Here is a 144,179-nt window from a genome sequence, read left to right on the forward strand (position 1 = left end):
TTAATTTTTGGGGAATCCCCACAACCTTTTCCTTGGAGCTCCAAAGATCTTTACATTTCAATAGCTTTCTTGGATACTGTGTGTTGGAAATAGCCTTTTCTGCAGGGTCATCCCCAGACTTTTTGCTTTTCCCCTCCTTCTTTTCTGACCTTGTTCTTATTGGGTTTAGGACTCTGGGCACTTTACCAATGCAAAAGTGCTTGTGCTCTCTCCTTCAAAAATATGGTAACATTGGCTTATCCGTAATTGGCATATTTGATTTACTTGTAAGTCCATAATAAAGTGCACTATATGTGCCCAGGGCCTGTACATTAAATGCTACTAGTGGGCCTGCAGCACTAATTTTGCCACCACTATAGTAGCTTTTCAAACATGCCTCAGGCCTGCCACTTCAGAGGCTTTGTGTGCAGTTTTAAACTGCCATTTTGACCTGGCAAATGTACCCACTTGCCGGCTCAAACGTTCCTTTTTATTGCACATATGTCACCCTTAAGGTAGGCCCTAGGAGCCTCAAAGTCAGGGTGCAGTTTATTGAAAAAAGTTGGATATCTACTTTTAAGTTTTCTGTGTCCAGGTAGCGAAAAACTTTTCATTAATGCAAGGCCTATCTTTCCAATTGGATAACAATGGTAGTACCTTAAAACATCTTTTAAGTGTCATTTCTAATTGGGAAAAGATAGAAATGTGGAGTTTGGTGTCTCTAGGCTCACACTGTAAAATCACAACTTGTGGTGAAGTCAGATTTTAAATTGTACGGCTGAAAATGCCACTTTTACAAAGTTGATATTTTCTTACTTTAAGCATTCTCTGCCTCTCTCTGAATACACGCCTGGTGTTGGTGACAGCTGGGCTTTGTGCATTCCCTCTAGACAGTCACACACAATGGGAGCTTAGATGTGACTTAACTGGCTTGATGAGAAGTGAAGCTTGGGACTGCCTCACTTATACCTGCATAGGACTGTGCCTCTCCCCACACAAAGGGCTGCATAACCCCCTGTAGAGTATCTGGCGCTAGAGAAGGAAGGGCAAGTACCTTGTGATCTTTAAAGGCCTCTTTGAATTCCCCCCCCCCCACTACAAAGACACACTTGGGTATAAGTACCAGACCCCAAACCCCAGAAAATAAGAACTCTTCTGGAACAAGGGCATTCTGCCAGGAGGAAGGACTGCTGTGCTGCCAGGAGGGACTGCCACTCTGCTAACTGCATTGCTGTATTGGCCTACTGTTTGCTGTGTGCTGTGCTGTGCTGTAGGAACAGCTGACACTTTGCTACTTGCATTGCTGTGTTGGCCTGTTACCTGCTACTTCTTGCTTGGGAGTGAGAAAGACTCAACCTTTTTTCTAGGTCCTTGAGCCCAGGTCTCTCCAAGGACTTGTTGGCTTGCCCTCTCTTCTCCTGCAGTCTCAGGGACATCAAAGACTGCTTGAAACTCAACTGCTACCGTGCCTGGATTCTACCATCTGTGAGTGTAGGCTTCCCAGTGATACCACCCCATTCCTGGACCCTCAGAAGTGGTCCTAAGGTACTCTGCCTTCTGTGGTTTGTATCGGAACTGCCTTGAAGCCCCACAAGGCCTCGCAGTGCAGCGTCACTGGAATCGACACACAGCAACTTTGTGCAGACCGTGCACCTGGATTTAAGGTACTGTATTCAGTGGGCCCAAGTGTGTCCACGTAGCCGGCCTGCCATCCATCGCCGTCACCCAGAATTTATGACTTTGTCCCAATCCAGCAAAACCAGATCACCATTGGCCAAATCTTTAAAATTACATATCTCAGGATCTACTAATCAGATTTTAATTGTTTGGTCTTGTTTTACTCAGATATATATTCTCTATTTTTCTAAACTAGTGTGGAGTCTTTCACTGTGTTACTTTAATTTAAGGGTTTCACAAATATTTACACATTGCCTTTTAATTTAAGCCTGTTTAAGCCTGACTGCTCTGTGCCAAGCTACGAGAGGGTGAGCACAGGTTAATTTAGGGTGTGTATCTGACTAACTGTGACTAGGATTGCGGTCCGTATTTGGACAGGGTGCAGACTTTTGCCAAATAGGGGCCTAATTTCTAACACCGTGCTACAGGATCAAGTCAGGAAAAGCCTTTTGTCCATTACCAGTCATGACTGCCCCAAAGGCCTACTTATCACAAGCCCTGCTCATTGTTCTTGTAGGCAGATACCTCTATCCCTTGGATCATCCATACTTTCCTTTATGGAAAAGAAGCACCACTTCATGCAATCTTCTCCCAGATTGACCTAGGACCATCTTAATCTTGGAGGTCAACAAGAAGCTAGCTTTCCTGCCTTTGAGATAAGTCTCTCAGGTCTAGATACATCCACTGCCAGACACGCAGGAATGCTTCCACACAGGTAGTCCTTGTTTCTCTAAGTCCAAATCAGCCACCTGGGTTGACAGTCTTTTAGACTTTTAACCCTAGAGTGACTGTGAAATTTTCCTAAGTGAATCATGTCAAAATATGTGCAGATTACTCTTCTTGCATTCTCAGGATTATGATGAATTTTTTTGGTGCTGGGGCTGCTTTGTGCTCCAGTTTTTTAAAAATCACACACAGGGAATGGCTTAAAGTGCCCACACTCCTACTTTCCTCCAACTCCTCCCAGAAACCAAGCTCATGAGTTCCATCTTAGAGAAAATCAGAATTGCATAGCATATTGCTAATCTTTTTCTCCTAAATGGGGTAGAGTGCCTTGTAGTCTTTGACATCTTTTCTTCAAGCTAGTGTCAAGTTATTTTAGGTTATCTTACGTATAATTTAAGAAGTGCAAATTCACACCAAACAAATGCTACTTTCAAAAGTTTCAGAAACATGTAAGGTTTTGCAAGTTGAGCAATTCAGAGTGAAAAGCCAAAAGCTTCCATCTCAGAGGAAGGGAATTTCACAAAGCCAGAACAGGATATCAGAAGCCTCTGTCGACTATGCAAATTTCCTAAAGTGTGATACCTTTAGTAAAAAAAAAAGGCTCTTTGAGAAACAGGGGGAAACCTACTTTAACCAGAAGCAGGGGGTAAATAAGGTCAGCATAAGTATATCGATCATGAAGAAAATCACCAAAGGACCTCCAAACAACACATACGAGTCAATGGATAAGGCCCTCTAATTACATAGTTAAAGGGCAAGATCATTGAGTATATCAGCAGTAAAATATCATCCAAATCCAAAAAAGAAACACCTGAATACATTCTATACTCAGGTGAAAGAAAATACACAGGTCTGTATAGTCCGTCATCAATCATACATACTGCAGAACACCACCCCGGTCACCCAAATTCTTAGCCATTTCTTTCTGCTCCGCCAGATTACAGTGCTGTTCTAGCAGGTCATACAGCATGAGTAATAGAACCAGGCTGTCCAGTCCTAAAGATCAATGCCAGTCAAAAGACAACAGAGAAAGGACACTGTCCAAAGACATGGCTCAACCTCCAAACCATTACTGCATTTTAGGCCATAAGCCTTCAACATTCTTGATACAAAATACCCTGAATTCCCCTGATGGCACTTTGGAACACTGGCACACAGGCTCCCATGTTCCCATCCCTCAAATTGCTTGCTGTGCTGAAACTTCTTGCAACTAGCCCAACTCTACCCACTGGGACTGGTGAAGATTAGCATAGCTGACATCTCAAATATCTGCCACCACACCCTATGCACACGCCTCAACGACGCAGGGATCTGCGACAGAGCCCTGGACTAGATCACCTCCTTCCTCACCGGCAGAAACCAGAGAGTCCGCCTCCCTCCACTCTGCTCTGAAGCCACCAAGATCATCTGCGGCATACCCCACGGGTCGTCCCTCGGCCCGACCCTCTTTAACATTTACATGGCTCCGCTCGCAAACATTGTCCCCTCACAGAACCTCAACATCGTCTCATATGCCAGTGACACCCAGCTGATCCTCTCCCTCACCTGGGAACCTGCCACCACCAAAGCCAACCTCCACGAAGGAATGAAGGCCATTGCCAAATAGATGAAGAACAGCTGCCTGAATCTGAACTCTGACAAGACTGAGGTCCTCATCCTCGGCTCCACCCGGGATGACTCCTGGTGGCCTGCCACACTGGGAACCGCACCGACATCCACCAACTACGCGTGCAACCTGTGGTTCATCCTGGACTTATTGCTATCAATGACCCAGCAAGTCAATGCCGTCTCATCCTCCTGGTTCAACACCCTCTGCATGCTTCAGAAGATCTACAAATGGATCCCCACCAGAACCAGAAGGACAGTCACCCAAGCCCTCGTAAGCAGCAGACTGGACTACGGCAACACCTTCTAAGCAGGAACCATGGCCAAGCTCCAGAAAAGACTGCAACACACACAGAACGCCTTCCCGCACCTCATCCTGGACATCCCCCGCCACAGCCACATCACAGCCCACCTGAGAGACCTGCACTGGCTCCCCGTCAACAAGAGAATCACGTTCAAGCTCTTCACCCACGCTCACAAACTCACCCACGCTCACAAAGCACTGCACAACACCGGACCAGAAAACTTCAACAGACGACTCTCCTTCTACACCCCGACCCGCCAGCTTTGCGCCGCTGACCTTGCCCTTGCCACCAATCCTCGCATCCACAGAACAATCGCCGGTGGCAGATCGTTCTCCCACCTCGCGCCAAGATGTGGAACACTCTTCGTATCCACCTGCGACAGACACAGGACCTACTAACCTTCTGGAGACACCTCAAGACCTGGCTGTTCGAACAGTAGCAGCATTCCCCCCCCCCCCCCAAAGCACCTTGAGACCCTTACGGGTGAGTAGTGCGCTTTACAAACACTGATTGATTGATTAATTGATTGAAATATCCCCACACAGCTCATGGATACCTTGGTAATTATCATGGACCAGGAACTTTGTCTTTTCTACCAACAGAGAATGGCATCAATGCAAACTTCTGATGGATTCTGGTATATGTTTGGACCAGTGACTACAGGCACATAGTACTTGTCCGTCTTTCCTTTCCCCACATTCCTGGAGAGTCTAAGTTACAAGTGTTCCAGAACCAGGAAACTTAGCACACAGTCCAGATGATTTGCAATGCAAAACTCTGCTGCAAAAATCACTGTGCATAATGCCCTTGTTCAACAAATGACTTTTGTGACTCTTAGGAATAGTTCTGTTTCAAAAACACAGAGAACACAGCTAGTGAGTATCTGACTACTTCCCTACCACATTTCAATTAACTTAACATAAGACGAACATGTAACAACATCAAGTGCAAATTGGTAAACAAGCAAGTCGACTACTTATGACATGTACACTTCCCACTACACACCCTGTCATCTTGAACAGTCCATCCTTTTGAATGTCCCAAAACAGTGCATTCTGGGAATTACAGTCTTGGCATACTACCATTAATTACTTGAGAAAGTGACTAGTCATGGCCATGTAGGAGTCAAAGGAAGGATTACGAACGATTGTCAAATAACGTAGAGCATTATGGCCACCCTAGCCATGGGTATGTCATGCCTACCTGCTTATCTATCCCACTGAAGGTTACAAATGAAGTCAATGTAAAACCAGGGCATACCGAAATAGTCCAAACAGTCACTCCAAATGTAGAAATAAGTGTAAGATCCAAGAGACACTGTGTGATAGTTGATTGAGGTTTTATTTCTTGCTGAAACAGTGATACATCCGAGAACAGCCGACACGTGATTCACCACAAGGACTTTCTCAAGGCTGTAAATTAAGATAGTAAAATACCACGAATGACCAAGAACATGTGGGAAGTGTTAATAACAGAAGATTACCTCAATTATATAAAAGAAAATACACCAAAGTACATAAGAATATACATGCAGATAAACATAGAAAGAACCAAAAAGAGAGAGGTGTAAGAGAAGGAGGAAGAAGGATCCCGGAAGGATCTTAAAAATACCCAAGTCTGTTTGTCGATGGGATAATTTATAAGTACAAGGCTAATGATATTTTGACAAGTACAGTGTATGGTGGAGACCAAATAGAAAAAAGAAAAAAAGAGGAAAAAGGAAGAGAAACTAACAAAAGATGGGCAAGGGAAGAAAAACTAGGTGTGCACCGTGATATAGGGAGAGCTAGAAGTCGTGAGAATCAATTGTGCCAATGTTAGATAAAACCACTACTAGTCTTATGAAGACAACATGAATACAGTGACAAGAGCCAATGTAGTGGAGGTGAAAAGAAAACGACATACCCTTAAAAGTCAGTGTTATAACTTGTATGATTGCTGAAAGGTTTCCAAAAGGTTTTAAAGTCGGGTGACTCCGTCATGAGGTAGAGCAATGTTGTATTAAGGGTTGGTAGCATAAAAGTGCCAATTATGTGAAGGAGAAATAGTCCCAGTTGTCCTTCATACGGTGACACAGGAGGGAAAGCCATGATAAGCCTAAAAATGAAGAAATAGTAGAGTTATGAGCAAAAAGATCCACAGGTCAGAGGGTGGAGAACAACATGAACTGGTTGTAATACACTACTAACTCTAAAGTCTTTTTTAACATAATTGTGGTTCCAATGTTGTAACTAGAAACAACCGGGTGTACTAAGTGCCCCAGGGGTGTCTCGACTATTATTCCCTGAGTGGCGTCAATCAAATGATGAGGTGACATTCACCAAGGGGTGCGCATGATGTGATGGTCCTTAGGAGAGGCAATGCTTTTAAAAGAGGAGAAGTCGATGACCATAGAGGAGTGGGCGGTGTAAATAGATATAACAAATAGCATGTGGAGATAGAGTGCCCCAATCCGGGGTCTCCGTGCGTGTCTCCTAACATTACACGTAAATAAAACTCTGTCATAAACAAAATTGCTCATGAGGAACGAACAAGCAGAGATGCTGCATCGAGTCACGGAAAGTGACAAATGAAAGGCAGGTGGGTGTTAATTAGCCCAGAGCCAAATGGAACTGTCAAAGACAGAACGCTAATTTGAATGGAACATGATAAGGAGAGCAAAATAACGGCCCGAAAGTGCCCCTATTAAGCTAGCGGTCGCGGGTAACGTTCTCACCTGATCCTTAATGGGTGCTGGGATTCCAAGTCACGTAACTGACAAACCTTGCAGGTTACGTCAGTTGCTGCAGCCGTCATATTAAATACTCACAGCAAAAAAGAAAAGGGACAAAGCATCATGAAGGCAGAGCACCCACCATGTTGGAAGGAGTCTATGAAAAACAGACAATAAGGAGTGTGGTGGAGTGTACAAGAAGGCAGACATGGTGAGGCAGGATATAAAAATAAAAGTAAAAGAAAAGAGAACAAGCATTTGCAATGCAATAGGTCTCGCATTTGTAAGTATTAGAGCTATTGGTGTTGTTGATGTTATTGTATTAGAATACAAATAGTATTGTGAGTATTTAATATTATATTTTCTGTAACAATGAAGTGTAATCTCAGAAAATGGTATACTTTTTATTGTCATTTAAAATCAAGTTTTGTATCTACAGATATATTTTTTTTAACATTTTTTTTTTCATTTGAGTAGCTGTAAAAACAATGGTATAAATATATATATATATATATATATATATAAAACGTAGTTGCAATTGGCTGTAAAGGTTTATAAAAAAGTGTTGCCTACTTTAAACACTTAGGTGTAATGCAAGCACTTCTTGTTGCTAATAAAAAGGGTAGGGCCAAAAAGTCTGGAGTGGTGTGAATGTTTAAAAAAATCGCTGTACCAATCAAAGATTCCACTTGTCTTCTGTAGGAAGCAAATTAGCATACATGTAATGTCAACATCCTAACCCACACATGCTGGTTAGGTTCCTGATATATATCTTTACAGCTATGCTAATTCGCTCCCTTTGAGAGGTAGTCGATCTGTTTTGCAACACGTAAACAACCTACAGACCCATGTCTGCCCACTGTAAAGGCTTTGTTTGTTTCTAAATAGCTTTTAGGCCTTGCAACAAAGTAGCGGCAGATGCCTTTAAGAATCAAAAAAAAAAATCAAAGTGATGGGCTTTACCTTAATGTAAAAGGAAAAAATCCACAACAACCACATGTAAACAGTTACTGCTCTCATTTTAAGCTGTGCAAAAGTAAAAAACAAGTGGACATTACCACTTTTTGGTGTTCAAATAACAATACATACCAAATTATGAAAAAGGCACAACTAATCGTGTACTAGTCAGGTTAAAAAAATGTGTTAGTGGCTAATAAAAAATACGCAAACACTGTAGAGATTTATTAATTAACAAAACGAAAAATCCGCTAAAAATGGCAGCAAGGTAGATAGTCAGAAACTGTACTAATCAAACTTAAAAGTTCGAGCAGGCACGGCAGTATAAAGGTAACAGGTCCAATCCACAACTAAAATCGTTATGATTGTCTGTATGAGTAATGTGGGTGACACAGGGTACCTGTGTAAACTTACAAAAGTGTGTATTTAATATACGATGTATGTATGTGGGTAAAAGCTTGTGTAGGTAAAATAGCGTATGTGTGTGTGTGTGTAAATGAAAAAGGGAAAATACAGTTAGAGAGAGAGACAATCTATATGTGAAAATGTCCGTGCAGTGTGTAAATGAAGGAAAGAGAGAGACACAAAAAGAGAGAGAGCACTATGTGAATAAGAAAGGCAAATAATAATTTTAAGAAACCGTTTGTGTGTGAGACAGAGCTAAAAAGTATTTGGGTAAAACACTGAATGTGTGTATGTGTGTGAAAGCATGTATATGTAAGAGAGCGAGTGTGTGTTATGAAGCCAACGTAACGACACAAAAAAGGATTTTAAATGAAGCAGAGAACTTCAACATCCTGACCAACACATGCTGGTTACATTCCTGATATCGATCTTTATAGCTATGCTAAATATCTGCATTTGGTAAGTAGGCGAACTCTTCTGCAACACATAAACAAACTACAGACCTCTGTCTGCCCACTAAACAAGCTTTGTTTATGGCAAAATATCTTTTGGTGCCTTGCAACAAAGTTGCCAAGATGCCTTTAAGAAACCAAAACAAAATTGTCAGTGAACTACGCTAACACTATAGATAATGGCCAAATAACAGAACAAAACTTCTGCATGAAATGGCAGCAAGATAAATAGTAACAGAAACTGTAAAAAGTCTACTTAAAAGTCAAAGCAGGCGCAGCAGTATGAAGGTAACGAATCCAACCTACGAATAAAATCATTATGATTGTCTGTGTGAGTAATGTTAGTGACACAGAATATGTGTGTGTAACTTACATGACTGTGTATTTGAAAAACGATGTATGTGCGTAAAAATTGTATAGGTAAAATAGCGAATGTGTGTGTGTGAAATACCAAGGGAAGAGAAAGTGTGAGAGGGAGTCAGTCTCTATGTGAATATGTCCTTGATGTGTGTGAATTAAGGAAAGAGAGATAAAAAAGGAGACGGGAGCTATGTGATAAAAAGGAAAAATGTATCTTTAATAAACTGTTTGTGTGTGAGAGAAAGATAAAATGTGTTTGATAAAACAAATGAGTGTGTGTATGTTTGTGAGAGCATGTATATGTTAGAGAGCATGTGTGTGTTATGAAGCGAACGTACCAGCACAGAAAAGTAGTTTAAAAGAATCTGCGAGATAAAACATGATTAACTCAGCGGAAACCCAATAACTAAAGGCTGCACTGCTAAATGTAAGTGCATTTTAAGACTTAGTAACAAAAGTTGTACTAAAATCCCTAAATGAAAGTTAATGCAACAAGTTTTTAATTTGCCACAAGTTTTAGATTTAAGTACGCTATATAAATAGAAAAAAATGTTAAATAAAAAGACTGAAAACATGACATGAGAAGCACAGCACACACTGCGATGGTAAGGTGACAGTGTAATTTCAGAATTAAGTATGTGAAGGTTTGTGTGACTAATGTTGGTGAGACCCAGTGTGTGTGTGTGTAAAATAAATCAAGTGTGTATCAGAGAAAGAATGTATGTATGTGCGTGAATTCTAATATGTATGCTACAGTGTGTGTGTATCTTTTCAAGAATGACAAAGGAAATCGCACTGCCTACGTTCGACTGAAAAAACAGTTAACTAGGAAAGAAACAGTGCTGTTTGTAAATAAGGGATGCCAAAAGAGGTATAAAAAGAGAGAGTGCTATGTAAATAAGAGAGCTAGATGAGAGAGAACAAGCAAAAATTAAAAAATGTATGATTGACAGAAAGTGTTAAAAAGTTATGTGTTGGAGATCGAAGGTGTGTATTTCTGTGAGACCATATATGTTTAGTAGAGCGCGTGTGTATTATTAATAGCAAGCTAACTGTCTAAACGCATGCTAAATATCTATGTACAGTAATTATGTCTTAAAAATGTAAAATACCAAAATGTAAACGATCGTACAGTCTGCTATATGTAAACCTGTAAGAAAATATTTCAAAAATAAACGTGCAACCAGGAGATAAATCAAAGCGGCCGCAGCAGGATTGTAGTAACATCCTACAAACTTCCCCAATGTAATGTTTGTAAATCTATCATTGTGCATACACAACGAGAATTCCACGCTCACAGTGCTCTGCGAATGTGTGTAAAAACAAAGCAGGACCCAAATAAGATACCACTCCTCTTCGAAGCAAAACAAATTAACATACTTGTAATGTCAACATCCAGCTAACAGTGTAAATGCATGCTAAATATCTATGTACATTAATTATGCCTTAGAAATTTAAAATTCCAAAATTTAAACCATCGTACAGTCTGCTATATGTAAACCCGTACGAAAATATTTCAAAAATAAATGTGCAACCAGGAGATAAATCTAAGTGCCCGCAGCAGGATAATATTAACATACTACAAACTTCCCCAATGTAATGTTTGTAAATCTATCATTGTGCATACACAACGAAAATTCCACGTTCACAGTGCTCTATTCATGAAAAAGTCTGAAAAGTCTGAAATTACTAACTGAAAGTGAGCCAAGAGTCGGAAGTAGTGCGAATGTGTGTAAAAACAAAGCAGGACACAAATAAGATACCACTCCTCTTCGAAGCAAAAAAATTAACATACTTGTAATGTCAACATCCAGCGAACAGTCTAAATGCATGCTAAATATCTATGTACAGTAATTATGCCTTAGAAATTTAAAATTCCAAATTTTAAACCATCATACAGTCTGCTATATGTAAACCTGTACGAAAATATTTCAAAAATAAACGTGCAACCACAAGATAAATCAAAGCGCCTGCAGCAGGATTGTATTAACATACTACAAACTTCCCCAATTTAATGTTTGTAAATCTATCATTGTGCATACACAACGAGAATTCCAAGCTCACAGTGCTCTATTCACGAAAAAGTCAAAATTTACTAACCGAAAGTGAGCCAAAAGTCGGAATTAGTGCGAATGTGTGAAAAAACAAAGCAGGACCCACATAAGATAACACTCCTCTTCAAAGCAAAGAGAATTAGCATACTTGTAATGTCAACATCCTGCCCCACACATGCTGGATGCATTCCTGATAACGATCTTTATAGCTATGCAAAATCTCTCCATTTGGAAGGTGCGGGAACACATAAACAAACTACAGACTTCTGTCTGCCCACTAAAGAAGCTTTGTTTGTTTTGTGGCTAAATAGCTTTTCTGCCTTGCAACAAAGTTTCAGCAGATGCCTTTAAGAATACGAAAGAAAAAAATCATTACTGGCCTTTAACTTGATGCTACTAAACAATATTTTAGATACAGGCACAGCTAAATGTTAACCGCTTTTACTTGTAGCTGTGCCGACGTCAAATATAAGTGGACATTAGCACTTGTAAGCTTTTAAATGGCAAAACTTGCAAAATATTAAGAAGGCACAACTAAGCCGGTACTGCCCATCTTGTAAAAGGTGTCAATATATAATTAAAAGTATGTTAACACTGCAATAATTTGTCAATTTAAAGAACGAAAAATCAGCCTTAAATAGCTTTGAAGTAAGTACTAACACAACAGGTACATATTCAACGTAAAGGCAAGCAAGCGCAGCAGTATGAAGGTTATAAACTCAAATAAAGTAAATTAAACTGAATGTAACTGTGATTAATATACCGGCGAAATATTCAAAATAAACCCAATAAATCAAGTGAACATTCGTCTATATTTAATTGCGTTTCAAATTAGAGTAACTAAATAAATTAACCAAAACACCACATGAAAGCTAATATGCGCCCTGCTGTATTGAAGTACGTTTTTCACTGTAGCAAACAAACAAACAAAAGCCTCAAAATATGCACCCAAAACAACACTGAAATGTTGATAAATACATTCGTTCTCAATGTATCAGTGAATGCTGTGCTCCCACAGAGTACGTGTGGGTAAAAGAGAGGACTTCTATGTGTAGTGTATTTGGCTAATAAAGTGTATGTGACCCAAAGCATGAATATGTTAGGATGTGAAATAAAAATGCACTGGAAAGTAATTATACACGTAAGTTTGCTTAATGTCGCCGCAATGGGATGAAATGTGTAAAATGTGCAAACAGTACCTAACAATTAGGCACGTTTACATATAACCAAAAGATACAAACACCCGAACGGCTATCTTTCAACACATTAAATTAAGAATAAAAATAATCAACAGAATAAAACACCTGCACTGCTATCTTTCAACACGTTAATTTAAGCACGAACCACAAGATTCAAAAACACACGCACTGCTGGGTTTACACACGTTAATAAAAAAAAACGCAACCACTGCTTAAACAGACTAATCGCTACAATGCCAGGACACAAAGTAAGAAAAAAAAAGTGCCACACACATATAACAAACGAACCGGTGTAATAACATCGTACTTGGTCGCTGCGCTTTGGGAGGGATAATCCAAAAGAAGGCATGCCAAATGCATGCCACAAACCAATAGTGACAACAGAATTAGATTACAAAAGCACACAGCCAATAAAAAGCCAGTAGGTGGGCATTGAGCCCACAGAGCAATTACAACAGTCCGAGAGACAGCGCATGCGCGCTGCCTAGGCTCGACCTAAAAAGGGAATAAAGCAGGGCAGACAAGACGGAACAGAATGCTATCACAAGTACACAGCAACAAAATATAGTTGACTTCTTAACCATGGAATCGAGAGGAGAGCCTATGTAGACAGCAAGTCCCAGCACAATTTGCGGTACAGGTGTGAAGGGCATAATTGTACAGGTTAATACATGCAGAGGCAGTACACAAGAGGATATATGGTATCCTGAAAATACATACAGAGAAAAGGTGATTTACTTAAAGAAGGATAGATGAGGGAAGCTAGGCAGAAAGAGGCCGCACAATCTTATGTGGAAAGATCCAGAACACAGAGACAAATTAAAACAATTATAAGGAGATACAATGAACATAATCTAAATAAGTCTATAACATTGTACATATAGCAATCATGACCTGTAGGACGTATATGAGAAATAACAAATATCAAAGAACATAACTTAAATTTACATTGAAGAAAGTTTAAACCAAAAGTTACTAAATGTATTGCCAAAGGGGAGAGGAAAGGGAACTGGTTGTAAGAAGTAAAGACTTGATTTAAAGAAAGACGTGTAGGTCCTTTTCAGTATTAAGACCCTCCTCCACCACCCTGAGTTTGATAATTCAGTTGCTTTCCAAACGTCTCAAAATCAGGGTTTTGTTGCCTCCCCGTGGTATGTTATTAACAACATCTATCCCATGTGTGATGATGTCTAGGATTTCTCGTTTCCCATGGGTGGTGTTGTAGTGTATGGCAAAAGGGTAGTCGATGTTGTTAGTGCGGGTGGCCCAGATGTGTTCCTGAATTCTCTCTATTAGGGGTCTGATTGTGCTGCCAACGTAGATAAGACCACATGTACAAATGAGGCAGTAAATGACAAATTTTGTATTGCAATTGATGAATTTTCTGATTTTATGTATAAACACTGTGTTGTATTGAAAACTTAAGATCTTGTCTTTTATGTAACAGCAAATATTGCAATGGCCACATCTGCGAGAGCCGCTGGGTGATTTAGGCAGCCAAGTGTCAGAAATATGAGGTGGTATGAAGCTATGGTATAAAGAGTCCCTTAAGGTATGGCCTCTACTATAGGTGATACTTGGTCTGTTGGTCAGGCCCTTTTTCAAAGTGCTATCAGCTAGCAGGAACAACCAATGCTTATGTAAGATACAAAAAATCTGTGTACTTAGAGCACTGTGTGTAACGCCAAATGATAGTTTGTTACGGGTCTTCTTTCTATGTGATGTGGTCAAAAGCTCTGAACGTTTAATTTTCCTAATTTTGTTGCTAGCCCTCCGTAGAGTGTCCGGGTGGTAGCCTCTCTGTGAAAAACGTTGTTGCATTTGATTGTGTTCTTCTAAGAAGACATCTTCCTCACTACAGTTGCGTCTAATCCTAGTGCTCTCATCGAACGGGATGGCTCTGATTTGTGAGATCAGATGAGAGCTGGTAGCATGCAATAAAGCATTACAGGCTGTAGGTTTTCTATATAACCTGGAACAGATCTTGTTATGTTTCATATAAAGTGTTAAGTCCAAAAAATCTACTGATGTTGTGCTGGAATCGTGTGTGAAATATATGTTGAATGTATTGGTGTTCAGCTGTTGAAAAAATTGGTCAAGGAGAACAGCATCACCTGGCCAAAAAAGAAGAATGTCGTCAATATATCTGCCCCAGTACAGAATGTGTTGTGACAATTCTGGAGGGCAGTCTTTCCAGAGATGTATTTTTTCAAAGTAGCCCATGTAAAGATTCGCAAAGGATGGTGAGAATTTTGCCCCCAGGGCTACTCCTTGTATCTGGCAAAACCAAGTGCCATTATGTAGAAAGATATTGTTATCTAAGACCGTTAGAATAAAATCTGTGAGCATGTTGGAGTGATTGTAGGAAGGTAGCCTCTTTCCAGCCTTGTTACCCCCACTTTTGGCCTGTTTGTGAGTATATGTCAGGGTGTTTTCGCTGTCTCACTGGGATCCTGCTAGCCAGGGCCCAGTGCTCATAGTGAAAACCCTATGTTGTCAGTGTGTTTGTTATGTGTCACTGGAATCCTGCTAGCCATTCTGGTATTGGAGGGACAATTCCATGATCCCCCGGGTCTCTAGCACAGAACCCAGGTACTGCCAAACTGCCTTTCCGGGGTCTCCACTGCAGCTGCTGCTGCTGCCAACTCCTCAGACAGGTTTCTGCCCTCCTGGGGTCCAGGCAGCACTGGCCCAGGAAGGCAGAACAAAGTATTTCCTCTGAGAGAGGGTGTTACACCCTCTCACTTTGGAAATAGGTGTGAAGGGCTGGGGAGGAGTAGCCTCCCCCAGCCTCTGGAAATGCTCTGATGGGCACAGATGGTGCCCATCTCTGCATAAGCCAGTCTACACCGGTTCAGGGATCCCCCAGCCCTGCTCTGGTGCAAAACTGGACAAAGGAAAGGGGAGTGACCACTCCCCTGACCAGTACCTCCCAGGGGAGGTGCCCAGAGCTCCTCCAGTGTGTCCCAGACCTCTGCCATCTTGGAAACAGAGGTGTTGGGAGCACACTGGACTGCTCTGAGTGGCCAGTGCCAGCAGGTGATGTCAGAGGCTCCTTCTGATAGGCTCCTTCTGATAGGCTCTTACCTCTCTTGGTAGCCAATCCTCCTAACTTGGTAGCCAAACCTCCTTTTCTGGCTATTTAGGGTCTCTGCTTTGGGGAATTCTCCAGATAACGAATGCAAGAGCTCACCAGAGTTCCTCTGCATCTCCCTCTTCACCTTCTACCAAGGATCGACCGCTAACTGCTCCAGGACGCCTGCAAAACAGCAACAAAGTAGCAAGACGACTACCAGCAACATTGTAGCCCCTAATCCTGCCGGCTTTCTTGACTATTTCCTGGTGTTACATGCTCTGGGGTAGCCTGCCTTCACCCTGCACCAGAAGCTCCGAAGAAATCTCCTGTGGGTCGACGGAATCTTCCCCCTGCTAACGCAGGCACCAAAAGACTGCAACACTGGTCCTCTGGGTCCCCTCTCACCCTGATGAGCGTGGTCCCTGGAACACAGCAACTCTGTCCACGTGACTCCCACAGTCCAGTGACTCTTCAGTCCAAGTTTGGTGGAGGTAAGTCCTTGCCTCCCCACACTAGACTTCAAAGCTGTGTACTGTGTGATTTGCAGCTGCTCCGGCTCCTGTGCACTCTTCCAGGATTTCCTTTGTGCACAGCCAAGCCTGGGTCCCCAGCACTCCGTCCTGCAGTGCACAACCTTCTGAGTTGTCCTCCGGCGTCGTGGGACTCCATTTTATAACTATGCATGGACTCCGGTTCACTCTTCTTCTAAGTGCCTGTTGGGGTCCTTCTGCGGGTGCTGCCTGCTTCTGTGAGGGCTCTCTGAGTTGCTGAGTGCCCCCTCTGTCTCCTCCTCCAAAAAGCAACATCCTGGTCCTTCCTGGTCCTCAGCAGCACCCAAAAACTGCCACCGCAATCCTTGCAGCTAGCAAGGCTTGTTTGCAGTCTTTCTGCATGGGAACACATCTGCAAGCTTCATCGCGACGTGGGACATCAGTCTTCCAAAGGAGAAGTCCCTAGTTTCCTGGGCTCCTGCCCCCCCGGACACAGTCGCGATTATTGGACTGGGTCCCCTTGTCTTACAGGTACTCAGGTCCGGAAATCCATTGTCAGTGCACTGATGGTGTTTGTTCTTCCTGCAGAATCCCCCTATCATGACTTCTGTGCTCTCTGGGGGTAGTAGGTGTACTTTACTCCTACTTTTCAGGGTCTTGGGGTGGGGTATTTTTCTAACCCTCACTGTTTTCTTACAGTCCCAGCGACTCTCTACAAGCTCACATAGGTCTGGGGTCCATTCGTGGTTTGCATTCCACTTTTGGAGTATATGGTTTGTGTTGCCCCTATACCTATGTGCTCCTATTGTAACCTATTGTAATTCTACACTGTTTGCATTACTTTTCTTGCTCTTACTTACCTGATTTGGGTTTATGTACATATAACTTGTGTATATTACTTACCTTCTTACTGAGGGTACTCACTGAGATACTTGTGGCATATTGTCATAAAACTAAAGTACCTTTATTTTTAGTAACTCTGTGTATTGTGTTTTCTTATGATATTGTGCATATGATATAAGTGGTATAGTAGGAGCTTTGCATGTCTCCTAGTTCAGCCTAAGCTGCTTTGCCATAGCTACCTTCTATCAGTCTAAGCTGCTAGAAACACCTCTTCTCTACTAATAGGGGATAACCGGACCTGGCACAAGGTGTAAGTACCTTTGGTACCCACTACAAGCCAGGCCAGCCTCCTACAACCACCTATTATGCCAACCGGACATCCCTGCCCAGCCAGTTACTCATGCTCAGTTTTAGTACTTTATAAGTCCCTTCCTCGCAGAGGTTACACTGAAAGCTGTTTCCTGTGTGCGAGCGTTTGCTGCTTTTTCTGACTTTGATGCGTAATATTATTAACAACATTTATTGCCGGGTGGCATTAGCATGCCAAAACAAGGAGAAATACTTTTATTTCTCCTTTTTTTGTTGCTCTTTCTATGTGTGCTGCATTTTGCAGCACACATAGTAGGAGCAAATTACCATTAAAGACTGTTTTTGTGCAGGAAGGTTTACCCTTCCTGCACAAAAACAATCTCCCCTGCAACTCAGCTGTCCTTGCACCATGGAGCACGGGTGGCTGCATTTGCACAAGACAGCTAATTTGGCGCTGGCAGAAGGGGAAACACAGGGATGCGCCGTATTATTTTAAATATGGCGCATCCCTGCCTTTTGGAAATGTAGGAGTACGGTGCTGCCAAATTTGTCGCAGTGCCCCAGCATTTTATAGTAAATTAGGCCCTTTGTGTTTCTCCAGACCATGTATCTGTTACCTATAATGCCTACCAGTATGGATGACAAGTGACTCCTTCACCTTATAACACTCATTACCTTATGGAGAAATCTTACGTACATTGGTTTGCACACTTGTATGATTTATTGTCTTATGTAAATGTTTGTATTTAGTAAAGTAGTTTGATACTATGCATTAGGATTAATAGCGTGTAAAATAATTTGAAATAAAAATAATTTAGTAAGTGGGTGTTTCCATCATAGTGTTGCTTAAGTACTTGTGAAGTGATAAGCTGAGTGTCTTTGTTTCCATCCATTGCATAGATATCTAAGTGTAAGGCTCCAGAATCCTCTGTCCCAAGATGGGATTCCGACAAAAGGAGGGCTAATTGCTCTTTAACTGAGACCTTTGATTTGTGTCCAGATGGAAGTGAGATTAAGAAACCCACTAGAGATTCCTTTCAGGAAGGCCCTGAAAACCTGGTTATTTAAAGCTTAATCCCTATACGAATATAGACGGTGATAATGTCCGTGTTGCAGCATAAGCGCTACGAGGCCTCTGGGCAGTTTAGGTGCTATATAAGCAATTATAACATAACATAACATAACACTACAGGTTGCTTTTCTGAAAGTAAAGCAGTCATTGTGCGGCTGTTGCTGAAACAGTTATGGTGTCAGCAAATGACACAGGGACAAATTCAGCGTATTTCATGGATGCTGCCCCCTATCCCAGATCTACTTCAATAATAGCTGGCAGACTCCCTCCTTTCCTGCACTGAGTACATGAAATAAGTACAGAAGGAGAAGATGGAAACTGGTAGTGAAGGGGTACGAGATGGCACGTGAGGTATAGAAATGGAGTATTTCTGAAAGATGTGGGATTAAAACGGGATCTACAAGCCTTGCCTCACCTTGCTCAGAAGGGCTTACAAAACTGGTTATGACCCAGCATCCAGCTTCACACATGTAGTGCTGCTTTCTTTTGTAATTTCCATATATGTGACCACCGATCTATGTGCTCTGCAGAGAGGCCAATGATTGCATGTGCTTTTAGTCTGAACTCCTCAATTACTTACTGGAAAGCACTGTGAGAAACTTGTACCACTTTCAGCCTTAGGGCTCTTAGTCGTGCCCATCAGGAACATCAACCCACAATCTGAACTCATTCCTGCACCAGGAGGCAGCTCAGTTCATAGTATGTACTACACAATAGTCATACGTTGCATGACAATAAAACTACACAAACATCATCAGGAAAAAGCAAGTACTCTGCCAAGATGGGGAGCTTTATTCTAGTTTTTGCTACAACATGAAGGCAACTACACAGGTACTGTATTACTTTCAGTGCCAGAATATATGGTCATGGTGAAGAACTTGGAGTGGAGGGCAGAGAAGGGAATAGCTCAGAGTAAGTGACTGTCTCTTTTCTGGCCTCTTCATGACATTTTAATTGAAGGGTGTGAGCTCTTCATCTTACTGTGGTGACCCTCGTAGCTGTCAAACAGAACTCCTCTACTTCAAGTCTTTGCATTCACACTGTCACTTCATATTTAAGCTCATTTGTTAATTGTCTGCCACAATGTTTATTTTTATTGTTGTCCCATACTGTGATGAGTGCCTTGTAAAAGAGACTTCCTTGTTAGAATTTCTTCAGGCAAATCAATAGAATGAAAACCTCGCCAGACAAGTCCTACTGGAATTACTTTAGCACAAGGGTTGTTTCATTAAACATATCATTGTGTGGTGCTACTTCTGCAAGATCCATTCTATGTTCTTTTTTGGAGCCACACTGCTGAAATAGCTTTGAAGTTTAGTTCTTAGATTTCATTAAGGTTGATTATAATCTGCTCTTGTAGAGTTAATTCATGAATGCTAGACTTGAGTGTGGATTTGTGGTTACGGAAGTGCCAATTAGAAGAGCACAGTGGGGAGTGGTCTTCAAAATGAGTTTTTTAACAGAGTTTGGACATGATTGCTGAGGTCCATTGGCACCCATTGTACCTCCTTCAACCATATGTATGTTGAAAAGAATTAAGGATTATCCTTAAAATGTTTTCTGAAGGCTGTTTTTGCATAATTTCAGAGTTGCATTTTTGGGATGGTTTTTGGGCTGATACTACTCTACATTGGGCTGAATTTGGGCTTGTACTTGGACAGCCTTGGGCTTTGGACGCGTCTCAAAATCTGGCAACACTGCTTGTAACTGCTGTCTTAGAACCTGGAAGCGGACTGATTGGGACTTTGTTATGTTAATTAGAGTTGCATTAACATGGATTTATAGGAACCAAATTATACCAAATTATTCAAAAAAGTCTGACGTGAATAAGAACACGATAGGTAGAACTGTTAAACGACACCTCGTCAGGGGTAGTAAGCACAATACAAAGGAAAATCAGCATGACAGCCAAGAAGCACACTCAAGTTACGTGCACCATGTGATACAGGGTCACGCTGGGCGGAGTCTCGGCATACTACGTTACACTGTTTATTTCAGATGTCTCTGTGCCCCGGCAGTTGCTGCATAGTAAGGATTTCTCAGCTGCTTCTCAAGTGTTAAACTTAGAATCAACAAAAAACAAAAACAGCAGGTCAGTGAGTGAGAGCACATTAGCTCTCAGATTACATACGTGGAATATCACCACAGTGAGAATAGTGCCAGAACCCGCATAATCTCGCACTCTTCCATCCTTGCTAAACACTCCCCTCAGTGGAGGTGGGCACGCCAGGGAACTCACAATGAGAGCCGAGTGAACGGGTCCAGCTTGGCTAAAGGAGACCGAGCACGAGCCGAGCCAGCAACAGTAAATATCTACATATCATAACAGGCATACGTTTTATATTACATAACATATGCAGCAGCAACATAACGGGCAGGAGCTACATAGAATAGTAGGAGCTACAAAATGTGATAGAGGAGGTACAGAACATATCAGCTGCCTAACGTGACAGATGAAACCACATAACAGATGAGCTACATAACATAAATGCAAGTTAACATACAAGCAGCAACATACAATAAGAGTTAGCAGGACTCCACTTACATTGCTGATGTGCGATGCAGCTGTGCCCTTCTTCCTTTGGATCAGAATGACTAGCAGAGGTACAGCCTTCACCATTTCTTTAACACAATCCTTCAAAAAAAATCCCAACCCCCCATTCACTCCCTCTCACTCCAGATGGGCCATCGGGGAAAGAGGTGTGTATCAGATGCAGTGAATGTGCTGGCAATGGTGGAGGGATCTCAGGAAAGGAACAAGCACTGGTAAATCCAATAGGTTTCGCCAACGTGATTAATATTCATTTTTGTTTTGTTATAAGTTTTAGCTTGGTGTGAAATATAAGTTACTGAAACTTTATAAAAGTGTTATGATGTGTTAATTGAGAAGGCTGATATATTGTGCAGTAAATGATGGTAATATATTGTGTGGGAGATTAGGTAAAGGGTGGAGGACAAAACAAAATGCAGCTGCCAAACACGTTAGAAATGCGTTCAGCCACGGGGAGAAATGATAAAGGGTGGAGTACAAATGAACCAAGGACAGCATAAGCGAAACCTAACAAGCAGATTATGTTTGTTTGAATGTTGAGAGGATTTTTTTTCAAAAGGTTCCGATTATGGATTATTCTCTCTGGTCGGTGAATTTTGCGTTTGATATTTGTAAGTGAAACATGAGTTTTGTTTAGGCCTGGGCGGAGTTCACGGAGTTTGACTCCACGGAATTCCACAGAGTTGCTTAAAAACCTAGTGGAATTCTATGGAGGTGGAGTTCCGTGATCTGCAGAGTCCTGAATGCGCCACATATCAGAAGCGCTAAGCAGGGTCGGGCCTGGTTAGCCAGGCCAGACCCTGCTTACCGCTTCCGAGATCAGGCTAATCCGGGAGAGGGCCGTAGACAGTGAAAGCTGCAGTTTAAGGCCTCTTGTACACCAGCCTGTTCTGTGTGCAGTGCCGAGGGGGCAGGTTGGTGCACAAGAGACCTAAAACAGCAGCTTTCTTTCACTGCCTACAGCCCTGATCTCAATTCAGGCTATGACGAGACGGCAGCGGCTGCTTCCCTCTGGCCTCTGATCCCAGCCTACGGCGCGAACTGCAGCCCAATTATAGGCTGCATAGCACAAGCATAGACTGTCTGGTGGGGCTAGCAGAGTTTTTGGACTGAGTTCTAAAGCCTCCATTGGCTCCGCCCGTGGAACAGAGCTTCTCACACCCTTAATTTTATTTCAGTCCAGGTCAGGGAGCAGTGAGTCAAAGTTAAGGAGCATGAGTGAGCTACATTGCAAGAGGAGCAGATAACTATTCAAAAACACACGTATGATAACTCCTGAAAAACTGTAAGACATGAGCATGGCTGATTGTCTGCCATCCAAAAAGCATGGCGTAGTACTTTTCCTATAAATATTAATTGATAGTGGAGTGCCAGCGCTGAACTGCGTGTGATAAATCTCTCCATAATGTTTCTTGAGTGACAGGAGGCTGCACTTGACTGAATCAAATCTCCACAATCTGCCTCTGCGTTTGAAAAATGTATTTTCTGGCAGCATTTTTGCCTCTGGTCATAATTATCTGAAATAGTGAAGAAAGAGAAAAAAAGACATGACTTTAAAGTGCAACACAAGCTTGAGCTGACTCATTCATACTTAAAGAATCAAATCAAAAAAAGGTGAACAGTGGGGTGGATCAGACACGCATGCGTATCCCTGAGCAAGGCCTCATCCTTTGGTCACAGAAAAGACCCACTCCATGTGGGAGGGAGCCCACTGCAGAACTAGAGAGCAGGGATTGACCGGGATAAATGTCTGCTTTGTGCTCTTTATAAAACGCACACTACAGGGAGTGCAGAATTATTAGGCAAATGAGTATTTTGACCACATCATCCTCTTTATGCATGTTGTCTTACTCCAAGCTGTATAGGCTCGAAAGCCTACTACCAATTAAGCATATTAGGTGATGTGCATCTCTGTAATGAGAAGGGGTGTGGTCTAATGACATCAACATCCTATATCAGGTGTGCATAATTATTAGGCAACTTCCTTTCCTTTGGCAAAATGGGTCAAAAGAAGGACTTGACAGGCTCAGAAAAGTCAAAAATAGTGAGATATCTTGCAGAGGGATGCAGCACTCTTAAAATTGCAAAGCTTCTGAAGCGTGATCATCGAACAATCAAGCGTTTCATTCAAAATAGTCAACAGGGTCGCAAGAAGCGTGTGGAAAAACCAAGGCGCAAATTAACTGCCCATGAACTGAGAAAAGTCAAGCGTGCAGCTGCCACGATGCCACGATGCCACTTGCCACCAGTTTGGCCATATTTCAGAGCTGCAACATCACTGGAGTGCCCAAAAGCACAAGGTGTGCAATACTCAGAGACATGGCCAAGGTAAGAAAGGCTGAAAGACGACCACCACTGAACAAGACACACAAGCTGAAACGTCAAGACTGGGCCAAGAAATATCTCAAGACTGATTTTCCTAAGGTTTTATGGACTGATGAAATGAGAGTGAGTCTTGATGGGCCAGATGGATGGGCCCGTGGCTGGATTGGTAAAGGGCAGAGAGCTCCAGTCCGACTCAGACGCCAGCAAGGTGGAGGTGGAGTACTGGTTTGGGCTGGTATCATCAAAGATGAGCTTGTGGGGCCTTTTCGGGTTGAGGATGGAGTCAAGCTCAACTCCCAGTCCTACTACCAGTTCCTGGAAGACACCTTCTTCAAGCAGTGGTACAGGAAGAAGTCTGCATCCTTCAAGAAAAACATGATTTTCATGCAGGACAATGCTCCATCACACGCGTCCAAGTACTCCACAGCGTGGCTGGCAAGAAAGGGTATAAAAGAAGGAAATCTAATGACATGGCCTCCTTGTTCACCTGATCTGAACCCCATTGAGAACCTGTGGTCCATCATCAAATGTGAGATTTACAAGGAGGGAAAACAGTACACCTCTCTGAACAGTGTCTGGGAGGCTGTGGTTGCTGCTGCACGCAATGTTGATGGTGAACAGATCAAAACACTGACAGAATCCATGGATGGCAGGCTTTTGAGTGTCCTTGCAAAGAAAGGTGGCTATATTGGTCACTGATTTGTTTTTGTTTTGTTTTTGAATGTCAGAAATGTGTATTTGTGAATGTTGAGATGTTATATTGGTTTCACAGGTAATAATAAATAATTGAAATGGGTATATATTTTTTTTTGTTAAGTTGCCTAATAATTATGCACAGTAATAGTCACCTGCACACACAGATATCCCCCTAACATAGCTAAAACTAAAAACAAACTAAAAACTACTTCCAAAAATATTCAGCTTTGATATTAATGAGTTTTTTGGGTTCATTGAGAACATGGTTGTTGTTCAATAATAAAATTAATCCTCAAAAATACAACTTGCCTAATAATTCTGCACTCCCTGTAGAGAGTATCCTTCCAGATCGCAGATGTTGGTACCTTTGTACATTCCTTGACTACCGCATCACTAAAATGATTGTCGAGGAGTTTGCAGGGTTGAGCAGGGAGATGGTGAATTGGTTATGGCAGTGGTTCCCAACCTGTGGTCCGCGAAGCTTTCTCAGGGGGTCCGCGACTGCGAAGAAAATTAAAAAATATTAACAAATATTGACAAATTAGGACCGCAGCTTACAGTAATGACTCAGGCGGGGTCCCTAAATTCCATTGATGATTCAGTGGGGGTCCCTGGGTTCCATTAATGTTAAAGTGGAGGTCCACAGAAATCAAAAGATTGGGAACCACTGGGTTATGGCAATGTTCAACATGTGAGGCAAGAAAAAAAGCAATGAAGAAATCAAGAAGTGTGGGGGGCTGGTTGAAGATGATTTTAATGACTTCTACACTGTAATCTTTAGTGCAGTCAAAAAACAACTCTAAAGTGCAATAATTATACATGTGGACCACGTTATAAAATAAAACACAGCAGTGTTAAGCGTCAGGTTGCAGTGTAGAGAAGCACCATGGATAAACTAGTGGATGACTCTCCATAAAATGTGGCTTTCCAAAACTTTATGGGTTTTGCAATCAGGTTCACGACGCACAGTAGTCATCCCGTGCTCACTGCAATGCAGACCACCCATATTTTTACAAGAACGCCATCAAAGCCACGTTCGCTGTACTAAAAAAACAGACACTAAGGCCCATATTTATCCATTTGCGTCACTTTTTGACGCAAAAAGTGGCGCAAACTTACAAAATACAATTATGGCCCTGATTTATATATTTTTTGTGCCGCATTAGCGTCATGTTTGGAAGCAAACGCAACGCAAATTTTCAAAATAAAATGATGCTAATGCGGCGCAAAAAAAGGATAAATCAGGGCCTATGTTTTATAAGTTTATGCCACTTTAGTGTCAAAAAGTTACACAAAGTGGTTCAAAAAAGTATAAATATGGGCCTAAGGGCCTGAGCTATACTTTTTAAGCACTGCATTTGCGCCATTTTTTACGCAAAAGTGGCGCAAACTTACAAAATTCTAAAAGTATAAAGTAAAAAGTATAAATCAGGCCCTAATTGACTCACCCAGTGAGAAATCACCGCACTTGCGCTGGCCAACGCTGCAAATAAAGAAAGAACGCATATCAACGTGAAGCACACATACTGCCATTCTACGTATAGAGTTACTATAGAGGCTGGCAGCTACTTACTAGTCCTAGCGGAGTCACGGCAAAACTGTTCGGTCTCGCCCAGCATTTAAAGTTCATTTGAGGCCACCAGAGAACGTGGAAATCGGCTGAGTTATATGAGGTAAAACAAGTAGAGGGCTAACTATAGTCGGCCATTTGGAGTGGGATTATTACTAAAAGTAGGTATTGCACATGATTTAAAAAAATGCAGAGCTAACCACAAGAGTCAACAAAGTTGACGAGTATAAGTAACTAGAGGGCGAAAAGAACTCTCTCGTAGGTCGAGGGGAGCTGTTATTGGAGCTGTACATAGTGAGTAAAAGACAAATTAAGAAGCAAATTAAGAAAAATAGAGAGGTGAGACTTTAGTGCCACCAGGGTGTTCTATATTCATTGTCTAGTGGTAGTATATATAGTTTACAGTGTGTGCCCACGGTAGAACTGTCATGGGAACGACCAGTGGGGCCGCAGATCCACACTGAATACTTCCTTAAAAAGAAGCAACTGCAGCCCATGTTGGATGGCTCGATCTTTAAAGCCTTCCAGGAAACATTAGGCTGGCTCGCGTGCAGCTCCTGTGGCCTTTCAGCCAATAGACATAAATGTAGGGCTACAAACAAGCGCACGTGAGAGGGCGGGGCTTCACATACTGGAGCTGGCGCTGTGGAAAACTTGCAGACGTCAAGCATGCTTCAAGTGCATACAGACAGGAAGAGATAACAAGCATGCTTCTAATGCGTGCAGGCAGGGATTGATTTGGTGAACCTAAACAAAAAACGTGGGGCAGACAACATCGAACAAAAGAATTTCTACCCACCAACGCCAATAAAAGGGAGTAAATGGTCCTTGGGAGACTAAGAGCAAACACACAACGAACAACGCGAAGTAGTGTGCAACAGCCAATAACAAGCATTTGCAATGCAACGGGTCTCGCGTTTGCTCGTGTTAGAGCTGATAGCGTTGTAAACTCCTAGCCCGACTTTTCACCTATCGGCAAAAGTGTATTTATGTACGAAACCGAAAAAGTGCAACTAACTGCGTAAAGCGCTCGACTTCTGCCAAGCGAAATCGTGCTAGTAAAATAGAGAAAAAGTAGTCCATGAGCTGGACAGAAAACAGCGAGCCTCGCATGTTTTCTGTACTTGGTCGATGCGCTCGAGGAGGGCTAGCCACCGGAAAAGGCATGACGTGTGCATGCCTACGACTAATGAAAGCAAGTGGATTTTAATAGCAAGCCCACAAACCAATAAAAAACACTGACGTGATGTCGACAGGGCTCCGAGCCCTTCTCTTATAACTAAAGCGTATCGCTGCGATACGCATGCGCAAGCGCATGCAACGCAGACTCAACCCTAAAAATTTTGGAAAAGTAAGTCATAAGCATGGAAACCAATGAAAAGACTGTGCGGGATGTGAGCCCCATTTAAATTTTATATTAATCATAGTATATTTCACAAGCACAGGGCAAGCGCTATGCAGGCAACACCTAAAAAGGGAAAGGGCAGTATGAATTTCCTGCTTTGCTGAGTGACCTCCTGATGCCAACATTTTTCTGTTTGCCATAAGTTTATCTGCTGAAGCCAGCAGTAGAAGTATATTAACAAGCATTTGTAATGCAATAGGTCTTACATTTGCGAGAGTTTGAGCTACTGGCATTGTAAATGACAATGTCTTTTACCTATGTGTTTTTGATTGGAGTGAAGTGGATGTATGTGGTGTGGAGTGGAATTATTTAGGTTAGTTTTTGAATTGTTAGTTGTGGAATTGTGTGAGGTGCAATTGTGTGGTGCGTAGTGTATTTGTGTAGTGGAATTATGTGGCATGGTGAATAGATAAGGGTGCATGTGCAAAATGAAAAGGCCTTGCCTTCGCTCACTATGTTTTATTATAAAGTTACTTGCATGTTATAATCACCATTGAGCCAAAATTAGTCTCAGAAACGGAGAAGGTCACTGCATCTACGTATTATGTGAATGTTAGTATGTTGCGTTTCTTCATAAGACAGTCACTTGAGTCCCTTCAAAGTATTTTAGCAATGGGTCTGTACACACAACACTCATAGCAAAATAATCTCTTACAAGAAATTATATATACATAATTGCATTGAAAATCGTTCTCCGACAAATTACAATTCATAAATGTTAGAAATGGGGTCTTTGGTTGACAGTCAGGTAACCCCCTATCCAAGCAAGGACCCTCATTGTAGTCAGGTTAAGTCACACGCAATCCAAATTATCCTGTGCCCACCCTCTGGTAACTTGGCACTGAGCAGTCAGGCTTAACTTAGAAGGCAATGTGTAAAGTATTTGTGCAATAAATCATGCAAAAACACAGTGTAGCACCACAAAAATACAATACACAGTATTTAGAAAAATATATAATATTTATCTAAATATAGATAAATATAAATATAAATGTAGATATAGATATATAAATATAAATATAAATTTAGATATAGATATATATAAATATAAATGTAAATATAAACTTATTGATCTAGTGGAGAAGTGTGGCACAATGGTTAGAGCAACAAACCCTGAGGCAGAGATCTGACCTGGTACCAGGGTTCAACTCCCCACCTTGGCGGGTCTTGGGCGCAATTCCCTTGGACCAGATAATTCTCACCTCAGTGCCTAATCTAATTAATGGGTCCCACTCTGGTCAATAGCTTGCTTAATCTCTACAACTGCACTTGGATGCCTGGCTTCACCCTGGGGCTGTCCAGGAGTGGGTGCACAACAGGGAAAAGCCAGGAGGGGTTCCACAGTGGTATGCGTACAGGGCCTTGAGACCCTAACAGGTGAGTAGTGCACTATACAAGTGCAAAGTTTACATTTTAGTTTATCTGGTAAAATGCAGGGCAAAATGATTAAGATGCAATAAGTATATTTTGATATATCACTGTAAAAGTGATATAAAGTGTCTTTAGTCTTTTAAAAGCAACAAATGTCTCTTTCAAGCACAAAGTACCTGGTTTGCGTTCAAAATCTCCGCAAAGAACAGCAGAGGAGGAGATGCGTGGAAAACAAGGAGGTGCGTTTTCACGCAGGGGTGGCTATGCGTAGTTTTTTGGCACTCGGTTGTGGATCCTCTTCAGGCTATGTGGTTTTCGGACACCCCGGGGATGATGCGTGGATTTCCGGCGCTGACAGGACGAAGTCACAGGGGCTGCGTCGATCCAGTGGGCGTTGCGTGGAAATTTCTACTGCATGGCAGGCGCTACGTCGATTCCTCTCTGGATGTCGGGCTGCATCGTTCGGGCTTGGCTGTGCGTCGATCCAGTCAACCGTGCGTCGAATTTCCAGTCGCTATGCTGGTGCTGCGTTGATCTTCTCATTGCGCAGTCGGGCTGCGTCGTTCTGGTTCAGCGTGCAGTGAATTTTTCACCGCGATGCAGGCTTTGCGTCATTTCTGGCCGGCTGTGCCTCGATTTTCACTGCATAAGGAGTCCTTCTTGTAGAGATTAAGTCTTTTTGGTACTGAGACTTCAGGGAACTGGAGGTAAGCTATATCCAAGCCCTTGGACAGCACTTCTCACCACAGCCAGAGAACAGCAAGGCAGCAGGGCAACAGCAAGGTAGCAGTACTTCACAGAAAGCAGTCAGATGAGTCCTTTCGGTAGCCAGGCAGGTCTTCTTGGCAGGATGCAGGTTCTGGTTCTCTTCTCTAGGAAGTGTCTGAGTTGGTAGGGGCAGAGGCCCTGTTTAAATACCCAAATGTGCCTTTGAAGTGGGGGAGACTTCAAAGAGTGGCTTAGAAGTGCACAAGGTCCCCTTTCAGTTCAACCCCGTCTGCCAGGGTCGCAGTAGGGGGTGTGGCAGTTCTTTGTGTGAGGGCAGGCTACTGTCCTTTGACATGTAATTGTCAAGCCCTCCACCCTCCCAGCCCAGAAAGACCCATTTGAAATGTAGATGTATGCAAGTGAGGCTGAGTATCCTGTGTTTGGGGTGTATCAAGAATGCACAAGGGAGCTATCAACTGAACACAGCCAGACATGGATTGTAAGACACAGAAGGATTTAAGTGCAGAGAAATGCTCACTTTCTTAAAGTGGCATTTCTAAAATAGTAATATTAAATCTAACTTCACCAGTCAGCAGGATTTTGTATCACCATTTTGGACATACTAAATATAACCTTCCTATTCCTTTCAGATCAGCAGCTAACACTCAAACAGTATATGAGGGTAGCCCCAATATTAGCCTATGAAGGGAGCAGGGCTCACAGCAGTGTAAAAATGAATTTAGGAGTCTTACACCACTGGGATATGTAAACTACACAGATACATGTCCTGCCTTTTGCCTACACAGCACCCTGCCCTATGGGATACTTAGGGCATACCTTAGGGTGACTTATATGTAGAAAAAGTGGAGTTTTAGCCTTGGCAAGTACTTTTAAATGCCAAGTCGCAGTGAAACTGCACGCACAGGCCTTGCAATGGAGGGAGGCAGGCAAAACGTTAGGGGTGACCACCCTAAGGCTGTCAGGCCTAGCAATAGATATAACTTGTTGCTGACCACCTGTGAAAATCTTCCAATGCCTTCCTTGTGCCTGTACCTATGTCTTGAATAAGTAATTTCACTTTTGCAAAGCCCTTGTTGGCTGGGCTGTGAAAATACTATTTGTGGAAGATGCAAGTTAGCAACTAATTGGAAGAATCAATAAAGAAAAAACCCAAATAAGACAATTGTTTTGGCAGGTTTCATTGTACAGCTGGAAATTATTTCTGCTTTAATGTTGTATGTGCAGCTTTATTGCTTGAATTGTATTCTATGGTCTCTTTGATGTCCTATGAATCCCTCCATGCACAGCAGGGTGTTGCGTTTTGCACCACTATGCTATAATACAGGGGTAATACTTAAGGAGGGGACATTTTGAAGGGTGAGCGATTGCTGCTCTCTCTTTTCTCCTTCCTTCAAAGTCTGCCGCCAAGGAGACTGGCAGCCATTTTGCTGTGTTACCTCTAGAGGAACCAAACCATGTGACTTACAAACAGGCAACAAATTCCCACCTTAATGATGCCCGGCACCCTTGAGCCCATATTTATACTTTTTTGCGCCACATTTGCATAATTTTTTGATGGAAAGGCAGCGCAAACTTACAAAATACAATTATATTTTGTAAGTTTGCGCCGCTTTTGCGTCAAAAAAGGACGCAAATGCTGCGCAAAAAAAGTATAAATATGGGCCTTGGACTCTAAAAAACACAGGTCTGAGGGGTGGCCAAAGTCCACTTTGTTCATTTTGTACAACTCATCTACAAATAGCCTACGTCAAGCTTAACAAAATGGCTGAGGAAAGAAAAGCTGGCTTCTCGAGTAGGGTTAAAGAATAAATAGCTCATTCTGGAAGAACATAAAAACATTCAGAAACAAAGAATGAAAGTCATCCACAGCTGCTGGTGTTTGGCTTGCAGCCCGTCACTCCTACCTCTCCCTGGAGGAAGTCCGGTATGATCTGTAATCTAGAGTAGTTGAAAGGGAAAAAAAGTGGCGCTCAGTGTGAAATACTGCATTCTGACCCGGGGAGCCAGGTGCACGGGAAGTGACCCTGGCTCAAGTAGGTAGCCTTGGGAAGTCAGACAGGCAAGTCAATGGAAGGGGGAAAAGGGATCTTATCACTGCCAAGCTGCAGTTCCACTGCATCGTCTGCATATCTCTAGCATATCCAAATAAAAGAACACAGATTTCACTTAGACGTGTGGGAGCCAAGGCGGATATATGTGGTATGGAGTACAGCATGCTCCTTAATTAGAGCAAGGATTGCTGTATGTCATACACAAACTGTAGCTGCTGCTTGGGGATACAAAGAAAAGCCATGGTATGGAAAACACGGACTGCCCTCTGAGGTGGAGCAGTTGCTAATTAGCACACAAGCAGACACACAGAAGCACATGCACACACAGGCATACACTCAAGCACACGCACACACAGAAACAGCCTGAAGCACACAAGGACACAGATACACACCCAAGCACAGCAGACATACTGGAGCATGGGTGCTTGTAAGGCAGTGACTGAGGTGACAAGCAAGTGACTCATTTAAAGACTGCATGGCTCTCAATGATGGTTACACTAAAGTTGTGCAAAAATATTCTTACGAGAACCACCGCTATGTATCACAAAGGCCCTGCACTGCCTTAGGCCTTGGCACTGTATGGATATCCAGCTTTGTTCCAACCGCCTCTAATGCAAATAATAAAAAAGCATAACTCCCTTCAAAAGAAGCCCAAAAACTCATATCCTACTAAAAGAAGCCCAACCACGAAAACAAAACAAAGACAAAGAAGAACAGATTAAGGGGTGGTGCAAAGGGGACAGCACACAGAGAACCGGTGGGTGGGAGGACAAAGCAGTAACGTTGCAAGCATCAGCTACACGTGTTTGCTGAGAACACAAGACTGGGCAATCTAAAACAAGGCTGGGATAGGGGGTGGTGTGAAGGGGGCAGCACAAGGAGAAACGTTGGGTGGGAGGGGAAAGCAGTAAAGTAGCAATCAACAACTGCATGTGTTTGCCAAGAACACAAGTCAAGGCAATCTAAAAAAACTGTGTTGAAACAAATTGAAATGGATAGAAGCGAAATGAGAGATGGATCAGGACCAGTGGCCATGGGAGGAAACAACACACTTAAAGGAGGAACAACTCGACACAATTTACCACTCAAAAGTAATGCATTTAGAAAGACACAGGAAAGAACCAATGAGAAGCTGTGGACAAAGCCTACAGAGTGAATACAGCATGTCTCGAAGACAGTGCGTGTGCGCTGCCTAGGCTCGACCTAATTAAAAAAAGTATGGTTAAAAAAAAGTTTGATTACTGTTATATCAAAGTGCAGTTGGGTCAGAGAGTGTGGGGTGGGGCCAAACACATGGCCAAAAAAACTAAATAATCTGTCACTATTTTCTGTGTCTTAAACTTCAGCTAACTACATATAATGTAACATACAATGAGAAATGCATTCTTTTACGCTATGGAGCCTCTGTTGCTTAATGCAATCATTGCTGATGGTAATGTGTGACCAGAGATTCAAAGATTTGATTCTTGGATTTCACAGTGGGAAATAATGACTTGTGTATTTACCGGACTTATGAGGTCTCATCCTGTGACAGAAAGCACTGTAAATATGTCATGTTTTATAATTGTATATCCATAGTAAAAGAGGCTGCAGCAAAATGTGCAAAAAGATTTAGGGCCTAATTACGACCTTGGCAGATGGGATAGAAGTTCCATAGGATATAATAAAACTTAGAACATGGCGGACGGGATATCCTTCACATTTGTGATGGAATATCCCATCTGCCAAAGTCATAATAAGGCCCTTAGTGTTTAAGATAAAACAAGTGCTTTCAAAATATATATGTTATTAATATGCAATCAGACTGTAATTATTACAAACATGTTTTATAAGTGTTGATAAGAAGAGTGCACTCCAAACCACATCTGGTAACACCATTGCATTACTTCTCACAAATAATGAATCCTTTATTTTTGCTGATTCATCGGTTGCACACATTTACATTTTTTGCAGACAGCAGTGTAGTGGATCCCATTTAGTTTTAATGGGAATCAGGGGTTTAGCTTACCTTTCTGGCTTGCAGGCCTGTGCCCACCTCACCTAGTGGCTTTTAACCTACTTAGCCGGCTCTGTTCTAGTGCATTTATGTATTTCAAGATGGCTGCTATGTTTATAATTAGGAAGATGTTTTGATTTCACGTTATCAGTTCCACTCTGTGAAGGCGTCACTATTAGCATCAAAGGCAAGTGATATACGTAGGTATTCACATCATGTCCCTTTCCCACTTACGTGTGACAGGAACGTGATGTACTTTTGGAGGGAATTGTTTAAGTAATTACCTCCCACAGCATGCCTTCTTATCTCTAGTTTGGGAACATATCAGGGATCCTAACAGGGATCCTACAAGATATGTATAAATATGTCTCACACAGACAAGGTTATTAGAGTGACCCCTACCAGATGCCATCGACCCTATCTATTCTACACGTCACTTTGCAGACCCAGCCTTTGTGTCCTCACGGAGTCTGATCTAGAGACCTCATTCCAAGGTAACAAGGGTTAGGGGGGGGCTCTTCTCATTGACATGGGACTGGCAGATTAGATTTATGACACCTAGCTCTCTTTAGGTTAGAGATTAGGTTCTCCATGGTAGGGTATTAGAGCCTATTTAAAATCTCATGTTATTGCAAAATGGTGGAGGTCTTTATATTCACGACTCTCATTTTTACAATTCTGTTCCTTGTATTGTTCATTATCCTAATCAATGCAGCTCATGTATTTTACAGAAGATTGCAGTCTTCTTAATAAAACCTATTGAAACTTTACTGCATCTCCTTCATTGCCTTCGTGTGACTGAGACTTGTTGCTCATATGAGAAAAGGGTAATCTCCGTTTAACCACGACTCCCCTGAGATGTCGCACTCTTTAGTCCAAGTGTAAAGGCTACCACAAATCATCTTTTACTGTTTGGGTTTTGGTGAGGGACTGCTTGTGAGGAGGGTTGGCCAATAGTTGCAACTTGTTGTAGGATTGGCCTAGTCACCTACAAACAAAAAGTGTTGTCATCCCTAAACCTGCAGTCTTGCCTAGAGCAAGAGTCCAACTATGACATGGCACTACCAACAATGGTGTTTTTGCACTAATGTACGGATGCCCTGAGTATCTCTGTCTCACATACAACAGGTAGTCTTGCACACAACAGGTAGCCTAAGTACCATTATACGGAGATGTCCTTGGTTTTTGGAATAATCCTTCTCAGCTGAACAGGAAGCACCTAAATAAGCTGTAGGTCGTTCGAGCTCGAACCCTTAAAAGGACTTTCTCCTCACTTGGTGTGCCATCTCTTTACCCATTTCATAATATGGACAATGCCATAGGCATTCCTGAGAATGTCAGACATGCATTAACACTACATCTATTATCGCATTGCTTAACAGATGAGTGCGGGGATGTCACATTCATTACAGAAGCTCATGAAGCTCACTAAACTGAAACATTTTATTCTTGGAAGACCCTAGAACATACACATTCCACACATACAGAGTTGCAGACCTACCACAGCGGTACCAAGCATAGCAATATCTTGAAATTCCGATTACTTATCAAGAGCATCAGAACTGGTTTAATGGCGCCCTACCATATGTAACACAACCCGTGAGATTAGGCCCCCTAGGTAATGACAGACCAACTTGGCCAATGTTTGCCACATATACACCCTACCCCGGTGTACAAAACGTTCAGGCAGCTGATCTGCGCAATCTTTACAATGAGCTAGTAACATTATATAGCCCACTTGTTCAGTTCGTAATGCAAAATTTCAAACGCAACACCAGCACGTCCAGCACCTGCTGGATACCAATTGGCCACTATTGGAATCAACTAACAAACAGTACATAATATCATGGGCAAAGTGCCCACGGAATGAGAGAAAATCCCAAACTGGATAGCCCAGACAACTAATAAGCTGGAAGCTGTGTTTCCCCATACGGGACCTCAGGAGAAATATAGAATTCTCACAATGTGCTTGCCATCCAGAATGGTCACCAAATGGATGACTGCACCACATGGAGTACAGTCTTCACTGCAATATACACTACCAAGCATGGTACCCCAAGACTCGCTAATTTACCGGGAGTATTAAAACAAATTCAGAACGAATACGGGCCTGCACCAGGTCTGGACTTGGGGATGAAACTGATGCGTAACTTCGACACAGTCTCATCAATAATACTCAGTAGCATTAAAGGGGAAGCAATAGCGTTGGCTATACGCCAGCGGTTCCGAGAGATTCCACACTTGAAACAGGAGAAACAACTACAGAAAATCATTTCTGCTACCTATACTACTATAGGACGGGATAGTTTGGGAGCCAAGCTGAAAAAAGCCTGAAATACAGAGTACCACCTCTAAAGGAGTTACCAAACAAGCACAGGATAGTTCTAAAAAGCACTGGGATAAACCAAAGCAAATTAAAGACAGATGAAGTCAGAGAGCAGATTCTCCACACCCAGAGAACTCTGAAAGGAGATATAGGGGGTCATTATGACCCCAGCAGTCGGCAGTAATATGGAGGAAACTACTACCAACAGGCTGGCGATACTTTCCTCCATATTATGACATTGGCGGTTTGGCTTCCACACCGACCGCCATGGCGGTAATGGCTATCAGGCTGGAGACAACAATCTCCAGCCCGGCGGGAAACAACCTTAACAACTACGTTTGAATTGCTACTTGCTTTAACAACAAATCTTGAAGAACTACTGGGTTTTAACAATGAAGTTTTGAACAACTACTGGTTTAACAACGATTTTACCTTAACAACTAATGCCAGAACAACGAATTTTAAGGTAAGTGAATTATTTTTTGATGAATTTTAAGGTGAGTTTTGTGTTTTGTTTTTTATTAGTTTAGGGTTTAATTATTATATGTTTAATTTTTTAAAGTATATTGTGTGGATTAAGTAATGGATTCTATGGGTTGTGGGTGTTATGGGTGGGGTATTGTATTAATACTCAGGTATTATTTTAAGTACTTTTGTATTTTTTATGTGTTGTAATTTATGTTGTGGGTTTAGGGGCGGGATATATGGGATGTAGGGTTTCTGGGTGGGGAAGTGTATTAATACTCAGGTATTAATTTCAGTACTTGTGTTTTTTTATATGTTGTATTTTAAGTTGTTGGTTTAGGGGCGGGATATATGAGATGTTGGGGTTATGGGTGGGGAAGTGTATTCATATTCAGGTATTAATTTAAGTACTTGTGTTTTTTTATATGTTGTAATTTATGTTGTGCGTTTAGGGGCGGGATATGTGGGATGTAGGGGTTATGGGTGGGGAAGTGTATTAATACTGAGGTATTACTTTCAGTACTTGTGTTTTTTTATATGTTGTAATTTATGTTGTGGGTTTAGGGGTGGGATATATGGGATGTAGGGGTTATGGGTGGGCAAGTGTATTAATATTCAGGTATTAATTTAAGTACTTGTATTTTTTTATATGTTGTAATTTATGTTGTGGGTTTACGGGTGGGATATATGAGATGGTGGGGTTATGGGTGGGGAAGTGTATTAATACTCAGGAATTAATTTAAGTACTTGTATTTTTTTAATATTGTAGTTTATGTTGTGGTTTTAGGTGCGGGATATATGGGATGTAGGGCTTATGGGTGGTGAAGTGTATTAGTAATTGGGTGTTAATTTACATAGTTGGGTATTTTTATTTTGTTTTGTGAAATTGGTGTGGGGTAGTATATTCATATTTGAGTATTTTATTAGGACTTTAAGTATTTTTTTTTCTTTTATTAAGGGTATATTGTGGATTAATTTTTGGAATGTATGGGTTGTAGTTGTTATGGGTGGGGAAGTGTGTTAATACTTGGGTATTAATTTAAGTAATTGTATTTTATTAAATTTTGCAATTTATGTTGTGGGTTTTGGTGTGGGATATATGGGATGTAGGGGTTATGGGTGGGGAAGTGTATTAATACTTGGGTATTAATTTAAGTTATTGTATTTTATTAAAATTTGGAATTTATGCTGTGGGTTTAGGGGTGGGACATATGGGATCTAGGTGTTATGGGTTGGAAGTATATTAGTATGGTATTATTTATTGTATTTGGTTATTTTTTTATTTATTTTTATTGAAAGTATATTTAGAATTAGTGGTGGGATATAGGGATGGCGGGTTTATGGTTGGGGTATTTTTCTTATGATTAGTTTTTTTTTACTATGTTTGAGTTTTTTTTTTAATGTTATTTTTTTTGGGGGGGATGCAATTTGGTTTATTGGTGGATCATGATTTGGATATGTATTGATAGTTTATAATTTTTTATTATGGGTGAATTATTTTTTTGTGTTATATTTTTAGGTTTTGTATTTTTTTGTTGTTGTTATTGAAGGTGTAAAAATAATAGTGTTTAAAAATAGTTATGTTTAAAAATGTATATTTGATTTTTTAATAGTATAGTAGTTGGTATAGTAGATTTTGGAATATAATAATGTTACATTTTTTTATTTTAAATATTTATTAGATTTTAAAAAAAATTGTGAATTGTAAAATTTGTTAAAATGTTTTATTTTTGTATTATTTTTTTTTTTTGATCTGATGTAATTAATATTATTCATATTTTTTAATTATTTTTTTGGATGTATAATTTTATACATATATTAATTTGTCTTAATATTATTTCTAAAAATTAATAAATAAAATAATTATTTGTAGATTATATATAGATTTTTTTTTTTTTTTTGGTGTTAGAAATGTTTGCATTTGCAATAATGTTTTTTTAATGTAAATTTAATTTAAAAAAAATAAAAATACCATTCATTTTTTTTTATATATTTTTTATTTTGAACATAATCAAGTTTATAAAATGCAAAAAAAATGTTTTAAATTATTGTTTGATATTTACAGATTTATAGAAATGTTTTATTTATTTTTTTATATTTCTTTATCTATTTTCTGTGGTATTTTCTTATTTTCCCTATTATAGTCTATGAGTGAAATAGTCCGTTTTCTATTTTTAGTGCTCTTCCATGTTTACGTTGTTTGACGTCTTCTGTATTCAGTCGGTGGAGCGTCGCGGTCAAGATAGGACGGAAGCGGAGACCTCGTTCAGGTAAGTGGGATAATAATTTTTTGTGCAGTATGTACAATAGTAGGGTATTTTTATTACAGAAATAGTTGTCGGAGGTAGTTATAAGGTAGGTAGTAGATTTTCGGTGTTTGTTATGTTTCTTATGTTTAATTATTTGTTATCGTATATTTTTGAATACGATAGTGGTTTCGTAAAAGTAAACAAATTTGTTTAGCAGTGTTTTATCTTAGAAATGATTATACTGCTTTTGTAGTAGTTGGAAAGAATTGTATATTTTTTTGCTAAATTTAGTTTTGGGATTTTTGAGGGAGTTAGTTGTTCGGTTTATGATTTTTTTTTTAACTTCATTGGAATAGGTTTTGTGATTAATTTTTTTATGTTGTGTTAGTAGTATCCTTTATATTGTTTTCATGTCTTTTTCTTGATAGTTAATGTTTTAATTAATGATGTGGCTTTGGTTAGTAGGTGATACATTTTTAAACTTTTTTTTAGGTAAAAAAAAGTATATTTGGTATTTTACGTTTTTTAGATATTTCTTGAATTTCTGGTTTGGTAAAGTATTATATTTTATTTCTTTCATTGTTTTTATAGTATATAGAGTTATTTTTTTTATCATCCATGCAATAGGAATATTTTTTATTTGTTTTTGGATGACAATTTTTTTTTTTTTCTTTTCTGTATGAGATGCTTCTTTCTATATTAATGAAGAAGATTTATTCAGCATCACATGTTTGGATAAAGACATGAAAACTTGAAAGGTAAGAACAATTTGTGTTGTGTAAATTTAGTGTAAAAAAAATTTGAAAAATGCCAATTTAATTGATGGTGTTTGGTGTTTTTTAGAACTGCCAAGTAATTTGTCAGTAGGTTAGTGGTTGTTAGTAATGTAGAATATATGCTAGACTGTTGAGATACTCTGATGGTGTTATTGTATCAAATTGTTGTATTTTTGCCAAAATTCTTTCGGTCATTTCTTTGCTTTTTTTGCTTGTGCGTGGGTTCAGGCGACCTGACAGTGATTGAGCAAGTCTCATTTCTTGGAAACTTTGTTCCTTTTTCAAAATTTCCATAAAATGATACAGGTTTGGGTGGGGTTTACCTATTACTTTATTGAAGGTGTTGTGCCATACTTTAATGGCATTATTAGTCTTTGGACCACTTTCTAAACAGGTTTGGTAGCAGTTCCACCATTCTATTGGAAATCTTGGCTTTCGTCTGCGACCAGATCTGTTTAGGTGTCCAATCCAGGTTTCTTCGAAGTAATTTAGTAAGGGTTCTAATGTGTCTTCATTTTGTGTATAATAGTTAGACTCTGTTATTGCGGTGTAATACTCATCTACTTTTGTAGGTGGTACAAAGCATAATGCTGTGAGTTTTTTTAATTCAAATTGTAGTATGCAATCTGAGAAATATTCTCTATTTAGGGATGATTTTTTTATTCTACGCCAATATGCTTGTGAAAAGTGGAAAAAGCATCCTTGAATTTGGGTTTGTGGATATATTCTTAGTATTGTATTTATCATTGAGAATTCGAAATCTAGTATTGCTTTTCTAGGTGTTTTATTTAATGGTTTGTTTTTGATTGTTGATAAAAATTCATTGTATGTAGAGGAATGTTTATCAGGTAGTAATGCATACACTAGGGGGATTGTAGTGTTATTTTTTGTGGCATGTATGGTGTAAATTTGAGTGAATGGATGGGGTGTAGATTTAAAAGTTCCATCCATCATCCAAATTTCACTATTTTGTAGGATTAGTAAGTTGGATGTTGTGCTGAATATTAAAATTCTTTTTTGAGGGTTTTCATTGTCGTGAATAAGGAAAGTTTCTTTGGAGAAGGTAATTGTTAGTTCTGGGGGGATGTTAATGTCTTCATAGGTTTGTGGTGTTATATGTTGGGTGATTACTTGTTAGTCTTTCTCGTTGAAAAATTCTCCTAAGGTTTGGTACAGAAGGCATGCTACCAGAAATCTGTACTGGAATATTTTGTACTACCTCCCTTATAACTTGTCCGCAGGAGTCATTGGAGGTGTGTGCAATATTTTTTATTTTTTGTATGTTTTCTCTTATCTCAATTTCTATTGCAGAGGCAGAGTGGTTGTGATCTGATGTCTTAACAACTGTGTTTTCTAGAGTTACAGCTCTGCCTCTACAATGTGAAGAGTAGAATTGTACACACCTCCAATGGCTCCTGAGGTTGACAACCTTGTCTCTGCAATAAAGATAACCTTCATACTTTAGTAGCTGGTTTCCGGTTCTTGAGGTTATGTAACTTGCTTCTCCTTGCGATGCCATTTGTGAAATATCTGTAAATAATATAAAAGAAATAGGTTAAAAGAAGTTTGCAGTTTTTATTATTAAATTTGTGGTGGATTTAGTTTACTACTTAGTAAGTCAATTAATATATAGTCCCTCATTCCGACATTGGCCGGCGGCGGTCGCCGCCGGCCTGTCGGGGGCCGCCAGAATACCGTTCCGCGGTCGAAAGACCGCGGCGGTGATTCTGACTTTCCCGCTGGGCTGGCGGGCGGCCGCCTTCAGGCCGCCCGCCAGCCCAGCGGGAAAGAGGCTTCCATGATGAAGCCGGCTCGGAATCGAGACGGCGGAGTGGAAGCTGTGCGACGGGTGCAGTTGCACCCGTCGCGTATTTCACTGTCTGCGAAGCAGACAGTGAAATACATTTAGGGGCCCTCTTACGGGGGCCCCTGCAGTGCCCATGCCAGTGGCCTGTCGGGGGCCGCCAGAATACCGTTCCGCGGTCGAAAGACCGCGGCGGTGATTCTGACTTTCCCGCTGGGCTGGCGGGCGGCCGCCTTCAGGCCGCCCGCCAGCCCAGCGGGAAAGAGGCTTCCACGATGAAGCCGGCTCGGAATCGAGCCGGCGGAGTGGAAGCTGTGCGACGGGTGCAGTTGCACCCGTCGCGTATTTCACTGTCTGCGAAGCAGACAGTGAAATACATTTAGGGGCCCTCTTACGGGGCACTGCAGGGGGCCCCGCGACCCCCCCTACCGCCATCCGGTTCCCGGCGGGAGAACCGCCGGGAACTGGATGGCAGTAGGGGGGGTCGGAATCCCCTCGGCGGCGCAGCTAGCTGCGCCGCCTTGGAGGATTCCTATGGGCGGCGGTACACTGGCGGGAGACCGCCAGTGTTGCCGGTCCGACCGCGGCTTTACCGCCGCGGTCGGAATGCCCATTGGAGCACCGCCGGCCTGTCGGCAGTGCTCCCGCGGTCCTCCACCCTGGCGGTTTGAAACCGCCAGGGTCGGAATGAGGGCCATAATATGTTCTTTTTGTAAGTGTTTGGTGTAGGTGGTTTGTTGTCTTTTATATTTGGTGATTGTGTGTTATTTATTGAGGTAATTAGGTTAGTGGGGGGTTTTAGGTTTTGGGGAGGGGGTGGGGGGTTAGGGGGTTTTAGGTTTTGGGGTGGGGTTGGGGGGGTGGGGTGGGGTGTTTTTGGTTTTGGGGAGGGGGTTGGGGTGAGGGGGTTTTAGGTTTTGGGGTGGGGTTGGGGGGGTGGGGCGTTTTTTGTTTTGGGGAAGGGGTTGGGGTGAGGGGGTTTTAGGTTTTGCGGTGGGTTTGGGGGGGTGGGCTGTTTTTTGTTTTGGGGAGGGGGTGGAGGGTCAGGGGGTTTTAGGTTTTGGGATGGGGTTGGGGCGTGGGGCGTTTTTGGTTTTGGGGAAGTGGTGGAGGGTGAGGGGGTTTTAGGTTTTGGGGTGGGGTTGGTGGGTGGGGCATTTTTGGTTTTGGGGAAGTGGTGGAGGGTGAGGGGGTTTTAGGTTTTGGGGTGAGGTTGGGGGGGTGGGGCGTTTTTAGTTTTGGGGAGTGGCTGTGGGGTCAGGGGGTTTTATGTTTTGGCGTGGGGTTGTGGGGTGGGGCGTTTTTGGTTTTGGGGAGGGGTGGGGGTAGGGGGTTTTTGGTTTTGGGGTGGGGTTGGGGGGTGGGGCGTTTTTGGTTTTGGGGAAGTGGTGGAGGGTGAGGGGGTTTTAGGTTTTGGGGTGGGGTTGGGGGGGTGGGGTGTTTTTGGTTTTGTGGAGTGGGTGTGGGGTCAGGGGGTTTTCGGTTTTGGCGTGGGGTTTGGGGTTGGGGCGTTTTTGGTTTTGGGGAAGTGGTGGAGGGTGAGGGGGTTTTAGGTTTTGGGGTGGGGTTGGTGGGTGGGGCGTTTTTGGTTTTGGGGAAGTGGTGGAGGGTGGGGCGTTTTTGGTTTTGGGGAGTGGGTGTGGGGTCAGGGGGTTTTATGTTTTGGCGTGGGGCGTTTTTGGTTTTGGGGAGGGGTGGGGGTAGGGGGTTTTCGGGTGGGGTTGGGGCGTTTTTGGTTTTGGGGAGGGGGTGGGGGGTTAGAGGGTTTTAGGTTTTTGGGTGGGTTGGGGGGTGGGGTGTTTTTGGTTTTGGGGAGGAGGTGGGGGTTAGGGGGTTTTAGGTTTTGGGGTGGGGTTGGGGGAGTGGGGCGTTTTTGGTTTTGGGGAGGGGCTGGGGGTCAGGGGGTTTTAGGTTTTGGGTTGTGGTTGGGGGGTGGGGTGAGGGATGTAGGGTGAATGGTGATTATTAGTAATGCTTTTATTAAGAATGCTTTTACAATGAAATATTGTTGTTAAGGCATTTGTCGTAAAATTATTAGTAGTAAGAACAAGTTTGGTGTTCTGTCCTTGTTGTTAAGGTACTAGTTGTTTTGGAAGTTGGTGTTTTGTTGTGAAATTTATTTATGTTTATAGTCCAGCAGCTGTTTAGAGGTAAGTGTTTGGTGGAGTTGTAATAGTTATTTTTTTTATATAATACTGTATATGTACTGTGTTTGTGAAGTGTTTTTAATTTTATTGAATTTATGTATTTGGTGTTAAGTTAAGGGGTATTTGAATAAGAATGTTTGTTTAGTTTTATTTAACTAGATAATCTGGTTGTATGTTATAATGAAAATATTATATTTACCTTGAGTTTATTTTCTTATTTCAGGTGTTATTTTTTGTAAAATTGATTTAATTAACTTTTTTATGTCTTCTGGTGTTTTTTGGGGTTCTTGGAGTCTGTAAGAAATAAGAAAGAGTGTATTATTTAGTTTATTCTTTTGTTTTATTAATTATTTACTTTTTTTGATTTAGAAGTAATTTTTTTAGTGGGTTTGAAATTTGGTGAATAATATTTGGTTTTTGGTTAAATTTATTAGGTGAATGAATTTTTTTTTAAACTAATTTGTAGATTTAATATTTTATATATATATATTTTAATTATACTATGGTATTCGTTATTTAACACATTTTTTAATGCAATTGTTTATGGTTTAGTGAAATTGTTTTTGAATAATGGCAATGGTTTACCTTTGATGGTGAAGGTGTCATGTTTATCTTTTTGGTCAGATTCTTGATATTTATGCCTGTAAGAAAATAGTACGAAAGGTACATTAATTATATAATATTTTAGCTGTGGTATAGGTTAGTAAATTTATTTATATTTATTTATGGATATTTTACCTTGTTATCTCAGTAGATGGCGGTGTTGGATAAATTATATTTTAATTATTTTCCGTAGTGATATGCTCGTCTTCTCTGTAAGTTGTTCGGTGCAGTAATGAGTAGAAAATGGAGGTTGTTGGTATTTATATGTGTTTTTGTAAGTATTGTTTTATTTGTAAATTGAATGTGTTTTCGATGTGTTTTTTTATTATGAATTCGTTTGTGATGTTAGATATATATAATTGTGGAGTATATTTGTTTTGTAGTTTGTATTTTTTTTATGTTCGTTCTCGTTTGTTGAGTAGAGGAAGTACTTCATGGGTCAAGTAGAAAGTGTTGTAGGACTATCGTTTTATGTAGGTTTTTTTTTGTGTTGTGTTTGTTTTATAATTATTTAAGTATTATTTATTTTGATTTAAAACGGTGTTTATATGTTTTGGATTTTTGTGATGTTTTGTTTTTTGTATGTAGGAAATATATTGTTATTTTCGATTTCGTTTATTTTTTACGTAGTACTGTAGTGGTTTTAATATTTTATTTATTAATCGTTATTGTTTAGTTGTGATATCAATTATTAATATTTTTCGTTGTTTGGAGTTCGTTTTAAATATATTAGGTGTTTAGGCGTTTTCGGTGTTGGGTAGTATTTGTTTGGGTATTCGTTGTTTGGCTAGTCGTTTGTTTGGGTAGTAGTTATTTTAGGATTCGTTGTTTAAGTATTCGTTGTTTGGGTAGTAGTTTGTTTGGGTATTCATTATTTGGGGAGTCGTTATTTAGGTAATATTTTTTTTGGGTAGTCGTTGTTTAGGTAGTAGTTATTTGGGGAGTCGTTGTTTAGGTAGTCGTTTACATAGTAGTGGTTTAGTGGAATATTCGTGATTTAGTGGTTTTCGTAGTCGTTAAATAGGTGTTCGTTGTTCAGGAATAATTTAGTTAATGTTTTTTTTCGTTGTTTAGACTTCGTTGTAAAATAATTTGTTTTATAGGTTTTTCCGGTGTTGGGAAGTCGTTGTTTAAGTAGTAGTTGTTTAGGTAGTAGTGGTTTAGTGTCATATTCCAGCCCGGCGGCCGTCACATGCCCACTTGGGGGATTATGACCCCGCCTACTGCCATGGTTTTTGCGGCTTCCTTACCGCCACGAAAACCATGGCGGTACGCACTATAAATGACAGGGAATGCCTTCCCTGTCACTGATAGGGGTCTTCCCCACTCCCGTCCCCATCCACAGGTTCCCCCTATTCCCCTTCCTCTCCAGCCCCCCCTTCATACACACCCCTCCCTTCACACATGCACACACCCAGTCCCACATTCATCCACGCATGCATGCATCCATTCACACACACTACCACACTTACATACATACACGCAGACACACATTCACACTACTCAACATGCACACACTCACACCCCCAAACATGCACACACATACAACACGCAACACACACCTGAATACATGCACGTACAGACATACACCCCCCCCACACACACACAACACCCCCACCCCCATTGAGCACCCACTTACCTGCGTCCAGGGGGTCCTCCAGCAGGAGATGGGACGGGGCGCTGCTGCCAGCACCAGTGTCCACCAGCAGAACACCGCCAGGGCCGTATTAATTCTCATAATACGGGTGGCGGCTGTCTACTGGTTTGCTGCTGCTGCTGGCCACCTTACTGCCATCCGCCGGCATGGCCACTGACGGATTTCCGCCATCCTTCTGACGGAAATCTGGCTGTGGTCATAATTTGACAGATGGCTGGTGGCCCCGGCGACGGTCTTTTGTCGGCCGTCGCTGCAGCGGTAGGTGGTTTTTACCTCCGGGGTCATAATGACCCCCATAATCTCAGAAATAGAGAGAATATAAAAGCTCCTGACAAATATACTGATTCACTTTCCATGTCATTCATTTTAGGACATACCGAGTAGACGTAGCGAGAGAGTGGGCCGGTCAGAGCAACGTCCTGGCTATGTGAAGCAGAAGAAACACCCACTGTGGTCTTCAGACAAAAATGAAGACAAGTCCCCACAACAAAAGCCACAATTTAAAAAGAAAAAGGTGGCAGCACTTTCAATTGAAAATGCCAGTAAACTTGAAAACATTGCTAAAGAACCAGAGGTGGGCTGTGGCACTACTGGAGAGCGTGGTAGAAGTCATGATATGTTGCCAGAGTCTGAGAGATAATCTGGATGCGATGGCAACTAGTGACTTTACTGTAGTCAAGACTGCGGATGGGCGCGTTCTCCCACCCGACAGGGTCTATGATTTAAAAATCCAAATTGAGGGAGGCATAGAGCGCACCATTAGTGTGATATTCTGGGATCAACTTAGTTGTGATATCCTATTGGCCTAAAGAGATGCCACCTGAGCACGTCCGTAAGCTCCCACATGGGGAAGATGTCATTTTGCTTTCTTTCTCTGATCTTGTTCCAGAAGTAGTAACAAATTCTAAGTTGTCAACTGCGCTTTAGCGCAGGCACCTGCGCTGTACCGGAACCATGTAGGTTGGGAAAAGGATTCTCCTTACCCTGTGATACCGAATAGGTCTACTCCCCAGCCTCAGCCCCAATATCCCATTAAACATGAAGCCAAAGCTCCAGTGAGGCAGATCCTCACTCAGCTTGAGTACCAGGGAGTAATTGAATTGAATGAATAACCCATTTTTCCCTGTTGCAAAACCTGACCATTCATATAGAATAGTTTTAGATTATAGGCACTTACACAGTCACATACACATACGCAATACAGAATTCACATAGCACCTCACTAATTATTTAAAATAAATGTCTTCAATGTGTTTGTCTGCCTAAACCTAGAACACAAGTACTGAGTACCTGAGTACATTCTCAATTGGCTCACAGAAACACTTCTGTGGGTTGCCCCAGCGCTACAAGAACAGCCCAGGGCTGTCCTCAGCCCGCATAATACCAATATTGCATGATATTGATCCTGAGGCGTTGTCCTATGTGGATGACATCTATCTCACAGATGACGACCTCAGCGTTTATCGTGCCAGGATGATCGAATCGTTCTGGGATTCACAGCCTTTGGTTACAAATAACATTTTAGAAAAACTAAAATAGCCTTTCCCACTGGGATATGAGCTATCAAACAGGGGCAAGGGTCTGGCCCCGCACTTTTTAGAAACATGTGCTCAACTCCAGCCAACAAACACTATTAAGAAACAACAGTCTTTACTTGGTTTCTTTAACTTCGGCAGAACACATATTCCTGATTATGCACAACACATCAAGACACTTTAGCCCTCATTATGACTCTGGCTGTCAGTGATAAAGTGGCGGTAATACCGCCAATAGGCTGGCGGTAAGTACCGCCAAATTATTACCCTGTCGGTTAGATCTCTGAAAGACAGCCAAAGTACCACACTGACTGCCAGGGCGGAAACAACAGACACCACAGTGGTAGCCACCTGCAGCCAGACCGAATACAAAGTTCCACCATTTTATGACAACACAATTCACCACCTTTTCCGGGGCGGTACCAAAGCCTGGCAGAAACACATTACAGAAGTGAAAGGACTACCCATTGGTGACACAGGGAAGAACCACGCCACCATGGAACCAGAACTGCAAGTAATTCCGATGATCTTCTACGTTATGCTCCACCATGAATGCCAACGCCGGCAAAGACGATGACAGTGAGTACAGCCACCTAGCACACAAGGGGGGGGGGGGGGGGGAACGAGAGTAACACACACATGCACGACACACACCCCATACACACAACCAGCTGCACAAGTAAACAATGTATCCCCGTAAATCAGCTGAATAATGCAAGGACAACAGGAATTGACTAAAGTGATTGCAATCATATCAACACAAAATTAATATTACGATTTGCCAATGCAACAGATATGTACAAATGTACAAAAAAGGGACACTGCCAGTCCTCTGTTTACAGGAGCCACATGGCCAAAGAGCAAAGTCCAAGGCCCCACTCATTACCTGCCCCATTACGGAGAGAACACTGCAGGGGCATTAGTTGGCAAATAGGCAGGGACCTTAGGGGGGACGGGGGCACCTCAGCCAGTTGCGGAAACAAGACACCTGGTTCTGGAGGGGCAAACATGCCCTGTGATTGGTCCTGGTGCTTGCAAAGCCACAGTCTCTCGAGTGGGTGAAGAACCCACTGGTTCTTGAGGGGGCAACATGCCCTGTGCTTGGTCCTGGGGAGTGCAAGGCCACAGTCTCTCAAGTGGGTGCCTTGCCCACTGGTTTGGAGGGGCCAACATGCCCTGTGATTGGTCCTGGGGTTTGCAAGGCCACAGTCTCATGAGTGGGTGAATACCCCACTGGTTCTGAAGGGGGCAACATGCCCTGTTCTTGGTCCAGGGGAGTGCAAGGCCACAGTCTCTCAAGTGGGTGACTTGGCCACTGATTCTGGAGGGGCCAATATGCCCTGTGATTGGTCCTTGGGATTGCAAGGCCACAGTCTCTCAAGTGGGAGTCTCCCACACTGGTTCTGGAGGGGGCAACATGCCCTGTGCTTGGTCCTGGGGAGTGCAAGGCCACAGTCTCTGGAGTGAGTGAATACCCCACTGGTTCCGGAGGGGACATGCCGCACAGCAGCCCACGGAGGCTGAATCACATGGCGTCCTCCGGTGGGGACGGCTGCACTGTGGTGGTGGAGGTAGTAGTGGGAGGCTCCATCTCAGTCCCTGCACCCTGCGATGACTGCACTGTAGTGGTGGTGGTGGTAGTAGTGGGAGGCTCCTGCTTAGCCCCTGCACCCTGCGATGGCTGCACTGTGGTGGTGGTTGAAGTAGTGGGAGGCTCCTGCTCAGCCCCTGCACCCTGCGATGACTGCACTGTGTTGGTGGTGGTAGTAGTGGGAGGCTCCTGCTCAGCCCCTGCACCCTGCAATGGCTGCACGGTGGTGGTGGTGGTAGTAGTGGGAGGCTTCAGCCCCTGCACTCACTGATGGCTGCACAACCACGGCTGGTGGTGGGGGCTCTGTGACAGCTGCTGGTGCAGGCTCCTTCCCTTCTTGCCTGGAGGTGCAGGCTCCTTTCCTTTCTTGCTTGCTGGTTCAGGCTCCTTCCCCTTTCTGCTGGCTGGTGCAGGCTCATTCCCCTTTCTGCTGGCCGGCGCCGGCTCCTTCCCCTTTCTGCTGACTGGTGCTGGCTCCTTCCCCTTTCTGCTGGCTGGAGCAGGATCCTTCCCCTTCAGGATTTGTGGCCTGGAATCCTTTCCACCATGAGTAGGTGCTGATGGAACTGGGCCTGTGGACTGTTTAGCTGAGGTGCTTGGCTGGGTTCTTGATATCCTGGCCATATGTGCAGGATGGGGGGGGGGTAGGGAAGAGGTCAATGGTGAAAAGGAATAGCTTGGGGTGGGAAGAAGTAATGGGAGTGGAGGATGAGGGAGTGTTTGTTGGAGGTGTATGTCTGCTGCATTTGGGTGCAGGTGCACAGGTTGTATGCTGTTGTCAGGTGGATGGCTGTTGGGTGGTTGAGTGCTTGTGTTTATGTACCTTAGGAGGGGGGGACAGATATGGTGGGAGAGGACACAGGGGACATGTGCATGGATGTTGTGGAGGTGTCTGCCAGTGAGTGTGTGTTCTGCTTGGTGTGGTGATGATGCTGCTAGTGGATGTTGATGTAGTGCATGCAGATGTGAGTGTGGACATAACTGGGTGGAAGGTGGATGAGGAGGAGGAGGGGGAGAGAGTGGAAATAATGGATGCTGTGTCTGCAATGGATGGTGTTTGTGTGAGTGCCTGTGGGATGAAGTGTGGTGCTTGTGTTTGCCTGTGCCACTCTTGTCTGTTGTACTGTGTGCATGCTCGTCTGGCTGTGTGCTTGGGATGGGTTGGGGTTGAGGAGAATGGGACTGGGAAGTGGAAGTTGGAGGGGGCGGTAGAATCAGGGACAATGGCTGCTATCGGAGAGCAGGCCAGAGCCTGAATCAATCTCTGTTGGGCTGCCAAACCAGTGTGAATGCCCTCCAGGAATGCATTAGATTGTTGCATCTGGGCTGCCAGCCCCTGGATGGCATTCACAATGGTTGATTGCCCTACAGAGCCGGATTTAAGGAGGTCAATAGCCTTCTCACTGTGGCAGCAGGACTCACTGGGGCAGGGCCTGAGGTGCCTGGGGCGAAGGAGATGCCCACCATCCTGGCAGTGCTGGTACGGGGGTGGTGGCTGTACGTGTAGCTGGGGTGGTCACAGAGGTGTCCACCACCACCAGGGAGCTCCCATCAGAGGAGGTATAAGAGTCTGTGTTGTTCCCTCCTTTCTCTGCCGTGGTGCTCCCCACGCCCTCCGTCCTACTGGTGCCTCCAGCATCAGTGGACTCTGCCTCCAGGGTCCTGTGGGATGCAGCTCCCTCCGTCACCGGTGCCTCAGCTCCTCCACCAGATGATGCAAATGCACTTAAGTGCACTTAAGGACATGATGACAAAACAAGAAAGGGGGGGAGATAAAGGATACACTGGGTCAATGACTGCACCAACACCACAGTTGGCGTACACAGCACCCTCACACATGGGGTACAGGCCTACGCACTATGCATTGCACTACCAGTGATATTGATAGCCACCACGGCATGATGAGGAGCACACATTGCCAACTGCAGCACACCTGGGACCCATGCAGCCCTGGCCAGTAGTGGATGCTAACAAGCTAGGTAGGCAGTATTTTCCCATCAGACCCTTAGCCACCAGAGGACCTACGCTGCTACGACTGGCCTGGTTTAGGGGCACCCACTGACACACAACCACCACCCACCCAATTACCACCCCACCAGGCGTAAGTTGTAATGATAGCCACTGTACTCATCCCCTTGTGGCTGCTGTGTTGTCCTCAAGTGCCCATCCAGCTCTGGATAGGCCACTGCCAGTATGCGTGCCATCAGGGGGGTCAGGGTTCGATGGGCACCCCTTCCTCGTTGGGAGACCATCCCCATCCGGGCCTCTGCCGTCTTCTGTGCCCAGCGTCTAAGGTCCTCCCACTATTTGCGACAGTGGGTCCTCCGCCTGCCATAGACCCCCAGGGTCCGCACCTCCTTGGCAATGGCATGCCATATACCCTTCTTTTGATGGGTGCTAACCTGCAGAAGCAATACAGACAGGAAAACACCATTAGACAAACAGTCCAGCCAGTTACACAAATGGCCCATCATACCCGGTTACAGCACTATTGGCACACACATAGCCCAGCACTCTATGTGTACCCAGCCAGGAGGACATCCCTCCCTCCTTACACGATGCCGTCACACACACCTCCATACATGCATGTCACATTCATCGTGCCCACAGTGTACTCACCTGTTGGTCTGAAGGCCCATACAGCAGCCCGTACTGGGGTAGGACCCCATCCACTAATCTCTCCAACTCCCCTGAAGTGAAGGCAGGGGCCCTTTCCCCGGTCACACTGGCCATGGTAGGGTTCAGACACAGGTCACAGCAACACATGCAGTGTAGGTCCTCTCCTATGGAAGGTCAGGAAACAAGTGTGGAATCAGATGGAAAATGGCGGTCATGTCCGCGGCGGTGCATACCATCACCGCCGGCGTAGATCACCATTGGCCACCGTACCCCATAGGGCCCAATATTAACCAATGAGAAATTGCATGCCAGTTCCCGACCTCCTCCCGCCACGACGCACAACGTCAGTGGCATTACGTCACTTCCACCTGTCTCTCCACACAGGACAGGCGAGCGCCATTTCACGGGGGGGACAGGCCTATGGAATAATGCTGCGTCACAGGAGAAATAGGCACATACTGTATAGATCACATTGACCCATTTCATGTATACACATTGCAAACTACTGTTGTGGCTGTATTGTTCAGTTTGTGACAGGCTCCTCACTTTTTTGTCCCTTAGATTCCTACCACTGCGGACGAATAGGAGTTGGAGATATACCCCGGTGTACAGACCCCTGGTGGACTTGGCTATACTGGAGGATAGGCACATTATCCTCACCTATAGACTGGACAGGGCCACAATCACAGAGTTGTGTGCCCAATTGGAGCCTGACCTGATATCTGCTATCAGTCACCCCACTGGGATCTCCCCTCTTGTACAAGTTCTATCAGTGCTCTATTTCCTGGCAACTGGTTCTTTCCAAGTGACAGTGGGCTTGGAAGCAGGAAGTGTCACAGCCAATGTTCTCAAAAGTGCTAAAAAGAGTGTTGTCTGCCTTGATAAAACACATGTGCATCTACATTGCATTCCCCCAGGTTGAGGATGTGGCCACTATGAAGGGCGAGTTTTATGCAATAGGACACATCCCCAATATAATTGGGGCGATTGACGGAACACATATTGCATTTGTCCCCCCACCAGAAAGAACAGGTGTTCAGGAATCGTAAGAGTTTCCACTCCATGAATGTGCAAATGGTGTGCTTGGAGGACCAGTATATCTCCCACATCAGTGCTAAGTATCCTGGTTCGGTGCATGATGCCTTTGTCCTGAGAAATAGCAGCATCCCAAATGTGATGTCCCAACTACAGAGGCACAGGGTGTGGCTAATAGATGAGCCCTGGTTCCCACCCAGTATATGGCACATGGGCGAACCAGAAGGATTATTGAGAGAACCTTTGGCCTGCTGAAAGCCAGGTTCCGGTGCCTCCATCTAACAGGTGGATCCCTGTGCTACTCACCCAAGAAGGTCTGCCAGATAGTAGTGGCATGCTGCATGTTGCACAACTTGGCCCTCAGATGCCATGTCCCTTTTCTGCAGGAGGAGGAGACTGGAGATGCCCCTGTGGCAGCAGTTGAGCCTGTGGACAGTGAGGATGAGGAGGCAGAGGATGAGGATGAGGACAACAGAACAACTGTAATCTGTCAGTACTTCCAATGACACACAAGTGAGACAGTGTAACTTTACAATTTATTGACTTTGGTTGTATTTCCCAATTCTATGCCCATTTACTGTTCCCTCTGGCTATTTATTTTGCAGATGTTGGTGATATGACAAATACTCCTGGTGTGATCACAACAGCCAGCTACAGGTCATTACTGCTATGCTCATTCTATGTACTGTTCATATGCACTGGTTGTACCTGTTTCAATCAATGCATATTTGAAATACATGACATACTCGAAATCAATTTTTATCAAAGGGTGTTTATTGAAGTGCTAACATAGAGGGGGAAAGTGCAATAGGATAGGGTGATGATGGAGGAAACTCCAGGGTATTGTTCCAATCTGTTTGTAGCACGGGTGCATTGTCCAAGGGGACATAGGAAGGGGGGCAATGGCAGTTCAAGGTAGACATGGTGACAGAGTAGGACACAAGGGTGACATTCAGGAGAGTCTTATTTCCTGGCGGGGGTCTTGGCAATGTTCTCTGGCTTCTGCCTGGATCGCAGGGACCGTTAGCGGGGTGGTTCTCCTTCTGCAGGGAGTGGGGTGCTGGTGGCCTGTTGGTCCTGTGGCGGGGCCTCCTGTCCACTAGCGCTGGCGGAGGTCGAAGGCTGTTCTTCGGTGTGGCTAGTGTCAGGGGCCCATTGTTGTGCCACTGCCTCCCTCATGGTGTTGGCCATGTCTGCCAACACCCCTGAAATGGTGACCAGGGTGGTGTGGATGTCTTTCAGGTCCTCCCTGATCCCCAGGTACTGTCCCTCCTGCAGCCGCTGGGTCTCCTACAACTTGTACAGTATCTGGCCCATGGTCTCCTGGAAATGGTGGTATGCTCCCAGGATCCCTGCAAGTTCCTTGTGGAGAGTGGGTTCCCTCGGCCAGTCCTCCCCCTGTCGCACAGCAGTCCTACCAGCTTCCCTGTTGTCCTGTGCCTCTGTCCCCTGAACCGTGTGCCCACTGCCACTGACCCCAGGTCTCTGATTGTCTTGGGTTTGTGGGGTTGCCTGGGGTCCCTGTAGTGGTTGACACACTGCTGATTGATGTGTCCTGGGGACAGGGGGGTGGGCCTGCTGGGTGGGTGCTATGCTGGTGTTTCCTGAGGGGGAGGCTCTGTGGTGGGTTGGGAATGTGGCAGGGTAACCGACTGTCCAGAGGTCCCTGATGGGCCAGGTTGGTCATCGTGATCCAGTCATGCAGAGCTGCTGTCATCACTGTGGGCCTCTTCTCTAGGGGGACTACATGTGGTGGCACCTCCTCTCTGGTGACATTGAGTGTGGGTCCTGTGGGGATGTAAATGCAGTGTTATTGTATCTGTGTGTGCCATCTTGTGCATGGATATGTTTCCCTCTATGGTTGTTATTAGCAAAGCACGTTTGGGTTGTGTGAGATGTTATTGGTTTGGCTAAGTGATTGTCACTAGTGTGCATGCTGTGGTGATGGGTGTCCATGCAGGTCTGTGATGGATGTCCATGCATTGGTATTGCATGCAGGGCTTAGCATTGGGATGGGTGGGTTGTGATAGTGGGGTATATGTGAGGTGGTAGAGTGAGGCTAGTGAGGGTAGGGTTAGGAGTTTGTGATAGGATGCAGGTAGGGTGGGGGATATAGTAGTAAAAATTTGACTTACCAGAGTCCTGTCCTCCTGCTACTCCTGCGAGGCCCTCAGGATGCATGATCGCCAAGACTTGCTCCTCCCATGTTGTTAGTTGTAGGGGAGGAGATGGGGGTCCACCGCCAGTCCTCTGTACAGCTACCGGGTGTCTTACCACCACGGAACGCATCTTCCCCTACAGGTCATTCCACCACTTCCTGATGTCATCCCTTGTTCTGGGGTGATGTTCCACGGCGTTGACACTCTCCACGACTCTCCGCCATAGCTCCATCTTCCTTGCGATGGACGTCTGCTGCACCTATGATCCGAATAGCTGTTAATCTACCCGGATAATTTCCTCCACCATGACCCTTAACTCCTCCTCAGAGAACCTGGAGTGTCTTTGTGGTGCCATGGGTGTACTGTAGTGTGAGTGGTATGTGTGAGTGTGTGTGGGGTGATGTGTTGGGTTGTGTGCTGTGAGGTGCATTGATGATGTATGGGTGATGGTGTTAGGTGGCTCAGATTCAGTGGGTGCTCCTGGCTTGTCTCTCTCTCAGTTGGCAATATTTTCTTTCATTGTAAGGGGTTGTGGGTAATGTGGGTGTGTGTTTTATATTGGATTGGGTGTGTGGGTGTGGTGTGTGTATGTGTGTCAGGTGGGTATAGTTTGAATTGTCCAATGTGGTGTAGTTTTGTTAGTGTGTGTGTATTTTGAGTGTGGCGGTGTGTACCGCCAATGGTTTACCGCAATTGAATGACCGCCGCAGTGATTCATGGGTCATGATGCTGTGTGTGTATTTCTGTTGGCGTAACGGTGTGGGTTTTGGTACTGCCAGTTTATCACTGATCTTTGGGCTGATGGACTTGTGTGGGTGTCTGTATAGTGGCGGATTTCTATGTGTAGGTCGTAATACCCGTAACGGTACACCGCCGAGGTCACAGTATGTTGGCGGCTGTCAGCACCGTGGTCGGTGGCATTTACTGCCAGGGTTGTAATGAGGGCCTTAATGAAGGATTACAAGAGGGAGGATGGCATATATCTGTGGTTCAAGGGATATGAGTCTGCCCTCCACATGAACCTGGTGCCTGAAGCACATTGGAAGTGGGCCTATGGAAGCACTTTGAGTTAGAGGGGAGGGACAATCTGACCCCCTCAGGGGATCCTCAGGGACTCACCTACTGTATTATGAAGGTCACCCTACTCACAAGGTATGGTCTCACCCCTGAGAAATATAAGGACAAGTTTAGGTCGTACGAAAAGAAGTAATCCCAAGCATGATTGGAATGTGTTGACTCTTTTTGCAGGTCACTGAATGGTTGGGTGAAGGGCAGTAAGGTAACAACGTTTTAGGGGCTGTACAATTTGATTGCTTGGGAGCATTTGTATAGTCTTTGTTTTCCAGAACTGCGCCAGCACCTGATTGACAGCAAGCTGACTGACATCAGGAAGTTTGCACAGGAAGCGGCCCGTTGGGAGAGCACCAGGGTCCAGAGGATGTATGGGGGACACCACACCAAGGGTGGGCAGGGTCCCGCTTAGAAGAATAATGTGGTAAGAGTAAACAGTGGGAGTTCTCTAAAGGGCCCCAACCTCGTTTCCAGCATAAGGATTCCCAGCCCCCCGTGGAAAAGAAGCCTTGGCTTTCTAAAGGGAATCTGCAGAGGGGTGTTCCCGTAAATGTTATGCATGTGACCAGGTGGGTCATGTGATGGGGGTACCCCAAATGTCTCAAATGGACACAGGCACCCACTGGTGCTCAGTCACAGGGTTTGGCCAGTGTAGCGCTTGGGGAGGAGTTGGTTCCAGGTGGGAGGGAGCCAGCTGAGATGACCCTTGTCTCACTAGGGGACAGTGAGATGGTCCAGAGAACCCTTGTGCTTGAGAACACTAAAACGTACAGGCAGTGGATGACCATCAATGGACAGAGAGTGGAGGCTCTGAGAGACACAGGAGCCAGTGAGACTACTGTGAGAAGTCACCTGGTGTCTGAAGAGCAGATAGATCCCCATGTACTTCACCAAGTAGTTGCAGTAGACAACTCAGTTCAGAGTGCCTGTGCAGAGTGGTGCAGATTCCCTTTGAATGGGGAGCTGGGTCTCAGGCGCCTTGAGAGTAGTTGTGAGTCCAACCATGCTTGTAGATTGTCTGCTTGGCAATGACCTGAAGGATTCCCCTTGGAAGGAGGTGGACCACAGGTCTCACTTGGAGATGTTGGGCCTGCTTGGGTGGGTGTGTGTGTCCACCCGGTGAATGGCAGCCCATCAAGGTGATCAAGAGACTCTGGACCCTGAAAGAGTGGTCCAGGTGTCTGCCAGAAGGAGGAAGGGTAAGGGGTATGGGTAACCTGCTCCAGAAGTTTCCACAGTCCAGGAGGAGGCTGGACCTGAGGGGGATGCCTTGAGCCTACAGGGGAACAAGTGGCTCAACTGGGGGATGTGGCCGAGCTGACTCAGTGGCAGCAGGAAGGGGGACCCACCAGGGAGGCATTCTGTGAGGCACAGATGATATGCCCACTCTGGAGGGTGTGCTGCAGCAGGCTGCAGACCAGGCGTCTGGCAAGGAGTCTGGATCACACTTGATTTACTGGGATGATGGCCTCCTATATAGTGAGCCCTAGGTTGCTGAGCCTGGTCAGCCCGTGTGCTGGTGGTACCCCAGTGCTTCAGAGCCTTCATTCTGGGTCTGGCTCATGATGTGCCTTTAGCTGTTCATTTGGGGCAGGACAAGACCTTTGAATGGCTTGTCACCCACCTCCACTGTCCCCAAATGTTCAGGCACTCAGACACACACTGTAGGTCTTGCCAAACTTGTCAAGTGAAGAGTGGGGGGAAATGTGAGGCTTCCCTCTAGCCTTCTCCTGTGGTCAGCCCCCCGTTTGAAAGGGTTGGCATTGAAATTGTGGGGCATATGGATCCCAAGATAGCCATGGGCAACAGGATCAGCCTAGTCTCGGTGGACCATGCCATCCAGTACCCAGAAGCCATTCATTTGAGTTCAATCACCTCGCCTGTGGTTAGACGTGCTTTGATGGAGGTTTTTACCTGCATGGGGTTCACCAAGGAGGTGGTGTCTGATAGGGGTATCAACTTCATATCAACCTATATAAAGTCTCTGTGGAAGGAGTGTGGGGTGACGTATAAGTTCACCACTCCTTACCACCCCCAAAGTAATGGTCTGTGTTAGAAATTGGGTTTCTAGTTGGCTAGGGTATGCACCTCAGCCAGGCAGAACTTACCCACTCTAGTCAGGGCAAGGGAGTTACACGTCCAAGATAACCCCTGCTCACCCCCTTGGTAGCTTGGCACGAGCAGTCAGGCTTAACCCGGAGGCAATGTGTAAAGCGTTTGCACAACACACACACACATATGATGCAATATCCCCACCACAAAGGAAACACAACACCAGATTATATGAAAATATACTGTATTGTACACAATGCAATTATAAGACCAAACATCACATATCAGTACTATCCTGCTACCTTAGCAGTTGTCAGAACGTTACACATTAGTTACTCTGCAACCTAGCAGTAGTCACACATTACACACAGGCTAAGCAGTAGTTAGGAAAACACGTTATTACATCACAGCACTTGTCATAAGAATATCATAAAATGCCCATAGTAGGAACATTAGAAAACATATGGCAAGTTAGAAAAACATATTAGCAAGCACGTCCATAAAAGGAACATTTGCATACACATATGTAAAAACATCAGACGCAGGTAGGTAATATATGAATCAAACAAAAGTCTGTAGAAAGAACTTTGGATTGCAACTATATTGGTCCTTTAAACAGTACCTGGTTGGATGAAGGCACCTCCAGTGCCTAGAAGGCGAACAATGGGGCCCCCGGCGCTCCTATGCGCAAAACGGGGCCTCCCTTATACTCTGGGGTCAGAGGAGGGCGACATGCACCTCCTCTCTTTTATAGACAGGTCCCTCTGGGGACCGTGATTACTGGGGGCCCCCCAGGGCCTCCACCGGCCCTCACGAGGGGGGCCAAAGCCAGCAAAAACAACTTAGGGCAGGAGGGGGGCACCACGAACCCCCTCCGGTTTAATGACAGGCCCCTCCCGGGACCTGCAAACTCTGGGGCCCCCGCCCGGGCCTCCACTTGCCCTTCCACCAAGGGGGGGGCCCACAATAATGCCTGTTTTACCTAACAGCAGAAAAGGAGCGTCCTGCTCCTAACGCAGAGGCCAGGGGGAAGGGGGCACTCCCCGGGCATTCCCCTGGTCCTGCCGTGAAGCCACAAGAAGATCAGACCCCTCCTGGGGCCCGAGCAGACACTCGCCTGCACCCGATGCGGTGCGCGAGTGTTCTTCCAGCTTCCCGGGCTGCTGCGGTGATCTTATTTAAGGGGGCACAATGCAGCCAGGAGCCTACGAGCTCCCAAGGCTCCATAAGCGTGCTGCAAATCACGGAGAAGCACCCCTCGTGAAGAAATGGATGCAGGGGTCAGGGGCCACAGCACCCTGCCTCTGGGGAGCAGAATCTTAAGACAAGGTCCTCAGGTGGAGGGCCCAGCTACAGGCCAGCACAAGGGAAAGGCAGCAAGTGGCAAGTCCTTCACAGTGACCAGGCAGGTCACAGGTCAGCACAGCAGCAGCAGTCCATGGCGGTTCCTGGTGAGTCCTTTCAGCCTTTGGTGTCCAGTTCCAAGATGATTCGAAGAGTCTCCAAATTGTGGGGAAAATTCCCCTGTACTTATAGTCTGTTCTTACAGTGTTTTACAATGGTAGAGAGAGCAGGTTCCAGCCAGTTACAACTGGTTCTGGGAGTGCCCCCTCTCTCCTTTCAGCACAGGCTCCAAACATCAGTGGGGGGGTTAACGACCCTATTGTGTATGGCCAGGACACATTCTTTACAAATGCAGGTGTGCCCCGCCTCTCCCTTCTCTCAGCCCAGGAAGACTATTCAGTATTCAGATGCACCTCTGTGACACCTCCACCCTCCCTGTGTACAGGCTGTCTGAAAAGTATGCACAAAGCCCCAACTGTCACTCTGCCCAGACGTGGATTTGAGTCAAGCTGCAAAACACCAGAGTCATACGTACAGATAAATGCGCACTTTCTAGAAGTGGCATTTCTGTGATAGTAATAAAAAATACACCCAAACCAGTAAGCAGTATTTATTATCACCATCACAACTATACCAAACACGCCTACGCTACCCCTCATAAATCAGACAATACCCCTTACACATAAGGCAGGGCATTTCTAATGCAATCCTATGAGAAGGCAGCACTCACAGCAGTGAGACACCAAGTTAGGCTGTTTGTCACTACCAGGACAGGCCATGCAATATGGCACATGTCCTGCCTTTCTACATACATGGCACCCTGCCCATAGGGCTAGCTAGGGCGTACCTTAGGGGTGACTTACATGTAGTAAAAGGGGAGTTCTGGGCCTGGCAAGTAAGTTTAGATGCCAGGTTCCTGTGGCAGAAAACTGCGCACACAGGCCCTGCGCTAGCAGGCCTGAGACAGGTTTGAAAGTCTACTTCAGTGGGTGGCGCAAGCAGCGCTGCAGGCCCACTAGTAGTATTTAATTTACAGGCCCTGGGTATAGAGATACCACTGTACAAGGGACTTATAGGTACATTAAATATGCTAATTAAGTATAAGCCAATCATGCCAACTTTAGATGGGAGAGAACCTGCACTTTAGCACTGGTCAGCAGTGATAAAGTGCTCAGAGTCCTAGAGCCAACAGCGAGAGGTCAAAAAAACCAGGAGGAAGGAGGCAAAAAGACTGGGGATGACCCTGCGTAAGGCAAAAAAGTCCAACAGTCTGGTTGAGAGATTCAACTTCAACTTGAAAGGCATGATCATGGGCCTGTCAGAGTCCTTGAGGCATAAGTGGGATGTCCTCTTGCCATACCTTATGTTCACCTACAGGGAGGTGCCTCAAAAGGGTCTTGGATTTAGCCCTTTTGAGTTACTCAATGGGACCTTTGAGTCTGGTTAGGGAAGGCTTGGAGAAGGCCTCCAGTAAGCCCCCTCAGGATGTATCCAGTGACATGCTGGCTTTTAGGAACCAGACTGCCCGCTTCAGGAAGCTCGCCAAGGGAACCTGCAAGTAAGCCAAGAAGATATGAAGTGCTGGTACGCCCAGAATGACACTCTGGTTGAGTTCCAGCCTGGCCAAAAGATTTGGGTGATGGCCCCAGTGGAGCCTACGGCTCTCCAAGATAAGTAGACTGGGCCATTTGAGGTAGTGGAGCGCAAGAGTGATGCCACCTATCTAGTAAACTTGCGGACTCCCAGGAACCCTTTGAGGGTCCTGCATGTGAATGCCTCAAACCTCATTTTGAGAGGACAGAGGCAACAATGCCCTTGACAACAGATGATGGGGTGGACGAAGAGAGTGAGCCTCTTCCTGACCTCCTGTCTTCCAAAGAGAAAGATGGTTCTGTTGAGGATGTGTACCTCTCCCCCTCCCTGACCCTAGAGCAACAGAGGAACTCTTTGCCTCTCTATTTTCCTCGATCCCAGGGGTCACTCATCTGGGTACACATGACGTGGACACCGGGGACAGTCCTCCTGTTAAACATAATGGCCCTCATTATGACATTGGCGGTAAATGCTGCTTACCACCATGCTGATGGCCTCCAACTTACTGCTGCGCTGGCGAATATCCGTTCACTATATTATGACACACACACACCAATCCGACAGAATACAGCCACATACACAAATCTGCCAGAACAAAGGTCAGCGGGAAAGTGGTGGTCCTAAAAACCACATTGTTATGCCAACAGAACAGCACTCATCACATTATGACCCACGAATCACCACGGCGGGCATTCAACGGTGGTAAATCATTGGCAGTACATACCGCCGTGCTTACAATGAACACCCACAGACAAAACAACCTACATTGACCAATTCAAACAACACACACCTGACACCCATACACACACCACACCCACACCACTATGAAACACACACTCATATTAACCACAACCCTTTACAAATACAAATCATTGCCACAAGACTGACTCCAAGACCACTATGACAACTAGACACACACACCACTCACACCCATAGACCCCTCACACACTCCACATCACACACCCCAACACATTACCCAGCATACCCTCACCAACACACATCACATAACACCCATGGCACCACAAAGGCACCGCCGTTTCACTGAGGAGTTAAGGGTCATGATGGAGGAAATCGTCAAGGTAGAGCCACAGCTATTGGGAGCACAGGTGCAGCAGATATTAATAGCAAGGAAAATGGAGCTATAGTGGAGAATTGTGGACAGGGTCAACGCCATAGGACAGCACCCAAGAACAAGGGACGACATCAGAAAGAGGTGGAACGACCCATGGTGCAAGGTACGTTCCATAGCAGCAAGACACAAGCTCGCTGTACAGAGGAGTGGCAGAGGACCCCCATCTCCTCCCCAAAAACTCAAAGCATGGGAGGAGCAGGTACTGGCAATACTACATCCAGAGGGACTCGCCGGAGTTGGAGGAGGACTGGACACTGGTCAGTCCCCCCATTACCTGCATGCCATCACACACCCACACCCTCACTCCCATCACTCCACTCTATCCCACACACTCCACCATCACATCACACTAATCCCAATGCCAAGACCTGCATGCTGTACCAATGCATGAACAATCCTCCTAGCCCTGCATGGACACTCATCACCAAAGCATGCACAGTATATGGAAACTATCATAACCACCATACACCAACATACACAAGCAAACGCTGGCAGGGGAACAACAGACATAGAGGGGAAGCTACAGAAGTAAAAATGTCAGACACCTGAAGCATAATACATCATTTACATCCCACCAGGTACCCCAGTCAATTTCACTAGAGAGGAAGTGCCACAACTATCCAGTCCCCCAACAGAAGAGGCCCACAGTCATGACAGCAACTCTGGACTTCAGGATTTGGACAATCTACCTGGCCCAACAGGGACCACTGGACAGTCGGTCACCCAAGCCCAGTCACAGAGCCTCCCCCATCAGGAACCAACACCACAGCACCCACCCAGCATACCCACACCTCTGTCCCCAGGACACATCAATCAGCAGTGTGCCCACCTGTACAGCAACCCCAGGCCACACCTCGTACACAAGACAATCAGGGACCTGGGGTCAGTGGCAGTGGACACACCGTTCAGGGGACAGAGGCACAGGCCAACAGGGACACTGGGAGGACTGCTGTGCGCCAGTGGGAAGACAGGACCAGGGAACCGACTCTCCAGGATGCACTCTCTGAGATCCTGGGAGCCTACCAACATTCCCAGGACATGATTGGCCAGATCCTAGACAACGTGCAGGAGAACAGGCTGCTGCAGGAGGGACAGTATCAGAGGATCAGGGAGGACTTGCAGGCCATTAACACCACCCTGTTCTCCGTAGCAGGGGTGCTGCCAGACATGAGCAACATCATGAAGGAGGCAGTGTCACACCAGCGGGCACCTACCACTAGCCAGTCATCTGAACAGCCCTGCACTTCCACTGCCCCTAGTGGCCAGGAGACCCCACCACAGGACCAAAAGGCTACCAGCACCCCTCCCACCGCACAAGGTGAACCACCCCGCAAACGTTCCCTGCAAACCAGACAGAAGCCAGAGACACTTGCCAAGACCACCGCCAGGAAATGAGACTCTCCTGATTGTCCCCCTTGCATCCCACTCAGTCACCACGTCCACCTATAACTGCCATTCCTCCCCTTCCTATGTCCCCATGGACAATGGACCTGTGCTACAAACAGACTGGAACAATACCCTGGACTTTCCTCCATCATCGCCCCATTCCATTGCTCTTTCCTCTCTATATTTCAGCACTACAATAAACACCCTTGGACAAAACTCGACTACTAGTATTTCATGTATTTCAAATTTGTATTGATTGAAACAGCTACAACCATTGCAAATGAACTGTACATAGAATGAGCATAGATTTAATGACCTGCAGCTGGCTGTTGTGATCACACCAGGAGAATGTGTCATATCACCAACATCTGCAAAATGAACATCCAGAGGTAACAGTAAGTATGGCAAAGAAGTGGTTAATGCCAGCATGGCAATGCCACACAGAATACAACAACAGTCATAGAAATGTAAAGTTGTGCTGTCTTACCTTTGTGTCATTGGACGTACTGACGTATCACAGATGTTCTGTTGTCCATATCCTCATCCTCTGCCTTCTCATCCTCACTGTCCTCAGGGTCCACTGCTGCCACAGGGGCATCTCCAGTCTCCTCCTCCTGCAGAAAAGGTACATGCTGTCTGAGGGCCAGGTTGTGCAACATGCAGCATGCCACTACTATCTGGCAGACCTTCTTGGGTGAGTAGCACAGGGATCCACCTGTTAGATGGACGCACCTGAACCTGGCCTTCAGGAGGTCAAAGGTCCTTTCAATGATCCTTCTGGTTCACCCATGTGCCTCATTACAACGTTCTTCTTCCCTTGTCCTGGCATTCCTCACAGGGTGACAGCAGCCATGATAGGTTTGGGTAACCAGAGTCACCTGCAAACATTGAGGACAACATTTAGCCACACACCATCCCATATAACCCACATCATACCCATACACCAAATTATACTGGGTGGGAACCAGGGCTCACCTATTAGCCACACAATGTGCCTCTGTAGTTGGGCCATCACATTTTGGATGCTGTTATTCCTCAGGACAAAGGCATTATGCACCGACCCTAGATACTTAGCATTGATGTGGGCGATGTACTGGTCTGCCAAGCACACCATCTGCACATTCATGGAGTGGAATCTTTTATGATTCCTGAACACCTGTTCATTCTGGCGGGGGGGCAAAAATGCAATACGTATTCCGTCAATTGCACCAATTATATTGGGGATATGTCCCATTGTATAAAATCAGGCCTTTAAAGTGTCCAAATCCTCAACCTGGGGGAATGCAATGTAGCTGCACATGTGTTTTATCAGGGCAGACAACACTCTTGTTAGCACTTTTGAGAACATTGGCTGTGACATTCCTGCTGCCAAACCCACTGTCACTTGGAAAGAACCAGTTACCAGGAAATGGAGAACTGATAGCACTTGCACAAGAGAGGGGATCCCAGTGGAGTGACGGATAGCAGATATCAGGTCAGGCTCCAATTGGGCACACAGCTCTTTGATTGTAGCCCTGTCCAGTCTATAGGTGAGTATTATGTGCCTGTCCTCCAGTGTAGCCAAGTCCGCCAGGGGTCCGTACACGGGGATATGTCTCCATCTCCTATTCATCCACAGCGGCAGGTATCTAAGGGACAAAAGAGTGAGTAGGCTGTCACAAACTGAACAATGGAGCCACAACAGCAGTCCACAATGTGCAAACATGTTATGGGACAGTGTAATTAGTGAAGTATGTGCCTATTCATCCTGTTACACAGCAATAATCGATAGGCCTGTTCACCCCCCCTGAAATGGCGACCGCCTGTCCTTTGTGTAGGGACAGGTGGAAGTGAGGTAATGCCGCTAACGTTGTGCACCGTGGCTTTAGTCGGTTGTGAACCGCCATGCAATTCCTCATTGGTTAATATTGGGCCCTATGGGATGTAGTGGCCAATGGTGATCTATGCCGGCAGTGACGGTATGCACCACCACGGACGTGACCACCATTTTCTATCTGATTCCTCACTTGTTTCCTGACCTTCCATAGGAGAGGACCTATGTCTGGAACCTACCATGGCCTGTGTGACCAGGCAAAGGGTGCCTCAGCCTTCACTTCTGAGGAGTTGGAGCGACTGATCGATGGGGTCCTACACCGGTATGGACTGCTGTACGGGCCTCCGGACCAACAGGTGAATACACCTTGTACACGATGCATGTGGCATAAATGCTTGGAGTTGTGTGTGAAGGCCTCTTGTAAGGGGGTGGGTGGATGTCCTCTTGGCGGTGTACATGTTGTGGGCTGGGCTGTATGTGTGCCAATGGTGATGCAAACGGGTATGGTGGGCCATTTGTGTGACAGGCTGGATTGTTTGTCTAATAGTGTTCTCCTGTCTGTATTGCCTCTGCAGGCCAGTGCCTATCAAAAGAAGGGAATATGGTGTGCCATCGCCAAGGACGAGTGGGCCCTGGGGGTCTATGGCAGGAGGAGCACCCACTGTCAGAAACGGTGGGAGGACCTGAGACGCGGGGCATGAAAGACCGCGGAGGCCCAGCTGGGAATGGCCCCCTCAATGAAGAAGGGGTGCACATCGGACCCTTACCCCCCCTGAAGGCCCACATACTGACGGTGGCCTACCCTGAGCTGGATGGGCACTTGAGGGCATCACAGCAGCCATAAGGGGGTGAGAACAGTGCTATCATTTCAACTTACGGCTGGTCGGGTGGAATCTAGGTGGTGGTTGTGTGTCCTTGGGTGCCCCTAGGCCAGGCCAGACATTGCAGCATATGTCCTCTGGTGGCTGAGGGTTTGAATGGGAAATACTGCCTACCTAGCTTGTTAGTATTCACTCCTGGGCAGGGCTGTGTGGGTCCCAGGTGTGCTCCAGTTGGGGGTGTGTGCCCCTCCTCATTCCTTGGTGACTAGCCGTTTCACTGCTAATGCCATGCAAAGTGCGTAGGCCTGTTCCCTGTGTGTGAGGGTGATGTGTACGCCAACGGTGGTGTTGGTGCAGTCATTGACTCTGTTTATCTTTTGTCTCTCCCCCCCCTTTCTTGTTTTGTCATCCTGCCCTTATGTGCACTAGCATCATCTGGTGGAGGAGCAAAGGCACCGGCAACAGAGGGAGCTGAATCCCACAGGACCCTAGAGGCAGAGTCCACCGACGCTGAGGGCACCAGTGGGACGGGGGGCGAGGGGAGCACCACGACAGAGACTGGAAGGGACAATACATACTCTGATACCTCCTCTGATGGGAGCTTCCTGGTGGTGGCGGAAACCTCTTTGACCACCCCAGCTGCAGGTACAGCCGCCACCCCATGTACCAGTATCGCCCTCCCAGCAGCCCGTCAGCGAGTTGCCTGTGCCCGCTCACCCAGGAGGGTAGGCATCTCCTTTGCCCCAGGCACCTCAGGCCCTGCCCCAGTGACCCCTGCTGCCCTGAGTGAGGAGGCTATTGACCTCCTGAGATGCATCTCTACAGGGCAAACAACCATTGCGAATGCCATCCAAGGGCTGGAAGCCCAGATGCAGCAATCAAATGCATTCCTGGAGACCATTCACAGTAGATTGGCGGCCCAAAAGAGATTGATTCAGGCTCTGGCTTCCTCTCTGATGGCAGCCATTGTCCCACACTTCATCCCACAGGCACTCCCACTATCTCCACTGTCTCTCCTCTTCCTCCTCCTCCACCTACCACCCGTTGCGTCTACACACACACACCTGCATACACTACATCAATATCACTACCAGCATCATCACCACACCAAGCAGAACAAACACACCTCACTGGAAGACACTGCCACATCACCCATGCACGCGTCCCCTGTGTCCTCTCCCACCATGTCTCCCCCCTCCCTAAAGGACACAAACGCAAGCACTCAGACACCCAACAGCCATCCACCTCACAACAGCAAACAGCCTATGCACCTGCACCCAAATCCAGCAAACACCTCCAACAACCACTCCCTCATCCTCTACTCCCATTACTCCTCCCTCTTCCCGCCCAACCTAAAACACTTTTCCTTTCCATGATTGACCTGTTCCCTACCTCTCCCCTCCCGTCCTGCATGTATGGGCAGGGTAGCTAGGACCCAGCCCAGCACCTCTGCCAAACAGTCCACGGGCCCAGTGGTAGCACCACCTACTTGTGGTGGTTAGGATTCTAGGCCAACAATACTGAAGAGGAAGGATCCTGCACCAGCTGCAAATAAGGGGAAGGAGCCTGCACCAGCTGCAAAGAAGGGGAAGGAGTCTGCACCAGCTGGAAAGATGGGGAAGGAGCCTGCACCAGCAGGCAGAGGGGGAAGAGCCAATCCACCAGTGCCAGGAAGGGTAAGGGATCCCCAACCCATGAGCAGGAGAAAAGGAGGCAATCTACACCAACGGAAGCTGCCAGCCAAACACCGCCACCACCACACAGGGCCCCCACCGCCAGCTGTGGTTGTGCAGCCATCAGAGAGTGCACGGAATGAGCACCAGCCACCACCACAGTGCAGCCATCGTAAGTTGCAGGGGCTGAGCAGGAGCCTCCCACAACCACCACCACAATGCAGCCTTCAGAGGGTGCAGGGGCTGAGCAGGTGCCTCCCACAACCACCACCACAATGCCGCCATCAGAGGGTGCAGGGGCTGAGCAGTAGCCTCCCACAACCACCACCACAATGCAGCTGTTAAGGGTGCAGGGGCTGAGCAGGAGCATCCCACAACCACCACCACAGTGCAGCCATCACCACCGGCGGACGCCGTATAGTCTAGCCTCCCAAGGCTGCTGTGCGGCCTGCCCCTACCACGACCAGTGGGCAAGACACCCACTTGAGAGACTGGCCTTGCACTCCCCAGGACAAATAGCAATGGGCATGTTGCCCCCTCCAGAACCAGTGGGCAAGACACCCACTTGAGAGACTGTGGCCTTGCACTCCCCAGGACAAAGAGCAATGGGCATGTTTCCCGCTCCAGAAACAGTGGGCAAGACACTCACTTAAGAGACTGTGACCTTGCACTCCCCAGGACAAAGCACAGGGCATGTTGCCCCCTCCAGAACCAGTGGGCTTGTTCACGCATCCAGCTGAGGTGCTCCCTCCTCCCCCTGAGGTGCCTGCCTATTTGACAACTGATTCCCTTGCAGTGTTCTATCCGGATTTGTGCAGGATTCGAGCGGGGCCTTGGACTGTGCCCTGTGGCTATGTGGGCCCTTTGAACTACGAACTGGGCAGTGTCCCTTTTTATACAAGTGTACAGATCGGTTCCATGGCAAAATCGGATTTTTAATTTTATTGTTGGACTGATTACAATGATTTTTGTAAATTCCTGTTGCCTTTGCATTATTCTGCAGATTTTCGCGGTCAAGTTGTTTTTGTAATGCATATGGTTGTGTATGGCGGGTGCATGTCGGATGTGTGTGTGGTGCGTCTGTGTGTCACTCTCTTTTTCCTCCCACCCTCCCTTGTGTGCTAGGTGGCTGTCTCACCGTCGTCGTCATTGCCAGCGTTGGTGTTCCAGGTGGAGCATAACGTAGAAGATCATTGGAAAGACTTGCAGTTCGGGTTCCATGGTGGCGTGGTTCTTCCCTGTGTCTCCAATGGTGAATCCTTTCTCTTCTGTTATGTGTTTCCGCCATGGCGTTGGTACCCCCCCGGAAAAGGTGGCGGAATCGTGTGTCAAAATCTGGTGGGCGGAACTTTGTCTTCCACCTGGATGTAGGTGGCTACCGCTGTGGTGACTGTTGTTTCCACCCTGGTGGTCGGTGTGGTACATTGGCTGTGATATCACCGCCATGGTCATAATTTGACAGTAATTACCACCAGCCTGTTGACGGTATTATTGCCACTTTATCACCGACTGCCAGGGTCGTAGTAAGGGCCAATGTTTACAGAGTGACTGACAAGGTTAGAGCCAACATAAAGGATGAGGTAGCCAAAATGTTAGCCTTTGGGTTAATTGAGTTCTCCAGTAGCCCTTGGGCCAGTCTGGTGGTCCTGGTCAAAAAAGGCTGCTGTTCCTGGTACCACCCCAGAACTCAGGTTCTGTGTGATTACCGGGGGCTCAATGCGATCACTAAGACTGGTGCACTCCCTATCCCCAAGCTATTGAGCTTCATTGATCGGTTAGGAGCTGCCAAATACCTAAGTACATTTGATCTGACCTCTGGATATTAGCAGATTGCTCTGACTGAAGGGGCTAAGGAGAGGTCTGCGTTTTCCACCCCAGATGGGCACTAGCAATTTAGGATGATGCCCTTTGGGATGAAGAATGCCCCTGCCACCTTTCAGAGGTTGGTTAACCAGGTAGTGGCTGGACTGGGTGATTTCAGTGTAGCCTACCCGGATGACATTGCTATGTTCAGTTCCAGGAGGAGCACTTACAGCACCTCTACAAAGTGTTGGAGGCCCTGCAAAAGGCAAACCTCACTATCTAGGCTAGTAAATGCCAAATAGGGCAGGGTTCTGTGGTGTACTTGGGACACCAGGTGTGGAGTGGCCAAGTGGCACCCATACAGCCTAAGATTGATGCCATCCTGGCTTGGGAGCCTTCCAAGACCCAGACTGAGGTGAGAGCCTTTTTAGGTCTTACTGGATACTATAGGAGGTTTGTCAAGGGGTATGGCACTATTGTTGCTCCCTTGACTGAGTTAACCTCCAAGAAGCAGCACAGAAAGGTGATCTGGACTGGGGCTTGCCAGACAGCTTTTGATGCCCTGAAGGCAGCCATGTGCACGGCACCCATGCTGAAGGCACCTAACTTCTCCAAATAATTTGTTGTGCAGACTGATGCTTCAGAGCATGGTGTGGGAGCAGTGTTGTTACAGCTACATGAAGAGGACCTAGGCCAGCCTGTAGCCTTCATTACAAGGAGGATAATTCCCCGGGAAGGTAGAGTGCAATTGAGCGCGAAGCTTTAGCTGTGGTCTGGATGCTCAAGAAGCTAAGACCCTACTTGTTTGGGACTCACTTCCGGGCTCAGACCGACCACAGGCCCCTCAGATGGTTAATGCAGATGAGGGGTGAGAATCCAAAACTGTTGAGGTGGTCCATTTCCTTACAGAGGATGGACATTATGGTGGAACACCACCCTGGAACAGAACAAACCAATACTGATGGTTTGTCCAGATTCTTCCGCCTTAGTGATGAGAACTCCCATGAGGTTGGGTAGTTCTCCCCAGTTTCAGCTGGGAGGGGCATGTATTAGACCTGACATCCTTGGCGTGGTCTCTCCTGTCTTTTTTGCCTCTGCTTCCCATGTTTTGACTGTGTGCTGGACTTCATTTTTACTGTTTTTGGTACTCTGGTCACTTTACCACTGCAGACCAGTGATAAAGTACAAGTGACCCTGTGTAAAGTGTATGTGTAATTGGCTTTTCCATGAATGGCATATTTGCTTTACTAGTAAGTCCTTAGTAAAGTGCACTAGAGGAGCCCAGAGCCTGTAAATCAAATGCTACTAGTAGGCCTGCAGCACTGGTTGTGCCACCCACATGAGTAGCCCTGTAAACATGTCTCAGACTTGCCACTGCAGTGTCTGTGTGTGCAGTTTTAAACTGCCAATTCAACCTGACAAGTGTACCCACTCGCTAGGCCCAAACCTTCTCCTTTCTTACATGTAAAGCACCCTTAAGGTAGGCCCTAAGTAGCCCCATGGGCAGGGTGCAGTGTATGTTAAGGGTGGGACATGTACTGATGTGTTTTATATGTCCTAACAGTGGAATACTGACAAATTTGGTTTACACGGTTGCAAGGTCTATCTATCTCATAGGTTAACATGGGGGCTGCCTTGAAATATTCTTGTGCAGATTCCCTTTGAGAGCAGATAGAAATCTGGAGTTTGGGGTCTCTGAACTCACAATTTAAAAATAAATCTGTTACGAAAGTTGTTTTTTAGATTGTTAGTTTGAAAATGACATGTTTAGAAAGTGGGCATTTTCTTACTTTAACCATTATGTGACCATGCCTGTTTGTGGATTCCCTGTCTAGGTCAGACTGACAGTTGGGCTGTTTGTGAATGTCCTTTAGACAGTGACACAATGGTGAGGTGTAGACTGCATATCCTGATGAGCCATCCTAGCTCGACTGGAGGGAGGAGTGGTCACTTACACCAGAAATGGGCTGTGCCTGCCCTCACACAGTGCAGTCTCCAACCCCCTGGTGTGTGTCTGGGGCCTGGCCAGGGCAAGGTAGGATCTTGTGAACAACAGAGACTTCCCTTTGAAGTTGCCTACTTCAAAGGCAGAAAAGTAGTGGCCCCAAATCCCCAGACTTTAGATCACTTCTGGAACCAAGAGGAAAAGAGCCAAGGAGAAGAGCTGAGGAGAAGTGCTGCCCCTGCTTGTGACTGTGCTTTGTTGGGCTATCCTGCAGTTGCTGCTTCTGCCTATGAAAGGGGACAAAGACTGGACTTTGTTGTGCATTCCTGCTTGAGAAGAATCTCTAAGGGCTTGAACTGAGCTTGCCACCTGTTTTGAAGTCTCAGGGCTATCAAAGACTTCCTCTGCCAGCACCTGGACTCTCTGCTGAGACTCCTGCCCTGCCAAGTGGTACCCTATCCAGTCCCTGGGCCCTTGAAAGGTGAAGTTGGCAGAACAAGAGCTGAAATCCACGCACAGAACGCTGTGCGGGGAAATTTTCGACGCACCATCTGATAAACAATGCGCCACCCACTTCGCTGCAAGAATTGACACTCCACCTTCATCATGACTGGAGAAACGCAGCACCTACTTGCGGCTGTTGATAACGATGCATACCCCACACAGCATGGTTTTCTAACAATGTGCGAATGGATTCCTCACGCATCGTCGCTGGCCGTCAAAGTCATTGTGAGGCTACGCGGATCCAATGTGCCTTGTCCAGAAATTGATGCATCACCCTCTTGAGGGTGAGAAAAACAACACATCACCTACTCGACCGGAGGAGAAATGACGCACAGCCTCACTTGCGAGTAAGGAATCGACACATCACTGACTTTTCTGACACACGTGCTCCCGTGCGGCTTCATTTCTGACGCTAACCAGGTACTTTGTGCAAAATCAATGTTTATATTGTTTTCCATGGAGTAAGACTCTTATTCTTTTGAAAATTCATATCTTGGCTTGTGTATGTTGGATTTTTGTCATTTTGGTCTTGTTTGATTTAGATAAATATTGCCTATTTTTCCAAACTGGTGTGGTGTCCAGTTTGTAGTGTTTTCACTGTATTACTGTGTGTGTTGGTACAAATACTTTACACATTGCTTGTGGGTTAAGCCTTTCTGCTCGTACCAAGGTACCAAGAGGGTGGGTGGTGGTTAACCAGGTGTGTTTCTCCTTTGCCCTGACTAGAGTGAGGGCCCTCGCTTAGAAAGGGGGGTACCCTGACTGCCAACCAAACACCCCATTTCTAACATGTGCCAAGCCTTTTATTTTTGCAATTTGGAGTAGTTTGTGCTTAGGCCCTTATAACGTTTTGTGCACATAAGCTATCCATGCCAAATTTATGTCATTTGTTTCCTAACATTCTGGGGATTCTAAAGATACCCAGAGTTTGTGGGTTCCCCTGGAAGAGACCAAGAAATTAGTCTAAATGCAGCTAAGATTTGTTTGTTTTTCAGAAAATGGGAAAAAAGTGCTGCAGATGAAAGCATCTGTTTTTTCCCATGCAAATGGCATCAACAAAGGGTTTAAAAGTGCTAAAACCACCATCTTTCTAGCTTTCGGGAACAAGCAGACTGTAATCATAAAACCAATTTTTTCAGCACAGTTTTGGCATTTTACTGGGAAATAACCCATTTTGACATTTGTTCGTGCTTTCAGCCTCCTTCCAGTTAGTGACAGAAATGGGTATGAAACCCATGGTGAACCCCAGACAGCTAAACATTTCTGAAAAGTAGACCAGATTCTGAATTCAGAAAAGGGTCACTTGTGTAGATCCTTCAAGGTTTTCCTTTATAAAGTAATAGTTGAAATACAAACAATATTGAAATGAAGTTACAAAAACATCCATTTATGCTTTCTTCTGTAACTTTTTACAGTTATGGCAGATTTTTTAAAGCAATATATCATTATGTCTGATGGACCCTTCTGGTTGCTATGTCTTGCAGGTTCATCAAGAACCCAAGGCACCAAGAGCCAATAAATGAGCTGTACCTTGCAATGGGTTTTCATTGTATACCGGGTATACTGCAATTCATTTGATAAAATATAAAGAGTGAAAAATAAATGACAAGAAAACCTATGTATTTCTGAAATGCACAAGATATGGAGTTTAGAAGCAGTGGTTATTTGCACATCTCTGAAATTCGGGGGTCCCATACTAGAATGTGAGTTACAGGGCATTTCTCAAAATGACTTATTTCTTACACACTGTCTTACAAATTGGAAAGCAAAAATGTAGAGAAAGACAACTGGCAATAACTCTTCTTGTTCTATTCTGTGCCCCCCAGGTCTCCCGATAAAAATAGTACCTCACCTGCATGGGTAGGCCTAGTGCCCGCAGCAGGAAATGCCCCAAAATGCAACATGGACACATCACATTTTTTTCCACTTAAAACTTTTTTTTTTGCAAAGTGCCTAACTGTGGATTCTGGGCTTTAGCTCAGCAGGAACATAGGGAAACCTACCTAACCTGTACATTTGTGAAAACTAGATATCTAGGGGAATTTAGGATGGGCAGACATGTGCGGGTCTCTCTGGGTTCTGTCACCCAGAATCCTTTGCAAACCTCAAAAATGTACTAAAAACACTTTTCCTCATATTGCGGTGCTGCAAAGTTCTTGAATCAAAGGGGAGCCGCAAACTTCCTTCCACCCAGCATTTCCCTAAGTCTCCTGATAAAAATGGTACCTCATTTGTGTGGGTAGGCCTAGTGCCCATGACAGGGAATGCCCCAAAACAGAAGGACACATCACATTTTGCCAATGAAAATGGACGTATATTTTGCAAAGTGCCTAGCCGTGAACTTTGGCCTCTAGCTCAGCCGGCATCCAGGAAAACCTAGCAAACCTATACATTTTTGGGAACTGCACACATAGAGACATCCAGCATGGGGTGACTTGTGGGGCTCTCACAGGGTTCTGTTACCGAGAATCCGTTTCAAACCTCACAATTCAGCTAAAAAAACACTTTTTCCTTACATTTGGTTGCTGTAAAGTTCTGGAATTTAAGGGGAGCCACAAATTTCCTTCCATCTATCATTTCCCCAAGTCTCCTGATAAAAATAGTACCTCACTTGTGTGGGTAGGCCTGGTGTCCGTGACAGGAAATGTCCCAAACACGCTGTGGACACATCACATTTTTCCAATGAATACAGACATGGTTTTTGCAAATGCCTAGCTGTGGACTTTGGCCTTTTGATCAGCCGGCACCTAGAGAAACCATGAAACATGTACATTTTTGGAAACTGCAGACCTAGGGTAATCCGGAACTTGTGGTGCCGTCACTGGGTTCTATCACCAAGAATTCTTTACAAATCTCAACATTTGGCAAAAAAAACAGTTTTTCCTTACATTTCAGTGCTGCAAAGGTCTGGAATCTGAGGGAAGCCACAAACGTCCTTCTACCCAGCATTCCCCCAAGTCTAGTGATAAAAATGGTACCTCACTTTTGTGGGTAGACCTAGTGCCTGCGACAGGGAAGGGCTCAAAACACTACATCGACACATCAAAATTATCTATTACAAAACGAACTGTTTTTGCAAGGGGGCACCAGCGTTTTTAGTCCTGGGCTCATCAGCCATTTAGGGAAACCTACCAAACCCTGACATTTCTGAAAACTAGACATACCAAGGGAGTCCAGGGATGTGTGCCTTTCATGTATCCCCCAGTGCTTTCTTACCAAGAGTCCCCTCCAAACCTCAAATTTAGCTAAAAATAATATTTTCCTCACATTTCTGTGTGGTTTCATACCACCGGCACAAATTTACTACCACCCAGCATTCCTGTCTGTCTGCCAATCAAATATGATCCCTCACTTGTGTAGATTGGACAAGTGTCTGTGACAGTGTAGGGCGAAAAACATGTAGAAATTGAGGGGGGGCCAAAGTGGGTCCAAAAGGGTAGTTTTTTTCAAACGTTTTTAGGCTGACAAGTGGGGCAGAATTTTTATTGGTATAGATGCAACAATGTTGGGTGGTAGGACTTTTGTGGATTTCTAAACAAACGAAAGTGGGGCGCAAAAATAGGGAAAAGAATGGCGCTCAGGGTACTGCTAGGCCAATTAAAGTGTTAGGGGAAGTCAACACAAGGGAAAACACCCATCCCTCACGGGTTTAGAATAAACCCAACATTAAATTGCACAAGGTGAGACCCCCTTACCAAACAATTTTTAACTTCACAAATTATATACGTCAACGAATCAAGTGAGTACAATTCAAATCAAGTGAGTCAAGATCCAAGTGAGTGGGTTCAAGGAAATGCAAACAAAAAGTCAAATGTTCTTCACAAGTCCATAAAGAAAGTTTGGAGATTTAATAGGTCGCAATATCAAAATTTTAATTTACACCAACATCCATGAGGATAGATTCCGAGCCAACACGTGTTTCGTCATGGGGAGTTCTTCTAATCCCCTGCGACTTCTTCAGGGCTCTCATGAGCTTCAAATTTTAAAATTAATGCAAGTCTCTCTCAAGGGGTAGGTACTGTTCCAAATATCTACTCGATAAGCAACAAACGTTTAAAATCCAATTTTGAAGTGTCTTCAGTAGATTGAAAAGCCGTCTCATTCTAGGCTAACAATATTGCACGTCGTGTAAAGAGACGCCCAACATAATACAAGACGCAACGATGCGAGTACGCATACTTTGTGGATTTCTGCAGATTCCAGAAGGTTCCATCACAAAAATGTAGACAAAATGCGTGATTTCAAGCAAAGTTGGAGGTTTGCAGGGAATTGTGGGTAAGAAAATGGGGTGGGGTGCTTGTGAATCACACCACCCTGGACTCACCCAGATGTTTAGTTTTCAGATGTGTCTAGGTCTTGTAGGTTCTTCTAGGTGGCAGAGTACCAAAGTCCAAAAAATGCAGCAGTTCACCATTCCAAGTGGGACGATATTGAGAGTTAGCCAAGCTCTCTTTGCCCATATGTAAAATCAAAACCGAAAAGACTAAAATGTCCTCTTGCTTGCCATTGGGATGAGATGCTTTAGTTTGCGGGGCCTGAAAGACTGCTACTCTCCTTCAGTTGGGGTGGTTGGCATAACCATGCCCATAGTGTTTTGCAGCCCCCATCCCACTTTTTTTCCCTGCCATCTAGTGATTTCACACCCCCTCAACAAAACAGACAGACACACACACATACAACAATCCCTGGTGCCTAAGTAGTTTTTGTCCCGCCGGGCCTAATAAAAATAGACCAATCTACCGCAAGGGGGGTAGAAAAGGCCAACAGCAGAGTGTCCCCATGGGGAGCGACCCTTGCCCAAGATGCTGCCCTCCCAAACAAAACACACACACACAATAACCCCTGGTGCCTAAGTCGCTTCTGCTCAATTTGGAGGCTGATGGGCCAAATACAAATAAGGTGATCTGCACCCAGGGGGGCCAAAATGGCCTAAAAGAATATGCCACCATGGTGAGGGATGCTTGCCTAAGGGGCCACTCATTTAATGTAAAATAAAAAAATCTAAAAATGTCTAGTGGTTTCTGCCTCCCTTGGGGGCAGATGGGCCTAATAAAAATAGACTGTTTGCCTCCCAAGGGGGACAGAAAGGGCCTAAATTATAATTCCCCTATTGGGAGAGACCCTTGCCTAAAGGGCTGCTCCCCTTATGTCACATTTCACACAAACAAAAACTCCCTGGTGACTAGTGGGCATTCCTGCAGCACAATCAATATGCGATGGTGCTGCAGGAATGCTCAGAGAGACTTGAAAGGATAGGAAAAGCTTTTCCTTTCCTTTCATGCCTCTGTGACCTCTCCCTTTCCTCTTCCCAAGGAGAAACTAATCAGTTTGTCTTCAGGACACGCTGGAAGCTATGCTTCCAGTGCGACCACCGATGACCTCAGCATGAGGTGTGCGCTGCAGCAGGGGAAGCACTACTGCTCCGCTTCGTGGGTCGGGTCGAGAACGTAACGGATACTTCGTTGGCACAGCAATGCTGCAGCCAAGGTTGTAACCGTTACGTCCATGGCACCCAAGGGGTTAATGCGTTTTATGTAAATCAGCTGGTGCCACAGATAAACTTCCTCCACATGACAGTGGCAAAGCTTGCCATCGTAACAGCTATGCTTCAGAGGGTGTTCACACTCTCTAGGTTTCACACAATAGGGTTATATGCATGACTGCAGACTTACTTTTGCCTATGGAATCTGATAGCGTGAATGGACAGCTTGAAAATCCCCTAGGGTGCGATGTTAACAAAATGGCAGGCACAGTGTTCCTTAGCAGAGCTAACGCCGCCGTGAAGTACATTTTAGAAAGCCACAATGAGTGGAATAATGAGAAACGATTAAAGGCCGATGGGGAGCCACCGCAGCCATAGTTCCAGTTGGTTGAGCTCAGCATTAAGCCCGTCTCACTTACCAGCAATCGCAGAGCTCTGTTGGTGAGCAGCCGTCTTCTTCAGCACCTAGCCACACCCACCTGGAAGTTTACTCTAAATCCATTGTTTTGTTGATAGTCTGATAACTCTGCCTTAAATGGAGGAAGGAATGCAGCGGGTGTGTTAGGGATACCAGTATGTCTTCCTCATGCAATTTTAGCTTAAAGCTTTTAAATTCCCTTTACATTGCTGCTGTTAGAACTGACATTCCTTCACTCATCCTGTTTGCTGAATTTGTATTTGTTGTCATTAGGACTGTTAGAAATGGGGTTTCGAGTTGGCTAGGGTATGCACCTAAGTCAGGCAGAACCTACCCACTCTAGTCAGGGCAAGAGAGTTACACGTCCAAGATAACCCCTGCTCACCCCCTTGGTAGCTTGGGATGAGCAGTCAGGCCTAACCCGGAGGCAATGTGTAAAGCATTTGCACAACACACACAACACACATGACGCACAATGTACACTCAAAGTAAACACAACACTGAGCTATGTAAAAATAAACTGTATTGCACAAAACATAATTAGACCAACATTACACGTTAGTAATACCCTGCTACCTTAGCAGTTGTCAGAATGTTACACAAGTTACTAATACTGCAAGAATACGCAGTTGTCACATTAGAACACGTAAGTACTCTGGATTCTGCAACATAAGCAGTAGTCAGGAATTAAAGTAAGAATTCTATGCACTTGTCATGAATACCTCGTAAATACCCATAAAAGGAACATTAGAGAACATATCACAAGTCATAAAAATACATATCAGCATGTCATGCCCATAAAAGGAACATCAACACATACATGTAGCGTCCTAAAAGCAGGTAGAAAACATATAAACCCCCCAAGGTCCATAAGAGGCTCACTGAGCCAATATATCCTAAAAAGTACCTGTTTTCATGAAGTGAAGGGGCTCTCCTAGTGCCTAGAAGCGGAGTATGGAGTCTCTGGCACTCCAATGCGCACAACGGGGGCCACGCTGTAATCCTGGGGGAGAGGGGCGGTCTACACCCTCTCCAAAGCGACAAACGAGCCCCTCCTGGGGCCCGCGATTTCTGTGAGGGCCTCCCTTGGCCTTCGCATGCCCTTCGACAAAGGTGGGGGCCAGGCAAGGCCATATAACCACAAGATTAAGTAACTGGGGAGATCGCACCCCTGAGGCAGTGGCTGGGGAGAAAGGAACTCTCCTTCTGCTCCCCGTGCCCTGTGTGGTGGAAAAAGACGAACCGCCTCGCGGGAGGCCAAACCTCTCGAGGCGGGAATCCCCTCTGGCAAGGGGGAAAGGATCTTGGGTATGTCGCGAGCTCGTCAGAGCCCGGCGCTTCACTCTACTCCGGGAGAAAACTGAACTCCTCCTGGGCAGCGTGGTGAAAGTTGAACAGAAGCGGTAGCCTGGAAGTGCCCTGGGGGCACTTTCTTCAGTGCCTGGCACTCCGAGGGCACCACGTAAAGGCCGCATACTCCGGTCTTCGTTTCCCTGTCTTCCAGGGGCACCAGAGGGTGCCCGTTTTTTGAGGCGCTCCAAGTTTGTAGTTGACCCGGTCTGTGGTGGTGATTCCCCAGCGACACAGAGCGCTGCAAAAAGTGTGAGGGGCTCTCCGGTACTCCCGGGCTGTGGCGGTGATTTTACAGGCACAAAGAGCGCTCAAGACAGCGCCACTTCATCACAACAGCACACCTTGTGCTACAATAAGTTTTACAGCTGTCAGGGGCACATCACCCTGCCTCTGGAGACAACCAAAGTAAAGAAGAGGCACAGGACTGGCGAACCCAACTACATGCCAGCACACAAGGGGATGCAAGCAGTGGCAGTTCCTCCTAGTGACCAGGCAGGTCACAGGTCAGCACAGAAGCAGCAGTCCAAGGGGGTCAGGGTGAGTCCTCTCTACAGCATCCTGCGTCCTGCTCCAGGTAAGGTTTCTGGAGTCTCAAGAATGTCCAAAATGATGTCTACGTTGTGGGGAAAATTCCCCTGTACTTATAATAAGTTTACAGTGTGTTTTGCAATGGGGAGGAGAGGAGGTTCCAACCAGTTCCAACTGGTTCTGGGAGTGCCCTTTCTGTCCTCCAGCACAGGCTTCAAACATCAGTGGGGGGCAAACTACCCTTTTGTGCAAGGCCTGGGCACTGCCTTTACAAATGCAGGTGTGCCCTGCCTCTCCCTTCTCTCAGCCCAGGAAGACTATACAATATGTAGATGCACATTTGTGACACCTCCACCCTCCCTGTGTTCAGGCTGTCTGAAAAGTATGCACAGAGCCCCAACTGTCAGTCTGCCCAGATGTGGATTGGAGGCAAGCTGCAAAACACCTGAGTCATAAGCACAGATAAATGCACACTTTCTAGAAGTGGCATTTCTGTGATAGTGATAAGAAATGCTGCTTACTGGTGTAGGTATATTTTTTATTACTATCACAAGCATACCAAACATGCCTATGATACGCCTCATAAATCAGACAATACCCCTTACACACAAGGCAGGGTATTTCCAATCCAATCCTATGAGAAGGCAGCACTCACAGCAGTGAGACACCGTCTGGCATATTCATACTCTGTCTGCGCTGAATTTGTGGCAAAAATGTTGACGCAAATTCAGTGAAAACCTAAAACCATATTTATACTTTGACGCCCGAGCACGCCAACGCCGAAATTCCTCTGTGTGCATCATTTTCTAGATGCGTGAAACCGCCTTTTGTTAATGACATGCAAGGTAGGCGTTCCCGTCCAAAAAATGACTTAAACACCTGTGCGCCATATTTATCCAACCGTGCAAAAATGCTGCACGGCTGGGAGGCAGAGTTAAAAAATGATGCACAGCCCGATTTGAGTAAAAAATTAATGCCTGGGTCAGGGCAGGTGTTAAAATGGGGCAAACACACCAGTGCTTAAGGAAAACACACAAAAGCAACATCAGAGCTCCAAAAGGAAGACATGGAGGTGCTATTCATCCAGCATGCACGAAGACGCAGAGCACAGGACCAACAGCAGCAGCTTCCACCACACCAGCAGGGACCGCAAAGGCAACAGAGAAGGCAGGAGAGGATATTCCGGACCAGGACAACCCTTCTGGGCCTCAGGGAACATGACATCATCCAGAGGTACAGACTAAACTGGCAAGCCATACAGCAGCTGCTGCGCAACATTGAGCCACAGTTGGCACCCAGCTTGCAGACACCTCACATCATTCCACCAGACACCAAACTGCTAGCTGTCCTCCACATGTTGGCAGGTGTCTCTTTTCAAACCACTGGTGCCCTGGTTGCCGGGATCTCACAGCCCTCATTCTCTGCCTTCCTACCCAAGGTACTGGATGCCATCATCTCCCTCACAACCCGCCACATCAGCTTCCCCAACACACAGCTGAAGCAGCAGGAGACCAAACAGGGCTTCCACCAAATCAACAGCTTCCCACACGTGCTTGGTGCCATTGACTGCACACATGTACGGATTGTGCCACCTGCTGCAACCGAGCATCTATACTGTAACAGGAAGCACACACACTCCATTACTGTGCTGGCCATTGTGGATCACTGGGGATTGACCAGCAACATCGTGGCAAAGTATCCTGGGAGTGTACATGATTCATTCATCTTCCGCCACGGCACCATTGATCAACACTTCCAGGATGGATGATATGGAAGTGGCCTACTTGTTGGTAAGTACAGAAACCCAGTTATATACACAGATCACAGCAACCCTGTAGGACACACAACACATACACCACTACATTGACACGTGGCCAGGAAGACACTGAGGTTGTAACACTGCTAGTCATGTTAGATATCCTGACCCCATGGGATACACACCTATGGACAAATGCCAGATGCAAATAACAACAGATTTCACTCCAGAGACACAAGGGAACAATTTAAAACTACACAGTGACAATGACATGGCCTTAACTGGCAGTACAACTTGGAAGATGAACCTTTCAATATCACATCAATAACACTCAATCATACACCCTTCCAACCAATACGTACTGTGTAAGGGGTGTGTACTGTGTTTTGCTGCAGGTCAAACACCATGAGACACATAGCATGATGATGATGACTCTAATGAAGGTGACATGGAATCATTGAGGCAGTACCAACATCTCACATCACTCCTGGAGTGGCATTGCCCGCTAGCAATAAGGAAGTGGACTGTGCTATGAAAACATATTAATGCGACACTAATGCAAAGTGCACACTGCTACACATACGGATTGAGACAATTACACATATACACAACAGATGTACAGGCATATGGACCTTCTTAGAATTAAACCTTCACCCCACAACCAAGTTAGCCACATTACGGGGACCAGGTTCAGTAGTGTAGGTACACGTTTGAATATGAGCCAACTTGGTGAGGGCAGAAAAAGAGGTTTGCGTAGAACTAGTCACACATGGGTTATTTGTGCATTGTCAATTGTGAACACTTCAGTGCTGCCAATTTATGGAGATGTGTTGTACATTGTCACCTATCCAAATCAAAGGGCCTCACTGATGTTTAACAAATTCTATTGCTTATGTTAAATTGGATGGGATGTCCAGGCCATATAGATGCAACTGTGTTACCACCACTGTGGAATTGATTCTGTGTATGTATCATGTCACGCCCAGTTAAGACACATGGACACATCTTTCACATGACATAATGCATGGGAGTACACAATGTACTGCAAATCTACAAAACTGCAGCTGACATCCGGTGAATCAGCCAAACACCAGTTCAGATAATGAAACATCCCAATGCTGATGGTGCATCCTAGAAGCCTAGGATTCCACACAATAACAGAAACACAGATGAGTCACAGACAACACAAGATAACAACTGCCATGCAAAGTGATAATCATGGTGCAAGCTCCATCAAAAACATTTACTCATTTTCTCTTTCAGCTGTTCATGGGTATGGGATCCAGCCATGACCCCATTTGCAAACCCAAGCACTGCAGCAGAGCGTGCCTATAATGAGGCACATCGGAGGACACGTACCATAGTAGAGAGGACCTTTGGCATCCTGAAGTCAAGATTCAGGTGCCTCAACATCACTGGAGGCAGCCTCTTGTATTCCCCGGAAATAGTCTGCAAGATCATTCTGACCTGTGCCATCCTGCACAATATATGTGTAAGGAGGAACATTCCCCTCTATGAACCAGACCCACAAGTGTCTGAAGAGGAGGAAGAGGAGGATGCTGTCCATCAACATGAGGGGAACCATCCAAACACTGCTGCAGGATTGCGTTGGAGACAACACATTGTAAAAAACATCTTTTAACTTTAGTCACCATCACCACTTTCTTACCATATCTCATTAAACACATAATCTAATCACTAAATCATGGTCTGGGTAATTATTTATGCATCACATTATCCCTAGGAATCACAATCAGAGTTTATCCTCATGGAGCAGTGCAGTAATACAGATTAGGATACTGAAAAACCATATCACATTTGTTGGGTATGAATGTACACCCAACTTCACACACAGTGTAAATGACATATATGGTGTTCATTACACATTTGAAGGGCAATATCAGAGTAGCACAACTATGGGACACATCCATGTTGGCAACATGGTTCATTGCAGCATATGGCACACAACTAAGACACCATCAATCACAAGTAAAAAACCCTGCTTCATACATGAGCCAGTGGATTTGCAATTGCATTAGTAACAGGAATGTATGACCACACCCTTGACAGCAGTAAGTGTGACATCAGCTTTCTCTACAAGGAGCATGTGTGACAAGAAGTCCGTGTAAGCTGCAAATGGATAGCACAAGTGCCCCAAGTATGACAAGTATTGCTCACAAGACATGCCCTATGCATGCCACGCCAGGTTATAAGTTCTGTCACATGCATTTATTCAGTCTCTCCCCACCCTTCTCTAGGTGGCCCTGTAACAGGACTATTTGTACCCTGATAATCCATCATCTACACACACCCAGACTCACATTCTGACTCCAGTGTGCTTCCCTTTTTAGTGTGGCATACCATAGTCCTAGTTCATCTGACTGCATGGATTGCAGGTCCCAAAATGCACTGCCTGGTAGTCTGTAGGACCTGTAATCACCTGTCCATTGCTTCCCATGTAAAAGGTACTGTTGGTCCTTTGAACTGGATTCACACCTACAGGACTACTGAGAGACTGAAGCTGCACACACATGTGAGCACTTCCATGCAGACCAGCCATTTGAATCTGCACTGCCATTGCTGCTGGCTGGAACTGCTTAGAAGCTGCCCTTTTATGTTGTTGTGCATTGCTGTGTAAACCACTTCTGTAACAGAGCCCTTGTGTTATTGTGTAATGTTGCAGTCGACAGCACAAATCCAGTTTTAATTTTCCACCCTGTTGTTCAGGCTTTTTCCAGTCTGACTGCTCATTGTGCTTTTGCATTGTTTATGTTAGTTCCTGACAGAGCATGCATCCTGTTAGCCTGATTGTTACCTGTCTTTGGGTTACCATAGAGGTTCCCTGTGGCTACATTTCTCTTATAGTTGCTTTCCATGCCCTCACTTTCCTCTTGGGGTATTGTGTCTGGTAGGTCTACAATGAACCCACATATATATTGTATAGTTTAATCAGTTTACATATGGTATCAAGGTCTGGGACATGTATTCAAATAGCCTAATCCCAGCACTATCTCTTGCCTGTGTTTCATGTATACATGAGTGACAAACAGTGACAGTGTACTATGGCTGTATGCATGGATTGGGAATGGTGCCTCCAGCACAAAAAACAACATTTGCTAATGTGCATGAATGGACAAAACATGTTTGTGCCCTCACGGTCCACACACCGATTCGCATTGGCTGCAACCCAATGATGGTGGTTGTGTGGCGACTAGCTGTGAGATTAATCAGCACAGAGGCACTGATGTTCCCTGTTGCAGTGGGAATTTTCAATACCACCCTGTGTACAAATGTTGTGATGAAAGCTGCTGGGTTCTATTTACTGATCCATTCTGTTTGTGAGCACACCAAGTCTACCCTGTTGTCAGCCTCAAAAAACTTCTGCAGTGCCATAGCTCAAATATCCCCATGTGTGTTGTTGATTCTCCTTTGGCTTTCGGTCAATTCTGGTCTGAAGGATACTCTGTTAATGCAGGGAATGGATCCACGGACTCATGAGTAGACATGCACGTAACAGTGACAACATGGAGGACAATAATTACACCGGGTACACATGGCCACACACTGGAACTGGACACCTTTGTGCAATTAACCACTGAAAATATGTGAACACATGCAGCTTAGTCTGCTGGTGCTCCACTGCCACACGAGAAACATAGGTCATATATGGGACTCAAACTGTGGAGTGACATTACATTTTTGGATTGTTTTCCGACTCTGTGCCACAAACACTGTACCTACATAGCATTTTCAAATGACTGACTCATGGCTAGTATACAAACAAGTTACCAGGATGTGGTATCCAACATTCCTGAACATGTGATGGCTTACTACTTGCCATTATCAACCGTCCTCTATCTATCCTGTGCATAGGTTGTCATGGGAGATGTATTGTCCCAAAAGTCAGTGCAGTTCACACAGCATTAGATGATACGTGTATGACAAACACATATCCTGACTCATATCTACACTGAATAGTTTGTGAGGATTATGCACATTTACAACACGTGCATACAAGCACATTAATGAAAGCACATCTTGTGACGTTCACACAGAGGCCCAACAAAAATTAAAATAGCCAATTCACAGACATTGACACACAGGCAATGAGTTAATGTATTAAGTTGCGTAGCCTTGCTATCCTCTATTGACGCACAACCTGCTCAAACTGGGTAATACTAATTTGTGTTCAACAAGTTTGGGTATCTATTGCGTCAGTGAAGAGTGCTCATCCGGTACAACAACATGAGCATCATGGTCCGCAGTAGTGTGATCTGCCACATGTGCCCAAACACTGGAATACACAATGCAGGTACAAACAGCTTATCTCTGTACAGTTACAGCTGTCATGTACTTTAAAAATGTGAGAAATGACACAAACACAGCAAAAGACATATATTTTGACGCAAATGCGTCAAAAAACGACACATATGCGTTGAAAAATGACGCTCACAGCCATTATACATCCATTGGCTCCGAGCGGTAATTCCTACACTATACCCCATGAAATTGGTTACCAATGCAAAATATTTGGAACTATGGATGCAGGGTAATTTTTAAGCATTGGCTTTGGACAGACTACAGCAGGAGGTGTCCCAGATAAACAAGAGAGTGCGTGGGATTAAGAAGACCCTGCGGAGGGTGAACTTGTGACTTTGATACCCTAAGCCATGATTCCCTCCCCTCCATCCTCTTTCCTGGTTCTTATATTTAGTGGGGTTAGGGGGCTTAGTGTAAGGTTAGAATAGGCTGTTAGTTTAGTTAGTATTAGTGGCTTGGGGGTGGAGAGTATAATATTTTTACATGTGTTTTTTTTGTGGGTGGGTGGGTGGGCGATGATGTTGGGGTTTTTGTGTATTAAAAAAAAAATTATATATATAAAAAAATCCACAAAAATATATGTTTGTTTAGTATAAGATAGTATGTGTTTAGGTTAGTATATGTTGTCCTCCATGTGTCCCGTCATATAAGGAGGGAGGGGGGTTGATGTGTAGAGTGTTTAGTTAAATGTGATAAGTAAGTGTAGCTTACGGTAGTTAGGGCCAATTGTTGGTAATGTGTAGTTAGTATAGGTTAGGTTAGTTAAGGTGTTTCCCCTAGTTTTAGCATACCATTTTTACAGTTAAATAAATATGTAGGTACTTCTTTACAGTATGTGTCATATGTTTGGGGACAAGGGCCTTGGCATGAGTGAACAGTGTCAATTTAGTATTTGCATTTGCGTTCCATCCTGCATCCAAATCCCAATTGAGCTGTCACATTGGCAGCTACACCAAAGCTACTTTGCTAGGAATCTGCCATCCATTGCACACACCACTCAAGGTTACTATGGTTCCCAATGTGTTTTACGTTTGGATGTATGTTTTCAATCTGTCATACTTTGAGACCAGATTTGGTATTGAGGACACTGTGGTACATCTGCCTGCAGCCTGATGTTCATGTGAACACTGATAAGGTGGGTGATGGTATAATCTCATTTAGTATAGTATACATAACTCACACCTATCATTTCTTACATTGTACTGCCAGGTTACTTATTTGTACGTACACATCCATTCCTGCTGTGTGGTGTGTGTGAAGAAAAATTTGAGGCTAAAGAATTGTAAACATATTTTAATTGAGTTAGGAGCCAAAATGCTCAAACTTTATGGTTGAAAAATTTGTGGTAAAAAAAAGGGTTAAGTGAGATCCCAGATTAAGAAACAAAATGATATAACAGGCAGCGGTCACGAGAGAAGAGAAATAATGGACTAATCAGCAAAGGCCACGTGAAAGGAAAAAAGTATTGAAATGCCTCATTTAAAAGTACATTTTACCAAAAAGGAAATAAACCCAGTTGAGAATTATAGTGAAATAGTCACCACAAAACACCAAACAACACCTTATACCCCGTAGACTGCCATCAGAAGACACATGCTGAAATAGTAACCAATGAGAAAGCCAAACATACATGCACATGCATGTTTTGTACCAAAACCCTAATAAACTCAGATCCACATGCATTGAGGATTATATGGGTGCCATATAGCAACAACTACTAACCACAAGACTTTCCAAAGACTTTCAAAAACACCTCAAGATTAGGTAGATTCTCAAGAATCCAATGATTAATGTCCGTATTTGACACACATTTCTTAATATTCGTCACTTCGATCTGCAATAGCAAATCCTACCACATGAAAAGAACAAAAAAAGAAGAAAGAAGAAAAAGAAATTGAAAAAAGTAAAGAAAGGTCAAGGTTAAATATATTTAATCTGGATACAATAAAATAGACACTAACACCACGTGATATAGCCTATTCCCTTATAGACAAACCCCAAGTGACGCCGTTCGAAATACCTGAAATTCATGGTCCAAAAATAAATGATGAAAGTCCAATTATATTGTGGTCTCTATCGTGTGCTGCAAATGCAAAGAAAACACACAAACCTGCATCATAATAAATTCTAATCAAACGGAGCTCCAATCCGAGTCTCTTATTAAGCCACTATTATCGCAAAATCAACCAGGAGCATCGTAAAGAAAAAAAGGAGAAACTTGAAACAAGCACTCAACAAATTATATCACACAGTTGCCGAGACGGCGTTCATACGATCCAAAACGCCGGGACACGAGTACGCGTGATCGCTACAGCCGCGTTCCTAAACGAGGAAGCTGAATAGACTTCCGGTTTAACAAGTGACTAATGTCAAGGAAAAAGAAAGCGGACTAACGTCCGCTACTACCAATTCGGCACCAGAAACGTGACTAAATACCACTATGAAACCCACAGGATTACAGCAGCCAACAAAGATCGAATAATTTGTATCGTGAACAAATTGTCAATTTGGTTAAACAAATAAATATTAACATTTAATAACAAACCTTGATACTATTAAAAACAAAAATAGTATAAGCAATAGCAAACATAACCGCTAGATTTAACTGCACTCAGTGCATTGTCATGCCCATATGTAAAATGTGCCACCCTTGACCACAGTTACTCTATAATATTAAATAAATTCACAACTTAATGGAAATTAGTCACAATATCTAAGAAACAAGGGATCAAAAGAACAGACGGTATCAGCAAAGGAAACCCAAATTCAAAAAGATAAAGATAGACAGTATTCAGTCAGAGAAATAATCTAAATTGTAACCCACCCGCATTGCACAACTCACCAATATACCACTAAGGTAGCATGATATTAATGTTGGAGAATTTTGGTTATTAACTCGATATCACAACCCCCAATAGAGGAGGAAAAATTGGCATACAGTGTAGTTCAATCGTATACAAATAGTTTAAAACAGGAGAAAAACATAGAGTGATACCATACAAATAAGGGTCAATTTTTAGTCCCCCAAGAAAAACTCCAATTCCCTATCAGAGTTGAGACCCAATTCCACAGCCCTCAGTCTCATAATCCATAATGCCTCTCTTTTACGTAGGGCTAATTCTCTATTCCCTCCCCTTGGGTTTCTAGGGACATGTTCGAGTCCAAAAAATTCAAAACTTTTGTACACTGATTTTGAGTCACAGTCAACAACATGTGCTACTATTGGGTATCTTACATCGTTATTTTTCAATGCTCGAACATGTTCTCCAATTCTAATCTTAAGTGGACGTATTGTGCTTCCCACATAAATTTTAAAACACTTACAACGTATTATATACACCACATAAGTAGTATTGCAATTGATCAATGAGCTAATTTTAAATTGTCTACCACCATCAGAAAACTCCTTAATATTGTGGCACGCACAACAGCATACTCCACAACAACCACATTTGAAGAAACCTACTGATTTTGTGGAAAGCCATGTTCTATCAGGAGGACCGGTTGTAAAACTAGGACTCAATATACTCTTCAGATTTCTGCCTTTCCGATATGATATTGGTATTCTTTCAGGTATTAGGTCTTTTAATGATTCATCTTGTGACAATAAACTCCAATGTTTGATCATCAATCTTTTAAGAGTCAAAGAAGCATCATTGAAATCTGTTATGAATCTAACTATATTGGACTGGTCCACCATCTTACTTCGATCTCTAGTTCTCAAAGTGTCACTTCTCTGTAATTGTTTAGCTTTAAACTGAGCCTTCTTCACTATCTTGTGTGAATAACCTCGTGCTATAAATCTCCTACCCACGTCTTCTACCTGATTTAAGAACTCCTCGTCCAAACTGCAATTGCGTCGTGCTCTCACAAATTCCGCAAAGGGAATGGAAGCGACCTGATGTCTAGGATGTGCACTATCAGCATGAAGAATAGAATTACATGCCGTAGCTTTACGAAACAGTCTACTTTGAATTTTACCATTTGCAATGAATACTTCTACATCCAAAAATTCAATGCTCTGTGAGCTGAATTGATAAGTAAACTTCACATTCATGGTATTCGAGTTTAGATAACTACAAAAATCAACCAATTTCTGTTCCCCACCAGTCCAAATCAAAAAACAGTCATCTATATATCGTCCCCAAAACAATATATACGTTTGGCATTGAGTCGAACCAGGGCCCCAAATCCATTTATGCTCAAACCACCCCATAAAAAGATTCGCATAAGAGGGGGAGAATTTGGAGCCCATCGCCACACCTTGTTTTTGTCGAAACCAATTTGTATTAAACAGAAAAAAATTGTTAGTGAGAATAACATGAATCATATCAATTAGCATAACGGTGTGTTCCCACAAACTTGCTGATCTTTTGTGAAGAAAAAAACTAATAGCTTCTTGTCCCAATTTGTGGTTGATACAAGTATACAATGAAACCACATCCAATGTAACCAGTAACATGTTGCTTTCCCACTCTACATCGTTCAAGAGGCTCAGAATATGTGTAGTGTCTTTGATGAAAGATGGAAGATTATACACAAATGGTTGCAAAAAACAGTCAACAAATTCTGAAAGTCTCTCAGTAGAGCCTAATATACAGAGACAATTGGTCTACCTGGTGGGAAAGGCAGACCCTTATGCACCTTAGGTAATGTGTACAGACATGGATATCTGGGATGGTCAACCCTCAAATAAAGATGTTCATCATTACTCAGTAACCCCTTATCCCTCCAAGTGGACAGCCTCTTGTTAATCAGGTACACAAGATTGGGAATGGGATTCCCAACAATTCTCTCATAGCAAATTGTATCATTCAATTGTGAAAGAATCTCATTATCATAATCGATCTTGTTCATGAGAACCACATTCCCCCCTTTGTCTGCTTGTCTGATAATGATCTCTTTGTCTTGTTTAAGTAGTTCGAGTGCAGCTAATTCTTCCAAATTCAAATTTTTAGTAAAATGCCTGTAATTATTCTTCGCCAAAAATGTGTCATAATCTTGACAAACCAAATCAAAAAACCTGTCGAAAGAGTTCAAACCCCAAGATCTCGGAGTCCAACAGGATTTCTTCTTCAAACCACTGGAGATACTTCTATTAGATTCTACCTCCAAATCCTGTAGCACTCTTGAAAAAATGCCCAGATCTTGGTCTCTTTCCGCTATGGATAAAATAAAAGCTGTTCATGCACTTCTTCAATAGACAGGGTGCTCAAAGATGATGCAGTCAAATCTGGTATAGAACTTTCAAACGGATGCTGGTGACAGTGTTTTTTCAATTTGAGCTTCCGAAAAAATTTGAATAGATCAATCTTTGATCTACAAGGATCACCAAAGGATTTGGGACAAAAATTGAGTCCTCTAGCCAGAAGACTCTTAGCACCTGTGGTTAACTCAAATTTAGAAAGATTGATCACACTAATGGATGATGGTTCATCCAAGCCTATACTTTCTTGTCTCTGGATCTCGTTATGACTCCATCTTGATCTCCTGTTTTTCCCACCTGTTCTTCTGTTACCCCTCCTTGTTTTCTTGTACCTTTGTTTTGGACCAATTTGCCTCATTTCATCCTCATCAATTCTTGTAAAAAAGCATTCCCACCTGTGACGTCACGTCCTTGGGCAGACGTACTTGCACCACCATCCACCTCACTGTCTCTTGTGATTGGGGTGCTAATAGATGTCAAATCTGAAGCATTGGACATACTTGATATCCTAGGAGTCAAATTGGTGTGAATCAAATGATCATACTTGCTAGAAAAAGTGAACACCCTACCTGTCAGGTAATCCTTCTCATCTCGTTTAAGTTTACGCGCTTTTCTCTGCGTGTCTCTTCTTGGAACTTGAGTAGAACTTCCTCTAAAATTTTATAATTCTTATCAGTAGCTTCCTTTAAATTCAAACCCTCAATTTCTCTTTCTAAAATATCAATCTCAGCTTGTATCTTAGTCACTTTCCTCTCAGCATTTGTAATCAATATCTCCATAAGTTACATCGAACAGAGAGAAAGCAGAGAGAAACACTCTGATGTAGACATTTGCCAGGTATTTTTGTCCATCCACCAAATGTTTCATGAGAAGGTGAAGTGGAGTGAGCAAATGATTTCTAATTACAATTCTGTTTAAGATGGTTACTCACAATCAGGAAAAAAAAGCCAACACTGTAGAAAACCATCTTGCTGGGTGGAGACTTCAAAGGACAGAAGAAAACCATCATGATCAGCAAGGAGCGAGGAAACAACTGACAGAACATAGCTTTGTTGTGACACACCCTCCCATCAGTTTGAAGCCCTTACAAAGCAAAAGAACAGGAAAATGAAATGAAATCAAACATCACCTGACATGAAACATAATGGAGTTGGAAAATTAGGAACAAAGGAAGATGCAACCATGATCAAAGAGGAAAAGAAACCAAAGTGGACTAGCTGAAAAGTACCAGGAGAAACAACTAGGAAACCAGGAGCACAGGAGATGGCAACTCCAGGTTAATAAGACTCACATCTCACAGCTGCACACTTCTTGCAGTTTTTTATGACACCAAGAAACCCCTGAACAACACAAGGTACCACGGACCTCAGAGGCTCAGATGGCAGAGATTTTGTGGCGACAACAATTCCTTTGAATCTTCAGTGGTGCTGAGACTGCCCTCCACTCAATTAGATACTATGGAGTAACCAAGAAAATATGCTTAGGTGATTTGCATTTATTTTCTACATTATATAAGCATACACATCTGGAGCCAATATGTGATTTGACCCCCTCTGGAGTTCAGGCCTGTAGCTTTTTCAAGGCTTGTTTGCTTATGTCCCTTGAGAGGTAGTTAGTTTCAAGCTATTTGGAGGTTTTGCTGTCCCTTGTCTCGATTATTGGCAAGGAATACCTGCATGATGGCCATCTGATTTTATGTTTGCTGTCTGTCATATACCAGATTTTGACTTTGGGTTTGTAGGGAGCTACTTCCCAGCCCCTTAAGTCTTAGTTTGATTCTCTTTTATCTTGGAATTTGTCATAAAAATACAAAGAAGGGGTCCATTTGGTACAATGAGACTTTGAAAGTTATGCATGTCATGGAAGGAATGTTATGCTGGTCTCTATGGTCTGTTGGTCGGGATAGCTACTGAGAAAGCTTCAACAGAGTCAACTAGGCATTCTTGAAACAAAATGCTGGAGACAGTGGCTCTCTGGTCTTAATTTTATCCATCCCAAAGTCAAAATACTACAAAACACTGAACACAATGGTGGTCATTCTGACCTCGGCGGTAAAAGGCGCCTACCGCCGGTCAGAAATCCTCCATAATCCCGCCGCGGTCGCGGAAACCCGCCACGGTCATTCTGACCCGCAGAAGGCAAACCTCCGAAAATCCGACCGCCACAACAGACCGCCAGACCAGCGGTCGGCGGAAAGGTGGAGGTGACCAAACCTCCACCGCCACGCCAACAGAAATACGCCCATGCCATTACGACCCACGAATCCACGCGGCGGTCATTCAAACGCGGTATTCCATTGGCGGGACACACCGGCGCGGTCAGAATACACACAAACGAACAAAACTCAGCCACATTGGACGATTTGAATCCCACACATCTGATACACATACACACACCACTCCCACACACACAATACAATATAAAACACCCACCCACATCACCCACAAACCCCTACGCTTAAAAATTCGTAAAGAAGACAAGAGCGAGACACCAGCATCCAAAACATAACAGCCACAGCCACTCAACACCATCACCCACAAACTATCCACACACAAAACAACACACACCACCACACTCAACTCACTTAAATACACATACTCCACCCCACACATCATACACACCACCCCATGGCACCCCAAAGACAACCCCTCTTCACAGACGAAGAACTCAGGGTCATGGTGGAGGAAATCGTTCGGGTAGAGCCCCAGCTGTTCGGCACACAGATACAATACACCAGCATTGCCCGGAGGACGGAGCTATGGCAGAGGATTGTCGACAGGGTGAACGCAGTGGGACAGCACCCCAGAAATCGGGAAGACATCAGGAAGCGATGGAACGACCTACGGGGGAAGGTGCGTTCCATGGTATCCAGGCACAACATCGCCGTGCAGAAGACTGGCGGAGGACCCCCACCTCAACCCCCACAATTCACATCATGGGAGGAGGAAGTCTTGAACATCCTGCATCCTGACGGCCTCGCAGGAGTCGGCGGAGGAATGGATACTGGTAAGTTGAAGCTTCAATACTGCTTCCCCCCCACCTGCATGCCAAATCAGACCCCAACCCTCACCCCCATCCTCGAACCCCACCCTCACCCCCACCCCCATCCTCACCCCCACCCTCACCCCCACCACCATCCTCATCCCCACCACCATCCTCACCCCCACCACCATCCTCACCCCCACCCCCAGCACACCTATTCCCCGCCAATGTCTCACCATCACAACCCACACATCCCAAAACCTAGGCCTGCATGCGTCCACTAAGCATGGACATCCATCACCAAAGCATGCCCAATGCATATACACATCCCCCCCACAAGCCACCCTCACCAAAGCCCCCACACACGAATGCCAGCACTTGGGGACACGAGAACCCACAGATACACCCATATGCCACACATTTAAACTATAACCATACCTCTATACCCCTGCAGGACCCGACCGTCAACACACCGCGGCGGAGGGGCCAGAATTATCCACACCCCCCACCCAAGAGGCCGTCAGCGATGACAGCAGCTCTGTCGACCTGGACACCGATGACCAGCCCGGACCATCGGGGACCTCTGGACAGTCGGTTCCCCTCACACAGGCCCAGGCCACTACAGACCCAAACCCCTCTGGGAACACCAGCACAGCTCCCACCCAGCGGGCCCATGCCTCTGTCTCCAGGGCGCGTCAATCTGCGGTGTGTCTACCACTACAGGGCACCAAGGATAACCCACCACCCCAACAACAACAGGGACCTGGGGGCAGTGGTAGTGGGCACACCGGCCAGGGGGCAGAGGCCCAGGGAAACAGGGCAACTCGGCGGGCAGCTGTGCGACAGGGGGGGGAGGAGAGGCCCAGGGAACCCACTCTCCACGAGGTCCTCACCACCATCATGGGAGCATACAACCGCTCCCAGGAGACGATGGCGACGGTACTGGCCCGGTTCCAGGAGATCCAGGTGCTGCAGGAGGAACACTATCGGGGGTACAGGGAGGACATCAGAGCCATCAACACCACCCTGGTTACCATGGTAGGGCTGCTGCAGGACCTCGTAAACAGCAGGGCGGACACTGAACAACACCCAAGGGCCCCTGCCACTAGCCTGGACCAAGAACAGCCATCCACCTCCGCCGGCGCTAGTGGACAGGAGGCCCCCGCACAGCAGCAGCCCACCAGACCCCCACCTCCTGCAGGAGAAGAACCACCCCGCAAGAGGGCCCTGAGATCTCGCAAGAAGACAGAGTAGGATGTCAAGACCCCCGCCAGCAAAGGATACCACCTGATGTCATCCCACTGTCCCACATTGTCACCCTGTCCATCCTTGAACTGCCCATGCTCCATCTCTCTACAGGCCTCTGGACAATGCACCTGTGTGACTGTTACTCTGGACTCTGCCATGGACATTCCTTCACCATAGCCCCCACCCACTTGAAACCACCCATCCCATTTTGAGCACTTCAATAAACACCTATTTTGCACCAAAATATCAGGAGTCTGGCTGTGATTTCAATAGATTGTAATTGACATGACAGTGCAAATATGTCCTTGTACATGGTGAAGTCAACAAACAGCTGCCACAAAGCTGTAGTCCATGGGGAAACGAAGCACAGGACTCGTAGTGGGGACCCCAGATCTGAAATAGGGAGGGAAAAGCCAAAACTCAGTCATCATACACTGGGGCAAATAGACAGGCAGCAGAGATGCTGCAGAGTAGTTAACATTTACTAAATTATCTTTGAAATGTTACCTGTGTCCTATTGGAAGTACTGTTCAATGATTCTGTCCCTGTTGTCTGTTTCAGCCCCGTCGTCTTCCTCCTCGTCACTCTCCTCAGGTTCCACCGCTGCCACAACACCACCGTCTCGACCATCCTCCTGCAGGAAAGGCACCTGGCGGCGCAAAGCCAGGTTGTGAAGCATGCAGCAGGCCACGATGATGTGACACACCTTCTTAGGTGAGTACATTAGGGATCCACCGGTCATATGCAGGCACCTAAACCTGGCCTTTAGGAGGCCAAAGGTGCGTTCGATCACCCTCCTAGTACGCCCATGGGCCTCATTGTACCGTTCCTCTGCCCTGGTCCGGGGATTCCTTACTGGGGTCAGTAGCCACGACAGGTTGGGGTACCCAGAGTCCCCCACTAGCCATACACGGTGTCTCTGTAGCTGTTCCATCACGTAAGGGATGCTGCTATTCCTGAGGATGTAGGCGTCATGCACTGACCCTGGGAATTTGGCATTTACATGCGAGATGTACTGGTCAGCCAAACACACCACCTGGATGTTCATTGAATGGTAATTTTTTCTGTTCCTGTACACCTGCTCCCTGTCTCTTGGGGGAACCAAAGCCACATGGGTCCCATCAATGGCACCAATTACGTTGGGAATATGTCCAAGGGCGTAGAAATCACCCTTCACTGTAGCCAATTCGCCCACCTCAGGGAAAATGATGTAGTTCCTCACGGATTTCATCAGGGCAGACAACACTCTGGATAACACCTTCGAAAACATGGGCTGAGACATTCCGGAAGCAATTCCCACGGTTGTCTGAAATGACCCACTTGCCAAGAAATGTAGTACTGACATGACCTGCACCAGAGGGGGAATCCCTGTGGGTTGGCGGATGGGGGACATCAGGTCGGGCTCCAGCTGGGCACACAGTTCATGGATAGTGGCACGGATAAGACGGTAGGTCAGGATAATGTGGCGTTCTTCCATTGTCGACAGGTCCACCAGCGGTCGGTACACGGGAGGATTCATCCGTCTCCTCGCCCAACCCAGCGGACGGTGCCTAGGAAGGACAACATGGAGCACACAGTCAAGCAACCCACAGGTACGTACTCACAGCTAGCACAGTATACGATTCTCTATGCAGTGAATGGCGTGTCTGAGTGGCTATGCAAGGCCTAGGCCTGTGTGACGCAGTTGCAATTGAGCCATGTGGGCCCTGGAAATGGCGGCTGCCTGACCTGTGAAGTGTGACAATGGGATGTGAGGTCAATGCGCTGGCGTGGCACACCGCGGCGGGCGGCGGGCGAAGACCGCGGCGCGAAGCCGCATTGGTTAACATTGAAGCCTATGGGTTTCAGGAGCCAATGGCGAAGGGCGCCGGCGGTGGCGGTACGCACCGCCGCGGTACGCACCGCCGCGGACGTGACCGCCATTTTATATCTACTTATCCACTTGCGACTTGAACTTTCACAGGAGAGGACCTATACTGCAAGTGTTGCTGTGACCTCGGTCTGGAAGGGACAATGGCTGCTGCGACTGGGGAAAGGGCCCCTGCCTTCACTGGAGAGGAGTTGGAGAAACTTGTGGATGGGGTCCTCCCCCAGTATGCGCTACTCTACGGTCCTCCAGACCAACAAGTGAGTTTAATTCAATATGGATTTGGGGCCACTGGCTGGCTTGGGGGCCTGGCGGGGATGGGGGGCATGTTGGGGCTGGCGGGGGGCCTGGCGGGGGGCCTGGCGGGGATGGGGGGCATGTTGGGGCTGGCGGGGGGCCTGGCGGGGGGCCTGGCGGGGATGGGGGGCATGTTGGGCATGGCGGGGGGCATGGCGGGGGGCCTGGCGGGGATGGGGGGCATGTTGGGCATGGCGGGGGGCATGGCGGGGGGCCTGGCGGGGATGGGGGGCATGTTGGGCATGGCGGGGGGCATGGCGGGGGGCCTGGCGGGGATGGGGGGCATGTTGGGCATGGCGGGGGGCCTGGCGGGGATGGGGGGCATGTTGGGCATGGCGGGGCATGGCGGGGGGCCTGGCGGGGATGGGGGGCATGTTGGGCATGGCGGGGGGCATGGCGGGGGGCCTGGCGGGGATGGGGGGCATGTTGGGCATGGCGGGGGGCCTGGCGGGGATGGGGGGCATGTTGGGCATGGCGGGGGGCATGGCGGGGGGCCTGGCGGGGATGGGGGGCATGTTGGGCATGGCGGGGGGCCTGGCGGGGATGGGGGGCATGTTGGGCATGGCGGGGGGCATGGCGGGGGGCCTGGCGGGGATGGGGGGCATGTTGGGCATGGCGGGGGGCATGGCGGGGATGGGGGGCATGTTGGGCATGGCGGGGGGCCTGGCGGGGATGGGGGGCGTTGGGCCACTGGAAAGGAAAATGCTGAGAAACGTGAACGTGGTATTTCTCCCTCCCTTTACGTGTCACATAGGTCCGCGCCCATGAGAAGATCGGGATTTGGCGTGCCATCGCCAAGGAAGTCCGGGCCCTGGGGGTCCACCATCGACGGGGCACCCACTGCCGCAAGAGGTGGGAGGACATCCGCCGCGGGACCAAGAATACCGCCGAATCTCTGCTGGGGATGGCCTCCCAACGTAGGCGGGGTGCCTGCCGTCAACTGAGCCCCCTGATGTTCCGGATCCTGGCGGTGGCCTACCCTGAATTGGATGGGCGCGTGAGGGCAGCACAGCAGACACAAGGGGGTGAGTACAAGCATTATCTACTCTGTTGTCGCGCAGTGGAGGTGTCTGGGTGGGGGAGGAGGGCTGGGGGTCCCCCTAGGCCAGGGCGATATCTGTAGGCTGGGCACCCCCGTAAGCCCCTGTGTCCCCAGCCACCACCCTCAGTAGTTTGTCAGTACAGCCATCCCTGGGCCGTGTCATCCATGGGTGCAGTTGTCAACTCTAGGCGTGTAGGCCATGTTCCACGGAATGCGTAGCGTACCCCAAGTGCGCAACTTAGTGCAGGGGGCATCTGTGTCTGTCATGTCCGCTAACTGTACCGGAGATCCATGTACTCAATATGCCTTTATTTCTCTCTCCCCCCCCCTTTTTGTTTGTCTTTCTGTGCTTGTGTGCATCAGCATCATCAGGCGGAGGAGAAGTGGCATCGGGGCAGGAGGGAGCTGCATCTCACATGGCCCAGGAGGGCCATGCCACAGAGTCAGACTGGACCAGTGAGACGGAGGGCGAGGGGAGCTCCACGACGGGGACGACTGGACCCTGCAGCGACACGGACACGTCCTCGGAAGGGGGCTCCCTTGCGGGGGTGGCACCATCCGTGCCCCCCGCCATTACAGGTACAGCCGCCACCCAGCGCACCATCTCCGCCCTCCCAGCAGCCCCTCTGCGTTCGCCCCGTGCCCGCTCTGCCAGGAAGCCGGGCATCTCCTTCGCCCCAGGCACCTCAGGCCCTGCCCCTGTTACCCCCGCTGCCCTCAGTGAGGAGGTCATTGACCTCCTCCGAACGCTCATTGTTGGGCAGACTACCCTTTTGAATGCCATCCAGGGGGTGGAGAGGGAGGTTCATCGCAGCAATGCGTACCTGGAGGGCATTCATTCGGGTCAGGCTGCCCATCAGCGATCGTTCCAGGCTCTGGCCTCAGCACTGACGGCAGCCATTGTCCCTGTCTCCTGCCTGCCTCTACTAACTCCCTCCTCCCAGTCTCCTGTTCCTCTGCCTGTCCCACCCACACCATCAGACCAGCCTGCACACACCTCAACACCCAAGAGAAGCTCATCCAAACATAAGCACCACAGATCACGCAGACATTCACACACGCAACATTCCGATGCAGACATGCCAACAGTCACTACCACCTCTGTGACCCCCACCTCCTCGTCTCCCTCCTCCCTCCCTGTGACGTCTACACTCACACCTCCATTCACCTCACCATCAGCCAGTGTTTCCATCACCAGCACACCCTCCACTCCAGTCCGCACACGCGCAGTCACCACCCCCACTGCCATTTACACGTCCCCTGTGTCCTCTCCCACTGTGTCTGTCACCCCCTCTTCCACACCACACAAACGCAGCCACCCACCCACCCAACAGCCATCCACCTCACGACAGCCTATCCCTCCTGCACCTGCACCCAAAGACAGCAAACGTGACTCACCTACAACCACATCCTCTCCCTCCACTCCCATTCCCACTGTAGCTACCACTCTCCATTGTCCCAAGAAGCTCTTCCTCGCCACTACTAACTTCTTTCCTGACCCTGAGCCCCCCCTCCTTCTCGTCTGGGTAAGAAGAGCACCTCAGCCACCACCAGCCCTGCAGCCCCCTTGACAAGGGTGCAGGGGTATTGGAGCCCACCAGCCCGCATGTCTGGATCTTCGCCCAGCAGCAAGGGGACAGCCAGCCCACCCCCTGGGAAGAGGAGCAGAAGGCGGAAGGGGCGCCGCAGGAGCCCGCCTTCTACATCCCCCCCGGACACCACCCAGAGACAGTCACCAGCCACAGCTCCAAAGGGAGGAAAGGGCCACAGGCCGACGACTAAGGAGGGCAAGGGCAGCAAGTTGGAGAGGTCAGGCAGCAGGCCTGCTGCCCAGGAGGAGCCCACAACCCCCATAGCCGCTGCCCCGGGAGGAACCGGCACAGCTGCCCCGGGAGAGCCCACCACCCCCATAGCCGCTGCCCAGGGAGGACCCAGCCCAGCTGGCCAGGAGGGCCCCACCACCCACAGCCCAGGTGGGCAGTGAAGGAGCACCATCCCCGCTGCCCAGGAGGGCACCACCAGGCAATTAGCAGTTGGCCATAGACCGTCCGCCGTCTCAAGAACCGCTGAACTGGGCCCTTCAAGGCAAGGACCGCTGAACTGGGCCCCGCCGTCTCAAGAACCGCTGAACTGGGCCCCGCCGTCTCAGGAACCGCTGAACTGGGCCCTTCAAGGCAAGGACCGCTGAACTGGGCCCCGCCGTCTCAAGAACCGCTGAACTGGGCCCCGCCGTCTCAAGAACCGCTGAACTGGGCCCCGCCGTCTCAAGAACCGCTGAACTGGGCCCCGCCGTCTCAAGAACCGCTGAACTGGGCCCCGCCGTCTCAAGAACCGCTGAACTGGGCCCCGCCGTCTCAAGAACCGCTGAACTGGGCCCCGCCGTCTCAAGAACCGCTGAACTGGGCCCCGCCGTCTCAAGAACCGCTGAACTGGGCCCTTCAAGGCAAGAAGCGCTGAACTGGGCCCCGCCGTCTCAAGAACCGCTGAACTGGGCCCCGCCGTCTCAAGAACCGCTGAACTGGGCCCTTCAAGGCAAGAAGCGCTGAACTGGGCCCCGCCGTCTCAAGAACCGCTGAACTGGGCCCTTCAAGGCAAGAAGCGCTGAACTGGGCCCCACCGTCTCAAGAACCGCTGAACTGGGCCCCGCCGTCTCAAGAACCGCTGAACTGGGCCCCGCCGTCTCAAGAACCGCTGAACTGGGCCCCGCCGTCTCAAGAACCGCTGAACTGGGCCCTTCAAGGCAAGAAGCGCTGAACTGGGCCCCGCCGTCTCAAGAACCGCTGAACTGGGCCCTTCAAGGCAAGAAGCGCTGAACTGGGCCCCGCCGTCTCAAGAACCGCTGAACTGGGCCCCGCCGTCTCAAGAACCGCTGAACTGGGCCCTTCAAGGCAAGAAGCGCTGAACTGGGCCCCGCCGTCTCAAGAACCGCTGAACTGGGCCCCGCCGTCTCAAGAACCGCTGAACTGGGCCCTTCAGGGCAAGAACCGCTGGCCCTTTGGCAGACGTGGCAGGGCAGGATCTATCTCGGGCAGGGCTGCAGGATGTCCTCTGGCCAACTTGCCTCCTCCAGTGGCAGTGGGGTCTGTTATGGACTGTATGGACTGTGGCTTTGCTCTCCCCAGGATGGCCCAGTGGGCAGGCCACCCACTGTATGGACTGTATGGACTGTGGCTTTGCTCTCCCCAGGATGGCCCAGTGGGCAGGCCACCCACTGTATGGACTGTATGGACTGTGGCTTTGCTCTCCCCAGGATGGCCCAGTGGGCAGGCCACCCACTGTATGGACTGTATGGACTGTGGCTTTGCTCTCCCCAGGATGGCCCAGTGGGCAGGCCACCCACTGTATGGACTGTATGGACTGTGGCTTTGCTCTCCCCAGGATGGCCCAGTGGGCAGGCCACCCACTGTATGGACTGTATGGACTGTGGCTTTGCTCTCCCCAGGATGGTCCAGTGGGCAGGCCACCCACTGTATGGACTGTATGGACTGTGGCTTTGCTCTCCCCAGGATGGCCCAGTGGGCAGGCCACCCACTGTATGGACTGTATGGACTGTGGCTTTGCTCTCCCCAGGATGGCCCAGTGGGCAGGCCACCCACTGTATGGACTGTTTGGACTGTGGCTTTGCTCTCCCCAGGATGGGCCAGTGGTCATGGAGTCCCCTCGTGGATCTGGCGTCGTGTACTCAAGTGGCTGAGGTGCCCCCCCTTCCCTTCCCCCTGAGGTGCCTGTCCTATTTTCTTTCTGATGCCCCTGCAGTGTTCTCTCCGTGGAGTTCTTGTCGTGGGACTGGGCCTTGCCCCTTTGCACAGGACCCCTGTGATCCACGGACAGTGGTTGGACTACATTTAGTAGCTGTATATATTTTGTACATAGTTTATTTATTAATTGGGATTACTGGTGTACATATTTCAATATATCTGCCCGTTTATGATCTCTTCTTTTGGTCTTTGCATTATTTCGGAGGGGGGTGGTTTGTGGGTTGTGACAGTGATCTGTGGGAATGCATTGATGTGTGTGTTGTAGTGGGTGTGGGTGGGTGGGTGTGTGCCGGTAATCTTTTCCCTCCCCTGTGTCGTAGGTGCCGTACTCACCGATGTCTTCCGCGCCGCCGGGCGTGCTCCTGGTATATGAGCAGGAATAGGAGTGCGGGGATGACCTGCAACTCTGGCTCCATACTGCCGGAATCTCGCGTGGAGTGCGTAGAGGTGAGCGTTTTCCCGTTCGTAGTCTGTTTCCGCCGTGTTCTTATCGGCGGTGCTCCCGCCCCGGAAAAGGTGGCAGATTGGTGGGTCGTAATAGGGTGGGCGGTACTTTGTCTGCCGCCGGGCTGTTGGCGGGAACCGCCGCGCTGTTTGTTTGTACCGCTGTGGCAGTCGGAGTGTTAAGTTGGCGGGCTGTGTTGGCGGTTCCCGCCAGGGTCAGAATTGCATATTTTAGACCGCCGGCCTGTTGGCGGCTTGGCCGCCGCTTTATCACCGACCGCCAGGGTCAGAATGAGGGCCAATAATTCTTAGCTAAATGGTAAAAGCTTCCTGTACTTTCTAATCTAGAGAAACATGACAGGGCTTTCCTTGTCACCTCGCCTTTTTCCCTTGGCTACTGAGCAGCTGTAAAAAAACATGGGTTATTGTATGAGTGTGGTGGAAGCCCAACTCAGACAAAAGTCACTAAATTAACCTGTGTTTAAAACTCTGGAAGCTTGGCACAAAGCTGTCATGCTTACCTTGGAGGCACTGTGGAAAGTATTTATGCAGTACGGAAATAGTAATAACGTGAAAACCCAATACAAGAAAAATCCTGAAACAATTTGTAAAAATAGAATAACATTTAAAAAATAAAATGACACAAGAACAACAAAAATCGAGTCAGTAGAACTGGACATATGCAATATCAAAATTTTAGGTAGATAAGTGCCTAAAAGCACAAAGCTCTACTCCTGGTCATCTGGTTATGCTGGACCAGGGAAAAGTCTCAAGTTCAGGATGACTGCAACAGAGTGTGGGCTGAATACAGAAACCAGGTGATTCCCACTGAAAAAGTTACCTTATCAAAATCCAGCATGAAGAGTTCCATTAGTAGTGAAGGAAGCTGTGATTAGCAGGGACAGCATTGTGGTTGCTTGCCATTGTAGCGTAAAGAGCAAGCCTGCCGTCACAGACGGTCATCTCTGTAGCACGAAGGTCAGGTCAGGTGTTGCAGACCATCATTGCTGGAACTTTGCTGTCACTGTGGGCTGTCATTCACGAAGTGTAGATCTTTCATTGCCTATTGTTGGTGGAGGTCCCTGTATCGCGAAGATTCAGGTTCACCAGGGCTTCGCACTGACTGTCACTGTGGGCATCAGAGTCTTGGCGTGAACTGATCTTTGCAAATGTAACTTTCTTCTCAGAAGAGCTGAACTGATGCAAGCCAATGGTCCAAGACTTGCGAGCCATGTCTTGGGGATCAGGAACTCACTCCATCGAAGACAATTAGGAATTAGGCAGAACCAGTTGCAGGTCCAGTGCAGCATATCAGCTGGGCAGCTGCAGAGAGGTCTCTGTAGCTCAGACAGGTCAGATAAATGACCATCAGAGTCACTCAGGTTAGCCTGAGATGAAGGAAGCAGGTCCAGTCTTCCTTCTCAGAGAGCAAGGCAGTCCTCAAGCAACAGGGCAGTCCTCTGGTAGCAGCAGGGTAGTCCTCTGGTGTCAGGGCAGTCCTTCGTCTGTAGTGTCCACAGCTCTAGGAGTGTACTGAAGAGTTGTGCAGGAGGACCAATATGTATACCTGGTGTCAGCCGCTGTGTGTGGGAGAACACCCTGCCCTAACCCCACATCTGCTTCTCTAAAAGTTATTTCCTTTCCCTTTCAAGGCTTCAAGAGGTTTGGTATGACAAACGACTTGTGTCAGGGTCCTTTGTGTGTGCTGGAGGCAATCCCTTTGAAAGGCAAGGGAGGCTGGGTGCAGCTTCTCCCACAGCTATTCTGACAGGCCGGGCAATCCTGCCTGCACCTTAGTGTCACTATCTGGGAGGAATACACAAACCCCAATAGCCACTCAAAGCCATGTCACCCAGGACACTGACAGACGGCACAAACGGCACAAATGGTTAGGCCAAGAAAATATAAATTTCCTAAAAATGGCATTTTTAGAATTGTGACTGAAGATCCGACTTTGCCATTAAAGAGGATTTGAAATTACAATTCATTTGTGTATAACCAGCATGCCTCTCTCTGCTCCTAATCCAAAGTTGATACCTATTAAATGCAACAATGTTAGTCAATAGGAAAGATAAGCCTTACATCAAAGAAAGGATGTTTTCACTACCAGGACATATATAATTTAAATCTACATGTCCCACTTTTTAAATACCATGCACCCTGTCTAATGGGCTTTGAGCGCCTACCTCAGAGGAGGCTTATAAGTATTGAAAAGGAAGGCTTAGGCCTGGCGAAAGGTTTATTTTGCCAGGTCAAAATGGCAGATCAAAACTGCAATACAGGCTGCAATGTCAGGTCTGAGGCATGTTTTAAAGTGCTACTTTAGTGGGTGGCACAAGGAGTGCTGCAGGCCCATTAGTAGAAATCAATTTACGGGACCTGGGTACATATAAACATATATACTATGGACTTATAAGTAAATTAAATGTGCCAATTAGGTGTAGACCATGTTTATTATGTTTTAAGGAGCAAGCTCGATCACTTTAGTAATGGTTAGCAGTGGTAAAGTGCACAGAGTCTGTTGGAACTGGCCCTTTTACAGGATCATTCCCCAGACTTTTTGCCTTCTGCCTCATTTTTTTTTACTTTTGTTGGCTGACGTTTTGACTCTGAGCACTTTTTCACTGCTAACCAGTGCTAAAGTGCATGTGCTCTCCCTTACAAAATTGGTATGATTGGTTTATATCTAATTGGCATATTTAATTTACCTATAAGACCCTTGTAAAGTGGTATCCCTATACCCAGGGCCTGTAAATTAAATCCTACTAGTGGGCCTGCAGCGCTGCTTGCGCCACTCACTGAAGTAGCCTGTCAAACCTATCTCAGGCCTGCTAGCACAGGGCCTGTGTGTGCAGTTTTCTGCCACAGGGACCTGGCATCTAAATTTACTTGCCAGGCCCAGAACTCCCCTTTTACTACATGTAAGTCACCCCTAAGGTGCGCGCTAGCTAGCCCTATGGGCAGGGTGAAATGTATGTAGAAGGCAGGACATTTATCTGTGTCTTGCCTAAATGTTCTTTCCTATCTTCTGGGAGAAAGTATGCTGGTGTTTCTCCTCCAGAGACACCAGCTTATCGGTTAGTTGGGGACAAGAAGCCTGTATCACTTAGCATTTAGCCTTCAACCACTACTTTGTGCCATGGGATAGTGAACCCAAACCTCACTGTCTGTATTTAGTTCTATCCTTACCTACCTTCATTACTAGATTCAGTTCTCCAGCAAAGATCACCCCCACCGGACACTCATAGAACTTCTGCATTTGGGTTTGAAGCACCTTCTTGTTCTGTATTAGGTGCATAAAACATCATATGCAGGCTCCACAATGGAATCTGAAGTCCCGGTATGCCCAGCACCAAGGCAACTTGTCAGATACCTTCCAGGTTATGGAGGTTACAGCATGCAGCAGCCTGCAGCCCACCACTCTCCCTTTCTGACCCATTGCTGAGGTTGGTGACCAATTCATTACTGTTAGCTGGGAGAAGTCATCTGGGAGGAGGTAGAGATTAGAACGTGAAAACCCGGCTCCACATCATTCTGTTGTAGTTGCATGCCATTCATTTGGTCTCAAGGCCTTCCTGCTGTCCTTCAAGATGAGGCTGGTAGAGGTTCTCACAGACAGCACAACTGCCCTGTGGTACTGTAAAAAGCAGAGCGGAGTGGGGTCCTGCATCCTCTGTGTTCTGCCCTTATTGCGCCTGGCTGAACCATCATGGCATATCAATGATCCTTGAACAGTAGATTGGACAAGCTCAGCCACTGGCCTCTGGACGGATCACAAATGGCATCTGCATCTTGAGGTTTCACACTGCATCTTCCAACAGTGGGAGGACACTAGCTAGATATTTTCACTCCTGATGCGAATGCATGAGAAAGCACAGTGTCAAACCTTTTGCACATTGGAGTTTTCTCAAAAACCCTAACAAGAAGATGCATTCAAACTGGAGGGGAACTCAGGGCTCTGGTACACCATTGTGCCATTGCTTCTCCTGTCCCAATTCCTGAAGAAGATCAAGAACAACCAAGCTCAAGTCTTCCTAATGGCTTAGGATTGGGCCAGGAGAGTGTGGTTCCTGGAACTTCTCTGGAATGATCTCCCGTTGCAGCAGCAGGGAAGGCTTCTCCAACCAAACCAGCACAAGCCTCACATCCATGTTTGGAGACTGAGTTGTGGCAGTTAACTGTGTTGACCTGATGTTGTGGATGTCATTCTTGCTGTCAGGCAGCTGCCTACATTCATTGACAGAGGATTCTGGGACAAAGATGTAACCTGGTATGGTGGACTCAAAACAGGCCATATGTAAACCAAACTGTTGGATGTTGTATTGTTTGTTTTGTCATAGGTATAACAAGGTCTTAAAGTGGGCATTATGAAAGATTATTTGTTATGTGGTTAACAGGCCTACTGTACTTCTTTAAAACACCTGTTGTGATGCTACAGTATATCTTAATAGTTTGACACACATGTTCCCTCCCAAACCAACTGTGATTCCTAAGTGGCTTCTTTACTTGGTCTTGATGTTTCTCATGTGCACTCCCTTCAAACTGATATACAACTAAGTTTGTCTTCCTCCTAGCTGTCCCTTCTTCTCACCGCATGAGTAACCTCAAGGCCATACTGATGCAACTGTCCAACACTACCTTTTTCCCAGACTAAATGGGACGCAAAGTGGCCTTCTTGCCAAAGGTTGTGACTCTTTTGGAAGTTGGGCAAGCCATCACTCTCCCAGTTTTCTTTGCCCCTCCTTAAAAGAGGACAGGCTCCATTGGTTAAATCCCAAAAGATCTACCAAAGACCATCAGTTTGACGATCAGCGTTTTGTGGGGGTTCTGTGGATGCGAAGGAGAAACAGTGTAGAAAAGGACTCTGTCAAGGTAGATATTCCTGTACATTACGATATAATACACATTGGCCAAAAGGCAGCCTCTGGAAGGTCTGGGAGACCACTGCACCAGGTTTACGGCTGCTACACTGTGTTGGTACACATAGGCCCTCAGTACAACATTGGCGGTAAATGCTGCTTACCGCCATGCAGAAGACTGCCAACACACTGCTGCGGCGGTGGAATTCCGAAATACACACACCTGATACACATACACACACCCAATCCAATATAAAACACACACCCACATCACCCACAAACCATTACGACCAAAAATTCCGAAAGAAGGCCAGAGAGAGACACCACCAGAAACAACACAAGCAGACACACAGCATCATCACTCACACAACATCCACGCACCTCAAACAACACACAACACTTCCCCTCACACAACACAACACACACCACCTCACACATCACCCACACCACAATGACACCCCAGGTTCTCTGAGGAGGAGCTCAGGGTCATGGTGGAGGAAATCATCTGGGTAGAGCCACAGCTATTCAGATCACAGGTGCAGCACACCTCCATTGCTAGGAAGATGGAGTTATGGCTCAGAATCGTGGACAGGGTCAACACAGTGGGACAGCATCCAAGAACTAGGGATGACGTCAGGAAGAGGTGGAACGACCTATGGGGGAAGGTGCGTTCCGTGGTCTCAAGACACCAGATTGCAGTACAGAGGACTGGCAGTGGACCCCCACCTCCTCCGCCACAACTAACAACATGGGAGGAGCAAGTCTTGGCAATACTGCATCCTGAGGGCCTCGCAGGAGTAGCAGGAGGAATGGACTCTGGTAAGCCAACTCTTAACTATTATATCCCCCACCCTACTTGCATGCCATCACAAACCCCCACCCTCACCCCATCACTCCAACACCTCACATATGGCCCACTATCACAACCCACCCATTCCATCACCAAGCCCTGCATGCAACATCAAAGCAGGAACACCCATCAACAAAGCATGTCCACTACAGATACCCACACAGACCCCAAACCAAATATCACACAAGGACCTTGACAAGAATGCAAGCACTGGAGTACTGGGTCACTCACCCATTGCACACGATGGCACACACAGATGCAATAATCATGCCTTTACACCCCTGCAGGACCCCTACCCAACGTCACCAGACAGGAGATTTCAGACATATCCAGTCCTCCCACAGAAGAGGCCCACAGTGATGACAGCATCTCTGCACAACTGGATCAAGATGACCAGCCCGGCCCATCTGGGACCTCGGGACAGTCAGTTCCCCTGACAATGGCACAAGCCACCACAGAGCATCCCCCCTTAGGAAACACCAGCACAGCACCCACCCAGAGGGCCCATCCCTCTGTCCCCAGGACACGTCAAGCAGCAGTGTGTCCACCACTACAGGGAACCCAACCAAACCCACCATCCCAAGAAAATCAGGGACCTGGGGGCAGTGGCAGTGGGCACACGGTTCAGGGGACGAGGAACAGGAAAACAGGGGAACTGGGAGGACAGCTGTGCGACAGGGGGAGGACAGCTGTCGACAGGGGGAGGACAGGCCCAGGGAACCCACTCTCCACGAGGCCTTCTCCAACATCATGGGAGCGTACCATCATTCCCAGGAGACGATGGCAACTGTACTGGCCAACTTTCAGGAGACCCAGCGGCTGCAGGAGGAACACTATCTGGGGATCAGGGAGGAACTGAAGTCCATTAACACCACCCTGGTCACTATTGTAGGGGTGCTGAAGGACCTTGTCAACACCAGGAGGGACACTGTGGCACAACAAGGGGCCCCTGACACTAGCCTGGATGATGAACAGCCCTCCACCTCTGCCGGCGCTAGTGGACAGGAGGCACCGCCACAGGACCACAACACCAGCACCCCTGCAGATGGAGAGCCACCCCGCAAACGGTCCCTGAGATCCAGGAACAAGACAGAGAACATTACCAAGACCCCCGCCAGGAAATGAGACCCCCCTGAATGTCACCCTTCTTTCCCACTTTGTCACCCTGTCCATCCATCAACTGCCCTTGCTCCACTTCCTATGCCCCTTTGGACAATGCACCTGTGAAACAAATAGACTGGACTCTGCCATGGACATTCCTCCACCATCACCCCTGCCCATTTTACACCCCCCTCCACTTATTTGCACAGAAATAAACACACATCACTCACAAAACAATCTGGAGTCAGTCTGTGCTTTCACTAATGTGTAATTGCAATAACTATGGAATATAGCAATGTCAATTTAATTGTCCACATACCAATGAAACACAGCTGTAGGTCTTGAGGAAATATAGCAGAGGGCACCAAGTGGGACCCACATCTGTTAAATGGAAAGGCAAAGTGACAAGTCAGGGTCCATACACTGGGTGAAAATAACAGACTTATGATAGCTCAAACAATAGTATGAGATGTGTGAGGCAGTGCCATCTTCTTACCTGTGTCTCACTGGAAGTATTGCTGGATAACGTTGTTTTTGTTGTCGATATCCTCTTCTTCTGACTCCTCTTCTTCACTGTCGACAGGCTACACATCTGCCACAAGACCTCCAGCTGTACCACCCTCCTGCAGAAAAGGCACCTGTCGTCGCAAAGCCAGGTTGTGCAGCATACAGCAGGCCATGATGATCTGGCACACCTTCTTTGGTGAGTAGTAGAGAGAACCACCTGTCATATGGAGGCACCGGAACCTGGCCTTCAGGAGTCCGAAGGTCAGTTCGATCACCCTCCTAGTTCACCCATGTGCCTCATTGTAGCGTTCCTCTGCCCTTGTCCTGGGATTTCTCACTGGGGTCAGTAGCCATGACAGGTTGGGGTACCCAGAGTCACCTGCAAATTTCGAGGGACAACTGTTAGACACACACTAACCCGTAGGGACAACCCCACATCCAGACGCCTATTCACACCGTATAGGGTCCTGGTCCTCACCTATTAGCCACACACGGTGCCTCTGGAGTTGCCCCATCACATAAGGGATGCTGCTATTCCTCAGAATGTGAGCGTCATGCACTGAGCCAGGAAATTTGCCATTTACATGGGAGATGTACTGGTCGGCCAAACACACCATCTGCACAATCATTGAATGATAGCTTTTCCGGTTTCTGTACTACTGTTCACTCCTGCGTGGGGCTACCAATGCCACATGTGTCCCATCAATGGCACCTATGATGGTGGGGATTTGTCCCAGGGCATAGAAGTCACATTTCACTGTAGGCAAGTCCTGCACCTGAGGGAAAACGATGTAGCTGCGCATGTGTTTCAGCAGGGCAGACACCACTCTGGACAGCACGTTAGAGAACATTGGCTGGGACATCCCTGATGCAATGGCCACTGTTTTTTTAAAAGACCCACTTGCCAGGATTGAGTACTGACAGGACCTGCACAAGAGGGGGTATCCCCATGGGATGGCGGATAGCTGACATCAGGTCTGGCTCCAACTGGGCACACAGACAGTTCATGGATTGTTGCACGATCGAGTCTGTAGGTGACTATTACGTTTCTCTCTTCCATTGTCGACAGGTCCACCAGCGGTCTGTACACCGGAGGATGCCGCCATCTCATCACCTGCCCCAGCGGACGTGCCCTATGGAGGAGAACAGCGAGCAGAGAGTCAGCCTACACTGAAGTATTACAAAATGTCATTTTCACACATTTATTAATCTGCAATGTGCCTGTTACTGTGTGTATGCAAGGCCTAGATAGGTGTGATGCAGTTATTATTAATGCCATGTGGCCCCCTGAAATGGTGGCTGCCTGACCTGTAAGGTGGGACAAGGGGATATGAGGTAACAGCGCTGGCGTTCTACACCGTCACAGTAGGCGGTCGAAGACCGCAACGCAATCCTGCATTGGTTAACATTGGACCCTATGGCTCTGAGGAGCCAATGACGATGTACGCCAGCGGTGACGGTACGCACCGCCGCGGACGTGACCACCATTTTCTGTGTGTTCACTCACTTGATACCTGACCTTCAACAGGAGAGGACCCACACTGCAAGTGCTGCGGTGACCTCAGTCTGGAAGCGACAATGGCTCATGTGTCTGGGGAAAGGGCCCCTGCCTTCACTTCGGAGGAGTTGGAGAAATTAGTGGATGGGGTCCTCCCCCAGTACACACAACTGTACGGTCCTCCAGACAAACAGGTGAGTACACTGTGACCATGCTGCGTGGGCAATCCCTGTTTGGAGTGGTGTGGATGGAAGATACATGGGGGGGGGACTGTGGCCTGCATGAGCGGACAGTGAGTGTATGTGCATCAGGGTAAGGGTGGGAACGTGGGCCAATGAGTATGATGGTCCGGACGGGTAAAGATCTTCCTTTTCCCCTGGACTATTCCTCTAGGTCAGCGCCCACCAGAAGAAGGATATTTGGCGTGCCATCACCAAGGACATCCGGACCCTGGGGGTCCACCCCAGACGGAGCACCCACTGCCGGAAAAGATGGGAGGACATTCGCCGCTGGAGCAAGAAGACGGCGGAGGCCCAACTGGGGATGGCCTCCCAATGTGGGAGGGGTGCCTGTCACTCCATGACCCCCCTGATGTTCCGGATCCTGGCGGTGGCGTATCCGGAGTTGGATGGGCGCTTGAGGTCATCACAGCATCCACAACGGGGTGAGTAGTCACATTCAACTGACTCTGCGCGCATTACGAGGTGTCTGGGTGGGGGAGGTGGGCAGTGGGTTCCCCTAGGCCAGAGCAAGCTTGGTAGGCAAGGTCCCTTGAGAGACAGGTTCAGTGGAACCCCAACCCCACTAGTGGTTAGAGCAATCTACACTTAGTCAGGCTCCTGTGACTTCCATGTGTGCAGCAATCGGGCTTAGAGCCTTGTACCCCATTAGCATGTGAATAATCTAGGAACAATAAGTGCATGGCGTGGTGCAGAGGTCTGCTGTGTCTGTAGTGTCCGCCAACGGTAGTGGTGTTGCATGCACTGAACATGTCTTTCTTCTGTCTTCCCCCCACCCTTTTTGTGGTCTCCCTGTTCTTGTGTGCAATAGCATCATCAGGCGCAGGAGCAGTGGCACCGGAGCCGGAGGGAGCTGCAACCCACTTGGCCCTGGAGGGCGAAACAACAGAGTCAGAAGCCACCAGTGGGACGGAGGGCGAGGGGAGCTCCACGGCGGGGACACAAGGTGACAGCGACTCCTCCTCTGATGGGAGCTCCCTACCAGCACCGCCCTCCCAGAAGCCCCTCTGCGTGTGTCCCGTGCCCGCTCACCCAGGAGGGTGGGCATCTCCTTCGCCCCAGGCACCTCAGCCCTTGCCCCAGTCAGATCTGCTGCCCTCAGTGAGGAGGCTATTGAGATCCCTCACTCTTGGGCAGTATACCATTCTGAATGCATCCAGGGTGTTGAGAGGCATTTGCAACAAACAAATGCATACCTGGAGGGCAGTCATTCTGGGTAGGAGGCCCAACAGAGAGTATTTCAGGCTCTGGCCTCAGCACTGATGGCAGCCATTGTCCCTGTGTCCAGCCTGTGTCCAGCCTCCCCCCTCCAACTTCCTCCACCCAGACCCAATCCCCTGTACCTTAGCCTATCCCAAGCACACCATCAGACCAGCATGCACACACCTCAACACACAAAAGTGGCTCATGCAAACATAAGCACCACACATCCCACAGACACACACACAAGCATCATACCCATGCAGGCATACCAACATTCACTGCCTCCACTGTGTCCCCCTCCTCCACGTCTCCCTCCTCCCTCCCTGTCTCGTCTCCACTCACACCTGCATGCACTAGACCTTCAGCCACTACCTCCATCACCAGCACGCCCATCACCATACACCGCTCACGTGCACTCACCACCCCCACTACCATTCACACATCCCCTGTGTCCTCTCCCAACAGCCATCCACCTCACAACAGCCTCCAGCCCATGCACCTTCACCCAAATTCAGCAGACGTACACCTCCTACAATCACTACCTCTTCCTCCACTCCCAAACCCCCTCCATCTACCCGTCCCAATGTGTTTAAAAAACATTTCCTGGCTAAAACTGATCCCTTCCCTACACCTCCCCCCCCGTCCGTCCCCTATGGCCAGGCTTTCAAGGTCCCAACCCAGCACCTCAGCTACCACATCCCCAGGCACAGTGGTGCCAGCAACTGCGGGCTATTGGAGTGCAACAACCATCAGGGCTGCCAGTGTGCCACGGAGCGAGGGCAAGGACATTCCGCCACCTGCCAAGCTAAAAAGGTTGCCCACCTCCCAGAGGGAGAAGCAGAAAACACCTGCCACCAAGGGGTCAGGGAAAACGAAAGGGGATAGTGGCAAGTCAGCTGTGCCATCATCAAAGGTGGGGAAGGGCCAGAAACTGAAGGGCAGGTCATGAGAGGTCATGGTGGCACCGACTGAGGGACCAGTGTCACACCTTCTTTCCACGTCGACGCCAATCTGTACGGCGGAGAAGATCGCCACCTGCACCGCCACCAGCACTGCTGCCACAGAGCCGGCCGCCAGCACCGCTGCCACAGAGCCCGCAACCAGCACCGCTGCCACAGAGCCCGCAACCAGCACCGCCGCCACAGAGCCCGCAACCAGCACCGCTGCCACAGAGCCCGCTGCAAGCACCACTGCCACAGAACCTGCAACCAGCACCGCCACCACAGAGCCTGCAACCAGCACCGCTGCCACAGAGCCCGCCGCAACCACCGCTGCCACAGAGCCCGCCGCCAGCACCGCCGCCACAGAGCCCGCTGCAAGCTCCACTGCGACTGACATCGCTGTAAGCACCGCCAGCGGCCCCATGACATCGTGAGCCAGTGGCACTACCGCAGACATGGCTGCAATCCCCAGTGGTCAGTCGTCCGAGGCTGGAGGTGAGCTCCAGGAGCCTGGGCAGCTTCCATGAAGCAACTCTTTCAGTGGATAAAGGCATCCACTACCTCAGTCCTTGGAAGGATGAAGCACTCTGGGCACAAAGCCCCCTTCAGAACCAGTGGAGAAAGGCATCCACTACCTCAGTCCTTGGCAGGATGAAGCACTCTGGGCACAAAGCCCCCTTCAGAATCAGTGGAGTATCACATCCACTACCTCAGTCTTTGGCAGGATGAAGCACTCGGGGCACAAAGCCCCCTCCAGAACCAGTGGAGAAAGGCATCCACTACCTCAGTCCTTGGCAGGATGAAACACTCTGGACACAAAGCCCCCTCCATAACCAGTGGAGTATCACATCCACTACCTCAGTCTTTGGCAGGATGAAGCACTCTGGGCACAAAGCCTCCTCCAGAACCAGTGGAGTATCACATCCACTACCTCAGTCCTTGGCAGGATGAAGCACTCTGGGCACCAGGCCCCCTCCAGAACCAGTGGAGAATGTTATCCACTTGAGAGACTGTGGCTTTGCACTCCCCAGGATATAGCAGTGGGCAACCCACCCACTGAAAAGACTTGTGAGACTGTGGCTTTGCACTCCCCAGGATAAAGCAGTGGGCAAACCACCCACTGAAAAGGCTTGTGAGACTGTGGTTTGCACTCCCCAGGATAAAGCTGTGGGCAAACCACCCACTGGAGAGACTTGTGAGACTGTGGCTTTGCACTCCTCAGAATACATCAATGGGCATGGAGCCGCCTCGGGGAGCAGTGGCGTTGTGCATTCATCAGGCTGAGGTGCCCTCCCCTCCCCCTGAGGTGCCTGTTTCATTTCGATCTGATGCCCCTGCGGTGTTCTCTCTGTTTCCAGTCGGGTATCTAGTGTGGGCCTCGCCCATGCCTTTTCGGCCCAGTGGTCCACGAACAATGATTGGTGCACTATCCAGACTTGTGTAGTTGTTGTACATAATTGTATATTCTGGATTTGGAGTTTTGACTACTGGATTTTTATTGATTACAATCGTTCAAATCATTTCCTTTTGTCCTTGCGTTATTCAAGGGGGGGTGGCGAGGTGTAAATGTAATGTTTCAGCATGTATTTGTGTGTATGGTGTTGTGGGTGGGGATGGGGGTGTTGTGTGTTGCATGTGTGTCACTCTTTTCCCTCTCCCCTCCCCTGTGTTGTAGGTGCAGTACTCACCATGGTCGTCGCCGCCGTCATTGGAGCTCCTGATAGATGAGCAGGAAGACCATTGCCGAAAGGATCTGCAGTTCTTGCTCTATGGCGTCCTGGTTCCTTGTGGGGTGTGGAGAGGTGAGTGATTTTCCCTTCTGTGTACTGTTTCCGCCGTGTTTTTAGTCGCGTTGGTTCCGCCCCGGATAAGGTGGCGGATTGCCGGGTTGTGATAGGGTGGGTGGTACATTGTCTTCGGCCTGTCTGTTGGCAGTTACCGCCGCGCTGTTTGTTTGTACCGCTGTGGCAGTCGGAGTGTTAAAGTGGCTGTCTATGTTGGAGGTTTCCACTGTGGTCGTGATTCCAATTCTTTTTCCGCCGGCCTGTTGGTGGTATTACCGCCGCTTTAACACCGACCGCCATGGTTGTAATGAGGGCCATAGTATGCTTTGACATTTGCCAGGCTGCGGTTTTGGTGCACATGTTAAGAAAGCAAAGATATTTTGCCCTCTCGGTCCTATAAGACTTTTTGGTCTGAGTCCACTCCACTGACCCTCCACCCTTGGGAGATACTGTTTTGCTATCTATTCTAAAGGTGTGAAACCTGTATTAAGAAGTATTCATCAGAAGTACAAGTTACTTACCTTTGGGAACTTTTGTTTCTGGTGGCTACTTTATGTAATTGCATAATCCTTACCACCCTCCCAACTCCCTGCACTGGAGGGGGGCCTCTTTTTACTACCTAAAATGGTCTCAAATTAGAGCGTTGTACTCAAGTACCAACATTTTTTTGTGCTCTCTCCAAGGGTGCAGAAGGAATTGAACAGGAAGCTGACATTGGCACACATGGGTGGTGTAAGACATGGGCTTTTGGTTGAAGGGGGTGGAAACCACACTTAGGCAATAACCACAGTTCTTGTCATGGTGAACTATAATAAGTCACTTCATTAAACTGTGCTTCACCCTCTGGTAGCTTAGCTCAAAGCAGTCAAGCTTAGTAGCAGTGTTTAAAGTATTCATGCAGCACACAAAGAGAAGGAAAACAAAAACGCAACAAAGGCTTGCCTTTCTCCAGGTCTACATTTACATCAGACTATGAAAGGGCAGGCCTTACATTTGTCCTTTACAAGTTAATGATTTTCCTGGGCCCTGTACACCCGCATTTTATGCAAGTGAAAGTACGCACCACCCCACAACCAGTCTCTGCAACAGTTTTCACACCTCATTGTCTGGGAGGCACTGGCAGGCCTGTAGTCACAGGATAATGCTAATTGGCCTAACCGAGGCTTTGCCAGGAAAAGTATAACTTTATAAAAGTCATTCTTCCCATTTATGTAAGAAAAATATGACTTAATCAATTAATTGGATCTCTAATAAACATGAAAGATAGACTTTAAATTACTGTTCTAGCCGTTTACAAGGGGTGAGCCAAATTTAACTATGTCTAAAGAAGGAGGTCAGGCACTTTACTCCTGTTGAGAGGGGGTAAAGTGTGCAGAGTTGTAAGTCTAGCAAAATAGATAGAGATAGATGGTAATTTCCTTTAGTTGACTCATATTTTTGACCAAGCATCCTGTTAATTGTGTAGGCTGACCAATTCCGCAGACAGTCAAAAAAGATTGATCTGTTTGGTAACTGAATGTTTCTTCTGTCATCCAGGCACTGATATTTGTAAAAGCATTCTGTCTCTTTGACTGCTATACACATCCATTATGGGACATGGGCAATTAGATTTTGTCTACGGGGTATAAGGCGTCTTTAGCTCAAACAGTCCATGATATGTGGGACATGAGAAAGTGCATCATCCACACAGGCTTAGCTATCAAAGACTGCGTTAGCAGGGCAGTCGGTATCACTGTTGTGCTTGCAAACACGCCAGGATGAGAACTACTGGAATTTGTTGTCGATTAATAGGTATTGCTTATAGACATGCCCTTTGATGTGTCTCTCATCTTCAGGGATAAAGTGAAGTCTGCTTGAATTCTCCAAAGATAATAGAGTGTCAGCATGTTTGTTGGCTCTTTTAACCCCTGCAAAGCAATTTCCAAAGTACATCCCCAAATTTAGGGACTTCTCCAGTGAGCTGGCATGTATACAGCAACAGCCTTCCCAGCCACATATGCACCAGACAATCCAGTTCTTTTGTAGACATTGAACCAGCAAACAACGCACATGCCAGCATGGGCACCAGTCTCCAATTCCTTTTCCACACCTACAATTGTCAACAAGCCACATTAGTTTTCCTCCACCCAGCCAGTTGAAGAGGTGGGGTGGCAGAACTGAAAACTCCCTCCTAGGATCATTGACATCCAACAGATGGATCTTGTAGATTGTTCAAAAGGACTAAGCCCTGCCTTTTCTCTTCTCTACACCCAATATTAAGCTTGCTCTGGAACGAATTTCGAAAGAGCATCTGTCCATCTTGCTGCAGGAAGTATGCCTGTTGCTCTTCAAGGGAGCTATAGAGCGGGAACCGGATTCAAAGAAATGTGGTGGTTGTTATTTCTAATTCCTCACTCCGAAAAATAACTTTAAAATCTTGAATGCCTTCCTGCTGAGGGACAATTTCAAAATGTCCTCCTTGGCTCAGGTTCTTTCTGTCCTTGAGTCACAGGACTGGAGGATGTCCTTGGACTTGCAGAACACATTTTCATATATGCATCATAGAATCTCACTGGCATTATCAAGGTCCAGGGTGAGCATGGAGCATGCTCCCCTTCAACCTCACAAGCACTCCTCATGTTTTCACAGAAGTGATAGCAGTAGTCACTGCACATCACCGGAGCGCCTCTAGTCTAGGACTGACTGTTAAAAAAGGATTCGCCACAGTCAGCCATTCACCACCTCTTGACAAGGGGCGCACTAATAACATTGTGGCGTGTATCATAAACCAGTTTAAATTTAAGTTCCATCTGATTCAATTACATAAGCTTTTGTTCATTTGACCAATCCTGGACATGCTGGAGTTCATTCATTTTTATCCTCCATAAGAAGTCTGAATGTTCAGGCTATGATCCCTATATTTCAGTCTTAATCCTGGATCCGGATGAGGGTGGCTCTGAGTCTTCTTATCCTTGTGCATCCTTCTTGTCAACTATGCCAGGTAGCACATGCAAAACCCGGCAGCATAACCTAATTTCCAGTGGGTCCAGCATCAAGACTGCCTACGATCTTCTGTGGTGGCTTCCTGATCACAATTTTGTCTGGCTACAGACCACCATCTCTCTCCACCCCACCAAGTGCTGACAGTGGGGATACTAGTGCAGGTTCTCATAGACAACACTGCCACCGTGTAGTACTGCAATAAACAGGACGGAGTGGGATCAAGATCCAGCAGTGTCAACAATTTTACTTGTTGAATATTGTGCAAGAGGACACTTTAGGAAATGCATTTTGTATGGAGTATAGTGTAATCCAATCTTAAGATTGTCAGCACCTCCCACAAGGGCTATCAGAGATTCCATAACTGGTGAGACACTGCACTAGAATTCCCTTAGCGCCTCAGTGGTCACTGTGGTACTTCAGGGAGCAAAACAACTTTTATATGTGACTATAACAGCCTTACCAGTCAAGAGCAGATCATATGGTAAAACATGCTACATTGAGTGAGTAAAGGTTCAACATCATTTTAAAATAAAATAAAGAAAAGGATTATAGTTTAGAAGACGGACACCCAGGAGCCAAATCTGTAGGAGGAAGCTTGACTTTATTGGTATGTTAAGGTATCACTTGGAAGGAGGTTTACTCTTTCTTCTAGAACTGTTCCTCTTGTCCTACAAATTACTTATGTTGTAATTCTGCTGGATAGGGCTGGGACCCCTTTGTCCTTCAGTGAGCTGCAAGAGGCTAATTTCCTTAGCACTCATCACAGGATCCAGATCCAGGGTCTCAGGGAAAACAGGAAACACATTGATACTGAGGTAGGAGAGAATTCCTACAAGAAGGTACTTTGTGTTTTACTGATTTTAAGACTGAAACTCAATTGTGATGGCCAGGCTTCCTCTGCAAATCAAATTAAAGCACTCACTTGCTACCAACCTTCTGTTCCTCAAAAGTGCTCTACTACAAAATTAGCCAACACTGCTTTTTGCTCCATTTTTTCTAAAATGGCTCCGCTACTCCTTGTTTAGTTTTCTTCTCAGTGGTGGTGGAACAGTTTTTGGAGAAAGGGTGTTGCCATGAATGTCATTGAAGTTAAAGGAATTGTGAAAAATTCAGACACCACACAAAGATGTAGTGTAGTAAATGAGCCATGCCCATTCAGCATGTGAGTGGTAAGAGTATGGTATGAAGCCAGTGGTGCAGTTTAGAATATATTGTCACAAATATATTACTAATGCATGCTGTGGTAGTGGACTGCCATTTACACACAGCAAATTTTCCATTCAAATATTGTAGGAGGCTGGCCCTCTATGTAGTGTGCAAAACGTTGTACACAGTGCAGAGGGACCAGGCAACCACATGCTGGTTTACCGAGCGAAAAACTAGACAACCTAATGGGCTAATTTTTATGACAGCTTCATCGAGCCGTTAAGCTAATTTTGGAAAAGTGCAAAGCATTTGTTGTACTAACAGTATGAATAAATGAGAACACACACTCAAGTGAATGACTTGAGACCAATTTACAAAAATACTTCAGATTTGTATAAATGTTTAAGACCAAGATCATCTAAATTGAGTAAGCAGTTTTAAGTTATGAATTTTCAAGTTTAGAAAATGTTTCAGTTCTGTGTGTAATCATGCATCATAGAGAAATATTTTAAAAATACATATAAAATCAGGCAATGCTTTTACCAATGTCTCCTCTTGGTTGTAGGTCGAGGTCATCAGTGGGCCCTATGGACCAGATGGAGAAGTTTGGACGGCTCCCAGTTTTGGTGGAAGAAGCTGCAGAAAGTCTTTAGAGCTGGTGCAAGCCCACTGTGGGGGACCACTTGGAAAAGCACTGCACAGGTGGACTTCAAGGAGAGTTCATTGGGTCCCTTTGGAGTGTTGAGGCTGCAAGGGGTGGGGGAACATTAGAACACTCCTGGGTCTTTGACGCAGGGTATCAGGAGGCCGGGTGCAGAGCAAGAGCTGTGTGCAAAGGTGCCCTTGGAAGCAGGAGGTAGGTCATTTGAGGATCACTTGCAGGTCAGCAGGGTAACTCTGGTGGGAGGTCCCAGTGTTTTCTGAAGTCTCTCGACAGGGCGCTTACTCCTGGTCCCGTTGCAGTCCAGAATAGACTGTCCTTCTGGGTGTCCGATGTTGGTTGTCCACTACCCCTGGTTATTGTACGGTTCAGCCAATGGAGGTTACAGTCTCGACACACTTGCAAGGTTCATCCTTCGGGTCTGTAGGGTGTAATTTGGTCTGTCTGCGGTGTCCAGTTTCTTAGTCAGCAGCCGGTCAGTGAACTGGACTTCACTGGCTTTTGGGTCTTTGATGCAAAAGAGTGATGCCTTCACTCTGAAGGGAGATCTTCTGTGATATTGTTAGACGATTGGAGGTCCTCTGGGGGTTTCTAGAGTCCATCTGATGTCTGAGCAACCCCTCAGTGGCAATTTCTGAGTCCTGGGTTCAGCAGGAATGGTTTATGGCCTTTTTCTTGATGCAGCAGGAGTTCATTTCTTGAGCTTTTGGCCTTCTTTGTTGCTGGTCTTCTTGTGTCCTTGGAATCTGAATCTCTGGTCTAGGGGTGCCAACTAAATACTGTATTTAGTGGATATTTAGGGGAGTACCTAGTCGTGACCAATGAGTCATCTACCTTAGGGTGGCTACATCCTCCATGTGAACACTTCCTAATAGCAGAGGTCACTTCCCTATCCCTGATAGGTTATTTTCCTACCATTCAAAATGGAGGAAAATTAAATGGAGGGGTCACCCCGCATGCAACACCTTAGGGTACAATTGTATTTTGTAAGTTTGCGCCGCTTTTTGCGTAAACAAATTAGGGCAATGCGGCACAAAAAAAAAAGTATAAATCAGGGCCTCTGTCTGCAATGTCAGAGCTGGGTGCATCTGGATGCATGGCCCATGTGGGTGGCACAATCTGTGCTGCTGCCCTCAGTGGCCTATCCTTAGTACCCAATGCACTGGGTATCTAAGTACCATTTACTAGGGACTTGTAGTGGAAATTGTATCAATACCTTTGCAATTTTAGGGAAAGAACACTGACACTGGGGACCTGGTTAGCAGGATTACAGTGGCTCCAGTCCAAGTTACATCCAGAAACCATGTACAACGTGTGTGTGTGGGGGGTACTGCAACAGGGTGCCAGTTTAACACAAATATCCTCTAAACTTGCACAACCATGTAGGTTTTACTGATAAAACTATAAAGCGCATATAATGTGTTGAAAATCGAGTTTCATTGAATCTTTAACATTTGTACAACACCAAAAAAAGTGTCTTGATTTGTTGTGTTCCAAATAAAATATTTACCTCCCTCAGGATTTTAAAAGAAAGCGCTTCATTTGTGCTTTCCTAACTGCTGTATACTTTGAAATATTTATACAGTTCAGGTTTTGATGTGTGTTAGAAAAAAATAAACATCCTAAAGCTTTCCCTTTAACATTCAGCAGGATTGTCACATAGTTCACTTTAACACTTTTAAAATGCTTTATTTTATTCAGTCAGAGAAAAAAAGTGAATACCGGTCTCCATGTTAAAAGAGTAAGCAGTGACTTGTCAGACGCCTTAGTCTGAAATTTGACGCCTGTGATTAGATAAAAGCAAACATGCATTTGCAATGCAATGGGTCTTGTTTTTGCTCGAGTTAGAGCTGTTAGCATTGTAATTTCCTAACTGGACTTTTCTTGCCACATAAATTGAAAATAAAAAGTAAACAGTTGACATAAACAAGCTGATTCAAAGCACCACAGCTGCCATGAGCATGAATGTGAAGGAGAGACACAAAAGGAAAAATAAGTCTCTCACAGTCAAATGTATCAGCAATCATGCACTTATCCTTGTAACATGGTCAATGGCCAGGGAGGTAACAAAAGGAAGGACAAACATAAAGCATTTACCAGGGATAACAAAGGATTTTTGAAAGACAAACTCATGAAAGAGTGATAGTGATGGGCGGGTGGTGAATGTGGTTAAAAGCCCACAGATATATTAGAAAAGGCCAAAGCGCCTGCACGCTTGACCTAAAAATCACCCTGCACCTCCACTCTCACCATTCCATGGACAGAGACTCCTCCAAGTCTGCACTGGCAGTTCTACTGAAAAAAGAGGGGTACATCGGATCTATAGACAAGCCAATGTCATTATAGAGGATGATCCAGTATCAAGAAATAATTTGTTTAGTGAGTGCTTTACAGGGGGTCATTTGGGAATCTCTTCCGTAAAAAGCAGAGGTGTGAAAACACAGCAGTTAAATACGAGCTACCAGGGGCTTAACGGGACTGGCCCTGAGCACCAGCTGAAGAAAACTTAGCTCACTTTCAATTGCACAGACTTGGACCCCCAGGGAATAAAAACAATGGTTCACACAATCTCTAAAGCAACAAATGCAACAGCTCAACAGAGTGGAAAGAGCCCTAAAGAAACAACACATGGACACCAAACAACTCAGTACCTTCCAAGCTTTAAGGAGGAAATACAAGAAGGCACTCTGGGAAGCAAAGCACTCTCACTGAGAGCAAGAATGGATCAAAGTCATTGAGGCATGCAAACAAAAAAACAGCTGCCCCCTTTGGTCTATAACTGGAGAATGGGGGGTGCTGAAACCCTAAGCAACACTGTGCTGGAAGCAAAGTGGATTGAGTACATCTCCACACTATACGACTGTCAGGAAGTGGTAAAATGCAACTTGAGCTTATAGGATGAGGCAAGTCACTTATCCTTCGAAGTACAAAAGATTGAAGGTTACCTTAGGCACTGCAGAAACAATGGGGCCCCTGGCACAAATGGCCTCCCCATGGGGGTCCTAAAACACGATCTGGAATTTTGGTCCAAACATCTTACTAATCTGTTCAACTCTTGTGTCACAGAAAATAAAATCCATAACTCCTGGAGAGGGGCAGTTCTCCACCTAATTTACAAGAAAGGCCCCTAAGGGAACCCTGACAGCTATCGCTTGATTGCCCTCCTATACAGATGCAAATATATTCGTGGAGTCCCTGTTATGTTAGTGTAAATAAAAAAAGTGGGCTTTTAGACAGAACCTAATCCCATTGCACTAAACATGTTTCCGCTCGTTTTCAAGTACCACCGACAACTTGGTAACACTAGCAATACTGGCGGAAAAGTACACAAGAAAGAAAATTGCCTTGTACTTCTGCTTTGTGGACCTCTCCAAAGCTTTCAACTCTGTGGAACGGCACAGGTTATGGAAAGAATTTGCAGATCTCAATATTCCACCAAACTTGCTAAAAGGAATACAGCTCTTATATTCTGACAACTGGGCTAGGGTAAGCATTGGCTACAATGGAAGAGTATTGGTAAAAATTCTGATAGAAAGAGGAGGAAAGCAAGGCTGCGTCCAAACCCCAAAGCTTTCCAATCTATATCATGCAGACCTGTGTGCACATTTGAACTCTGCAGGTTCCCATCCCCTCAAATTAGGTTCCCAACTACTAACTGTACTTCTCTACGCAGACTACATCGTCCTCTTTAACCTATCAGGCATGGGACTGCAAAAACTGCTACACAGTCTGGATCAGAACTGCAAATTCAACATGTTGCTGGTTAACCCAGAGAAAACCAGGGTAATCATCTTTGATAAGCGCATAGTAAAGAAAAAGCAGTGGCTATGTGGAAACCAGCTAGTCGGCAGAAGTAATAGCTACAAATATTTGGGATTCTGGTTATAGGGAAAGTGTTCTCACCGTTTGCATTTAAACACCCTGAAAGCCAGAGTGGCAGCACAACTAGCAGCCCTTCAAATACTATCCACAAATCTGCACAGTCCTACCTGGAGGCCGCTCCTCACTGTAACCAGAGCAAAGTTTCTGCCTTCCCTGACATAAGGCTTAGAAAGTTATCCTGGCAAGTTTAATGAATTCCTGAACATCACTCCGAGTAAAGTTTTCCGACTTCTCTTCTGCCCACCACACAGCTCCTCACCAGAACAAACCAGACTAGAATTCGGGCTACAAGATCAAGCCCTGGTACAGATTGGAGTCACCTTTAAATATGCCTCCCTATTAAGACAAGTGCCACCAAAGACACTAAAAGCAACTAATCAGGGAGGAGTCAGGCCTGAACTTGCAGGTCGACTCAAATTCTTGGGCCCTCATTATGAGTCTGGCAGTCTTGAGACCACTAGACTCGCCGTGGCGGTCGAATGGTGGGTTTGGTTTTGGCGGTCAATGAAATTGACTGCCAAAGTCGTAATGAGGGCCTTGGTCTGACAAACTCACCTTAGCAATGAAGTAACTTCAGGCAGAAGAGCTGTGGCAAAAGTCCTTACCGCATAATACCTCAAAGAAGCTAAGAAATAAGCAAATCAAACAACTATTGTGGCGCAAGGACAAAGGCAAATTCAGGTCACGTTCCCACTCATGGATGACTATAAACACATATAAGGCACCAACAGCATAGGCATGCATGGGAGAAACACTACACCAATTCCAGAAAGTAAAGGAGCTGCACGCCAGTCTGGGTATTCTTCCCTCACTGGACATGGTCCCAAAATGGTTCAACATCTCTCAAACCGGAAAATGCAGTCTATGTGCATATCATCAGGAAGATTTTCTACACCTTTTATGCATAAACCCCTCACTGCCTCCCTGGCGCCAACTGTACCTTAAAAACATGTTCAGCACAAACAGCATTCGATCATGCCGATAAGCCATCCTATTTTGCCTCAAAGGACTGACATCTCAGCACATGGCATGTGTAGCAAAATCCATATTAAAAGCAGAACCCCTGATAAAACATGCACCAACAATCGCTGAAAGGTGAGTAAGATACTCAGACCATGGCTAAATAATCCTTCATTTAATTACTTTCTCGCTCAGTCCAGATGCAGAACATTATAGACAGCACGGAGGGCGATCATCATCTCTGACGAAAAAGGCATTCTTGTATGTAGATACCCCACAATTGGGCGAGGGACCGTTGTTTTTACTCACTGTAATCTAGAAATCCTGCATGGTGTCTGGCTTACTAAGTGCATCATTTATGAATATTTCTGACTGCAGTGATTTTATCAATTATGTAACAAAGGTATATCTATCTTAGAAAAGCATAGATGGGGATAATCTAGGTAGTTCACTTATTGACAGTGTGATTTTACAAATATTTTGCATTAATACAACGTGTACATCAAATCTGAGTGAGTGAACAGACCATTGGGAGTTTATTGATGTTGTTCAAATGCATTCAGGAGTCTCCAGTTCTTCCCTATGTTCTTCCTAGTGGCCATAGTGAGTATGCTATGAACTCTGCGCTTTGACGATCATGATAGGAATATAAATTCAAGCTTTTTATGATGATTATGGGAGTAAGGGGGTCATTCCGACCCTGGTGGTCCATGACCCCCAGGGCCGGGGACCGTGGAAGCACCGCCAACAGGCTGGCGGTGCTTCCTGGGCCATTCTGACCACGGCGGTAAAGCCGCGGTCAGAAAAGGGCAACCGGCGGTTTCCCGCCGGTTTACCCCTAGCCCAGGGAATCCTCCATGGCGGCGCTGCTTGCAGTGCCGCCATGGGGATTCCGACCCCTTTCCCGCCATCCTGTTCCTGGCAGTTTTTACTGCCAGGAACAGGATGGCGGGTATGGGTGTCGTGGGTCCCCTGGGGGCCCCTGCACTGCCCATGCCACTGGCATGGGCAGTGCAGGGGCCCCCTAACAGGGCCCCATAAAGATTTTCAGTGTCTGCTTTGCAGACACTGAAAATCGCGACGGGTGCCACTGCACACGTCGCACCCCTACAACTCCGCCGGCTCCATTCGGAGCCAGCTTCATTGTTGAGAGGGGTTTCCCGCTGGGCCGGTGGGCGGCCTTCTGGCGGTCGCCCGCCGGCCCAGTGGGAAAGCCAGAATGGCCGCCGCGGTCTTTTGACCGCGGTGCGGTCATTCGGCTGTTCCTTCCAGGCGGGCGGCTCCCGCCGCCCGCCGGGGTCAGAATGACCCCCTAAATGTTGTCAGGAATCTGAATATAATGAGAATTAGGCACCTTAGCATTAACATCTGAATCGAGTTTCGATTTTACAGTGACATTTTTATTATAGGAACAAATGTGTGCACTTCACATCATGTTATAGCTCTGATGATAAATGTTGTTTTTTTAATATTTGAACAACAACAATATTTATTAAATGGTATTTTTTAAATTTCAATGCAGCTGCAATTGTTCTGTTCATATATATTGTAATGATTTTTAATAATCAAACAATAAAGCTATTGTATTGTATTTTAAGGCTAAATTTGGATAACTTTTCAGAGTCTTACTAGCATTGTGGGTAATACAATTCGAGTGCATTCAGTGACTTTTATCTTGCTTAATTTGCTATGTGGTGTGAGAATTATGCATCTAGGAATTTACTAACAGAATTTTGTAAAAAACTGTTTTAATTGCTAAAAATTTCTGTAACTTTATTTTTAAGAACAGGACAAGCTGGATCTGTTATATCACCTATGATGGCCAAACACAGTGGGATGGAGGAATCACTGATTAGTTTTTCTGCAAGCGATCATTTTCAAATTGAGGAATCCAATTTGTCAAATATTGTAAATGTTTGAAAGTGGGCAAAATAGTTCTAACACCAAGGACTCCGCCAAGACCTACCTCCATGAAGGAAATGAAGGTCATCGCCGAATTGATGAAAGGCAGGTGCCTCAAACTCAATTTGGACAAGACGGAAGTCCTTATCTCCGGCTCCACCCTCTCCGCATAGGATGACTCCAGGTGGCCTGCCACTCTGGGACCCGCTCCAACTCCCACCGACCACGCACGCAACCTAGGATTCATCTTGGACCCCTCACTATCCATGACCCAGCAAGTCAATGCCATCTCCTCCTCCTGCTTCAGCACCCTCTGCATGCTCCGAAAGATCTACAAATGGATACCCACCAAAACCAGAAGAACGGTCACTCAAGCCCTCGTAAGCAGCAAACTGGACTACGGCAATGCCCTCTATGCAGGAACAACGGCCAAACTCCAGAAGCGGCTGCAATGCATCCAGAACGCCTCTGCACGCCTCATCCTGGACATCCCCCGCCACTGCCACATCACAGACCACCTGAAAAACCTGCACTGGCTCCCAGTCAACAAAAGAATCACCTTCGAACTCCTCGCCCACGCTCACAAAGCACTGCACAACACCGGACCAGGATACCTCAACAAACGACTCTCCTTCTACACCCCGACCTGACATCTCTGCTCCGCTGACCTCGCCCTCACAACCGTCCCACGCATCCGCAGAACTACAACCGGCAGTAGATCATTTTCACACCTCGCCGCCAAAACGTGGAACACTCTTTCCACCCACCTGCACCAGACCAAAGACCTCCCTACCTTCAGGAAACTTCTTAAGACCTGGCTGTTCGAGCAGTAGCACCACCTTCCCCACCTCCAACTTCTCCCCCTCCCCTCCTCAGTGCCTTGAAACCCTCACGGCTGAGTAGTGTGCTTTACAAATCCCTGATTGATTGATTGATTGATTGATATGTTCCGAACCTGTCCAAAATGTTATCTTGGCAAAGTTTGATTTTTCGAGGACTGCTCAGGTGACAGAATTCACCTATATGATGGTGCTCATAAGGGCTCTGTTAGGTTCTTAATTTTAGACAGGTTCATCTCAGGAATTCCTTGCTCTAGAAACACCTTCCTCCACATTTTGCTCCTATTCTGGTTTCCACACCATAACTGTAGTGCATCATGGTCCCTGACCTGGTAGTTCCTCCTGCTGTCAAACTTTAACTAGATCACTTCCTGGAGGTCCAGCTCTAGTGTTCTCTTACTGTTCACTTTCCTATTGATTTCCATTTTTTATTGTACTGTATATGCGTTGGTTCTCTAGTTTTGTCCTGTACAGCAAATACCCAATCACAGATGAGCCTTTAGATCCCACTCACCTCCTGTCTTCAGCCCTGATCCAGTGCTTCTCCTTCTAGGCTTACATGCACTCCTTGTGTTTGCTACACATCCTACTTAATTGCCTTGTTTATGTATATAGAGCAAGATCTACCTCGTTGTTTAGTCCAAGTATAGGGTCCTCATAACGGGACAGGAACCTACAACTGAATCTTGCCTTTCTCAGAGTTACATTAGTATGACTGATTAAGTGTACCCACAGATTGAACTGAACTTTGGGGACAGGGTCTTCAAGAACTTCTAGTTGCCTCAGTTATGATTAGTATTGCATATCACGTTTGGTGCACAGGCAGTTAGAAATGGAGTCTCTGGTTGGCAGTCAGTTTGCACTCTGTCCAAGCAGGGACCCTCACTCCAGTCAGGACAATGGAGATACACACTCAAGATAACCCCTGATCATCCCCTTGGTAGCTTGCCACAAACAGTCAGACTTAGCTCAAAGGCAATTTGTAATGTATTTGTACCAACACACATAATAATACAGTGGCAACACTACAAAATGGACACCACACCATTTTAAAAAAAATAGCCAATACTTTTCTAAATCAAACAAGACTGAAATGCCAAAAATCCAAAATACACAAGTGAAGTTATGTTTTTTTTTAATTAAAAAGAAAACAATGGATGCGTTGATGTTACACACAGTACCTGGTTTTGGTAAAAAATAAAGCAGCATGGGCGAGCACGCATCAGAACAGTCAGCAATGCGTCAGCTCCTTACTTGCAAGTGAGGACATGCATCATTTCTTCTCCTGTCGGGTAGGCGATGCGTAGTTTTTCTCTTCCGCAAGAGAGTGATGCATCGATTTCTGGACGGGCACATCTGATCCAGACACGTTCACATTGATTTTGATGCCCAGTGACGATGCATGCGACATAACGGCCACACGATAAAAAGGAACCATGCTGCGTGAGGGTTGTGTCGATTTCGTGAGCCACAAGCGGTGTTGCGTCGTTTCTTCAGCCACAATGCAGGTGATGCATTGATTTTCTAGCCGCGATACAGGTGGTGTGTAATGTTTACAGCCACATTGCAGGTGGATCATCAATTTTTTCCCTGCACAGCTCCTGTGCGTGGATTTTGGTCCTGGTTCAACCAGCTTTACCTTTCAATGGCCCAGGGACTGGAGTGGTCACCACTTGGCAGGGTAGGAGTCTCAGCAAGAGAGTCCAGGTTCTGGCTTAGGAAGTCTTTGATGGCCCTGAGACTTCAAAATAGGAGACCAGCTCCGTCCAAGCCCTTGGAGACACTTCACAAGTATGAAACTACCACGAAGTCCAGTCTTTGTCCTCTTTCAGGCAGAAGCAGCAACTGCTGGCCAACACAGCAAAGCACAGTCACAGGCAAAGGGGCAGTACTCCTCCTCCAGCTCTTCAGCTCTTCTCCATGGTAGAGGTTCCTCTTGGGTCCAGAAGTAATCTAAAAATCTGGGGTTTTGGGTCTACTACTTATACCCCTTTCTGCCTTTGAAGTAGGCAAACTTCAAAGGAAAGTCTCTGTTGTTCACAAGATCCTGCCTTGTCCAGGCCTGGCCCCAGACACACACCATGGTGTTGGAAATTGCATTGTGTGAGGGAAGGTGCAGCCCTTTTAGGTGTAAGTGTCAGCTCCTCCCTCCCCACTCTAGCCCAGGAGACACATCAGGATATGCATGCTACACCCCAGCTCCCTTTGTGTCACTGTCTAGTAGAGATTAAAAAAACAACAACTGTCAGTCTGACCCACACAAGGAATACACAAGCAGGCAGAGGTACAGAAGGGTTAAGCAAAACAATGCCCACTTTCTAAAAGTGGCATTTTAAAACTGACAATTTAAATACCAACTTTACCAAAAGATGTATTTTTTAAATTGTGAGCTCAGAGACCCCAAACTCCCCATCCCTATTTACTCTCAAAGGGAAACTGCACTTAAAAGATATTTCAAGGAAGCCCCCATGTTACCCTATAAGAGAGCTAGGCCTTGCAACAGTGAAAACCAAATTTGGCAATATTTCACTGTCAGTACACATAAAGCACATCAGTACATGTCCTACTTTAACATACACTGCACCCTGCCTATGGGGCTACCTAAGGCCTATCTTACGGGTTCATACATGTAGAAAAAGGGGAAGGTTTGACATGGCAAGTGGGTATACTTGCCAGGTCGATTTAGCAGTTTAAAAATGCACACACAGACACTGCAGTGGCAGGTCTGAGCATTGTTTACAGGGCTAATCATGTGGGTGGCACAATCAGCGCTGCAGGCCCACTAGTAGCATTTAGTCAATCAAATATGTCAATCATGGAAAAGCCAATTACACATACAGTTTACACAGAGAACACTTGCACTTTAGCACTGGCCAGCAGTGGTAAATTACAAAGAGTACCAAAGCCAGGAAAGACAAAGTCCAGCACACAGTGAAAACATAGGAAGCAGAGACAAACAAGACAGGGGAAACCACACCAAGGATGGCAGGTCTAACACAGCCATTATCTGTTTTATACCAGAAAAAGACTTAGGCATCTTATCTTTTACAGGCAGTAAAGGAATGCCTCCACTTCCTTTGATAGGAGTAGGGTTTTCCAGTTGCTGCCACCTCACAGACAGGTTTCTGCCCTCCTGTTGCGCAAGCAGCTCGAGCCCTGGAAGGCAGAACAAAGCATTTCCTTTGGGAGAGGGGTGTTAAACCCTTTTCTTTGAAAATAGGTGTTACAGGCATGGGAAAGGGAAGCCTCCCAGCGCCTCTGGAAATGACTTGAAGTGCACAGATAATGCCCCCCTGGCATAATCCAGTCTACACCGGTTCAGGGACCCCCGGCTCTGGTGTGAAACTGGACAAAGGAAAGGGGAGTGATCACTCCCCTGTCCATCACCACCCCAGGGGTGGTGCCATGAGGTCCTCCAGAGTGTCCCTGGGTTTTGCCATCTTGGATTTCAAGGTGGTGGGGCACTCTGAGAGCATCTGAGTGGCCAGTGCCAGCAGGTGATGTCTGAGCCTCCCCTGATAGGTGCTTACCTGTGTGGCCGACCAATACCCATTCAGGGCTATTTAGAGTCTCTCCCCTGAGTGTTTCCTCAGATTCGGATTGCAATACTCCAGCAGGAATCCTATACATCCTTTACTTCACCTTCTACCGATGAAACTGCATCTAGACCCTCGAGGAACTCTACAAACTGCAACAGAGAACCATAGACGACTTCTGCAATATTGTATCTTCAGCTCCTGCCAGCAACTTCAACTGTTTCCAGGTCCTGCATCCTCCTAGGACTGCCTGCCTTCAGCCTGCACCAGAAGAACGAAGGAGTCTTCCTTGAAGTGAAGGAGTCACTTCCCTGCTTCAGCAGGCACCCCTCTGCAGCGACGACCAGTGGCTTGTGTCCCCTCTCCTCAAGAAGTTCATAGATTAAGCAACACGGGTGGTAGACTGAAGTGGTCCTGATGGACCTGAAGTCCAGCTGTCCAACTTTTGTGGAGGTAAGAGCTTGCCCCCCCACGCAAGACAGCACCCCTGTGCAACACATGTTTTGCAGTTGCCAAGGCTTGTTGGCATCCTTCCACAAAGTTCTTTGTGCACCGTGCATCTCCAGCCCCCAGCACTCTATCCTGCAACGCACAGCTTCCTGAGTGGTTCTCCGGCTGTGTGGTATCTCTTTGTGTAGTGCTGCGTGGGCCTCCTTTTGCACCTTCTTTGTCCCTATGGTGTGCGACTCCTGTGTGCACTGCCTTGTCTTCTGAGGGCTCTCTGAGTTGCTGAGAGTCCCCACTGTCTTCCCTTCCTGGGCAAAGGCCACCAGGTCCCTCCTGGTCCCGGGAAGCACCATTTTCCAATAACCCTGTGCTTTGCAAGGCTTGTTGGTGGAATCTAGCGACGCAAACCAGACTGCAATCATCCATCCGGCATGGGACATCATCTGCACCAACCAGGAACCTGTATCCGTCTTCTTGGGTGCAGTACTGACTGTTCTTCTTCACCGGTGATTCTTCTTTTGCACCTACATTCGGGTTAGCAGGAGCTCCTGTTCTCTCTGGACTCTTCTTGGACTTGGTCCCCTTCTTCCACTGGTCTTTAGGTCCAGGACTCCATCATTGGTGTCTTGCAGTCTCTTCTGGTTTTTGCAAAATCTTCTATCACGTGTTCTTGTGTGTTCTAGGAAACTTACTGTGATTTACTCCTTCTTTCCTGGGCTCTGGAGTGGGTTCTATTACTTACCTTTGTGTTTTCTTACACTCCCAGCGCCTCTCTACACACTACACTTGCCTAGGTGGGAAACCGACTTTTGCATTCCACTATTTTAGTATATGGTTTGTGTTCCCCCTAACCCCATTTCTAACTATTGTGATTTGCACTATTTTCTAGCTGTTTTTACAGCTATTACTGCATTCTAGTGTATATACTGTGTATATTACTTACATCCTAAGGGAGTATAGTCTCTAAGGCATTTTTGGCATTTGTTTCACCAAAATAAAGTACCTTTATTTTTGTAGCACTGAGTATTTTCTATCATGTGTGTGAGTACAGTGTGACTACAGAGGTATTGTATGAGCTTTGCATGTCTCCTAGTTAGGCTTTGGCTGCTCATCCACACTACCCCTAGAGAGCCTGGCTTCTAGACAGTGACTACATTTTACTAATAAGAGATCCTTGGACCTGGTATAAGGTGTAAGTGCCATAGGTACCCACTACAAACCTGGCCAGCCTCCTACAGTATGTTTTTCCATATTGTTGACCAAATAAGTTGTAATAGTCAGATCCAGGTGGTGGCATACTAGTGAAAACGCAACTGGCCCCTAAACACTATAAAGTGATCTTGGTAATTTCAGTGTAGTTCTGTGTATACTAATTTAAGTTGATGCACAGATGCATTCTCAGCGCCGATTATAGCCTTTTGAGTGCTTGAACCTTTTTCTGTAGAGTCTATGTAAGGATGTAAGGACCTCCAACTGTTAAACAATTCTATGTCAGGACCGGAGGCTTTGGATTATGCATTCTCTTTCTTTACGGAGAAAGAACAGCAGCCAATCAAACATTAAAATCACAGCAAACTATTTTTCCCAATATCCCTTGCAGTCCATATCGTGCCCAATCCATGGCCTACTCTTGGTATATATGTCTCTGCGACCTCAGTCCTTCCTCTTTCTTTGCTGCTTGCAGGCAGAGATAAGTTGACTCACATACATACATATTCTTCTGTGTTATATTAATGTTGGATGTTACTTAGTGTTATGCCTTAATGGTTTATGTACTTGGTTAACCTTTTCCCAAATGCAATTTTCGTCTGTGGAACAGGAGCGGGGATTGTAGTAGCGCTTTGCACAGACCACTGTGTCCTCTTTCTGCTGTGGCATCGCGCATGTGCGCAGCCCAGTCATTAGTTTTTTTTTTCCTCTGACCGGTCCGCGTTCCGTGCTGACGGTCACAGCATTCTATAAAATTCAAAGACGCACGCTTGGGCACTCAACTTCAGACTCCATCCTGACACTGCTCCGTACCTCAGGTGGATGGAGTTGAAGCGAGCACTGAAGTTTTGAGGACTTTGTCCCTTTTCTATGTTTATGTTCACACATGCACACGGGCAGTCTTCAAACTCAGAAAACCATAGGAGACTGGCCCATCGGCATCAAATTTGCATCCCCTTGAATGCCGGACGGGGCACATAAACATTTTAGGCTTTGCCCTAGGGGAATTTGGAGGGTGCTCCCTCCACATTGATATTTGGGAAGACAGAGACATTTTGTCTCTCCTTTTATAAAGGAGTTTTCCTCCTTTCTTGACCTACTGGGGCTACCCCCCACTGTCTGACCTCTCCCATATCCTCTTGCTTATCCAGCATGGCGTACAATGCGGAAGAGGATGAATACTTTCAAGAAATGGCAGATGTGCCTTTTGAGCCTCAGATGGAGTAGAGACTAGTGCAGGCCCTGGGGAATCATGTACAGGGCTCTGTTAATTAGGCTTTTATTAAAGCCTTAAAACCATTTACTCAACCTCTTGTGCGGTTTGAACAACAACAGTTGATGGGGAGAACCCCTTCAGAACTGACCAGAGAAAGCAAGACTTCTGATGTGGGCCTTGCCCAGAGAGCCTCAGTGGGGCCTACCTCTTCAGCTGAAAGTTTTGCGCAAATGGCAGCATCGGTCCTTAAGGATCATGAATATGGATCCCTGGCCTCCTTAGATTCTTCTGGGATCTTATTAGTCCTTTAAACTCCAAATGCAGAGGCGATCCAATCCACCTCTTCTCACTCTTCCGATTCTGAGCAAGGGTAGGATGAACCCAAGAAGCCATCCAAATGCAAACAAAAGACCAACCATCTGAATGAAGACTCCCCAGCTCAGAAAAACATATTTTTTGATCCAGAAAATATTATACACCCACAATCTACCGAGTGGATACCATGAATCAAAGTAGCACATTATGTGCAATAGAGGTTGCAAAAAAGCTTCAACAGTGACGTGCTCAATCCCATGCGTTCAGAATGTCCACGCCCCCCTCTGTTAGGAAAAGTGTAAAATACTCCAAAATTAGACTTCAATATGACCACGTTTCTTTAAAAAGTGGCTCAGAACTCAAAGAAGGGCCTAGATTGAGCGTGGAGAGGTTGACAAGACAAACTGCTTGACATCTCGGGTGCCATTACTAAGATCCTTGAGTTAGCAGTACAGGTAAAAGACTCCAACTTCCACTTAGACCCTGAAGGGATTTTAGAATAGGCATAGAGGGCAATATGTCTTTTGGGCAATGCCAACGGTGCTTTGTCCACAGAGCATCTAAAGTCCTTTCTGATGTGTAGTGACCCTAAGCTGGCCAAGTTGGCCCCATCAGAAGCAGGTACCATGGTGAATGGCCTATTATTTGAGGACAAGTTTGTGGAAGATCTAGGAAAGTATGTGGCTACTTTCTCCGCTCTAGATGAGACCCAGACATCTATGAAGAAGATTTTAATTGTGGACCTTTTTACCAGGGCCGGACGCTACAGAGGCCAAACACCAGGCTAGGGTTTTTACCAGGCCTCACCAGGATACCCCCAGAGGGGTCGAGGCAATTATCACACCACATCTGGATTCTTTCCTACCTAGACCCGGAGAGATTGTGGTTGCACCTACAGAGAAGGTCGAGGTGGTTTCAGTGCAGTGGACACCACAAAATCAGGTGAGAATAATCCCCTTTTCAGAAGTTATTCTGCGTGGAAGTTAAAATGGCATCTTTCAGCTTGGAAACACATTGCTCAGGATCAATAGACCTTACAGACAGTCCAGGGTTACACGGTTACAAGATGGAATTCTATTCCCCTCCACAGCAGGAGTTTCTTCCCCATCTACTTCTTTTTTCCCAGACAGAGAGCAGTTTCATAGATAACAAAATCTGTTGTTCCTTCGCAACAATAGTCAAAATGAATCCCCACCAGGCAGGTTTTGCTAGTACCATATTTTTGGTACAGATAAAAAAGGCTGGGGTTCCCGATTGGTCCTGGATCTTAAGACTTTCAACTCTTGGATAGTGTACCGACATTTCAAAATGGAGGGTATTCATCTTTTAAGAGATCTATTGCAAGAAGGCAATTGGCTTGTACGATAAGATCTTGATGACACCTATTTAACGGTCCCAATTTACGCTCCTCGCCATTGTTGTCTTACAACTTTTTGGTGAGACCAATGGTATGAGTTCACCATCTTTCCCTTTGCCTTGTCCTCAGCCCCTTGGTGTTTCACCAAACTGTTGCGACCGATGGTGCAATTTGTTAGAGAAAGAGGCGTGCACCTCAATGTCTATCTCAACGACATTCTGATCATGGCCCAAAGCAAAAACTAGGTTTTATTGCATCTGTCCTGAACTATCAATATTCTTCAAAATCTGGGTTTTCTGATAAACTCAGACAAATCGATCATGAGCCCCTCTCAATGCATAGAATTCTTAGGCTTTCAGGTCAACTCAATCAGGGCTCAGTTGAAACTACCTTTAGCGAAACAGAATTCGATTAAGAAAGAGTTGAGGAGAGCCCTTGCTTCTACGAGTACATCAATGTAGACACTTGCTCGTCTGGTGGGGCTCTTAGCCTCCTCGATCCAGGTGATTTTTGTGGGTCTTCTGCACTATTGGGCCCTTCAATATTTGAAGATCCTACAACTTTGCAAGGGGCTGTCCTATTCAGAGCAGGTAGTATTGTCACACAAGGCCAGATCGGACATAATTTGGTGGCTGGACCACATGGATGTGTGGAACGGCAGAGCCTTTTTCGCGTCTTCTCCAGGGATAATGACTGAATTGGATGCCAGCCAGTAGGGCTGGGAAGCTCGGTGTGGAACAGTGGCGACAGGGGGCCGGTGGTCCCCAGAAGAATCGAGTCTCCATATCGATTGTCTAGAGCTTCTAGCAGGGACCTTTGAAATTTGCTCCCTCTCTCCCTACAAGGCAAGTTGCTGCATTCTGTTGCGTATGGGCAACATATTGGTGGTTTGATACATAAATCACGGAGGAGGACCAGGTCACGGGTCCTGGTGGAGATTGCCAAAGAGTTTTGGCACTTCTGTCTCCAACATTACATATCAGTGACAGCAGAGTTCATTCTGGGACGCTCAATGTAGTAGAGGACTTGAACTCTTACTTCTTGAGGGATGGCAGCGAATGAAAACTCCACCAGTCAGTGTTTCACAGTCTGGAGAGACTGTGGGGCAAGTGTTTGATAGACCTTTTTGTATCACGACTTAGTGCTCAGCTTTCACGGTTTTACAGTTGGAGACCAGATCCCCTAGCACTAGGATCCAATGCTTTTCTCCAGGACTAGACACTAAGGCCCATATTTATAGGAAAATGATGGAGTGCGACGCTGCGCCAAAATTGGCAGCGCTGCACTCCGTCATTTTCACAATGCAGAGATGCGCTGTATTTAATTGAATACAGCGCACCTAAGTGTTGTACCCTGTGCTGGCGCTAAATTTAGCTGCCAACACAGGCATCCTTGCACCATCATGCAGGTATGTCTGCGTTGAGGGGTGTAATTGTTTATGTGCGGGAAGGTGTCCGTTCCTGCACATAAACAATCACTAATGGAGATTTGGCACTTCTGTGTGTGCTGCGGAATGCAGCACCACAGAAGTGCCATAGCATAATTGTCAAATGATTGTTCATGTGCAGAAAGGGACACCTCCCTGCACATAAACAATCATGTCTAGCATTTTGCTCTTTCTATGTGTGCTGCAGGGTGACATAGAAAAGGGACAAAATGAGGAGAAATAAAAGTATTCCTCCTGGTTTAGCCTTGCTAATGCCACTCCTGGGGTGGCGTTAGATTTTGGCACTGCCTCAGGTTTACGAAATCTTGTAAATCTGAAGCAGCATCAAAATGCAATGGGTGTTGCTGTGGGACACCCAAAGCAACACCTATTGCATGCCCCTTCCATGCAAAGTGCTGCTTGTGAAGGGGTTGTATTTATAAGGTGGCGTTCAGCAACAAAAAGTGGCTTAACGCCACCTTGTAAATACAGCAAAGGGCATAGCACCACTGGAGCCTCCGGTGGGGGTAGGGCTGATAATATGCCCCTAGGTCTCGTGTATGCCTTCCCTCCTTTTTCCATGATTCAGAGAGCACTCTCTCAGGTGAGGTGACAGGAGGAGGAGATTTTGTTTGGTGACTCCTCTATGGAAAGCTCGTGGTTTCCAGTGGCAATGTCTATCGTGTGCTCCTCTGGTTCCAATTCAGTCCTTTCCTTCCCTGTTCCTGGATCCTTTGGATCTTCCTCATCCATTGACAATTGTCACTCATGGCATGGAGACGTTTCGGTGACGATGCCAAGTGCTGGGAGATTCAGAAGAATGAAATGTTCTTCTTATCCCAGTATTGGGCTCCCTCTACCAATAAACGCTATGAAGCTTCCTGGAGACTTAGAACGCATTTATATGAGCAAACAGTAAACACCAAGATATCCTTTTAGAAATGTGCCGTAGTATGGCACTGTTCCTCTAATCAATTGATTTTGGGTGTTTTGATGTTTCCCTTGTATGAATGTTTTTTGTTATTTTTATCCTTTTAATCACACAAGTTGTGGGATAATCATGTAGAACACAACACATTAGTGAATGTGTTGGACATATAGAAGAATATAGGAGAATGAGGAAGCTGGCTGTATATTTGAATGAATTGATGGTATTATTGTTGTAATTTTTGTGAATTAGGGGTATTATTTATATTAGTCTGATTGAATACACTTTTATCATTATAAATGATAAAATTACTGATTTGTGAATATTATACAATGATTAGAGATGTTAGGTTATGATATAATCTGAACTTAATGCTAAATAATCAAGAGCTCAAGATAATCGGCTATAGATAAACAAGTGCGATGAAATTGCAAATATTGAATTGTGCTTAAAATACACATTGATAATATTTGTTGTCTGAATTGAAAGTCACTCAAAGATGGCCGACACTTTTCAAGTATATTCATATAGATGTGAATTCAAGGTCCGTATTTACTGTGTATTGTTAATTTTTGTTTGGTGCACTTAGTAGTTAAAATAGAAAGAGTCGAAGTGTCACTCACCCGTGAACAAGGAAACGTAGTTTCCGAAATGCGTTGGGAGTTTGTATGTCCATTAAAAACCTCACTTCAACTGATTGCTGTGACGGAGACTCGTTATTTCCACCAGAGTGGCTTACAGGCTTTGCCCAGCCAGAATAACGTTTGTTTGGAGTTACGAGGGTTGCGACCTCGTCTCTGTCTGCCGCACTGTAGGCTTAGGGCAAAGCGATGGTTTTTCAGCATTTATATATATATATATATATATATATACACACACACACACACACACACACACCCACACCCACAGGGATGTCCCTGAGTTCAAACGGGGCAATTATGGGGCTATGTTAGAACATTTCAAAATGCATGTGCACCAGTGGTTGCATCCTCCATTACAATGTGTGGATGCATCACCCTGATCAAAATGGTAATTATACCAAAGCTTTTATATCTCCTTGTGAATATTCCTGCTCATCTCCTGATGGACTTTTTCTGGTAATTACGACAATTATTTACACGTGTTATCTGGGGGTGGCCCATACTCACTCGTCCTATGAAGCATGGGTCTTGTCGATCCCTGACCACTACATATACTGGCACAGGCCGACTATGTGAAATATTCGTTACAACAACGGCCATCTCTTATGCACATGTGTATAGTATGTACCTTGTTACACCCTGCCCCCTTGCTATCTACTATCTGTTACAGACCCCCATCTCTTAGAGATGACATCAGCGGGGTAGGCATGACATGCAGACCTTGGGGTATAGCACGTTGCTTCCACTGTTAAATCTCCTACTCTCCTCTGTTACCCGCTATCCATAATCCATTACTCCCCTCGACAATAGAACCTAGGGCTGAGGCATTCCTAACTAAAGTATTGACAAGAGTACTAGTTGTTCTGTTCCCCAAGGGTGCATTTATATCCTTTCAGGAATGTGGGGAAGAGGGGGAGGTTTCCCCTTTGCTGTCCTGTAATGCCACTGTTAGAAATGGGGTTTTTGGTTGGCAGTTAGGTTGCCCTCTGTCCAAGCAAGAACCCTCACTCTAGTCAGGGTAAGTCACACACAATCCAAAATCAGCCTGTGCTCACCCTCCGGTAGCTTGGCACGAGCAGTCAGGCTTAACTTAGAAGGCAATGTGTAAAGCATTTGTGCAATAAATCATACAACACCATAGTATAACACCACAAAAATACACCACACAGTGTTTAGAAAAATATAGAATATTTATCTGGGTACTTGTAGGTCAAAACGATCAAAGTTGCAATACGAATTTGTAAAGATATCACTGAAAAGTGATATTAAGTGTCTTTAAGTCTTTTAAAAAGCAATCAAGTGTCTTTCAAGCACAGAGTACCTGGTTTCTGGTGGGAAATCTCCTCAGAGGGCCACAGGAGAAGAGATGCGTGGAAAAAGGGGTGTGTGCGTCGATTTCTCCTCAGCACACACAGACTTGCGTCGTTCTTTTCCACGCGGGGAAGTCGGGCGTCGTTTTCCGGCGCGCAGACAGTCTCTTTTTGTGGATCGCGGGGATTACCAGATGTCCCGGGTCTGTGCGTGGATTCTCCTGCTTATTTTCCGGCTGCGCGTCGTTCTGCGGGGCTGCGCGTCGAAGTTTCGATCTCACGGTAGGCGTCGCGTCGATTTCTCCTTGGAAGTCGGGCGGCGTTGTCCTTGCGAGGCCGTGCGTCGAAATTTTGGTCTCACGGCAGGCGTCGCGTCGATTTCTCCTTGGAAGTCGGGCGGCGTTGTCCTTGCGAGGCCGTGCGTCAAAGTTTCGCACTCACGGTAGGCGTCGCGTCGATTTCTCCTTGGAAGTCGGGCGGCTTTGTCCTTGCGAGGTTGTGCGTCGAAGTCTCGATCGTCCCGAGGGCGTCGCGTTGATCAGCGTCGGTGTGCGGCGTTTTTCTCGCCGCGAAACAAGCTGTGCGTCGAAATTTTCGGCGCACGGAGCGTCCACGTGAAAGGAAGAAGTCTTTTTGGTCCTGAGACTTCAAGGAACAGGAGGCAAGCTCTATCCAAGCCCTTGGAGAGCACTTTCACAGCCAGACAAGAGTTCAGCAAGGCAGCAGGGCAACAGCAAGACAGCAGTCCTTTGGAGAAAGCAGACAGGTGAGTCCTTTGAGCAGCCAGGCAGTTCTTCTTGGCAGGATGTAGTTTCTGGTTCAGGTTTCTTCTCCAGCAAGTGTCTGATGAGGTAGGGCAGAGGCCCTGTTTTATACTAAGTTGTGCCTTTGAAGTGGGGGTGACTTCAAAGAGTCTCTAAGAAAGGCACCCGGTTCCCTTTCAGCTCAATCCTGTCTGCCAGAGTCCCAGTAGGGGGTGTGGCAGTCCTTTGTGTGAGGGCAGGCCCTCTACCCTCCCAGCCCAGGAAGACCCATTCAAAATGCAGATGTATGCAAGTGAGGCTGAGTACCCTGTGTTTGGGGTGTGTCTGAGTGAATGCACAAGGAGCTGTCAACTAAACCTAGCCAGACGTGGATTGAAGGGCACAACAAGATTTTAGTGCAAAGAAATGCTCACTTTCTAAAAGTGGCATTTCTAGAATAGTAATATTAAATCCGACTTCACCAGTCAGCAGGATTTTGTATTACCATTCTGGCCATACTAAATATGACCTTCCTGCTCCTTTCAGATCAGCAGCTGCCGCTTCAACAGTGTATGAGGGCAGCCCCAATGTTAGCCTATGAAGGGAGCAGGCCTCACAGTAGTGTAAAAACGAATTTAGGATTTTTACACTACCAGGACACATAACTACACAGGTACATGTCCTGCCTTTTACCTACACAGCACCCTGCTCTAGGGGATACCTAGGGCACACATTAGGGATGACTTATATGTAGAAAAAGGGGAGTTCTAGGCTTGGCAAGTACTTTTAAATGCCAAGTCGAAGTGGCAGTGAAACTGCACACACAGGCCTTGCAATGGCAGGCCTGAGACAAGGTTAAGGGGCTACTGAGGTGGGTGGCACAACCAGTGCTGCAGGCCCACTAGTAGCATTTAATCTACAGGCCCTAGGCACATGTAGTGCACTCTAATAGGGACTTACAGGTAGATTAAATAGTCAATCATGGATAAACCAATCAATAGTACAATTTACACAGAGAGCATATGCACTTTAGCACTGGTTAGCAGTGGTAAAGTGCTCAGAGGTCACAAGCCAACAACAGCAGGTCAGAAAAAATAGGAGGAAGGAGGCAAAAAAGTTTGGGGATGTCCCTGTCAAAAAGCCAGGTCCAACATGACCCCCCACCAGCCTAAAGCCAGGGGAGAACAATCACTATCCTGATGTACTCCCCTGTTTGAGGCGACAGAACAAGGACCCAGGCCCACAACAGCAGGGGCATGCTCCAGTTCTTCGCCTTCCTGACTCCAATTGGATCCCTCTGTCCATACTCTCAGGGCCCACTAAGCCCATCCATGGGGAACCTTTCTCCTTTCCTGCGGATCCCATCTGTGCAGCACCTAACCTTACTTTGCTCACAGATGTATCCCAGGAGCAGGATAGTACCCCCATGACCAACATAGTGGTGTTGCCCACTCTACCCCTGGGGTGTGACACTTGTCCCCTCCCCAGGGATAACTCTGTCCACCCGGACAGCAAGCCACAGTGATTACTGACAGCTGCCAGGGATGAGAGCCAGGCCCCAGGCCTCTCAAAGCTCTCCAACCACTGTGGCTGTGGAGAGTGGGGGGCGGTAGCCCCAGGTGCTGGGCACCCTTTAACCACTCTCCCTTCCACCAGGTCAGGGATGACAGCCTGAACCTGGTCCTCCCCTCTGGGGCTTTGAACCCTCCTTCCTGGAGCGGTACCCCCAGAGTCCAACATGGCCAGGGGGCTTACAGAAGTCGCCCTGTACCATTCCTCCACCAGTGCAGGGCTGTTAACCTGCCACTGGCCCTCCCTTCTGGGGTCCAGCACCCTCCAACTAGGAGTGGCCTCCTCAGAAGACAACATGGTAGGGGCACTATTATCAGTAGCCCCTCCCTCCAGGTCCAGGGGGACACCCTGAACCTGGTCTTCCAGCCCAGGGTCTGTACCCTCAGACTGGATCACCGCCTGGCAAACCAGGACTTCCTGGGGGGCACGCCTACCCCCCACCAGGTCAGAGTTTAACCTCTGCACCTGCCCATTCAACTCAGAGTCACCACCCTGAAGTTGAACAATTGCCTGGCACGCCAGGACTTCCTGGAGGGCACACTGACCCTCCACCAGGTCAGAGTTTAACCTCTGCACCTGACCATTCAACTCAGAGTCACCACCCTGAAGTTGAACAATTGCCTGGCACACCAGGACTTTCTGGAGGGCACACTGACCCTCCACTAGGTCAGAGTTTAACCTCTGCACCTGACCATTCAACTCAGAGTCACCACCCTGAAGTTGAACAGTTGCCTGGCGCACCAGGACTTTCTGGGAGGCACACCTTCCTCCCACCAGGTCAGAGTTTAACCCCTGAGCCTGGTTCCCCAACCCAGGGTCACCACCCTGAGGTTGGGCAATTGCCTGGCACGCCAGGACTTTCTGGGGGGCACACCTACCCCCCACCAGGTCAGAGTTTAACCTCTGAACCTGGTCATCCAACCCAGAGTCAACACCCTGAGGTTGGACAATTGCCTGGCACAGCAGGGCTTCTTGGGAGGCACACCTACCTCCCACCAGGTCAGAGTTTAACCTCTGAACCTGGGTATCCAACCCAGAGTCAGCACTCTGAGGTTGAACAATTGCCTGGCACGCCAGGACTTTCTGGAGGGCACACTGACCCTCCACCAGGTCAGAGTTTAACCTCTGAACTGGGCCATTCAACTCAGAGTTACCACCCTGAAGTAGAACAATCGCCTGGCACGCCAGGACTTCCTGGAGGGCACACTGACCCTCCACCAGGTCAGAGTTTAACCTCTGAACCTGGTTCTCCAACCTAGGGTCACCATCCTGAGGTTGGACAACTGCCTGGTACACCAGGGCTTTCTGGGGGGCACACCTACCCCCCACCAGGTCAGAGGTTAACCTCTGAACCTGGATATCCAACCCAGAGTCACCACCCTGAGGTTGAACCATTGCCTGGCAGGCCAGGACTTCCAGGGAGGCACACCTACCTCCCACCAGGTCAGAGTTTAACCTCTGAGCCTGGTTCTCCAACCCAGGGTCACCACCCTGAGGTTGAACCATTGCCTGGTATACCAGGACTTTCTGGGGGGCACACCTACCCCCCACCAGGTCAGAGTTTGACCTCTGAACCGGGTTAGCCAACCCAGAGTCACCACCCTGAGGTTGGGCAATTGCCTGGCACCCCAGGACTTTCTGGGAGGCACACCTACCTCCCACCAGGTCAGAGTTTAACCTCTGAACCTGGCCATCCAACCCAGAGTCGACACCCTGAGGTTGGACAACTGCCTGGCACGCCAGGACTTTCTGGGGGGCACACCTACCCCCCACCAGGTCAGAGTTTGACCTCTTCACCTGGTAAGCCAACCCAGAGTCACCACCCTGAGGTTGAGCCATTGCCTGGCATTCCAGGACTTTCTGGGGGGCACATCTACCCCCCACCAGGTCAAAGTTTAACCTCTGAACCCGGTTATCCAACCCAGAGTCACCACCCTGAGGTTGAATCCTTGCCTGGCATGCCAGGACTTCCTGGGGGGCACTCTCACCCCCCACAAGGGACACGCCGTCCCCAAGGGCCACACAAGAGTCTGGTTGGCGCAGGTCTCCCGACCTCTGCCCATCCGGCAGAGTCTGGGTTTCCCCCAAACCAGAAACGGTCTCACCTGGGTCATTCCTGGGGGGCTCTGCTCTCAGAGCTGACCCCTGACTTTCAAGATCCTCCACTGGGGTCTGCCACCCCCTCTCAACCCTATGTCTGGACTTCTGCACCCCCTCACTAGGAGTGGTACTGCCAGACACCAGAACTGTTGGGATGCTGTCTACAGTCATCCCCCCAAGTTCTTCTGCCACTGCGGGGCTTCCCTCAAAAGGTGGCCCTACGGTACAGGTTAGGCTCTGAGACCTACCTGGGACACTACAATCCTTTCCCACCTCACTTGGTCGGGAACCACCTAGACCACTC

The sequence above is a fragment of the Pleurodeles waltl genome, chromosome 7, assembly GCF_031143425.1.
Source record: "Pleurodeles waltl isolate 20211129_DDA chromosome 7, aPleWal1.hap1.20221129, whole genome shotgun sequence".
NCBI lineage: Eukaryota > Metazoa > Chordata > Amphibia > Caudata > Salamandridae > Pleurodeles > Pleurodeles waltl.